Below are 138,236 nucleotides of genomic sequence, written 5' to 3' on the forward strand. Positions count from 1 at the left end.
GTTTTATTGAATCGTTAGTTCACGTCTTGTTATTTTTAGGTCACTAACCTCCTAAATTAGGGGAAAATAAAATATGAAAGAAAAAATAAGAAGTTATGATTATTATTCCATTAAAGTTGTTGCAATTCACGAAGGCGAGTGAGCTTTACATGTGTGGTGGCTCGCTACTGTTCGTTTTTCAAAAGTTTCGATAGACATTACACTGTCGTTATGTGCATGTACGTACACGTACACACACAAGTAAAGCTCACTCGCCTTCGTGAGTTGCAAAAACTATATCTATCAAACTTTTATGAATAGAGTTTTTATTATTGAACTATTTGCAATATGACATACCGATAACAAATTGGTAAATAATATAAATGGTCACATATTATTTTTGCCAGAGAGAATTAGATTTATTAGAGGATTTAAAACTGATTTGATTCCTGAACTCTTAATTTATCATAGCCCTGTATGTCGTAACAAATTTTAATTAGAGATTATAAAATGTGTATGTTAAAAAATATAACAAAGCTAAGTATTCAAAACTAATTAAAATTCTTAAACCGTTTTAAATCATAACAAACAAACCATATAATAAAATAAAATAATTAAACAGCGTTATTAATGTAGCCCTGTTTAAGTGCTTGTATTAAATAAAGGCTTGAATAAGTACCAGTCGAGAGCACATCAACCTATACATTTTTATTGCAAAATAGACTGTATTACTACGACATAAGACGCCATTGTGTAAGCTTGATATGCTATCGTGCTAAAGCCCGTCTGCTGTCGTGATTTCAAAAGCCGCTAAACTTAATCGGATTATACTGAAATTTAGTTTACGGCAGTGACGTCACGGTACACCACAATAAACAGGAAGGCGATCGAATGTTTGGGTTAAGCTGTGTACAGATTATTTTAAACACAACAGAGCCAGTTAATACTATACCAAACAAACAAACTGTTAACTATAAAAGTAGCTCACATAGGATCAAATGACCAAATTAGTATGGCTCTACCACAGATCACAGAAACTATAAAGAGAGTTGTGATAAAGGGGCGATGCCAATGTCGCAGCAATATGCCCAAAAACAGAACACATTGCTGCAGAGGTCATAATGTAAACATTTTACATTGCTTGCGTAGACTAAAGATTATTCGAACGTTGTGTACTGATACCGCAGTGGAAAATTAGCACATATTTTGATTACTTTGTGTGTGTCAATTTATAATGCGACACTGAGTTTCGAACTCAGCGCGTTAGTTGGTATTTCTCTATAATATTGTCTCTATGGGCTCTACTTATTATTTTTACGCCAAAAATCGGTAGAAAACACGCGGAAAAAAAATGAAGCAGTTCTTTATAAAAACCCTGCAAGAGTTAGAAGACAATTTTGAAGAAACTTCTGATACAAGCAAAATGTTCGGTGGAGCTTTCTATACTTAGAATCGCTTCCTTTGCTTTAAAGTGAACTACTCGTAATTTATGGTCAACATCTCATCTACATATGTCTACAAAAGCGAAATGTCACTGACTGACAAACCTTTGTAGACTTTGAAAAAGCTTTTGATACGCTGAAGTGGGCAAGTATATGGTCGCGACTCGCTGACATTGGTGTCCCGCCGAAAATCATCGACCTACTGAAGGCCATCTACAGGAAATATTCTTGTACGGTGACTCACGACGGCCTCATCTCCGAAGACATCGAGGTGCATGCGGGCGTCCGGCAAGGCTGCCTGCTTTCGCCCCTTCTCTTTCTGGTTGTCTTGGATGGAGTCATGAATCGCGCATATCAAGACCAACGGCGTGGAATAGAGTGGGGTATAATCGGAGTCTTAGAAGACTTAGATTATGCCGATGACCTCTGTTTGCTGAGCCACACGCATCACGATATGCAGTCCAAACTTGATGACCTACATCGAGAAGCGGGTATCACAGGGCTCAAAATTAACTGCCGGAAGACCCAAGAGATGCGATCTGGTGTGAGAAATTGCACGCCATTACGGATTGGTGCAGAGGATGTGGCACGAGTCCACAATTTCACCTACCTCGGGAGCGTCGTGTCAGAAACTGGAGGTACCGAAGAGGACATCACTTCGCGCATTGCCAAGGCCAGAGCTACGTCACGGAAATTGACCCGAAGGGTCAAGATCAAAATATTCGGGTCCAACGTTAAATCCGTTCTGCTCTATGGGTGTGAAACGTGGAAGGTCACCAAGGTTATCTCGCACCAGCTGCAGGTCTTCATCAACCGCTGCCTTCGCCGAATTCTCGGCATATACTGGCCCGAAAAAATCTCCAACGTCGAGCTATTGGAACGCTGCCACGAAATTCCGATCGACCAGCAGATCAAGCGCCGCAAGTGGAACTGGATTGGCCACACTCTCCGAAGGGACCCCGATCACATCCCTAAGCAGGCTCTGGATTGGAATCCCCAAGGAAAACGCAAACGTGGTCGACCCAGGCAAACTTGGCGGCGCACTGTAGCGGACGAGGCGAAGAAGATCGGCAAAACCTGGAGCGAGATCAAGCGAGAAGCTCAAGACCGAACGAGATGGAGGACTGTTGTGGACGCCCTCTGCCCCATCTAGGGGACATAGGACCATAAGTCAAGTCAAGTAAGTCAAGACTCACTCACTCATCACGAAATCTAAGAAAGTGCAAGGAGTATCTAGCATCCCCATGTAATCCTGTCTTAGTGAACACTTACGTACCCCCGTACGTAGGTGCTCACTAAGACAGGAATTCGCAAAATTCGGGTAAAACGGGGGTAAGAAGTTTCCACGCGTATGCCGCTAGTTTGTTATAAAAGCTAAATTATTATTGTCTTTTACTTTTGTCTGAGTTTCTTTGTAGGACGTTCAGCGGTCATATCAACCTCTAAACTTAATTCTTCGTAAGACAGATTAGCAGCAAGTTATTGTGGTGCACTTAGAACGATCAACACTTAAGTTTAAACTTGGTAAATTGAATTGAATAATTTATAATCAAACTTGGAAAAGTGCTTTAAAACTTGGTGCCTTGAATTAATTGAAAAGATTAAAACGCGATATTATAATTAACTAAATTTTAAAATCCACAAGATTAATGAAATTCATTGTAATTTTATAAAAGCAAAAGACATCTATTTTTACATAGGCCAATTGTATTTTACATGGAATCCAGAAAGGTTTTACATTAGTGGCATATTATTGGTATAAATAATCTCACATTTTGTCATAAATCTTTTGTAATTATAGAAAATATTAATGACATTTTTTTACGCAGTCATTAGCGAGCACACCTAACGTAAACTCATGGTAAGCACACAGATCGATTTTTACGGAACTCTGCAGGCGGGGTGTTTGTGTGAAAGTGAATAATAGAATACTAAACGGGGTCCTGTAAAAAACGAGATAATAATTATCTTCGTGGGAAAGAACCCTAAGTTATTTATTTTTAACTATCTTTCTTTCAAGTTAAGTACATAATTTAGTATTTACTTCTTTATGTCCTAACCAAAGGACATTGCAGCAAACAAGTTCAAATGATGCCACTTGTAAGTCCATCATTAATCATTGCATAACCTAAAATTCTTGAAACACAAAACTGGTCTATCTCGAAAATCCCTTTCCGAGAATCTCCCACGCGGCGAATGACTAATGAATAGAGGCAGCCAGACCGTTAAAATGTTTCTTATCACGCGGGATTAGTGACGGAATAATTTCATTGTACCTAATAATGGCGGTTTTATAAAAAAAAATTGAATTTAGAGTGACAACTGCGTCCCATTTTACAAATACCTATCTGTTTTAGAATTTTCTTTTTAGAGGCATAATACTGTGTAATGAATTTGTCAATCAATCAACAAATAATAATCTAGAAAATAAGGTTGATTTTTCGTAATCTAAGAACGTGTTTTATATTTGTGATGACTCCTAATAAAATTGCAGATAGAGAGCGTTCTAAAACACTATGACTGTGGCATTTTTTTTCTGATAGTGGTTAATTTATCTTCCTAAAAATATATTGACATAATTTTGTTATTAGAAAGAAAAGAAAAAGAAAATACATTTATTAGAGATTTAGAGAGCAGTGATGAAATAGTTTCTATCTACAGCTTATTCTACAGTTTTCTCGTTCACTCCGCTTTTACTGCGCTTCTAGGAAAATCATGACAACTCTATGACACTTCTATTCTCCCTAAGCCATACAAATGACTGCAGTTACAAGTACCGGGAAATGAGACTTACTCGTCGTTTCCATGGTTTGGAATAATATAATATTATGCATCGCATTGTTTTATCCACTGATGTCTCATCTCATCTCATCTATAAATAGTTTTGGAACTCACGAAGGCGAGTGAGCTGGACTTGTGTGTGTACATGTAACATGCACATAGCGATAGTGTGATGTCTGTCAAAACTTTTGAATAACGAACAGCAGCGAGCCACCACACATGTAAAGCTCACTCGCCTTCGTGAATTGCAACAACTATATTTATGTACTCGTCTATGTGTGATTTTAGTGAGATTGAGGGCTCTTTAAAATTACTCGTAGTAGATAGGTAATCGTCGTCAAATTGTTAGCCAATAATGTCGTCGTTTCCGCCAAATTACGTCTACTGCTGGACATAGACCTCCCACCAAGGATTTCCATAACGACCGGTCATACGATGCCCTCATCTCTCGTACTTCCCACGACCTCCACCAGATCGTCGGTCCACCTAGTGTGGAAGGCCTGCACACTACGTCTTCCAGCCCGTGGTCGCCACTCGAGAACTGTGATAATACTTAATCAGTAGTAAATATTTAATTAACAGCCGTGTTTAATATTAATCCTACCCATAACATAATATTTTGTTGCTCCCCTTTCATCCAGAGAATAATCTCCTTTCGTCTTTACCAAAACCCAACGTAAATAAGTTTTTCTAATCAAGAAAATCCTATAATACTCTAGCGAAGAAATAAAAACAGGCTTACATCGACTTCTATACACGGTCTCATTCCCCTTACAAAACAAGTTCGCCTCGTAGAAATAACCCGAGTATTCTATTATTTTTCACATATTCTGAACTATAAAAATAATAATAACTAAGATTAGTGATGTAAAAATACAACTAGAATACTTCAAACTTGACAACAAGGGTATTACGTAAGAATACAGTATCTATTATTTTGTCATTTTATTGAACTAGGAAGATAATTCTAAGATTCATTCGTTTCAGCAAAATGACGTCTACAGCTGGAGAAAGGGCTCCCCTAAGGATTTCCATAACGACCGGTATTGCACTGCCCGCATCCAGGCTCTTCCCGCGACCTTCACCAGATCGTCAGTGGATCGTACGTGAACTTAGTAAAGGGATTCTAATATTAGTAAGGATAAAATCGGACGATCTGGTGAAGGTAACAATATTTTTCCATTTTAATAATTCATTAATTCTATCTTTATTTTATAATTATCGAATTGTTTAATAATGACATTTCCACCAAACTCAATGTGTACCTACTTATTTCTTTTGAAACTATTAAGATCGTCGTTCTGTCTCCTTCCTAAAGTTGCTGTGCCCTAACTGGGTCCACATTGTATAACTGCCTAAATTGTAAGACCTAAAATGTGAATGCTAATGTGGTTATGCAAAATAAACTATTGAGTATTGAGGTCGCAAGAGGTGCCTGGATGCGAGCGGCGCAGGACCGGTCTTCGTGGAAATCCTTGGGGGAGGCCTTTGTCCAGCAGTGGACGTCTTTCGGCTGAAACGAACGAAGGATAAAATACAACTAAGTATTAAATTAAAAAATTAAGAATATTTCCTTTAAGATAATTCAGCCTGTATGTAATAATTTTGGACTATGGTCTGAAAGAAAAGTAATTCATTTGTTTTTTTTTATTCTTTCATGTGGCATGACAAAATGTCTACGTAATTTACTTATTTGCGTGCAACAAAGTCTAAAGTATTCTTATGTATTGCAAAAGAAACGCCTTTCCGGAAAATTTCCGGTATTTTTCCAACCGGAAAAGGGATGGAGTATAATAATATGACATCAGAAATCACGTTGATCATAATATCACCCCTATTTCCTGCAGAATAAGAGCGTCTTTGGTTTCTTTTTGTGCCGAGTTAGACAATAGGTGAAACATAGTATGTAGTTCCCGAAAAGAGGTTCAATATATGAAACAAAACGTAATTAATATCTGGCCAGAAAAAGAAAAGTAAGCGACAAGGATTAATATTGGAATGCGGAAAACTGAGGCATTATTAACCGTATTGTTTAGATATTGTATTAATACTTTTTCATACGGAGCTTATGAAGGTCCGTCTGGATAATACGTAGCTTTTGATATAAGGTTGGGTGGATTTATCTAATTTTTTGGGTGAAATTAATTAACTGTTTTCTTCTAGTACAATCAGCCTCAAATAGTTCGTGACCTCCAAAGTAGCCACAAAGTTCGTAACACGTCTTTGCTACGATTAGAATAAGGTTGTAATGTCATCTCTTTGGCCAGTTTGTATCACGAACTATTTGACGCTGACTGTACCATATTGTTGTACATACCCATATGGACAGCGCTGGACCGTTCGTTATGGAAATCTTTGGGAGAGGCTAGGAATAGAATCTTTGTCCAGCAGTGGACGTCTTTTGGCTGATAGCCGACGACCCATAGTACAAAGTATGCTTGGTTTGGATAATATAGCATGGATTAATAGACTTTGTTTACCTTTCAGCTTGGATTAGTCATTGAACTTTACAGTCTTCAAGTTAGTAACATTGACGAGTAGCTAACTACGAATAAAAAAAATACTTAGAGGGCAGGTGACCATTTAAACCATGATAATGAGTAGGATATTCTGATACTACTACGGGACTATTCCCACCTCTCGTTCCCACCGCTGCAATTCCTGTGCAGCCAGGATCTACAGCTTGACCGCCAATAAAAACCAAACAGTGAAGGTTTAGTTTGTCCCGGGGATTTTTTACGGGGTGTCTATGACAGAATGTCCACACATCACTAGTGATTGATCATTCGGTCCGCGCGCGTTCATTCTTTCATTCTCTGTATCGCTTTCTCACCTGTCAACCACCGAATCGGCTTGACGTTAATTCTACTCAAAACTATGTAAATTCAATGTAAAACAGAATTAGTAGGTACCTACTAAAAAGCCTGTGTAGAACCCATCCCAAATAAAAGAACTTTCCATAAGAAACAACAAACATAAGTAGTCCAAAAGCGTTTAAAGCAAGAAAGTGGACTAATGTGCGCCGAGTCGCGTGAGAAATTATTGCCGGCGAGCACTTGTGAGGAACTCCTCGCTCTCGACTGGCGATATGGATGTCAGGGGACTTTGGATATACCCTACATACGGCCACTAAGAACCGGGGACTGATAATATTAAAACGGTTAAGTTGCTTCAGGCAACTTTAGTTACAAAAGTATTTTTATTAGACACCTATTTCCGGTACAGTTTTACCAGTACAAATAGAGAATTTAAAAAAACCTACTCCGAATGTGCAATCTGGAGCAAAAGCTAGGGCTACCCTGTATTGCAGGTCTTCAGATCCTCTCCCTGGATGTTCGGTGATCTTTAACTAACTAACTAAGAATAAAAAAAAACTTAGAGGGCAGGTGACCATCTACTAAACCATGATAATGAGTAGGATATTCGGATACTACTACGGGACTATTATTTCCCACCTCTCGTTCCCACCGCTGCAACTCCTGTGTAGCCAGGATCTACATAACAGCTTGACCGCCAATAAAAACCAAACAGTGAAGGTTTAGTTTGTCCCGGGGAATTTTTACGGGGCGTCTATGACAGAATGTCCACACATCACTAGTGATTGATCATTCGGTCCGCGCGCGTTCATTCTTTTATTCTCTGTATCGCTTTCTCACCTGTCAACCACCAAATCGGCTTGACGTTAATTCTACTCAAAACTATGTAATGTAAAACAAAAAAGCCTGTATAAAACCCATCCCAAATAAAAGAACTTTCCATAAGAAACAACAAACAGAAGTAGTCCAAAAGCGTTTAAAGCAAGAAAGTGGACTAATGTGCGCCGAGTCGCGTGAGAAATTATTGCCGGCGAGCACTTGTGAGGAACTCCTCGCTCTCGACTGGCGATATGGATGTCAGGGGACTGTGGATATACCCTACATACGGCCACTAAGAACCGGGGACTTGTCCTGATAATAATATAACGGCTTAGTTGCTTCAAGTAACAATAGTTACACAGTACAAAAGTATTATTAGACACTAATTTATTGGTTTATGACAATCAAAAACTCCGTTTTTTTAATAAGAGAAAGAAATATCATTTTTTTCTACTTCGAGTGTGTGATCTGGAGTTACCCTTTATTTTTAAGCGTCCAGGTCCTCACCTAGACTGCTCTGTGATCTTTGTTCTTGAGTGATAATAACTTCAGACTGTGGATTCGAGATTTGAAATCTACTTACTTCTGTCTAGTGGCGAACCCACTCCTTTTGGAAAGTGGCCAATCCATACCTACTTGGCCTCGTATCCACTAAAACCCGATGTTTCCACTACTTCTGGGCGGGTTTCTTGGGTAAGTATAACCAAGCTGTCCCAATCTTTCCGCCCTACACGGCGGTTTATGGACCTTCATGGGACGCTGTGATAGCTAGAAAGTAAGCAAATTTACTTCGACATCTAATAAGCAAAATCACTCTAAAAAACTTTCTTAAAAAACTCTGTGCTAGTAAACAAGTAACTATAACGTTCGCCAAACTCCCCGTCCGTGTGTCGCACTGGTGTTTACCCCGGGAATTTGTCCGTGACAGCTCGTCCCAGCTGCCGTAAGTTGTAGTAGAACCCTTTAGGATCCCGGATAAAAATAAAATTAATTTATGGCGAGCTTCTGCGATGTCGCAATCGTTGGGCAAGTGGAAAATACTAGTTATAGGTTTTGCTTTGGTTTTAGATAATTATCTGCGTTCTAGTTTTATAGCCTCGTGTTAGTATAGAGATTTGCGCCCGTATTCACAAACGATGCTTGCTTAAGTGATGCAGCAAATCGAACGTATAGCGTTGAATGGAGCTCTGTGATTGGTTCGTGTGTGTTCTTTGCGTTCACGCGCACTGTGCACTGAAAAAAGGTTTGGTTACCACCAAAAGTGACCACCGAACACTTTGGTTATGAGGAACAAAATGTTGTGTAAATTAAACAAATATTTCTGTGGTGAGCTAGACTTAGTTTGGTTATAGTTAACACTTAGTTCGGTGCTCACTTTTGTTGTGTAAGCAGTAACCAAACATTTTTTTTCAGTGTGAGACCTCGTTGTAATTTTTGTGAATACGGGCGATAGTAATAGTGGACTGTATAAAATACATAGATATAATTGACCAAGATGATAAATAGTTAAACTCTGATCTTCTCTGAAGTTATTTTAGACATTAATTAATGACCCCATTTAGGAAATGAACCTAGAATCTGGCATGGAGACTCTTGACTATACTATAGTTTGTTGGAACTAATTAGCCTCCCTAGACAATGAAAATTGTAATGTCTAAAGGCCTTAACTGGCTTATAAGGTATTCTTACAAAGGTGTAATAAGTTGATAAAAAATATTCTTTGAATTATTTCAAGGAATTATATTTTAAGCATTTATTTTGTCGGTCGTTTGGTGTAGTGGTTCAGAACGGACTACTATGCCGAGAGGTCCCGGGTTCGATTCCCGGCCGGGCAGATATTGAAATGATTAATTTTAATTTCTGTGACGGGTCTGGGTGTGACTATGTATAATATTTATGTATTTAAAAAAAAAAGTATATAACTAGTATATCCGTTAAGCTAGCACCCATAACACAAGCATTAAGTTGCTTACTTTGGGGCTAGCTGACGCTGTGTGAAATTGTCCAAAGATTATTTATTTATTTATTTATTTATTTATACGGTTCGAAAAGTAAAGAAGATTTTCCGTTGCTTTATTACCCTTCTCATTTATATTAAGTTTCATTGCTTCTTTTCCAATATAGGAAGCAGGTACTTCCCCGTAAGATCTATTTCAATATCTATTCGATACTTTATTACATCGACCAAGGCATACAACAGTCCTGTGCTTTATACGTATAATAATACTTTACCAGATTCTTAACTTCCAATCCTAGATACAGTCCACCACAAAAAATATGATTCATTTTAGGTTTTATGTCTTGGGCTTAAGAGTGAGACTTGCTGACTTATATGCAGTCCATTGTACAGCTCTAGCACACTGGTAACGACTCTATAAAACAAACAATAAAGGGTAACATTGCAACGGAGTTGTTTCTGCAATATTTATTGCTCAGTCAACTTCAGACGAGCTTTCGCGTCAGCTTTAAGACGTTGATATAAGGTTCAATTTTGAAATGTAATCGAGCACTGAAAAATCCTTAACCTTTTAATGTTTAGTTACTGGTTTGGTTGCTTATTGTTCAGTCAGCTAGACAAATAACACGACATGGATCATGATAACTAAAATAAGATGAATCTCTTTAATCTTGAGTAATGTTTCACATTTGCAACTTTATAACTGTAAATTTTCACGAGAATACTGTGCCTTTTAGTAGTGATGTCGATGACATGCTTAAATAAAGTGGTTTTAAATGTTGTCATGGGATCTTAAAATCATTTTTCATAAAACACCTAAAACGATGACCACAGTGAGCTGTTTAAAAATCAAATCGTACTTAAAATATATCTGAAAAGTTATCGATACCATAATAAATAGTAATTAAAAGATCTGATTTTCTATATCCTTAGATTAATAAAACCTAGATAGATAGTCAGTGCACGAAAGGTGAGGCAGTTTTTAGGGAGCCGGCACGGCTTACCCGTAAACGTCACATGAACTGTCAAAGTGAAAAATTGGTAAACACGTCCGACGAATTTTAATTATTAAAACGGTTTGTGCTGTGAAAGGGTGTCTAAAATACATCAGAAAAACAAAAGAAAGTGACCAGTGTTACATTTCATAAGTAAGTACTACGATTCGACGCGTATTTTGCTTGAATTTGGCTTTCAAAAATTAAATACGGGAATGATACCAGTAACAAGAAAATTTATTTCCCAATTGTTCGCCGTACAAATACACTTCCTTTTTTTATGAAATCGAGACTTTTAAGTCGATTTATCTTATTGTTATTAGGTAGGTACTTTGAATTCAATAAATAAGTAAGTACATGATGCGTTTTGTTTTTGTTAATTATAAAATTATTAAAAACGTATTAAAAATTTCCCTACTTTCGGGAAAATCGCCTTCACTGTCTACACTCCCCAACAAAATTGACACTAATGACATAAGATTTTTGCCTCACTCTTGACGAAGCGTTTGTATGAAGACTATCCATCTAGGTTGTATTAATCTAAGTCTATATCCAATGATAACGAAAACATTAAAAGGTGCTCAATGCAATTTACAGTAACACTTATTTATCAACGGGATCTATTTCTATGAACTATTAAGCCACAGCCTTATTTTTTATAATTAAACTAAATTAAGAGGTTAATATCTGCTTACACCTTAAATGTTTTCTTTTTAATTAGTGCCGTAATGAGCAAGCAAGGGCTGTTCCAATAGCCTTGTTAATTTAGTGGGGTTACCTACATTATAGTCAAAACTGAACAGTCTCCTCACTTGACTTAGGCTAAGAACTCAAGGCACGATTTTCACCCGCGCCCGCGGCCTTTGTGGAATTGCGGTTTTATTTCAAAACTTACGGGAGCGGTTATTTTCGCGGTTAATCTAAGTCACTGGTACAAAATTTTGATTTTTGCTTTGCTTTGCTGGTACAAAATTTGAACGGGTGCTCAAAGTGGAATACGTCAAATTAGAAGCGTGAAGAGCGCCACTGTGGCGTAGAAAATAAAACGGTTGAACAAAATATTAATAAATAAATAAAACAAAAATGAGATTGCGAATGTAGTGTCTGACATAGCCCGCAGAATCGCTAAAATCAAGTGGCAGTGGATGGGGCACATAGCTGGGGCTGGAAAGTTCTTGAGTGGCGACCACGAGCCGGAAGACGTAGCGTGGGCAGGCCTCCCACTAAGTGGACCGACGATCTGGTGAAGGTCGCGGGAGGTGCCTGGATGCGAGCGGCGCAGAACCGGTCTTTGTGGAAATCCTTGGGGGAGGCCTTTGTCCAGCAGTGGACGTCTTTCGGCTGAAACGAACGAACGAACGAGATTACGAATTTTTGAGTTTGCTGTTCTCGACTCAGCTATGTCCAAGCCATTTTGTTTAGCACGGGCTATGTCTAATTAAGGTTTTAATTAATTATTTTTTCGTCGCACTGAGCGTTGGCAAAGAGGTGGGTAAGCTTCTGTGTGCTTATTGAAAGGTAGTGACGTCATAAATACAAACTTTTAAATAAAAGTTGTGTGAAAAAGCTTCGTTGAATTTTAAATGGTCTACATTTTTCTTCTCAAGAGTATATAATATTATAATAATATCTCCGAAAACTTGTGAAGACTCAACCAAAGATCAATCTAAAAATCACTGGGGAAGACCATAAGTTCAGCAGTCGACGTACTGTGGTTGAAATGATGATGATGAATACTTACTTGTGACTAGCGATAGATTTTCTTATTTTCTTATAACAGGGATTCTTGAAATTCTATTATGTATTTTTTTATCCACAACGAGGAAGCTCTTGGCCTGTATCTCACCTGATGGTAAGTGATGATCAGGCCGAAGGTGGAAGCGAGCTTCACCCAATTTGTGAATAAGTTTCTAAGATGACTAGGATATGATCATTATCGTCATTTCAGCCAAAGGGCGTCCATTGCTGAACACAGGCCAGTGATTTCCATATTGACTGGTTGGTAGCGGCCTGTATCTAGCGCCTACCTGCTACCTTGATGATGTCGTCGGTCCACCTTGTGGGTGGACGTCTCACTGGGATATTATAGACTGACAACAGCCTGATTTTTCGAATTTAAAAATTATTATAACATTGTGATATCAAATAAAAATACCTACACCAATAATACAACTTAAAACTAACAGCCCAATTAAATATCCACCCTTCCCTTGCATTATAATAACAAAACCTTCAACAAAACGCGTACAGGATGTATACAAACATTACCAGAGGCCCACATAGTAGTTATTCATAATTTTCACCCTTAACACCGTAAAATGACATTATACTACGGAAAATGGACATTATATGAAACCGAAACTGGTTGAAAGTAGACCAGGGGCGTAATGATGGGCACAACTGATGTAGGTTTAGTAGGTCTACCGAATAAGGCAATCAGTCATCTAGTGGTTAAGTTTAGAGTTGACTTATAATTTGGGAAACTAATAACACACACAATAATTATTACAAAAATGTGCTGTATTAAAATGAAAGAGTAAAATTATTTACATAAAAAAGTGAAGAACAAGAACAGTAACGATGGAAAAAGATTTTAATAATAAGAGCGGCCGCCCGCGACTTCGTGGATCCCGTTTTACCCTCTTATGGGTGGAGTTTCGTAAAATCCGTTCTTAGTGAGCACCTACGTTCTAAAAAAAACCCCCATGCAACATTTGAAACTTAGCCCTAGTTCGATTGAGCTCTTATTGTGAGGTAGGAATCTCCATTATTACTACCTTTTAGGAGTGAAGTTATTGTACCCATTTCCATTATAATGGTGAATTCAAGTTGATACGGTTATTATGTAGGATAATATTGTGGAGGGTACAAATAATCGATGTATGGGCAAGATTACGCCAAATGTGGGCCAGTTAGAAAATAATAACAATTCTGAGGTGATGATTTAAATAATTGTTCCAAAAAATCCTTTGAAAATAAATAAGTGAAATTTAATGTAGAAGAAAAGCTTATCAAAATACTTACATAGAAATGTCACTAAATCGTTTGTGGCTAAAAATGAAAAAAATATCTGAAGGAATAGTAATGAAATGAAATAGTAATTGCAAAACAAAATTGTGTGCACAAATAAACGGTCAAAGATAGAAAATTATGGATATTGAGCTCCCGTTCTTTCAACTCATGCGGTTTTTACGCCATATTTATATCGAAATAAATCTGCAGATTTGAGATTTTCGTTGTTAAAACACCAAATGCGGCCATTATACCGCTGTTTGTACTTAAAGCTCACATTACAATGTCATTAGATGCCATCAAAAGCCCAAGTCACGCGCGTCGTTGCTTGTATATTGGCGTTTTTTTCTCGCTTGCATCCCTGATTTTGGGCCATGCAATAGGCGTTTAGAGACAAATACAAATAGGAAATATGTGAATAAGTTTCTATAATGCAATGTAATTTACGTAGAACAAGCGGCCGGCCGCGATTTCGTACGCGTGGATCCCGTTTTATCCCCTTAGGGGTGGAGTTTCGTAAAGTCCTTTCTTAGCGGATGCCTAGGTACGTCATAACATCTACCTGCATGCCAAATTTCAGCCCGATCCGTCCAGTGGTTTGGGCTGTGCGTTGATAGATCACTATGTCAGTCAGTCAGTCAGTCAGTCAGTCACCTTTGAGTTATATTATATTTAGATATTATGTTTTCTGTCATTGCTTGCATAATGGCGTTTTTTTCTCGCTTGCAACCCTGATTTTGGGCCACGAAATCGGCGATTATAGGCATGTACAATACACATTATAATTAATGCAAGTATCTACTATGCATAGTAAGGTAGCTATAAGGTAGCTACATAAAGTTAGTAATTATACAATACTATTATATGATGTAGAAATGTAAAGAGCGACAGCTTCCAGTCAGTATACAACATAAAATACACTCTAAACTTCTTTCTCTAATTAATTTAAAGATAAATTGAATTTTTTTTTAAATTGAATTGTTAAACTTTACCATCATCAACTTACCTAGAGCTGCAAAGATTAGGAACTTTTCATAATAATATAATCCAAACCTCTTTGTATTTGACACGGGTATCATCTTACCATTTGCTTCAAGCTCGATTGGTCTCAGTCGGTCAGCTTCAGACAGCGTTTATTGCAGTGTGTGCAACTCAACAAAAGATCACAAGTGATATTCTCTTCATTGAATTTTCAGCGCAAGCGAATTGGAATCTTATGATTATCTGTATATGAATTAACTAGACGCCGCCCGCGACTTCGTACGCGTGGATCCCGTTTTACCCCCTTAGGGGTGGAGTTTCGTAAAATACTTTCTTAGCAGATGCCTACTTACGTCATAACATTTACCTGCATGCCAAATTTCAGCCCGATCCGTTCAGTGGTTTGGGCTGTGCGTTGATAGATCACTATGTCAGTCAGTCAGTCAGTCGGTTAGTCAGTCAGTCAGTCAGTCAGTCACTTTGGAGTTATATATATTTAGGTATTTTATTATTCAATAGCTTTGGATAAGGCGCGTGGATAGATCTATAATAAATTATATCATGAGGCTATTTATAATTTAATTACTAACTACTTCTAATTTTAGTCTAATTTCAGTCGCTTAAACAATAACCGAGATTGCTTTGAAATTAGAATAGCTATTAGTAACCTTAAAAGTAATTAAGTTAATAGGTTTCGATGACAAAGAAATTTGCTAGACTAGAAGTAGGCATTTCCAACTCAATTTTGGCTACTACGTACTTACATGAAGATAAACTTATGTAGGTACTTTTAAGTGTTTACAGCAGTGACGAGAAGTATGTATTTTAACCGTTCAAAACGTGTATAGTGGCAATCGTTACGCGTTTCCTAGATACAGATCAATTTCAAACCATACTAATAGATGTTAGAATTATGTTATTATCCAGTGGAACCCTAAGGCTAAGAACTCATAGCGCGATTTTCACTCGCGCCCGCGGCGGTTGCCTGCCCGCAGCTTCTGTAGAATGCAGATACTTATGTAAAAACTAATGCACAACTCGCGACGCGGTTTTCGCCCGCAGCAGGCGCGGTCAGTACGGCGACCATTTTGTACCAGTGACGTAGCGCGCGAGTTCTTAGAATAACCGCGTAAATAACCGCTCCCGTGAGTTTTGAAATAAAACCGCAATTCCACAACGGCCGCGGGCGCGGGTGAAAATCGGGCCGTGAGTTCTTAGCCTAAATGGTCTCATGAGACCGCGGTAATAATTGATTTCTAATAGAAAGGACAATGGGCAAAATGGTACCCGGCTCCAATAGATATGTGTCTAGTATCGTTTGAAAGGTCTTACCAAGATGAACAACTTTTACTATGACCACCAGCCTCAGATCTGGTTGTGTACGAAGATATACATACTTTTTTGCAGAATGGTACCCGGCTCCAATAGTTATGTTTGTAGTGTCATTTGAAAGGTCTTACCAAGACGAACAACATTTACTATGGCCACCAGCCTCAGATCTGGTTGCGTTCGAAGATAAAGATACTTTTTGTGTAACCTAAGTATCATACAGTATGAAGGGGGACGCGCTCGGGGCAGGGCACCGACGAGATGGTCGGACGCGGTGAGGAAGACGGTGGGCGGGAGTTTGCATCGTGCGGTCCACACAGCTTATGACCGCAGTCTGTGGAGGAACACTATCTGTGGTCGCGATCCTCATCAGTGAGGGACCGAGGAAGAAGAAGAAGAAGTATCATACGTGTCCATCGTATGGTACTTAGGTTATGCGAGGCAGGAAGGGTTTACTGCTCCAGCATCCTTCCTTAACTCTATAATTATTGATGGGGATAATTGTGAAATAAATATTTTTATTTAAAGAAGTACTACCCCCTTATTAATAAAAAGTTACACCTAGGAAGAACCTTGGATTAAAATGACATTTCCATACCAAATGACAATTTAAGCCAGAGTTCAACTAGGGTGTAACTTTTATTAATAAAGGGGTTAAAGTTTTATTACTTCTTAAGGGTTTTATTATGGGTTGCTAAAGCGAATAAACCCACAAGACCCAATAAGTCCACCCACAAGATGGACCGACGACCTCATAAAGGTAGCGGGAAGGCGCTGGATGCAGGCCGCCACCAACCGGCCATTGTGGAAATCATTGGGGGAGGCCTATGTTCAACTGGACGTCCTATGGCTAAAATGATCATGATGATGATGATGAAAGCGAATAAAGGGCTAATAGCTTGGGTAGTTCATCGTAGGTATAATCCTTTCCTTTTCAATGCTTCTTTTAGTTATATTAAAAGATTGTAGTCATAATACATACTCGTATACATGGATGATTGTGTTATACTTTCATTATAATACTTAGTGGAATTACTGCTTTCAAAACGTGAATTGGAACTGGCCCCATAGCAGACATTTTCCTACATCTAAAGGCCTTTTAAAATATATATTGGTTATGGCTATTGGAGCGGGTACCACTTTCCATACATTTGTGCCCATCATCCTTTTCTATTGTGTCTCAATTCGCTGGTGCTTCAGTGGTTAAGAATCTTCCGCCTATTTAGTGGCCCAATACGCCAACAGAACGGCGCGCGCGGATCGAATGAAAAACACGCTCATTACGTTGAGAGAGATCTAGAAATTTTTCGGGTCTAGCTCTACACGTCTAAAGTACTAAGTAAATAAATTTTGATAAAATTTTAATGGAACTAATTTCGGATCGTATCCTATCAAATGAAAAGGGTTTTTTTGTAAATCCGTCCATACTAAAAATATCTCTTTTTTATGAGCCAAAGCACACGATGCGTTGCGGCTCCGCACCCCAAAGATTTCGCCGTATTGCGTGTGTGCCTGCCACATTATTTCTATGTAAGACAATGCAGCGATTTGGCTATAAGTCGGTTAAAAACTCAATTTTTCTGGCAGATTGTTTACTAGGCTAGCCTATGTTCTTCCCGCCATTCTAGTGGCCCGATACGCCAACAGAACGGCGCGCGCGGATCGAATGAAAAACACGCTCATTACGTTGGGAGAGATCTAGCAATTTATCGGGTCAAATTGAAATTTCCTCATAATTGAAGGAGTTCTGCGGTACCTAACAAACTTACAAAAAATTTGAAATTCCTCCTTTTTGAAGTCGGTTAAAACACAGTTTTCCTTGTTGGCGCTAGTTGCCTGTGTTCTTATGAATTTCCTGCTTTTTAGTGGCCCAATACGCCAACAGAATGGCGCGCGCGGATCGAATGAAAAACACGCTCATTACGTTGGGAGAGATCTAGCAATTTATCGGACCTAGCTCGACACGTCGCACTAATGCTGCTGGGAAATGGAGCTGCTTAGTTTTTGCTTGAAAATAAGTAAAATGATACAAAAGTAGGACGGTGACAATGAATAATGTAGGAGGTTTGCGTAGGAACTTGTTTCTTTCCGACTGAATAGCTCAGGTGGATATTATACTTATTTTAATGGAGGAAGAGTATTTTAAATGTTCTGATATTAAAACGTTCTAATCGCAATAATAAATATCGTATAGTATAAAATGAACATATCGTACTGTTTAAAAGATAACAGCAAATTAATGTCATAGATAACACAGTATAATAATATGTAACATGAAATACTAGGTCTCATGAAAAATAACATTAGAATTTATACTATTATAGGGAATTAATTGCTGAGTCATTAGATGCAAGTTGCAATAATCTATCCCGCGTGAGATTTATCAACAATTAATTTTATTATTTTTCAAACGCGTATTAGTGATCTAAAAAAGAGCCTACATACTCGTACTTCATTAAAAATTGAATTTGAAATAAAAAGTTAATAAAATGTAAGTATTTTTCCAATGAATGAAAAAAAAAATTGTGAAAAATGTTGTATTTGTACGAGTAGGTATATGTTCTGCAATGTTCCTCATATACAATTTTTATTTTCCCCCTGCAAATTTTTATCATATTACGCTATGAATAAATTGATTGCATTTTTTATTACCTACTATTCAAAATGACTCTTCACGATTGTAAAATCCTTCTACATCGTGAATCGTTATGACCCACCTACAGTCATAACGAGAAGTGACGAAATCGTCGCGTCAGCTTTCGTAACCCGCTTAAATCGGCCCCCGATTGCTTCCGCTCGTCAAAGCGTCATTTTCTCGTTGCGCTCGCTCGCTCCGCTCAGTTCGCTTCGCTCAGATCGTTCTGCATTTAATCACGCATGCAGCAGATTTGCTTAGCCCAAACAATGGAGCGTATGTTGCAAGATTTCTGGGTAGTATTGGCTCTGTTTTGATGCGTTTACTATTTCAGGCATTTTTGATAACTGTTTAGAATACTTCTTGTTTTTCGTCTGTTTGAACGTTTGTTAATAGTTTATAAATTTTTTATTCTTATTTTGAGTAGATAGGTAGGTACGTGTATGTCGTGTATCATTAATGGATACTCCTTCTATCCAGCTTTCTATTGAAACCTTATTGGATTAAGTTTACTGATTTAAAACAGAGCTAAAAATCTCCAAGTATTCTCGTGTCACAAAAGTCCTCCAAAACTATTTATTTGACCGATTCTTATGAAACTTTTTTATATGTAAGTATTCAGTAAATCTGAGAATAGAACATAAACTATTTTTCATACCCCTTGATGATAAAAGTTTTTCACGCGTATGAAGTCTCAGGAGCAAATAGAATATGTATAAAAACATTTTGGTTTATTTCTTATCTCTCATATTCCTTAAAAACTACCAACTCCAACTGCTCCCTTATCATTAATCTGTATAAAAACAAAATTTAATTCCGTACAAAACGCAAATATACGCAAGGACGCAGTACACTACATTGCAAAATTACGGAACCAGTCGTGTGGTCCCATCCAAATTGTTCCTAAAGGGGTATAAATTTCAATTTTTAAATCCGCGCACGCCCGTGTCGACCGTGAGAGAAAAAAGGTGTATTTTTGTGTGTACCTCTCTTTGCTTTTCACTGCATTAAATGAAGCTCGTTTCTTTTTTTGTTCTTAATTTGAAACTCTTGTAAGTTATAGGGCAGAGAGTGCATAAGTAACTTAGAGTTTATTGTAATAGCAGAGCCAAGTATACAGTGTGTCCGGGCATGTAGTGATCAAACTTTAAGGGCGTAATGTATGGACAATTTTATCGGTGAAAATACTTTAAATTTGGGGCTTGAGCCATTTCTCGCATATTTACAAGGATTTAAGTTTTTAATTTTAAGTTTTCACCTCATCCTTCACAAACAAGTGATAGCGTGGGTAGTTTAACATTAATAAGCAAAAATTTTATATCATGCAATAGCTAATAAAATTATCTATTAGTAGAAGTAGAAAACAGATACAAGTTTCATACATTTTAAGGGTGTAAGAATGGATTTAATTAGAAATAAACTTAATTTTTTTCACATCTTTTTCAGTTATTTCCCAACACAAGAAAAACCAGGTCGTTAAGGTATATTTTATTTGCATTGGAAATAACTGAAAAAGATGTGAAAAAAATCATGTTTATTTCTAATTAAATCCATTCTTACTCCCTTAAAATGTATGAAACTTGTGTCTGTTTTCTACTTCTACTAGTAGATAATTTAATTGGCCATCGCATGATATAAAATATTAGCTTATTAATGTTAAGTTACCCACGCTTTCACTTGTTTTTGAAGGAAGAGGTGAAAACTTAAAATTAAAAACTTAAATCCTAGTAAATATGCGAGAAATGGCTCAAGCCCCAAATTTAAAGTATTTTCACCGATAAAATTGTCCATAGATTACGCCCTTAAAGTTTGATCACTACATGCCCGGACACACTGTATATTGTTCAGTAGACATGCGAATAGGGTATTTATAAATACTTGACGATAGTAACACAATTTGACAATGAATAATGAAGGGCACATAGTACGCAGAACTGACAGCCGATAAGGCAGCAAGGTCCTGGAGTGGAGGCCACGTGCCGGAAAGCGCAGCGTGGGACGGCCACCACAAGGTGGACGGATGACCTCACAAAAATAGCAGGAAGGCGCTAGTTGCAGGCGGCGGCCAGCCAGCCATTGTGGAAATCATTGGAGGAAGCCTATATTCAGCAGTAGACGTCCTATGGCTGAAATAATGATGATGATGACGAAATGACGATATAATCAAGGCTTTAGACAAGTAAAGGCTCAAGCAACACCTAAACAATAAGGCTGAGTTGCACCACCTAACTTTGACGATAACCGGTGTTTTTTACGGAGTTTGACAGATTTTTGACGTTTGTTAAAGTCAAAGTAAGATGGTGCAACTCAGCTTAAGAAAACTTTGTCAACGTCTAACTACAGTTCAGTGTATTTGCAACAATATAGCGAGAAATACATCGCTGCAATTCTGTACTGATGCCAATCAAACCCAATCAGTCAAATCGTCTGTTGATCAATACTAATTAAAATTCCAGGCTTGACGTTTCGGCTTCTGCAGCTTTTTGCTTTAAAATATTTTATTAAAAACTAGCTGACCCGGCGAACTTCGTACCGCCTTAGCGTAGAGATTTTCTTAATATTTTTTTCCGTAAGAACCATCCTTGGACTTCCACAAACTTTTAAAAAAAGGAATTATCGAAATCGGTTCAGCCGTTCACACGTGATGCCGTGACAACGCGAAACGGGTTTCATTTTTATATATATAGATACCCGCGCATTTTGTTCGATACTTAATTAAAGGCATTTCACCACTAACAAATAGGAATGTGAACAAAATGCTATACGCGTAATTGGAAAAAATGGTATACAAATAATATTATTGGATAGTTAAATTGAAAAACTGAAAATTTTCATGTATCTCGTAGGATTTTTTTGTAAAGCCAGAAATGCCTTATAGCAATTTATTTATTTAAACTTTTTCACATAAAAGTGACGTTGGCGGACTCAATGCAATTTATATGGCATTAAAGATCAAAAATAAATACTTAAGCTGAGTTGCACCACCTAACTTTAACCAGTGTTTTCTTGTATGAAGTTTGACAGATTTTTGACGTTTGTCAAAGTTTAAGTAGGATGGTGCAACTCAGCCTTAACTTAAAAGATATTGTTTTTGCCTGAGCAATACTTATAGTCATCTATTTTAGTACTAGCCTTGGCCAGAACACATAATTTATTTTATAGCCGTAAAATAAGATGAATTGATCAAATAATCTTCTGGAGTCCGAAAAAACAACACGTGGATGAATGAGGTCAACAGCACGACAAACTAAACATTTCTCTGGAAAATAGCACTTATTTCAAGTAAATAAGGTACCAAAGTGTTTACCTTGACGTGCCTTCGTTTGTACCTAACCCTATTCAATTAGGTAAGTGGCCCATTGAATTTGAGTGACAGGTCTGTTCAGGGTTGTTACTGGACGTTATTTTTCAATTAAAAATAATGTGATTCATCCTCATTTCAGCCACAGGACGTCCACTGCTGAACATAGGCCTCCCCCAATGATTTCCAGGTTGATCGGTCGGTAGCGGCCTGCCAGTGCCTGTCCAGCGACCTTTATGACGTCGTCTCTCCACCTTGTAGGAGGAAGTCCCACGCTGCGCTTTCCAGTACGAGGCCTCCACTCCAGAACCATGCTGCTCGATCGGCCATCAGATGTACTATGTGCCCTGCCCATTGCCACTTCAGCTTGCTAATCCGTCGGGCTATGTCAGCGACTTTAGTTCGTTTACGGATCTCCTAATTTCTGATTTGATCTCGTAATGAAACACTGAGCATAGCCCTCTCCATAGCACGCTGTGCAACTTTGAGCCAAACCCACGGGACTATTCCCACCTCTCGTTCCCACCGCTGCAATTCCTGTGTAGCCAGGATCTACACCTTTGTATTTTTATCACTTTTACCATGTAGGTAATAATTGAGAAATATTTTAAGCTTTTATACCTTTTTACTGGCAACCCTGAGCTATCCAAACTAATTCCCGGGCCCAAGTGTTTGCCAGGGTCTAACAATAAGTATTTTTGCCCCGGCCGTGAAATATTAAGATGTATAATATTTACTTAGTTCGTTGGCTTGCTTAACGAAACTGAATTGCTTTCCACTCAGATGACCAGTCAAAGAAGACCTCTAGTTTATAATAGATTGTCTAGACCATGGGTCAAGCTTTATTTCAGGATAAAATATGTACCTATTCTTTAGTTATCTCTAAGACCGTTATTTTAATTTATCTCTAAGAAGTTAGTGTTCAAATCAAAAAAGCTTTGCGTTTTTTTTTCGAAAACTAGCGTATACAAATCAAAATCAAAATCTAAATCAAAAATATTTATTCAGTTTAGACCACAAGTGGCACTTATACAGATTTTCTTCTTGTTTTTTAATAATTTATATATGTTTTTGTAATTTCCCTTTGTATTTCATCAGTTTTTAAAAGGCGACTTTATACTCATACCTACCTACATACAATAATGAACAGTCTTCCACTTCTGCCTGTTCGCGATAAACTCAAAAGTACAGAACGGATTTTCAAGCGGTTTTCACCACTAGGTAGGTAATTGTAATTAGGGAGTAGGTTTAAGTACCTATTCAATTTGTCGAGGAAAAACCCTACGATAGTTTTTATCTCTTTTTTGAAACGGGAATGCATTTTTTTCTGTGACACCAATATTAACGTGAGTGAAGCCGCGGTCAAAAGCTAGTTAAGACATAAACAAAAAAAACGCTTTAATGTTTTCGATTCTATTTAGTTACTTTTTTATACTTACAGATTCTAAAAAAAATATTTAATTTGTAGTTACCTATTTGTCATTCAAACAAGTAGTTACGAAGTTATGATGCGTTGAAGTTCCGTATGACGTCACAAAGTTCTACAGTTTTAAGCACGCCTTGACGTCACGGTCCTGTTATTTTGAACTTTGGCGCGCTTTATCTCTTTCAATTTCATTAGTTTGGAAAAGTACAAAATAGCATTTTTTGATAAGTTAACAGACGGACTAATTCAAACTCTTGCTTTTTTACCCAGGAAACATCCCTATTCTCAAATAAAACAAAATTCATGAAATACAGATTGTTAAATCAGAATCTGGAAGGCATTCAGCTTAAACACTGTAAAGCACAGGTCAAAACATGTTCAAAGTTATGCGAGCATCATACAGTTAACAGCACATCAGACTGTACATTTCTGTTGCAAATTAGACCGTATTACAAAATAATAAGACGCCACTTCGTTTAACTTGAGTTGCCGTTCATACAAAACTGAGTCCTGATTCCCATTATGTTTCCAGAACCTCCTAACAATATTCGCGTAAAATATTAACACTACATTCCGACATGGTTTTGTGAAGATACTACTACTTATTTTCGAAGGTAAGTCGAAGGGAACCAATATCTGAAAGATATAGAATAAAGTGATGGAAAAATAGTTACTTTAGACCAGAGGGTATCTGGTAGGTACTTTTAGAAGAAGCGCTCTGTGAGTAGGTAGACAGGGCCACAACTTGTGATTGAATTATCTTCTCTTCATATTTTTTCCTAGCATAGAGATATCCTAGATCATTATGACCAGGCATCAGGCGCCAGTCAACATTATGTATTTGAGATCTAGCTATCCTATGCTAGCTGAACGATAAAAGTGCGTCATCATCATCATCATCTCAGCCATAGAACGCTGAACATAGGCCTCCGCCAATGCTTTCCATGTTGCCCAGTTGGTAGCGGCCTGCGTCCAGCGCCTTCCTGCTACCTTTATGATGTCGTCGGTCCACCTTGTTGGTAGAAGTACCTAGTACAAAGTTATTATCGATTTTATTAATTTACCCTTCGTTTATGACACTAAGGTAGTAAGCTACGTCGAAAGGAGAGAGTATTACCTATTTAGTGCACCTACATTTTACTCAAGAATTTGGTAATGTTTTTTTTATCGAAGTAATATCACGTTTGACGACAATCTTTCGAGACCCCGTGTTAAGTGTCCAAATGCCCGATTTCACCTGGCTTCCGACGGTCATTCCCTACACCTGTACCTTTAATTCCCTATCCCTGTCGCGTTCAGGAACTCTAATTTTACCTTAATATGAGAGTATTTAGTTCCGAGAATTGCTTTTGTTAACACTGTCGTGATTATTGCTAAAGTGGGTTAGGTATCGTTTTTGGAGTTTTTTGTTATTTATAAACTCGCGTTTATGTTTTTCTTTTAAAATATTAGGATTTTTTTTATTTGTTTTATTTAATTTAATGCAAATATAAAATATCTGCAGAAAATGGTTTTAATAAACAATTCTAAACCATTTATTTCAGATTATTGAGCAAAACCAGGCCAAATAAGTCAAAAGTCAAGAGTCAAAATTTCTTTATTTGTTTAAACTAATAAATAGTTCTTTCAAATCGTCATTTTTCTCTTAAGGAGCCTCTACATGTCTCACAATCTTTTTACCCTACCAGCGCTTCGAGACCAACATTTGGCAAGTGCTGAGAAGAAGCGCCGCATCAAACTCAGTCACCACTGTCTGTCTACATATACATATACAGTCTTGCCTAGTGGGAGAACAAAATTAAATGTTTTCGTTATTAAAATATTTTGGTGGTTAAAAGAGATTCTTAGCTGCACATTCTAAGTTAAGTTTTCCCTAACGAAAAGCTTCACTACTGAGCTAATGTTGATAAAATAACCCGGTGCTTGAAGACGTTATCGGAAAACGGGCTGGCTCAATTACTTCAGGATTCGCTGCGACAGGCCTTAAGATCAAGCCACGAAATGGAGTTTCACATTTAGCCTAGGCGCAGACTACCAACTTTTAGTTGGCCGATAGTTGGGCCTGATTCTAATTATTTGTATGAAGAAGCGGCCGATACCAAATTGGCGTAATGTGCGCACTTTCACACATGCCCAATATGCCCATACGTACAGCCCGACCCAACTACTTATCGGCCAACTAATTATTTAAAAAAACAAAACCGACTCCAAAAAACCTACACTAAAAAGTAGAAAAATAATTACTAATTACCTACTTATTTATTAGGACGAATTAATATTTATGTAGGTATACCANCTCCTAAAATTAAATTTTTTTAAACCAACTTTTAGTACCTAAGTAAAACCTCTCTCACGAACATTCTAGACTTAGCCCAGAGCGCTTATCCTCGCTTTTGAACTACACGCTTATAAAATCACGTGTGGCGACAGAATTAAACTCAGTCACCCGTCGGTTAAACTATCCTTTGTAATTTGCTTCCATATTTGGGTATGATCGAGCATAGGATGTAACGGAAAATGTAGCGATTTCCTTCTTGTAGTGTCAACAACAAACCTACACAGTGTCAGCCCAAGACTCTGCTACCAGAGTGGCGATGTAGCATTCATCTGTCCACCAAGTCGAGCAAAAAAGCGGCACGGCCGTACCATCCTTTTCTCGAAGCAATTCAGGCCATTTTCGACCGCCTGTAACTTCGTTGTGGATAAAACTAGAAGGCTGAATTTTCATTAGCTATGCAGGCATTGTAAAGACACGGTATATTTCAAATTTCATTCAATTTGAATAAGTAGTTTAAGAATTATAACGGGTAAAAGTTTCTTAATTTTGTCACTCACTGACTGACTGACTGACTGACTCACCGATCATCAAAATTCTAAGGCACTTCTAGCAGACCTAGAAGCTTCAAATTTGGAATATAAGTAGTGTTTGGTGTATGAATCAAGGAAAAACTACAATATTTGGGGGCACGGTAGTGCAACCGCTAAGTCTAGCAAAATTTTTCAATTTCGTTCCAGTTTTATAAATATTTAACTACTTACTTAAATAACTTTGTAATACCTTATAAATATAAAGGCGCACGGTAGTGTCCCCGCCAAGTCGAGTAAAATTTTTCAATTTTGGTCCAGTTTTCTAGATACATAACTGCTGTCTACAAAATACAAAAAGAAATGAGATCCCATCAAAAACAATACTTGTCAAAAAAACCAAGTCTCGCAACTCAGTTGTTCTACGGTAAAAAGTTGTGAGATCCATGTCCAAGTCCAGGCCAGGAAATCTTTAACGTTTTACATAAATATATTGACTTGGCCATCGCATGAAAACACGTGTAAATTAAATTATTTAGTGCGATGGCCAAGTCAATAATTTATGTAAAACTGTCTAAAAATTCCTCGTAAGACTGTCTGTCAGTTACGTTTACGATTATACCATAGAAATGGGAAAAGGCGCGCTTTATAATATTTCTGCACCAAAGCCGCTGTTAAATCTAGTTAGAAAATATTAATCTAGCAGAGTAACATCACATCCACAACCACAACACATACTATTCTAGATCGCAATTGGGAAGTAAGGACGTGCGAACCATTGGCTTCCCGGTTGGCGCGCCGCCAGAACCGATGTTCGCTTGCAGCCTCATACTATCATCTCGTAGCGTGTGAATTGGTGTGAACAAGTGTTCTGCAATCTGCTGTAACGGCAGGTGGACGTTGTTATAAATAAATTACTGTAATAACTTGCCTTGGCCAGTTGTATGGACGATGACGTCAAGCAAAAGAGGCACGGTTTAAAAGGCTCTAAAAGTAATTGTTCTTTATTAATCAGCAACTATTCCATCGGTAAAGGCCGACAGTCTTTCGCATTCACATTTCAATCGCCAGTCGGTTCGTTAGCTTAAGTAGGTACTAATAGTTATTGTAACTTAATTGTTAAATACGTACAGCTAAAATAGTTTAAAACGATGTAGCTACCAATAGAGCTCCTAATGACCTACAATTAAATGAGATGCTATACAGTCTTTAACTTGGTTTAGGTGGGTACTTAATCTTTACGTATCTTTAAAACTGTAATAAAAGAAAACAGAATAGTTTTAACGAACGCATTAGAACAAGTCAAAAGTGACATTAAGGTAAATATCAAAACCTGAATACTGTAATGACACTAAACGCTGGATAATTACCGCAATCTCCAGACCACCAGCTTCTGGAGCGGCTGAATAAGTGATCAGTGCGTGCCGCTATGTGGGCACTTTACGTTTAATGACGCTACATAAAGGTTTATTCAGTCTGCAAACGGGACTAGAATTCTGTGTTTTAGAATTCGTTGAATAGGTAGTCATTACCGCGAAGTCACCTGGAAAAGTCGCAGCCCGGTGTAAATATGAGACGAAAGTTGTGTGGAATATTTCGTTTCATAAGTAATATCTACAGGATGATATCTACTTAATACATTTCCCAAACATGAGACAATTCTATGAATTGTCTCAATTAAAATGGCAATAGTTTAAACCTTATAAGGTAATCGTTTTTTTAAAACACTTACTAAATACTAGTATCTAATCTGGTCAGGTGGGGATTCTTGGATGGCTTAAACATGGAGTGCAGGTGCGGTTTTGTTCCCCAGTAGATGAAGCACCTGATGTCGTGCCCTGAGTGCCCAAGCAACTGCACTCAGGAGGATTTGATGAGTGCTACTGACAACGCCACTCTTGTGGCGGAGTTTTGGGCTGACACTGTGTAGGTTTGTTGTCGACACGAAAAGAAGAAGAAGAATGCTTTTGGTGAGCAGCAGAAGCCAATACTCTAAGGCTGGGTTGCACCATTTTACTTTAACTTTAACAAACGTCAATAATCTGTCAAACTAAATACAAAATGCGCCGGTTATCGTTATAGTGACCGTTAAAGTTAGGTGGTGCAAGTCAACCTAAGTATTTATTGACTATGAAGTCTAATTTATCAAGCTATTTCCACAATAACTAAGCACTGTCCGAGCTACAGAGTGCCGCATAGGTAATTCATCGGGGGTGTAGCACGAACGTGATCCGTTGGCTTGGCGCCAGCCGGAAGATTGTTAATCGTGCGCATCCAAATTATACAATGTCCAGGGAAGTGTAGTAACATTTTATGGTTATTAGTTTTAAATTAATTGTATAAATGTAAAAATATACCCAAATAAAAATATTATAAGACAGGAGTCAAAGAGTGGGAGTGGGGAAAATTGTTCCTATTTCGTTATAAAACTATGGAACAGCTGATGTTTCATCTCGCTCGTTATATTTGGTCCCATAAAAAAGTTGTTTTAATCATGACCAACAGAATCCTTCTTAAAAATTTTGATCCTTTGGAGCCTTTAAAACTGTGAGCAATGGGACACTTTCATTACTTTCATGCAATTCGTGAGTATCTTAGTGCTACCAACTTGACGTTTCAGCTGTGTTAGGTTACAAACAGACTCAAATGTCGCGATTGAGACCCGTCGGTTTGCTTCCAGTTTCAAGTATTTGCTTCGTTTTAAAAAGTAGCCCTGTATAGATACAGTAGCTCAGTATAAATACAGGGCTACTTTTTAACGAAGCTACTATCTAGTACTACCGGCGATTGTCATATGAATGCCTGCAGCGAGGTAATTGCATTCCGGGATGGCCCGGGACGGGCGGGCGCGAAGCCAACGGCACATTGTTAATTCCGCCTCTTCCGGACCGCTTCCTAATTAGGATGACATCTAACCGGTTTAATTGTTACTTAAAGAGTTACTTAATTACCTAAAAATGAAAAAAAAAACGCCAACTCTTTTTATATCTCAAATCTGGGGGCACGGTAGTGCCCCCACCACGTCGAGCAAAAAAGCGGCACGGCCGTACCATCCTTTTCTCGAAGCAATTCAGGCCATTTTCGACCCCCTGTATCATCGTTGTGGATAAAACTAGAAGACTGAATTTTCAGTATCCATGCAGGCATTGTAAAGACACGGTATATTTCAAATTTCATTCAATTTGAACCAGTAGTTTAAGAATTATAACGGGTCAATGTTTCTTAATTTTGTCACTCACTGACTGACTGACTGACTCACCTATCATCAAAATTCTAAGGCACTTCTAGCAGACCTAGAAGCTTCAAATTTGGAATATAAGTAGTGTTTGGTGTATGAATCAAGGAAAAACTAAAATATTTGGGGGCACGGTAGTGCCCAGGAAATCTTTAACGTTTTACATAAATTATTGACTTGGCCATCGCACTAAATAATTTAATTTACACGTGTTTTCATGCGATGGCCAAGTCAATATATTTATGTAAAACGTTAAAGATTTCCTGGCCTGGACTTGGTATTACATGGATCTCACAACTTTTTACCGTAGAACAACTGAGTTGCGAGACTTGGTTTTTTTGACAAGTATTGTTTTTGATGGGAAGTGTTATACCATTTTGGAATCCTTACTAAATGCGCCAAATTATGACGTCACTTGCCACACTCGCGTAGTACATTTTTTTTTTTTCAGTACAGTCAGTTTAAACTAGGCAAAATTTTTATTTTGAAATTTTTTTTGGGAATAATGTATTTTTTTCGTCCAAGCTGGAGCAGCTGGTTTTGTAATTTTGATAAGAATTTAGAGAAGCATTATTCAGGGTTACATAACAAAAAAAAATTTTGGAAAAAGTGAAGATTTGTGGCAACACGAGTAAAAGGACCGTCACCTGGAGTAGAATTTTTCGATTTTTTTGAAATGCCTATTATTTTTAAAATATGCCACATAGATTTTTTTTTATATTTTTCTGATAACCAGCACAACTTGCCTCAACACCCAGTTCCGGCTTGACGTTACATTACGGGACACCCTGTATACGGAACTCTGTGTATGAATCCTATTCGCACTTGGCAGTTTTTCATCAGAAAAAAATAATGAATATTTATCTACTCTAATTTTGCGTCTCTTTCCAACAAACAATAGGTACTATATTTCCGTCTCGCTCTCTCTGATGCGGCTTAACAATATTAATAAGGACATTATAATGGAAATGTCTCGATCGTTATTGAATGTAAAGCTGGATACACACTAGAACATTTTCTCAAGCATTATTCTAAAATGTGAAATAGGAGAAAAAAAATCTATAAATCACATACACATAACATAATAATATATCGTAAAGCGGCTCGTTGTTCTGCTACAAGTTGATGCTCTAATCTGTACCCACCTTAACGGGTACAGTCAAGCACGAACAGCTTTATTTCATAAAATTGAATGTGACAACTTTAGTCAATTGAGATACTTTTTGGAGCAGTTAATTAAAACACTGTTTTTGATAGATTTCCAGTGTTCTCAGCCAGCCAGTTCCTCCGTGGTTGAGGATTCCGGGTGAAGCTCGCTTCCACCTTCGGCCTGATCATCACTTACCATCAGGTGAGATACAGGCCAAGAGCTTACTCGTTGTGGATAAAAAAAATGAAAATTACTAGTGATTTTAGAAACACAATACTAAAAATCTTCATCATCATTTCAGCCACAGGGCGTCCACTGCTGAACATAGGCCTCCCTCAATGATTGCCACATCACCCGGTGCCCGGTTGGTAGTGGCTTGCATCTAGCGCCTTCCTGCTACCCTTACGAGGTCGTCGGTCCACTTTGTGGGTAAAAATCTTGTCATTATTTTGTCAAAGGCTGACTGTACACCTCCGTAGTACACATTTGGCTGGTGTCCAAAGTCCGTAAAGTGGAACCGTTAATGCCAGTCGTCTTGTAAGCATTCGCGTTGTTGGCAAACAGTAAACAAACAACTGTCTTATGTTTTGAAGGTCACACTGTGGATCTCTCAATTAGCTTATTGGGGGATGGAGATATTATTAATAAGATAGAGCGTTGTATTCCCGATATGATGTTATGTGTAACTATAAAGGTATTATTTATTCCAATCAATGGTACTAGAAAGTACCTACTTACCTACTTACCGATACTTTTGGGTTATAATAACAATTATTTACGAAATCAGAATTTTGGAAAACCTCAAAAAAAACAACAACATTCAAGAATATCATATACAACGAATCTCCTCGTTGATTGGACTAATATGCTCAAAATTGGTATTAAAATATCAATTTTTAACCATCGGACTACTCTCACCCAATGATTTCCACAATGGCCGGGTGACTTTAAAATCTAAGTTTTAGTTCATTTTTTGAACCCTAGAGCCGAAAAATAGAGATGTTACCATTTCAAAAAATACCTGATCTTTTTTCCTGTATAAATTGGACCTAGGATACTAAGTACAGCCTATCTTAAGATTTTATCCCAGTCTATTTGTAGACAGGCAATTTCTTAGGTCATTTCTTGAGGAGGTTACAAAGTTATTAAGAGAATTGCCGTCGAGCTCGAGCGGCTGAGGCGCCGCAAATAGCTATTTTCTTTCGCTTATTTGATGGCTATTGGAGCTGTTCGTTCGCTAGCTTTACAAAAGGCGTAGGTACCTACTTTAAAGTGAAAGGCTTTTTTATCTAAACCATTCTAAAGTCACTGTAGGCTCTAGCTTATTTTATGGCGAAGGCATGTTTTATGACGAATGTTGTGTGTGCAGTGACTGTGAGCGTCTAATAGTTCGTGACACCTAAAGCAGCCCAGAAGTACGCAACAGGTCATTGTTTTTTTATTTCACACCTTAATATAGGGCTTATACATTACATCTAAAGTTACAATTAGAACTAAACATACATTATGAAGGAAAAGAGAATGGTGTGACTGGAGCCTAATGTAGGGCAGCCCTGTATTTCAGGACTCCAGGTCCCACCCGTTGTTACAATTGGAATAAGGTTGTGTTGTCAACTTTTTGGCCACTTTAGGTGTCACGAACTTATACTATAGTGTATAGAATGTTGCCAGGCATTAGACTGAATTTCCATCCGAGCGCTTTTTTCAAATGTTTATTTTTGACAGTCCTGAACAGGCCGGACCAGTTCGCTTGACCGGCAGTGATGGGTTTTCTCTAACTTCCAGCCAATTTTTGGTGCTACAATGACTTAAAACAAATTTTGCCAGCGTGTGTCTGAATCTGAAAAAATTGGGTAGGTAGCTTGATTCTTCACCAGAAACTGGTAAAAAAATCATTTTATTTATCTTTGTGTTTAAGAATTACATTCACCTGAACGCGATCGAGTCGGATGATTTTCGTACTTTTACTTTTTCAATCTCTCGTAATCAAAACGGAATTAGTCCTGTTAAATGACAAAATCTTTCATTGCCTTAAGTGTTCTCTCACCTCAAAGTTGACTTTCCCGCTCTGCTTGTGCTTGATGGAGTTGAACACGAAGTGCGCATACTGCGATGCGTCTGCAACGAATAATTAACTCTTAATGCGAACAGTTCTTATGCAAACAACATCAAATACGAGTATGTGACTAGATATGTACCTCCTAGCGGGAAGAACTGGCAGAAAATGTTCTTGAAGGCCTCTTCGTCCACCATGCCTGAAGGACATTCCTGCAACAAAGTTTTTTTTATTTATTTTTTATTTTTACCCAATTAAGACACTCATAAGTAAATGAAAGTTAACGCTTTTTCGCAAATAGAGCAATACAATATCTCTATATTATGTATTTAGTGGTACAATTACTTTTAGCAGTAAAATGACGTCTGTTGTTAGTGAAAACGAAGGGTTCCCTAAATGTCATATGTAGGGAATTCTTCAATTTCGATGTTGTCAGTGAAAACGGACATAAACTACCGGATAATGAGGGCTCGAATTGGTGCTAACTTAGACCTATTTCTTCTTCTTCTCAGTAGTTACACTCTTGACAGAGTGATCATAATCATCAGGAATGTGGATTGTTGTGGGCGGATTTCTTGCCATCTTTGCCTCTTGGTGGTAAACTTTACATTCATGTAGGGTACCGTCTTCAGCAGTCTTGATCAGGTCTGTCCATCGCATTGGCGAACGCCCGCGTGACCTAGAAGTAAGAAGGTAATCTTGAGCAGCGTGTGTACCTGCTTGAAGCCGCGGTACATGAGCTTGATCTCGTGCTCGCTGAAGCGCGTGCCACGCAGTCTCGACTGAGTGATTGATCCCGCATGAGGGTGCAGCAGTGTACTCGCTAGGCGATGGTGTGTGTACCTGCTTGCCCCGAAGACGATGGTGTGTGTACCCGCTTGGCCCGCTAAGACGATGGTGTTTGTACCCCCGAAGGCGATGGTGTGTGTACCTGCTTAGCACGCTAGGGGTGCCGTGTGTACCCGCTTGCCCCGCAGGCGATGGTGTGTGTACCCGCTTGGCCCGCTAAGACGATGGTGTTTGTACCCCCGAAGGCGATGGTGTGTGTACCTGCTTGGCACGCTAGGCGATGGTGTGTGTACCCGCTTGGCCCGCTAGGGGTGCTGTGTGTATCCGCTTGCCCCGCTAGGCGATGGTGGATATACCCGCTTGCCACGCTAGGCGATGGTGAGTGTACCCGCTTGCCCCACTAAGGCGATGGTGTGTGTACCCGCTTGGCCCACTAAGGCGATGGTGTTTGTACCCCCGAAGGCGATGNCTCCTCCTTTTTTGAAGTCGGTTAAAAATCAGTAGTCTGCGCCTACGCTTACCAAATCCAATTTGATAATTTAATTTTGAATATTATATTAGAATAGATGCCAAAGAAGAATATTTTTCAAGATTTTTGAAGAAAACTTGAGACACTGAAGAACATCGAATTTTTTTTATTATTAATATAATTTTTTTTGAGGGAAAAAAAGGTCGGAAATGAAATTAGAATGAGTTTTTGACGTCAAAAACTTAATTAAAAAAACCTTACCCTTCCCTTATGGGACTCTTCAAACGCTGTTGATATTGCTTAGATGTTACAAGAAAACGAATACAATGGTTCCACAACCATGGCATTAAAAAAGAATTTCTGTCTGCTTACCAAGAAATAGAAGTATTGCCCCAATTATCATAAAATTTTACCAGAATAATCTTTTTACATCAAATATTCTTAAAAAATACAATTTCCTGCAAAATCCTATAATACCTTTCTAAGGTCAATATCCAAGAAAACATTTCAAAAATCCCTTTATTCCACGAACTAGCAAATTAGCGCTTAAATCCAAAATCTTTAGCGCATTAGTCGTCCCCTTAAGCATTTACTTAAAAACGACTTTGAGAAATTGTACGGAGGAGCACGGCTTGTCTCTTCATTTACATTTTATTAATCTCAGAATTGACGCCGGCAGTTTTCACAAAAACAATATAAAAAGGGGGACGAGATTGGCAGGGCGCATGGATGAAAATTTTGCAAGAAGTTTTGGGGAATGTTGCAGTATTTTAACATAGTTGCCGCAGAGGCTACTCGATAGGTAAGTCTATAATTTTTGAGATTGATTCGATTTTAATCTCTTTTAGATATTTATTAAAAACGGGACTTTTCCCACCTCTCGTTCCCACCGCTGCAACTCCTGTGTAGCCTGGATCTACAGCTTGACCGTCAATAAAAACCGAACCAGTGAAGGTTAAGTTTTTCCCGGGGGAAAGCTAAACTGTCATTGGACCCAAATTCATTAAGATAACCATTAATATTCCTTTCGTATTTATGATGATGTAATACTTGAATGTTCAAGTAGAATTCATAGTTGGAATGACAAATAAAGTTCAGTACATTAATTTAAGCAAACAAATAATAGTTACAAATTGGCAAACGGTAAAAGTTGGTAAAACGGTAACTCGCCATATGAAAAGTACTTTAAACTAAATACCAGTATGCTACCACTTTTCCTTCGTATTTACTAAAAATTCATCCCAAAGCGCTTTACTAGTGGAAAGGACTATATTATATTTACAGGCGAACTTTGCTGGTCCATTCACCTCAAAGGGTTACATAGAAAACTTACTAGATTAGATGCTACAAAAATATTCGCGATATCAGGGAGTGTGAGACCTATTTCAAACGCAGCGTGGGACGTCCACCCACAAGGTGGATCGACGACCTGATAAAAGTAGCAGAAAGGCGCTGGATTCAGGCCGCTACCAACCGTGCGATGTGGACAGTGAAAGTCATTGGGGGAGGCCTATGTTCAGCAATAGAGGACGTCCTGTGGCTGAAATAATGATGATGATGATAACTATTTCTGGTTCTTTAGATAAAAATAACCTTAATCCTAACCACTAAATTTAATATCAATAAAGTTAAGGACAGTAGGATACAAAAATACCTAGTCTCAATGGTATTAGAAAAATAATACAAATAAGTAGGTACCTTTTACCCACAACGGAAAAGCTCATGACCTTGCATCTTGTGATGATCAGAACGAAGCTGGAAGGAAACTTCACCGAAAGTTGTAACTATTGGCCAGGCTTGGATAAAATTGTTTTGTCTAGCCAAACGGGACTAATCCCACCTCTCGTTCCCACCGCTACAACTCCTGTGTAGCCAGGATCTACAGCTTGACCGCCAATAAAAACCTAACCAGTGAAGGTCAAGTTTGTTTGTCTAGCCAGGCGACTACCTACCAAATAAAACACTTATAAAATCCATTAAAACCAAACTAAGTCGTTACTGGTAATTGAAACCAAATGCCTTTTAAGATCGATCTGTCTCGTTTTTGCTTCTAGCGATTTAACTGATCTGTAACCGAACTCAAAGGGTTGGCAGCACTTAAGTATACTCAAGTTATGTAATACAACACCTTAAGACAAACCATTATCAACTCATTTACTCATTCCATGCAGAACCAAGTTCACAAAGAAATTAGTTGGCACTCGCGAGAGGGTACAAGTTTTAATTCATTCACCCCGCTATTTGAATTCTAAAGCAAGAGAATGCTATTTTCATTTAATAAGATAGCTTGTTATGAGCTGCTTGGGAAGCCCGATGATTTTATCAAGAATTCCTGAAAAGGTCTCACAAAAACGCTCGATTTTATGAAGAATGCCTGAAGATGCTTTTAGGCTCTGAAAAACGCCTGAGTTGGTTTCGGAACGTTAATTTTTAAAGACTATCGAGGAGCTACAAACACATTTTTTTTGTAATGCAAAATAAGCCTTTATTTACTTTTTTTGTTGATGTTTTGTGTTGCTGAATAAAACCCAAAGGCTCAAGGTCACCCAAAGGGCGATAGAGCGGGCTATGCTCGGAGTTTCGGAGATCCTCAGGAAAACCAAATTGCAAATGGTGTGTGGGCGGGGCACATAGCTCGTAGAGGCGATGGCCGTTGGGGCAAAAAAGTTCTCGAGTGGCAGGCGGGCAGGCCTCTCACTAGGTGGACCGACGGTCTGGTAGAGATCGTTCTGAAAGTCCTTGGGGGAGACCTTTGTTCAGCAGTGGACGTGAAATTTATTTTTCAAAAGCCAACTGATAAAATATGTAAATTACGGTATGATATGTAAGTGTATTTATTTATTTTTGTCTCTTAGGAGTGAAATAGGATTAAAGCCCACCATTACTCGAGAAATGAATATAGAAATTTATAAATAGCTGTATCTCTTATAGTACGAAATAACGTAATGTCAGATTAGTTTATTTATATGAAGCTATTTTGTCTTTCAGAGGTTAAACAACAAGTATATAAAATCTTGGACATAGCTAGGCGACTTACTAAAGCCCCTAACAATACAACCCCAATATTTTTTCAAATGAAATTGGCCTCTGTATTTTTGTTTTATGGTTCACATCTCGTAAGACTTCACTCCGCCTTATCAAAAAGTGCGTCGATCAAATTTTATGTACTTCATGACGTGACAACCCTCAGTGCATGTAGTGCCGTAGTGTGTTAACTCATAAAGTGCCTTTTTATGATGTCCTTTTGTAGGGTGTCCATGATTTTTCGACTACTTTTCCTTCTACTTCTAAATTATATTTTTTTATCATGTAGAATATAATCTGGCTTCCGATTAATATGTCACCCAATGTTTTTAATTGGTAACAAAGTATTTTTTGGCATAAGTCACCAATATTATTTACAAAACAAGGTGGACCGACGAGCTCATAAAGGTAGGTGGTGGACGCAGGCCGCTACTAACCGGTCATTGGGGGAGGCTTTTGTTCAGCATAAGACGTCCTATGGTTGAAATGATGATGACATTAGACCTTCTCTGTTAAATATATTTGACGGTTTATTTATTTAAATCATGCATTTTTTATACATTTTGGTTTTATGTCATTTTAGATTGTCCTCGTAAATAAAGAGAATCAATTACAAATTGACTCGTAAATTTATGCAATTACACACTAATTAGTATATTATTTTTGACTCTGTGCCAACATTTTGTTTGTTTTCCAGGAATTGACAACCTCATGAATGTTTTTTTTAGAAAACTGTTCCCAGTTTTGTTATTGTTTTTGAATTTTCAGTTGTTATGCCATCATCCTCTTTGTAAATATGTCTCTGTTTAGAAAAGCCAATGACTTTTTAACGGACCTCCTTTACTAAAATAAACTTCAAGGAAAATTTCTAAGAGTTTTTCAAAGATTGTAATCTTATTAATGTTTTTTTTGAGAGACGTTTTAATAAGGAAAGTTGTAATAGGGTCATGGGGTCCTGACAAAGTTACAATCAATTGTAGAAATTCCTAGTAAAATCTAAGCGTATCTACTTAAGTAAAAAGAGAGTGAGATCAGTGTAAAAAGAAACATGTAAACGCTCATATTTTTAAGTTTTGTCAATACACAAGATGTTCAGAAAACCAATAATCTGGCCAAGGTTCCCTGGCTTTGTTGTTTATGAACGTCAACTCCGGTTGCTGGTTAAAAATCCGCCCGAGGCAAACTTTAATCATATTTTAAAGTATGCGAGTTTATAACTAGAGTTAATGCTTTTATCGATTGGGTATAATATTTAGTTGATTTTAAATCATGCTAAACATTATTTTTACTGTCCCAAAACTAGCACAAAGTATAGTCATCCTACTACAAAAGTCGTTAAATGAAGGGTAACACGTCTTTGATCTGATATTACGGGAAAGTGCTTCAAATATAAGCTCGCTTTAGTAAAGCGTTGTAAAATTGTATTACTAAAGGTTTCACTTGTCGGATTAACCTTCGAATTGAAATTCGTCGAAGTTGTAAAATTTATTGGTTTTCTAGAGGTTCGGCCATACCAACGCGTGGAACCCTCGTGCGCGATGGCTATGGCGATCCTATTGATTTCTCCTGATCATCATCGCCATCTGCACGCGTTGGTTTGGCCGAACCATAACTGGGGACATATAGAGTTACCACACGATTGGGTTTTCCCGGATCTTTTGCCGTTTATGTAGTACCTATGTTCTCTAAAGTTGTTTTCTGAAGGACACAGAACCGCAGAAGTTGGGAATTATATTAGACGTAGGACACTGAGCGATTGATAACGGAGACGATATGATTTACATGCTGAATATTTGCAACGATCGCGAGCATTGTTCGGCTCGTGACCGAATAAAATTAGTTACATATTTTTTTTATTGGTTTACTTTGAAACTTACACAAAATAAATGCTCAAAACAATTCGGTATGCACTGCTCAAATAAACAAAAGACAAAGTAAAATTTCAACCCGTTTACGTAATACAACTCTGAACTTTTAACTCGATACATTTTAATTGCTTATTCTTGACTTCGAAAAACTTTCACGACGCAATTAATTTTTAACGAAAATTTTCCGGTCCTTTTTAATGCAACGTTAATTGTTTTAAAATAATCGTGTTTCCATTTCAAGGGAATCAAATTGAGCGGAGGTTAATTAAAATCGGGTTTTGATCGTGAAGGTAATTTAACCTTTTTTTCATTGTTATGATGAAAAATTGGGTTATACAGAATATTGTAGTCATTCAGATTTTTTTAATTTTTTACAAATTAATAATAACTTTGATATCAAAAAATGTTATAAGTACCTAGTCTCATTATTTAAACTTTTTGCGATATTAAAAATTAATATTCTTACATTTTTGGTAACGTACCAAAAACAGAGCAAATCCTAGCGAATGAAGTCGAATAAAGAAGCTAGTAAATGAATAAAACAATTTAATATAAATACAAACAAAAATCAGCCATACTAACATAATATATCAAGGCTTGTCTCGCCTGAAAGAAAATTTACGAATGTGACCTATTTCGACAGGCCTGGGAAAAATCACAATAGAAACCTACGCAGTAAGTTTCTTCGTAGACATACTAAATGTGCGTATTCCTCTACATAAGACGCACAGAGAAGCGTTACCTACTATATTCTTAAATTATTTTTAATAAAAGAAAAACAAATGAAAAAAAAAAGCATTGAAAACATCAACATGAACAACAACAAATAGAAAGATCGTAATAAAAATGAACCTTGTTTGCCATATTTTTAGGTGATGATGAGAGTTGATAGCATATTTAGATCATGTTAAATAAGCAAACGGACCTTCTGTGCCTTTCTTTTGTATGCATAATACATATTTAAGTTGTCATACAAACGTAGGTATCACAAATGATGTACAGAACTCCCTTTACGTATCCTCCTTTAAACGTAACAAAAATTAGACTAATGAGAATATTTTTGGGGATTCCTTTCAGAAGCCTATTTAGCCTCGTTCTAGAGAGATCATTCATTACGTAGAATAAAGCGGGAACCGAATTTCTAGGTAAATTTAAACTGTTTGTTGTTCTTGTTTACTTCTAAGAAAGCAGATTTTACGGCATCAAAGCAGGTCAAAATGTTCTGACAATTTGTTTTTGTTAACCTTAACATTCTCTAATTTTGATATAATTCAATATTTTCCGATATCTTTGTTTTACTGTTCCTTACTGAGTATCATACGTTTAGGGGGTAGCTAAATATAATGAACGAATACGACCAATGTGTTTTACCAGTCCAAAAGTAAAAGATCCTAGGTTCTCTACCCATCACGCAAAAAAAAAATCAGTCACGGTAAGTGACTTGTCTCAAAACACACAAAATAGAAGTGGTAAATGAAGATACATAATCCAATTAACTAATTGAGACTAGGACTTGGACAAAATAGTCTTTAGTTTGGTATAGCAATACTTCGATTCAGTTTTTTGTCATTATCAAAATAGCTTTAAATTATGCAACTGAATCAAAACATCAGCATAACTAAGGGTTTATTTCCACCAGTCCACCCAGAAAATCAATTTCCTACCCAAGACATGATGGATCACTTTCCCAACTAATTTATGTGGCAAAAACAACGACATCTAAGCAAGACAGCTTCTCCAATAAATATTATTGGTAATTTATGAACCGGGCCTTGCTGTGGGGAATGGGGTGATCTATCATACCTCTGTTGGGTTTTGTGACCTCTAAAATTTGTGTTTTTTACTTTAGCCACATTTTGCTCCGTGGCAACCAAATTATAAACGTTTTTTCTTTATTATATTATATTCACGTTTTTTCTTTCTGTAAAAAAATACTACAAAAACCAGTGGGTTCTAACGTTGACGATTAAAACCTCATACGAAAACGCAACTGATCGTGAAAACACTAAACAAGTACAGATAATTTTTTTAGTAAGTTTCATAAATACATAATTATGGTTGCTATAATTTAGAAACTACCAACATAGCGGGCTTAGATGACGTCTGAACTGCTAGTAAGAAAACTAACCCACCAAAAAACATTTTTATGTAAAATTGGTGCCAAGACGAGACCATGATGTCTTGCATTGTGAAAAAGTACTTATCAGATCTCACGTAGAGCCAAGTTTCTTTTAATTCTACACGCTCTAACTATACAAGCTCTAATCAAACATAATTCATTCACCATATATTTCAAAACTACGCCCTTTTTTCATAACAATACTACAATCACACGACACACCCAATCGATTCTACTGCAAGGAACATCTCACCCAACCTAGGTATTTGCGTTACACCCGCACCCTTTTAATACTCTCACAAATATCCCTGCCCACTCAGCTCTCACAATTAAGAACCATATTAGTCGGTAAATAAGATCGTCCCTCTAATTTAGAATTTTCGGCGCTGCTCAGCTTTTTAAATTAAAACGTAACGTAAATTCGGGGAACTTACGGCGTCGAATGAAAATGTTCGCACGCCCGTATTTTCAAGGTTAGTGCTGTGACAGTTGGGATATAGTGTGACAGACTGTGGCTGGAAGAGGCATCTGTGTGGAGTTTTGGGTCAGTTATTGGACAGAAAGCCAAGCGCGGTCTCGTCAACTCAGGTGGCCTTTTTTAATGGATGATGCATGAAACTGCATACTCGTCAGACCGGGGAAGTCGATTTAATGAGTTATGTTGGGCTCTCCTCGCCAAAAGGGCGAGTCCTACCCACTAAAAAAACCAGTCGGGTCCCTCTGGTCACGCTTGGTGGGGCAGCATAGGAGTCGGTGAATAAAATTGTTCACATGCCTGCCCCCACGCAACGGCCGCAGCCTCGCTAACCTCTATAAAAACAACTGAATTAATCCCCTACATTGAGGATTTTGAGAGCTCGCTTTCGTTTTGCCATATTGTACAATATGTAAAATACATTCACACACTACCTTTTAGTATGCGCTATTAATAAATCGCATTGTTTACGTATTACACGATGAGGCAAACAATACGATTTTAGAGTGATTAATGTTTGCCCAATATAAAAATGCTGTTTTTTGCTATCCCTAATTTAATTGCTGTGTACCAAAAATATCAATGGCCAATTTTACTTTTTCAATTTTAATGCCAATGCAGCAACATTAAATAAAGTAAAAGTATTTATTCGATAAAGTGTATTATGTTTCGCAGCTTCATTCTTTGCGATTTACGTTTAACATGGTGTAGTAGCGCCATCTACCATAGGCCTTTGCACAGATTAGTTTAAAGTTTTTTNGCCTATTAATTTAACATATGTACGACTGTACTCAGTGTTGCACTATCAAATGCAATTGAAGCGCCTCTGTGCCAGGGTTTTTATGTTCCTGGTCAGGCTATACCCAAGATATTTGCAATATGGTGTAAAAAATACAAAATTATATTGCGCCGAGTATTTTTTCGAATAAAAACTAACGAAATTATATTACGAAGTTTATGAAATTAACTCAATTTTTCAAATATTGTATAACCTAAACCCAATTTTCTGAGTGTTATTAAAAATGTGTGTACGATCAAGTTGAAAACAATTAAGGAATATGATAAGTTAAAACATTTTCGCGAGCGTTTGTGTAATTAATAAGTTAGGAGTTAAAACTTTCGCGGGGTTCACAAATTAATAACGGACCTAAAAACTGATTTAATGAAAATGTATTTGAAAATTGTGTATCAGAAATTCCTAGACATTGTTTTAACTAGAAGATCTTCAGTGGTTTCAGATTGTTTTAGCTGGGAGCCTTTAAGAAAACCAATTTATTGTTTTTAAAACCAAAAGGCGTTTGGTGAAAGTTTTAAAAATCAAGCAAAACTTTGCTTTTTTAAGTAAAAGTAAAACTTTCAAATCATATAATATTAACTGCATTATGGAAGATGTTTGGAGTTAAGGTTTTGATATTTATGGGACATTATAGGTATCTTCTACTAAAAGAATGTCTAACCTTCAAGGGACGGGTTTTATGCATGACCATAATCGTATAAGTTAAAGCAATCAGCACGAGAAAGCATCTTCAAAATCAAGTAAAGTCTTCTAATAAACTTTTCAAGGAACGGAGCTGCTTATGATAAAATGTCCTTAAACGTGATTAGATCGCCACCATTCCGTCCAAACTTCGGAGTGAACTGAACTTCTGTAAACACTGATCCACCGAGCTGGAAACATTTCAGATTGACTAATTGCCAGAATAATTTATACCTAAACGTTGTTTCGGCTCATTGCTTGTATTCCTCCTTCCAATATCTGTTTTAAAATGCTATCTCGACGAACAATAGGCTTCGAAGATTGGCGAAGCCTTGCAGGGCAGAAGGAGCAGGCAAAATGGCAGTTATTTTGATCACCGGCCGTTCCAGTAATCGCCTTGCGTTAAAGACGCCTTATTTTTTTACTGTTACGTCAGAGGAAAAAGGATTGGAAACGGGCGAAATTATTTTTTTGGAAACATTTTTTTTATTCATGATTTTCGGACAAACAACGATGAAAATCAATAGATGGGATGATGATTCATTAAGAAGTTTTTAAGGATAAGCAAACACTACAATAAAAAATCTACGTCAGATTGTTCAGTGTCACTTTATCTTTATAATTATACCGAGATTTTTCACTTGTTAAAAAAGGAAAGCAAGACTTTCATGTGGAGATAATCTATGAAGTACAGAAATACTTTATTGTACAATGAAAATAACTAAAGAACAAGTTCGGTTAGTCCTCAAAATAATTTCTAAAGTTCAAAAATGCTGCTGTATTTTGAAATGTAGTCAGTCTTTACCTAATAACCCATATTCCGCAAGTAAACATTTAATCTCTAACAAACAGAATCGATTGTTTACATTTTAGATATTCCCCGGAACCACGACTAAGTAATATTGAAAGCCAACACAACACATGCGCGGCCATATTGTTATTTATTTAGGCCTTCGCTTATAAAACCAATGTCGAGCTGAAAAAATACTTCTATCTGGATTCAAATCACACTTTTTTGTATCATTTTGTAGCGTATCCATCAATCAGGTATAGATTGCTATTTACTGCCAAGCCTAGATTAATAAAAGTTTAATATACAACAACAATAATATACGCGTGGAAACTTCAAACCCCCGTTTTACCCCCTTAGGGGTTGAATTTTGCAAAATTCCGTCTTAGTGAGTACCTACGTTCTAAAAGGAACCCCCGTGCAAAAATTTAGACTCCTAGCACTTGTAGTTTCTGAGATTTCGTGATGAGTGAGTGAGTCAGTCAGTCAGTCAGTCAGTGACCTTTCGCTTTTATAGATATAGAAGAAGATATAATGAGGACAATGTTGCCATTTTAAGCATAAAGCTAAGCAGTTCCCCTTAGATATCCACCGATATACAAGTAAAATAGACAGTCAAATACCATTTCAGTTCATTAATCATTTATTATGAGAAGGCTCCCAGCCACGTACCATAAATCTAGGCGAAAATCTATCACTCTTGAAGCCCTTTGTTAACTAGACCTTTGGTAAAATGACCACGTAGAAGATAGGCTTAAGTTATGTGACCACAATACCTCCTATCTTCGGTTCCATCAAATCTTTCGCAGTAGAAATATATGGAAATGAACCAATGGTCCCCAATTTCCTTTATAAGATCCTAAAATGCGATACTAATTTGTAGGAATAACGTCTGGCTGTGCATTTAAGCATATCATTAAATATCTAGTCTTTTTATTGGTCCAATTATTTTGATTGTTTAACCGACTTTTAGATTATATTTTAAGATATAAAAATACAGATCTTGCAGCAAATTGAGTCATTCATGGATGAAAGCACACAACATTTTACTTTATTTGTATGAACAAATGACAAGTCTGAACAGCAGTTCGTACCTATTAAGGTTTTGGGTCTGAATCGAAATGTCTTGCGATGGATATTTTATGTACCAGCATCTGTTCCAATACAGTGGAATAATTGAGTTATTCACCTCAGACAGAGGTAGGTAGCAAAGACCTCAACGTGCGAGTGTTGTAACCGTTAATCCTGCAGATGGCCGAATTAATCAGCCGGTCCCAATAAACCGTCCGAATCTTGCCCCGGCCTTTAGGCTCCTTCTGCACGTTGAATATTGAACACTGTAGCCTTAAGGTTTCTTGCGGGTTTACACGGAAAGATTATACTTAGTAGAGTTTTGATTTTAAATAAACAAATAATTGGGTATGTTTTTTTTTAAATCAATCAATGTGGGTGGGGCATAGTTCGTAGAGCTGATGGCCGTTGGGGCAGAAAAATTCTCGAGTGGCGATCACGGGCAGGAAGACGTAGTGTGGGCAGGCCTCCCACTAAGTGGACTGATGATCTGGTGAAGGTCGCGGGAAGTATGTGGATGCGAGCAGCTCAGGACCGGTCGTTATATAAATCTTTGAAGGAGGCCCTTGTTTAGTAGATGTCATTTGGCTGAAACGAACGAACTTCGGTGTTTAAACCTAATAAAATCATCATCATCATCATCATTTCAGCCATAAGACGTCCACTGCTGAACATAGGCATCCCCCAATGCTTTCCATGTTGATCGAGCTGAAGTGGCAGGGCACACATGGAATGGAGGCCGCGTACCGGAAAACGCAGCGTGGGACGTCCACGCATAAGGTAGACCAACGACATCATAAAGGTAACAGGGAAGCGCTGGACGCAGGCCGCTAATAAAATACTTTATGTTAATTTCATTTCTTAATTTCCTAGTTTACCTGTGATACAACAGTATATTTTCATCACCAATTCACCACCAAAATATTCCTCTGAAAAGTTAAATATCGACGATCATTCGTCTCTACACGTCGTCAAGTGTAAAGCTCATAATACCAAATCGCTGTGTATAAAACTCGAAGCAGTCTACGTATAAAGCTTTAGTGAAAACGGCTTGCGGCGATTGATCTGTTTCAATCCAATATCGCTAGTTCAAGGGGTAATAATCAATCCCGAGAGTGAGCCACTATCGCCGTCTTGCTCGGGTAATTAGGCTGCTGGAGGGTTTACATGGATGATGATCGTCATTTTTCAGTTGGTTAATTAATGGTAAGATTGATAATCATGCCCTTTAGCTAGGCGGAGTGACGACTTGTGAAAGTTCACTGCAGAAGCTGGACGCGACAACAAGTGATAGAGACAATTTGTGTGTGGGGAGGCTTATGTCCAGCAGGGACTGATATTGGTTGATGATGATGATAAATTGCACAAGTTATTGACAACGAAATTTAAGATAATATTTTATACTGGGAAATCAAGAGAGAAACTTACACAATGAAACTGTGAAAAGGTAAGCTGGATATAAGACTGTATTAGTGGCCACCTTATACGATAAGAAAATAACGTCCCTGGACAGCAAGGCGAGCAGTTATCGAAAAAAAGTGTAGGAGTTTAATTATTCTGTTTGTGTTCTAATAAGTATAAGTATACTATTTACAAATATGTCTTTGACTCATGTAAGCCTGCCCGGTCCCTCACTTTCAGATATTACAATCGACTAACACAATAGTTCCGGAATGCGGCCGAGTTTGGTAGGTTTACGTTTGTGGCTTTATGTATGTTGTTGTTTCCCGATCGACACAGAGTAAGATGATGCAGAAGCACTACACCATGAATCGAAAAATAGAAAAAGATTAGCTATTCAGTTAGTCCACTGTCTATGGTAGCTTTACATTGATTGCTGACATAAATGCGCCGGCGCTACGAATATTTCTTGAGGCAAACTAAAAATAAGCTCGTAAAAGGACGATGAATTTAATAACGGACTGGTAACCTTATAACACCGTCGAAAATATCGTTAAAATAACGACTGTCGAAAATATCGTTAAAATATAAAGGCACCTATATACTTTCTTGGTGAGCTTGGAGTAGGTAGACCTTCTGTTTTAATTTACTCAGTTTTTTTTTCTGAATTAAGATTTTCACCTATTTATCATCAAAAGAAAACAACAAAGGATAGGACAGAAAACTGGGTATTTTAAGATGTACCATGAGCAAGACGTCGTTTGATATCGAAAGTAGTGATGAGCACGACTCATTCGCAACACCTTATCATTATTTCAAGTTGGAGGACTACTGACTTGCAGCAAATATGACATTTTGTTACATCAACCAGCGTCCCCAATCCCAAGTCAGTGTTACGAAACAGTCGAAATCCATTAGCCGCCCCATCGGTCACGATTGTGTATGTAATTGTTTTAATATCGGTCGTCGGAGCTTTTATTCTGCGGTCACGAGCTGGCCGGCGGCAACCTTTATTTCGTTAGCAGTCTCAACAGTTTGGGGAAGAACCGCAAAGCCATATTTGGATTTAATAAACAGAAACAATGTTGGAATGAGGCTTGTATCAAATATTTACGCGGATACCATTGAATAATTTATACAAAGTTTTTTTTCGGACTGACTGTGCTGATAGCCGTGAGCGGCTTTCTCAGATTCACCGGGCAATAGATGAACACAGATGGCTCTCAACCACAACTAATACAAGTACAAAAAGTAACTAGAAATAAGAAGTACAGTGTTAACTGAAAATCAGGAGACAAAGAATTAAGTAGTACTTTTCATTCTTAGATGTGATAAAGAAGTTTTGCAAAATGACTGATTTTGTATTCTTTTCATTGCTGTTAAGACAACGAAAACAGAACTAATTAATTGAAGATCAAACGAACTTAACAAGTGAAGTTCGATCAATATTATGTGAGCAGCTTCATTCGACGCGATTTACGTTTAACATGGTGTAGTAGCGCCATNAAGTATCGATGAAGTCACGAAGGGTCTTGAAGGAGATTTTCAAATCTAAATGCCTAGTTTAAATAGCAATTGCTGGTTTATGATACATAGCAGGGTCTTGCATTTTATGCTTGGTCTTCTTCCTGCTACAATTTTGCAAAACAATCGCGAATATGTGGTTCTATGTATTGTTATCATCTTCCTTTAGTTTTCGTGTGGGGTTTAACTATGATGTCAAACATTTAAAATCGCCATATAGGTACGAGTTGCATTCACTCTATGTTCTATGTAATAATTAAACTCTTGACCTCTAGACCAAAGATTTCATAGATTTCTTGTGAGAAATACACGTTCTTAAAAGTCTATTTGCAAAAAATAAATTGCTTTTAAGATTTTATCATGCTATGACTTTACTAGTTAGCACTTTTAGTGAATACTAATTGGCCGGATGTTTTTCACTGGGGTGTCTGGAAAAGCAAAGCTCTCGGCGACTTAGAGCTTAAAACCAGTCATGGCCTAAAACGGACAAAAGTGAATTTAATCTCAAAATCGATACTTAACTTCGTCGACACTACACAACACTAGTCTGAAGAACCTAAGTGGCCGTCCGATAGGCTAGTTAGCCGCAATCGGTACAAGTACTTGGACGCCCAATCATTCTATAATGAAGCTGTATTAATGCTGTATCTATCTATCTATATATATAAAAATGAAACCCGTTTCGCGTTGTCACGGCATCACGTGTGAACGGCTGAACCGATTTCGATAATTCTTTTTTTTTAATGTTTGTGGAAGTCCAAGAATGGTTTTTACGGAAAAAAATATTAAGAAAATCTCTACGCTAAGGCGGTACGAAGTTCGCCGGGTCAGCTAGTTGTTACATAAATTTTATCTTTTTCACGTCAACGTTAAATAAAGCGATGAAAAGGCGTTTCGTTCATAAAAGCTTCAGTAGATTCGTTACATAAGCCTCGCTCTATTAAATAAGCATTCAATATGTTTTTGTAGCGACTTTTACAAGCAATCAATTTAACATTAAAATGGCTAAAATGAATGATATCCATTCAGTGACATAACAGTGAATTGTATAACAGAACAGTGAGTGTTTTTACTTGGTTCAAAGATTTCAGTGAATATTCCGTGCATATTATTGTATGTACCTATGAATTAAATTAATTAGGCAATCACCAGAGACAAATTGGAAAACAAGATACGAAATGAATTCTAGTACTAATCGCAGTACACTATGGTTAATGGGTGAACTGTTCCCAGAAACATGGCAGCTGGAAATGAAACGAGTCTGTCGTATTGTGGCGGTCAATGTAGGCTGTTCTAGGATAGAGTCAGGCTAACAATCAGGAAATAAAGATGTGGCTGGCTTAATTAATGTCTGATAGTTTTTGGAAATTCGGTGTTAATTTTATTTTTCAGTTTTTCATTATTACTAATACCTAGTGCTGCAGTATAATGAACGTTTTACTAACAACCTAATATGTAATTATGTTTCGCAGCTTCATTCTTTGCGATTTACGTTTAACATGGTGTAGTAGCGCCATCTACCATAGGCCTTTGCACAGATTAGTTTAAAGTTTTTNGTACCCGCTTGCCCCACTAAGGCGATGGTGTGTGTACCCGCTTGGCCCACTAAGGCGATGGTGTTTGTACCCCCGAAGGCGATGGTGTGTGTACCTGCTTGGCACGCTAGGGGTGCCGTGTGTACCCGCTTGCCCCGCTAGGCGATGGTGTGTGTACCCGCTTGCCCCGAAGGCGATGGTGTGTGTACCCGCTTGCCCCGCTAAGGCGATGGTGTGTGTACCTGCTTGAAGCCGCGGTACATGAGCTTGATCTCGTGCTCGCTGAAGCGCGTGGTCTGCGCGAGCGCACCGAGCGGCTCGGGCCGGTGCCGCAGCGCGCCCGCGTAGATCGACTCCTCGCTCTCCTCCTCTGCAAGGAACATGTTCAAAGTCAATCATTATATTCAGTACATAGGCCCTTTCCAGGGGGCTTATACACGATCACACAATCAGTATAGTCTAGGTCAAATTTTAAATCTATACGAGTAGGTATGTGTTATGTTTAGGGACCGGGAATGCTCATCGAGCGAAAAAAACAGCTCAAAACGCGTTGTGTGTTACTATAAAATAAACACACATAGAGTTTATGGACTCTTATGAAAACGCTCATTTCCTGACTTAGACTTGGTGATGAAGATAAGCAGACGCGTTGTAAAAAATCAAAATCAAAAATTTTTTTTTTTGTTTAGACTAATTAAATTAGTACTTGCAAATCGTCAAATTAATGCTCTTAAGGAGCCTATACATGTCTCATTCTTTTTTTGCCCTACCAGCGCTTCGAGACAAACATTTGGCAAGTGCTGAGAAGAAGCGCCGCAACAAACTCAGTCACCACTGTCTGCCGGTTTAAAAATATAAAAAAGTAGGAAGTTCCAATACAAACTAGTCTAGTTGATTGAAGAAAAATTTTAGTCAAGTGAGTTTTTCAGAACTAATAGCAGAGCATATTATTTTTAATACAGTGCGAGTCTTGATAAAGTGCACATATGAAAATAGGTGAAACTAGACCTATTTTCATATGTGCACTTTATCAAGACTCACACTGTATTAATTTTGTCTCCTATTTTCACAGTTTCAGATAATCCCCTCCTATTTTACCGTCCAGTCATTCTAGTGAAACTGGCCAGATGGCCGCTGTGGCTTATTATGAAGACCAGGGTACCTCGCTGTACAATAACTATGTATGTTATTCTCAGACGATATCCTAATAAATATGCAGCTCGGTTTGCTGACCATCATCTGACCATTTATTCACCAGACGTTGGGTTTGTTATTGACAAGTTCAGCGGAGACAGCCTAATCTATATTTCATAGTTTTCGGGGCGTATTAAATTTTCACGCTTGAGGAGAGGAGTGACGGACGCCCCGGCCCGCGGGGAATAATTGGGGAATAGTGATTAATGATGTTTTACGTAATTAAGGCCCGTCCACACTGACGCCAAAACCGCCGGAGTTGAGAGTCGTAAAATTCAGATCAATTCCTTATATTTGACCGCAAGATGTTGTTGTGAGATCTGCCCTATAAGTGCCTATTTACTCTCGCCTAGAAAAGGCCCGGATTATAGTCTTCGGGAAAGACAGCAGCAAGCAGCGAATTCCAGTCCCTAGCTGTTTATAATTATAAAAGAGTATCGAAACGATTAGTGCGAGCTGCTGGAAAGTGATACCTAATTCAACTGAAGTTAGAACTTTCGCAGTTCTTTATTTCATTTCGCAGTGTGCACAGAGCTTTACCGCTCAGCTATGTTCTTCATTAGTATATTTACTAAGTGTTAAGTTCAAGAGAAAATTATGTTTTCTTGACGAAAGATAAATGTTTCTTTAACATTTTTATTAATATTTCATGAGGTTAGTCTAATTAGTTTGACCATAAATGGCTGAGTAATTTCAGAAATTATCAGACAATACTCAATACCCAATATTTTATTGCATTCGTTATGTATTTAAAATTAGAACATTACGGGCCCTGTAGGGCACGGCAATTAGGAGAGAGGAGGACCACCATAGATCAACCGAAAAATATATTATAAGTTACAGCCTTAGACAATTTAGGAAAAATAAGAGAAAAATATAAAGACAGCAGGAAGGCGCTGGATACAGGCCCCCACCAACCGGCCATTGTGGAAATCATTAGGGGAGGCATATGTTCAGCAGTGGACGTCCTATGGCTGAAATGATGATAATGATGATGAAGAGAAAAATAAGAAAATATATGATGCTTTTTAGAACGACTGCCAAATGCAGCACACAGTTAGTGTCATCCGTCCTATTGCCATTTTGAAAACATTATTATTTTATTTATTTATTTAAAACAAGTTACATTTCCAATTATGTTTCGCAGCTTCATTCTTTGCGATTTACGTTTAACATGGTGTAGTAGCGCCATCTACCATAGGCCTTTGCACAGATTAGTTTAAAGTTTTTTTTTTTTTTTTTTATATTGGCAACACTGGTAAGCATGGTGGGACGCTCCGATTTTCACGGTCGTCATTCTGTGTTATCTCACCGTAGCCTGCGCACACAAACTACAAGCACTACAAGCCATATAATGGGGAAAAGAAAACGAGAAGAAGAAGAAAGAATTACCAAGAAAATAAAGAAGTTGGAAAGGAAATTACAGCGACGGAGACGTGTTATCTCGTCGGATGATGACGGTAGGTGCAAATTATACCAAATTTTAATCGTGACTGTCGTTGACAAAAATATTTTAAAAAGAAGTGTTAATTTCTCATAAATTCTCAAAAATTATTATCGTTGATAATAATTCTAACAATAACTACCCCGCCGTTGGCGGATGATAAATTCAGTAAAAAAATATTATATAAAATTATTGTCGTTAATAACTACGAATGNATAAAAATCAACGACTGTCGTTGGCGGTAATGTTGGTTTTATCGGTTGAATTTCAACCGTAATGTTCAAATGTAACATGCAGTTTGTTTGTTACGCAGATTCAGATATCGAGTTGCAAGTTTTGCCCTCGCTGACACCATCAAGCTCGCCGGCAGCCACACCGAGAGCATCCCCAATCAATCACGGAGAAGCAGGTTTAGACATGCCTAGTTTGATCTCTCCTATACCAAGAACGCCATCGCGTGATCTCGAACCCAAAGAATCCACTGTGAAGGTGGACCTTCCTTTGGCAGTACCAGGACCCTCTACCGCTCCAGATATCGGTTCCACTAACGTCTCAAACCAAGAGGAGGAGACTGAACTGGATGATGACATCTTACAAATTTTGGGCGAAGCTCCACAGCCAGATTTAGCATTGGGGAAAAGCATTCATAAAGACATCGCTTCCCGTTGGCAGGATATATTGCTCAAAGGTTTGCCAAAGGAAGTGAAAGAGTCGATCTCGAAGAAATACCTCATACCGGCTAACTGTCACTTTTTAGTGGCACCCTTATTGAACCCCGAAGCTAAGGCTGCCGTCCCAGAGGTTCTGGCTAAAAGAGACACAACTATAATGCAAAAGCAAAATCAGATTGGGGTTGCTTTAGCCGCGCTTTCTCAAGTCTCAGAGATGATTTTAAGAAACGAGACTTCAAAACAAGCGCTCCTTCAACCTCTAAGTGACGCTTGCCGCATTTTATGCGACAGCCATAATGTGGAAACAAAAACTCGGCGCAGCATACTTATGAGTTCCATCAACACAAGTCTACGCGACACGCTCTCTAATGCAAATCGCGATAAATACTTATTTGGCGAGGATTTGGCAGAAAAGTTAAAGGTTGCCAAAACCGTTCAAAAGACGGGTGAATCCCTTCTTAAGACCAATCCAGTTGCATCTTCAAGCAAGACAATGAACTCTAAAAGTAACCCTAAGAGGAATTTAAACTTCAGGGGTCCAACTCAAAGAAGACCACCGAACAGAACCAGCGAGTCATCGCGAGGACGACCTCCAGGACGGCAGACACGCGCGCCGACCTACTCGCGCCCCCCGCCGCCTCCGCCGAAAGCACCTTCGCCGAACACGAGGAATTACCGTCGATAAATACACAGGTAAATCAATACGCTGGCCGTTTACAATATTACAACTTGCAATGGTCTCAAATAACTGATGATGCAACTCTATTGTCATGGATTAAGGGATATGAAATACCATTCATTTCTACTCCTACTCGTTCTGAAAGTCCATGTACTGTACCAAAATCAAAACAAGAACATTCCGAGTTTGTTAAGGCAATTAAAAAATTAATTAATATCAATGCAATATCAGAGTGTTGTCATCAGGAAGGTGAATTCATATCGAACGTGTTTCTAGTGCCTAAACCAAACGGCGAAAAACGTTTTATCTTAAATTTAAAACAATTAAATAAATTCGTACTGACTAGCCATTTCAAAATGGAGGATTATCGAACAGCAATTAAATTAATAACTAAAGAATGCTATATGGCGTCAGTAGACCTAAAAGACGCATACTTTTTTATAAACATAGCTAAAAATCACAGGAAATATTTACGTTTTAATTATAACGGAACACTATATGAATTTAACTGTTTACCGTTTGGTTTAAGCACAGCTCCATACGTATTCACCAAATTATTGAAACCTGTAATGGAATATCTACGTTCCCAAAATATGATCTCAGTAGTGTACTTGGACGATATATTTTGCATTGGAAGGGACTTTAATGATTGCAATATTAATGTACAGAAAACTTGTATATTACTTCAGAAATTAGGATTTATTATAAATAACGAAAAGAGTTGCCTACTTCCGAACTATCGTTGTAAATTTCTGGGTTTTATTTTCGATTCTCGAAAAATGATATTAGAATTACCCTTAGATAAAAAAGAAAAAATTAAATGCTATGTTCAAAATTGTTTAGAAACTCGCAAATGTAAATTACGAGATTTTGCCAGAGTAATTGGTCTTTTGGTATCGGCTTGCCCTGCAATACAATACTCGTGGATGCATACTAAACTATTTGAACAACTCAAGTTTAGAACATTGTTAAAAAATGATAGTTACAATCAAATCATTTTATTACCAAATTTTATTAGAGAAGATCTTTACTGGTGGCTTAACAACATAGATCTTGGTTACGCTTCCATAAAAACAAATAATTATTTAAAAGAAATATACACCGACGCCTCATCCACGGGTTGGGGTGCATTTTGTAATGGAGATGAGTCATACGGTCATTGGAAGGAATATGAAACGAATTTACATATAAATCAGTTAGAACTGAAAGCAGCTCTATTCGGACTTAAAGTATTTGCTAATGATTGTCATGATTGTGAATTGTTATTGAGAATAGATAATGTTACAGCGATCTCATGTATAAACAGAATGGGTAGTGTTCAATACCCACATCTCAATAATGAGACACGAGATCTTTGGGAATGGTGTGAAAGGCGTCGCATTATAGTTTTTGCATCATACATCAATACAAAACAGAATACTGAGGCTGATAAGCTATCTAGAAAAAAGTTTAAAGATACGGAGTGGGAATTGTGTAACCATGCATACGAAAAAATAAAACAAAAATTGGGTACACCAGATGTTGATTTATTTGCCAGTCGTTGCAATTCTAAATGTGATTTATACGTTACCTGGAAAAATGAGCCTGATGCATGGGCCGTTGATGCGTTTACGATTTCATGGACAGATTTAAATTTTTACGCCTTTCCACCATTCTCTATGGTCTTAAAAATGATTCAAAAAATCATATCTGATAATGCAGAAGGTATCGTTGTTGTCCCATACTGGCCAACACAACCCTGGTATCCTCTATTCAATAGAATATGCCAATCGGAAGTTGTCTATTTTACACCTGATAGTAAACTATTAAAATCTCCTTACAGATCGAGCCACAGCCTTCACCGCAGCTTAACATTGGTTGCCGCGAGATTATCCGGAAAACTTTACTAAATAAATTTTTGTCACCACGATCTGTAGAAATAATGCTGTCATCCTTGTCAAATAATACTTACAAACAATATGATGGTTGCATAAAAGCCTGGATAAGTTATTGTTCCAAACATAATTATGATTATACATGTGGATCCATACCAATAATCATTCACTTTCTGACAGAAATATTTGATAATGGTGCCAAGTATGGGACAATTAACTCTTATAAATCCGCTTTATCTCTATTACTAGGTAATAATCTCGATGATGAAAGGTTAAAACGTTTCATGAAAGGTGTTTTTAAATTAAGGCCAACAAATCCTAAGTACAACTTAACATGGGATCCAAACATTGTATTAAGTTTCTTGGCCCAACAATGGCCCAATGATAGTCTTGATTTGAAAACACTTTCCAAGAAAACAGTTGCCTTACTTGCCTTAGTAACTGCACATCGTGTACAGACCTTATCTTTAATTAAAATTAGCAATATTTTTACAAATTCTAACGAAGTTATTATCAAAATTCCCGATGTTATAAAGACAACAAAATTAAACTCGACACAACCAGTTCTAAGACTTCCATTCTATAATTCTCGGCCAGAAATATGTCCAGCCCGATGTTTACAATCATATATAGAAAAAACTAAAATATTACGCGGAAACACTAATAATCTATTTATCAGCCTTAAAAAGCCACATTCAAAAGTTAGCTCTCAAACTATCAGCCATTGGTTAAAAGATACTTTACATGAAAGTGGTGTTGATACATCAATATTTACTGGTCATAGTACACGACATGCAAGTACGTCAAAGGCAAATAAGTTAGGTGTTAGTATAGAGTTGATTAAAAAGACTGCTGGATGGTCCAACTCATCATCTGCTTTTGCTCGATTCTATAACAAGAATGTTATAAATAATAATGAGTTCGCCGAATCGTTACTTGATTCCTGCCAAAATGAGGATTAATTAATGTACTAATCGTTTGTATAATGTACTCTAATAAGAAATATTTTAGTTCATGTTTACTATTATTAAATTAATAAAGTAAGACTGATGTTTTGAAAAAATCATGTTTTATTTATACTCAAATCATCATCTTTTACATTGTCAATTATTTATTTTATAACATTGCGTTAAACATCCTACACCATGTTAAACGTAAATCGCAAAGAATGAAGCTGCGAAACATAATTGAAGATCAAACGAACTTAACAAGTGAAGTTCGATCAATATTATGTGAGCAGCTTCATTCGACGCGATTTACCAACACCCACCCTATATGGAGTACTTCATACTGGGCCCCCAGCCCTTCTGGAATAAAATAAATAATAATATTTTAACTTTAAACAAAATGACGACCGTGAAAATCGGAGCGTCCCACCATGCTTACCAGTGTTGCAATATAAAAAAAAAAAAAAAAACTTTAAACTAATCTGTGCAAAGGCCTATGGTAGATGGCGCTACTACACCATGTTAAACGTAAATCGCGTCGAATGAAGCTGCTCACATAATATTGATCGAACTTCACTTGTTAAGTTCGTTTGATCTTCAAATATTAATGATAACTATTGACGGTGTCACAAAAACCAGTTTTGGTTTTACTGTGCACCGCTGATTCAACATCAGACTCAATCATTCAGAGCATAAAGTTAAACATTTTACTGCGCGCGAGTACCTCTCCGGCCGATCATTATGATGACGCGGTGCTATCATGTCTTAATAGCTCACTTACTTACAATTATTTGTATTGAGCTCTCACAATAGTAGGTATTTTGTATTTTGCACGAGGCTTCGATTCTTCGTCCAAGGCACGAGCGCAATGTCCGTGCGTAGACAAATACCTACTACTTATTCTACTCTGTGTTAATGTCACCTGTCTACCTAATTAATAGCGTCCCGTAATCCCGGCGGCAACCTTTAAGTACCCTTAAAAGCCACCTTAAAGGCTATAAGGTGGCATGGCAACTTAAAGAGCACAAAATATTCCAAATTTCACATCTCTCATCACTTTTGTTCTTAATGTAGGCGCACACTAGGCGACACGCGACAGCGACAGGTCGGCAATTTACGCCCACATTCACAAACATTACTCTGCCTGCTTTGTAAAACGAGCATGTAATTATGTATTCTAGAAAATAAATTATTGAATTTGAATTTGAATTTGAGGTCTCACAGTGCGCGTGGACGCAATGAATGACACATGAACAAATCACATAACTCTATTCAATGCTGTGCGTTCGATTTGCTGCGTCACTTAAGCAAGCATCATTTGTGAATACGGGCGTTAGATGCGACGATAGGCTGCGGCCGACAATTTGAAAGAAAGAAAGAAAGAAAGAAAATATATTTAATTATTTTGTTCAAAGCTTCACACACTTTGGCGTCAGATTCATAATATTTTGTTCAAAGCTTCGCACACTTTGGCGTCAGAGTCGCGGCGTCCAAAATATATGAAAGCAGATTGTCGCTGCGTCTAGTCGCCGAACTGTCGCTGTCGCATGTCGCCTAGTGTATGCCTACATTTAAAGCCACCTTAAAGGCTACAGCAACTTAAAGAGCACAAAATGTTCCAAATTTCACATCTCTCATCGCTTGGTTTTGTTCTTAGCCCATTAATATGAGCCACGAATGTCACCGAGCGTCGCCATTCATCTGTTCCTCGCTCCAGCACAAAAGATGCTCATAAACGCTGGAATTAGCCGCCGACACCCTTTCATCAGCCGTAACTGGGATCAGGGATGCCAAACCTCAAGGGAAAATTTTCCCACCACCATCAATATAAAAGTATTACCAATTTAGTAAAATATAAACCAAAGGGCTCCTGCACACGACGCCGCCACCGCGCCATCAAAGCATAATTTCGCCAGTGAGGCGCGGCAGCGGGCTTCACGCGGCGCGTATGAACAGTGTAGCGGCGCGGCGACGGCGCGGCGGCGGCGCGGTGGCGGCGTCGTGTGCAAGAGCGCTAAAATCAACCCAACCCAAGTCCCCCATTTGCCTCTGGTCAATTAGAGACGGTTGTCTCACTCAGCACCATCATACAATACGTAGCGTCTTATTAGTTAGTGGGTGCAAGTCATGTACGTCTCACTCAACTTAGGTACCTAATTAATTTAGAAATCAATACCTATACTTTTGTTTTCGTTCAATGTAAAACACTTGTTAGCAGCCCTGAGTCTTTGCAAGTCGGTTTACTATTCAACTCGCAATTCAACGAGTTTTCAGTTGACGGGAAAACCGTGGGAAAGAAAGACGAAGCGGGAAAAAACCATTCATTCGTTCAGTCCGCTTAGAAAGACTTGAATGAACATACATAGAAATGTTTTAATAACCGTATACTACTTTAAATGTAGAGAAAAGACATATAATGAAATAAGTAAATAAACTCGTTATGAAAAGTGGTTGTTAAATACATATATTCGTTACATAGGATACAATTTCTTTTGAATAAAAGTTCTAGCTAGCAGTGTAAATAAGTGTACACGCTCAATTAATTAAATCATCAACGCTAATTTGACATGGTTGACCTCAATTTTTAAATCCCAACTATATATAATTATATAATATATAATTATATAATATATATAATAATATTATAAATGCGAAAGTAACTCTGTCTGTCTGTCTGTCTGTCTGTCTGTCTGTCTGTCTGTCTGTCTGTTACGCTTTCCCGCTTAAACCTCGCAACCGATTTTGATGAAATTTGGCATAGAGATAGTTTGAGTCCCGGGAAAGAACATAGGATAGTTTTTATCCCGGTTTTTGAAACAGGGACGCGCGCGATAAAGTTTTTCTGTGACAGACAAAATTCCACGCGGGCGAAGCCGCGGGCGGAAAGCTAGTAAAATAATACTTTCGATCTTTGAAGATGAAAGCAAGTACAAGTACGAAACATTTAAATACGTTTCTTAATAATTATTATGGTACATATATTTTATAAGATAAGGCTGTGTGAACTTTAAGATATTATTATAGCGTTTATAATTTTGTTCCTAGTTGTTCCAGTTGTTCAAAAGTCAGAAACTAAGCACACGAGCGGGCATAATGAAAGCCTCTACGCTCTACGGGCGGCGTGAAAGACGCGCGGTTCAAAAGAACGGGTGCAGAGTGACGTTGACATGGCGCGCCGAGCTTCTAGTTTCACTGTGTGTGACTCTAGTACCACTAGTAGCATACAATTTCAAAGTTTGAAATACTTTAAAAACCGACTTTATAATTAAACTGACTCCAAAAAAGTACACTAAAAAGTAGAAAAATAATAACGTTATTTAATTAGGACAAATTATATGACCATGATTGATATTTTCGGAGTCGATGCCAGTCTGCGAAATGCCAAGCTCAGGAAACGTACTAAATTTACCGGCACCGACTCCAAAAATATCGGTTAAAAAAGTGGTTTCGCACGAATACTAGAAAAAATGGATGATGGAATATCGGATCGTGTAAACTATAACACACAGTTCTCTACGACTACAGATTCGGATCGGACGTAGGTAGTTCCAAACCATCGCTCCAAAGGTAAGTATTTAAACTAGAGCAGTTACTTGTAACAGAACAATGAGCTCTGAAATGTTCTTGTGTCAGGTCATCCTTTCACAAACCAAACGTGGTATGTACAATATTAATTCACCTGTATTGTACTTTTTGTAAGAACGTTACACTTTCATAGAAACGCTCTCTATACTCAAATACAATACAAATACAAAATTTCTTTGATTATTACAAGTTACAGCATTACAGTGGCACATTCTCCTTAAGTAATTAAACTTGTATTAGGGGAAACACGCTCTTTCAGGAGGTACATATCTCATAATCATCTTAATAAGTAGGTAAATTCATCCATTGCTGTGGCAATACAAATTACTGTGACAGACAATGGCTCGACGAACCTGACGAGTGTACAGACGGCGGCATTTACGAGTAACTATGAACAGTTGCACTTTCGTTCGTTCATTCGTTTCAGCCAAATGACGTCCACTGCTGGACAAAGGCCTCCTCCATGGTTTTCCACAATGCACGGTCCTGCGCTGCCCGCATCCAGGCTCTTCCCGCAACCTTTACCAGATCGTCAGTCCACCTAGTAGGAGGCCTGCCTGAGTTGCACTTTACTTTCTTTTAATATGAGCGATTTTAAATGGATTGTCTGATGTGCGACTGTACACAGATTGTTCACGTCTTTGTATTTTTCTAAACCTTACGGCCCGGTGACGTCACGGGGAGGGGGAGGCCCAAAACACACTCTTGCTAATGGATTCATTAATCATTCCGACAAATAATAACTTGGATTTGCTTTTAATTTGTTTTTCTACGGAATTGCGATTGTGCTCGTGGAGCGGGTGGGAAATTGGGCGCCTTTGTGTTAAATTAAATATTAAAAGAAAATCTAGAAAGAAAGAAAGAAAGAAAGAAAAATTTTTTATTTGGTCCAAAACAATTTATACAATTTTACAGTTCAAAGTATTTGTACATGTTTGAACCAAAATGGCATCCGCTCAGCATTGTGTCCTGCTCTGAGGTAGACCCCAGAACAGGACGCTGTTATTCTGCGGAGGCCATTTTTAAAAGAGCGTCACATTGGACGCCATAAACACTGGCATTTTTATTTTAAATAATATAATATAATACGTAATTATAAACTTAACAATTCACAAAACTTAAACAATTAGGTACATACAATTTTTAGTGTGTGTGCTAGGCGTATGCGTTTTGTATATGTGTGATCAGAAAGTGCTAATGTATCAGAAAGTTATGTTTATGCAATAGAGGAAAGAGATACAGAACATCTACTCAGGCACCGGACATCTGTTCGTTTAATAAAAATTCCTTTAAATTACGTTTGAAAACAGCATTTGATTGGGAGTTTCGAATTGGCGGTGGTAAGTTATTCCAACATTTCGTGGCAGAATATCGAAAGCTGCCACGGAATGCAGCTGTTCTGTGCTCTGGACACATAAGGCGTGAGGCGATCCTTATTTTACGCTGAGCAACTCTGAGTTTTGAGAACAAGTATGAAGGCTCCTGTTTGTTGACGACTTCAAAAAGCAATGAAGCAAAGTGCAGTTTTTGTCTAGCGGCCATATTCAGAAGTCTGCTACGGTTCAGAAATGGAGTAACATGTGAACGTGGAGGTATTGGGAAACAGAACCGCGCACAAGCATTCTGAATACGTTGAATCACTTTCCTTGTCCGTACCAACAGACATCCACCAAAAACAGTGTCACAATAATTGAGTTTTGAAAGGACAAGTGACTCACATAAGTTAACTCTTGTCTCTATATCGATGTATTTGCGGATTCTATATAAAACCTTGAGCCTATAAAAACAATTATTCATTATTTCGAGTATGTGTCCTTCAAATTGTAACCTTCCATCCATAAGTAAACCCAGATTTCGAGCTTGTACTACTTGTTCCAAACATGCACCCATCATAGAGACACGCGGACTTTTGGCAGAAACTGATGCGATACCATTTTTGGAACCTAAGATTAAATATTTTGATTTATTTGGATTTAAAACTAAGTTGTGCCTATCACTCCACAGGCTAACACGATCCAAATCTTCATTTAATTTAACTATAGCAGAGGAAGTTGATTCAGGTTTAAATGAGATATATATCTGAAGATCATCGGCATATAGGTGATATTTACAGTTTATTATATTCTTAGTGATATCGGCAGTATACAATATAAATAGCAACGGACCCAAAATAGACCCCTGAGGGACGCCGCGGATCGCACTAGCAGTGACAGAAGCTGATGTTGAGCCATCATCGTTACGAGTTTCAACGTATTGAGTTCGGTCTGACAAGTAGCTAGCGAACCATTTTAAAGTTGGAGGATCAAAGCCATAGTATGCTAGTTTAGCTAGTAGGACTGATGGGTTAATCGTGTCGAAGGCGCGTGAATAATCGAGTAGTACCAGAATAGTACTTTCTCCAATGTCTTGCGCTGCTAGTATGTCATCCACGACATCCAGGAGCGCTGTTGAAGTGCTGCGACGTTTTCTAAAGCCTGACTGTTTTTCTGGTAGTATTTTATTTTTTTCTAGAAATTCGGTCATTTGCGTACAAATGGCCCTTTCGATAATCTTGGATATAAACGGGAGAATACTAATGGGGCGCAGATCTTTGTGCTCGTTAGGGTATCTGGTTTTAGGTATAGGCCGCACGATAGCTGTCTTCCACTGTTCCGGAAATACGCCAGTTTTAATAGATTTATTAACTATTGTGGTAATGGCTGATAAAGTACGTGGCAAAGTGAGCATGATCATATTCTTTGTAATGCCGTCGACTCCTTGCGCATTTGTTTTTATAGTTTTAATAATGCTACTCACTTCCCCTTCCGTCACAGGTTTAAGCGAAAACAAGGCCGTACTATATTTACTAAATTTAAGGTAATTTATCAGAGAAGCGTCGGTGTCATTATTTCCGGGTATATTCAAAAAAGTTTGATTAATTGTGTCAGGATTATTTAAGTGCGAGGGCAATATAAACTCTTTCTTCTTAAAGTCTACAACATCTCTTTTTATATGTTTCCATAAAGTTTTGGGGTCATTTGAGCATGAATGTATGTATCTGTTAAAGTATGCCGTCTTTTCACTGTGAATTGCTGACTTTACGATAGCCTTTAACTCACGGTAATATTTTTTATGAATTTCTAAATTTGTTGATTTACTTCTAGCATGCGCCTTATCTCGCAACTTCATCATTTCTTTGATTGTATAAGTTATCCATGGATGTGAATGATTTTTGATATAGATTCGTTTAATCGGAGCATGCCTATCAAATAACTGTGTAGTTTTATCATTAAAAAACATCAACATAACATTTACATCGTCCGATTCAAAATCATTCCATGAAATAGAGTTGAGATCATCATTAAACAGTTCAAAATGTATATCTTTTAGAGGCCTGTATACGATCCATTTAGAAGGTGGCTTGTCTTTTTTAATATTTAATTTGCAAGTGATCAATGCGTGACTACTAAGATCTGGTATATGGTTTACTGATAATTGAGAAATGAGGAAATCGGAGCACACGACATCTATAAGCGTTTCACTATGTTCTGTAAAATGAGTTGGTTGATTTACATACTGATTCAAATTCATATAACTCAAAAAATCTAGAAGTTTTTTCGTTTGTACACATTGAGTATTTAAAATATTAATGTTAAAATCCCCCAATAATAGTATTTTATCATATTTTCCAAGAGACGAGATAGATTCACTTAAAGCATCTATGAAAGTATCAATGTTTAACCACGGCGGACGGTATGCCGTGCCAATCGCCAGTTTGATGCCGCTTATATTAAGGAATAGCCACATTTGTTCCACAGATAATGGGGAAGGATGATGTATCATCCGCGCGTTAATACCATTTTTGATGTAAAACCCCACGCCACCACCGCGAGAACGAACATTCGACGGGCGCGGAACATGGCGCAGACGGTAGCCTGGAGGCGCAGGCGCGCGGCCCTCCTCACCAGCTCTCAGCCAGGTCTCGTTGATGGCCAAAATGTCCACATCATGATGATCCAAAGCTACTAAGAATTCTTCGTGTTTTGTGCCACGAGACCCCGGATTCAAGAGACCCACTGATAACTTTTTATATTTCAGAAATTGAATGACAAACGAGAAAACCATCTCGACATATTTACAGTTACATAAGAACCTCCGGAGTAGTGTCATATGACGTTTATTTATATTTACATGTTTTAGAATAACAAAGAAATGAGCTAGACTTTCGAAATCACTTAAATGTGTGTTGGTGTAGGATATAGTGTAATGTGTAGTGTAGAGTGTGTATGCACAAGATATATTCAAGAAGAAACAGTCGCAAGTCGGATAATACGGCAGCGGATTGAAACGAGTAATTAGATTATTATTATGGGTAAAAACAAAATTACACACGCATATAAAAAGAACTGGTGTCAATTTGCAGAGCCAGCTATAACCGTAAGAGCTTAGGTTATAGTATAAAAATACAAAACATCTATTAAAAAACAAAAAACATAAAACAACATAAACATTCTCGCATAAAACGTAACAAAATGTAAAATATTGAAATGAGTTTAACATATTATTATAATCTATGTACCAATTACCTTGTGTGTTATAAAATATGCAAAGGAAATGAGCGAACGTTAACACTAGCCAAAAACTTTGTCAATGTCAGCTTCCGAGCGCAGTCGATGCCGTGGCGCGCCATGGTCTTTGCGAGCGTATAATTTGCCTTCACGGGTCCACACATACCTCCACTTAGCTCGGGTTGCCTCCATTCGAGCCTTGTAAAAAAGATTGCGATTTATAGGAGTTAGTCGTTCATTGACATAAAGAGGCCTAGCAGCTGCATTTAAGCCTAAGCCTGCAGTAGTCGCGTCGCGCCGCACCCGCGCCGCTGCGAGCAGCTGGTCCCGCGGGGCGCGCCGCGCCAGTCGCGCCACCAGGGGGCGCGGGCGGGGCGGCGCGTCTCCCGCCGCCGCGTGCCGCACAGGGCCAGCTCGCTGCACACTCACAAGGTCCTGTTCCTCCAATTTGACTCCTAGTTTTTGAGCGACCGTGAGTACGATGTGAGAGCAACGCTCATTCTTTTCCTCAGGTATTCCTGAAATCTCTATGTCGTTACATAGAAGTTCCTGGTCACGATCGTTCAGGTCCAGTTTCAGTTCTGCAACTGTACGCTCCAGGGCCGCGGTTGCGGGAGAGTTGGTGGTGTCCCCGCTCTGTTTTTCGACAGCATCCATCCGGGCCTCTAGCCCGTCGATCCGCCTATTGCATACTTCGACGGCAGTGGTGAGGCTGTTTAAGGTGCCCCGGAACTCCTGCATCTCCTCACGAACCGCTCTCATCTCCTCCCGCAGCAGTCTGATTTCAGTGGCGAGTTCAGCAGCTGCCGATGTAGGCGTCGAGATGTCTGTGGCGCCCTCTGCCGCACGGAGTGGTGGAGGGCTTGATGGTGAAGCAGCCGGTGGTCCCGCGTTCATGCGTCTTCGAGTGTTGACGTTGGAGACCTCTGGTTTTACGGGAGTTTTGCTGTTATCCTTTTTAGGCATTTTATTTTTGCATTCGTCACATTTCCAATTGTCTTTGTGTTGTTTGGTCATGGTGTTGTAAAAGCGCTGCTCACTTACGTTGACGCATATGATGTCATACTTTTTTGAGCATAGACAGCATTTCAAAAATTGGCGAGATGATATGATTTGAAGGCAGGCAGCGCAAGGACCGTAATTTTCAGTTTTAGTCGAAGCCATTTTCTGTCGATGATACTCGTAACGACCTCTATCGATGCTAAGTAGTAATTAAATGCCTACTATTCCAACCGCTAGATGGCGGTGAGAGCTTTCTGCTTTTTCACTTTCTCTACTCACTAACAGATGGCGCCATTAGTCTTTTGGTGACTAAATTCAGTTTAATGTTCCCAATGCAACACTGTTTGTTTGCAGATTTAAAAATAACGGTTTTTAACTTATGATTCCAAATCCTTGAAAATTTTTGGCAATATAGTTGTTTGACGTTATTACGACACACTTATACACAGTTCACTAATGTTCTTGTAACTCAAAATGTTTACTTCAACAAAATACCAGTTAATTAGTGTCACTCTGTCCAACTTTAGCTTGTATTGTTATTATATAAATCTAAATCCCTTATTTTAGGTTAGGCGCAAATTGTCACTGAAGATGGATAACTTACCTATTATTATGATAAACGATTACCTATACAGGGTGTTAAGTAAATGGGTATATGAGCCGACAGTAGCCCATGTTAACATGGGCATATAAATGGTATGGTGAATTCAGTTTGATATCATCATTTTAATTTTTTAAATTTTCATACAAAATAAATTTGATAAAATCCGATTTGTATGAAATTTAAAATTATTAAATAAAGATATCAATTTTCTGACTTCACCATACCATTTTATGTGCCCATGTTAACATGGGCTAGTGTCGGCTCATATACCCATTTACCTAACACCCTGTATAGAGGACCTGAGGGCCTAACTAATTTACTAAATTGCTGGTCGAAACATAATAGAGTAATACTTTGGTTAGGACTTTAACTTGAGGCAACTTGCCAAGACAAACATGTAATATTGTTTACTACAACATAATAATAATAAACGTACTTACTCGTATAGGCTTTATAACGCAACAGACAAACCATTCGTAGAAAAATTCGTACACACAGTTAATTGCAAAGTTAAACAGACATAATGGTGTGCGCAAATAAGACTAAGGCCATGTATTCATTAGGCAACATTTGTTGATAAACACTGTTTATAAACTGTTCATAAACAATGTTTCATAATGTTTCATCATCTCTGTAAACAGTCCATAAACATAGGTGATGAAACATTGTTTATGATACATGTTGCCGTGCTCCCCGCTATGAGTGGAGAGCAAGTGCGGACGGCCAAGTTTCAGAAACCTGTGTTCATGGTAAACTTGTTTCACACTAGTCATAAACAGTTTATCAACAAATGTTGCCTATTAAACTTTACGATTAAATAATACGATTAAAAATAATTAAGATAAAGTAATACAGAGACCGTTCATTATGGAAAGCCTTGGGGGAGGCCTTTGTCCAGCAGTGGACGTCATTTGGCTGAAACGAAGTAGAAAATAGTATTGTTAAATTGTTCTATGGAGCTTATTAAAAAAAAATTATACTGATTGCAAAGTCACCCGTCAGTTAGTATACATTTTCCTGGTTTGCTTTATGTTATGCAGGTTGTTTACCGCACTGATTGCCCTCGTCTCCGGGACCGATTTGGAATGTAAAGTGGACGCTTGATCGAGCCCACTCGACGCGGCGTATATAACGGAGATTGGAAAATTATTCACAATTACACGTTCTAAGGGTCGTTATCTATACTAATATTATAACGTTTAAGAGTTTTAGTCTAGCGGCCGCCCGCGACTTTGATCTCGTTTTACCCCCTTAGGGGTGGAGTTTCGTAAAATCCGTTCTGAACTTCTGAGTAAACACCTACATTCTAAAAGGAACGCCCATCCATTTGTCCCAATTTAAGACTCCTAGCACTTGTAGTTTCTGAGATTTCGTGATGAGTGAGTGAGTCAGTCAGTCAGTCAGTGACATGACTTTTCGCTTTTTAGATAGGTATACTAGATATAATAACGTTGTTTGTTTGGTTAAACGCGCTAATCTCATGTCCGTATTTTAGTGTTAGGACTAGTACCCACAAGTGTTATTATTTTGGCACTACCTACTCTTTTTTGTTTGACCTAAAGGTTAGCTGTTGGACAATGCCATATGACATTGAGTTTGTCTTTTGTCCCTCATTTTTTAAATGAATAAATGTAATCGTATAACGGGATATAGATAGCCCAGGACAGTGAATTGTGGAAAAACTTGGGGGAGGACGTCATTTGGCTGTAACGAACGAAGTAAGAACGAACGAACGATGTGACTTCGCAATATCCTTGCACTCAAACCCACAACGTAATATTGCCAGATTCCAGCATTGACAAGCTGCCGATTTAATAACAGGCATCCGTCCGCCGGCAAACAAGCGTAATATGCGTCAGCACCGAACGGGAATATTGCTTCCTGAGACCCCACGACTCAATGCAACGTGGAAAATGAATATTAAGACTAACACAGGAATATAATAATATGTAGGTGAAACGGATTACATTTTTTTTTATAACCCACAATGAAAAAGCTCTTTGCCTGCGTCAGGAACATAAAAATAAGTATATGAAACGGATTAGGTAATTTTTTTTATCCACAATGAGAAAGTTCTGTGCCTGCATATCACCTGATAGAAAGTTATGATAAGACCGATAATTCGGATCTGAAACTGAGACCCCAGCGAATATTGCAACGTGGAAAATAAATATTCAAATTCAAATATTTATTTGCACAATTATTGTGCAGTTTTCTGTAATTCGTAATCCTGTTTCAGACTGAAACAGGATTACGAATTACAGAAAACTCATTAAACTCATTTTATGCAAGCAAGCTTTTAAAAAGCACCTTTACAAGTCCTAATTTTGCTTGCTTGCTAGCTACGTTTTCGAAAGTGACTGAGTTTCTTGAGCTGCTTCTTCTCAGCACTGGCCCATTTAAAAGCTTATACTTGCAAAAAATAAATGAGATTTATGAGTTTTTTTCCAATAATTTATATTAGAAGCTTTAAATAATAACCGTTTTAAATATTATATTTGAACCCAAATAAAACGTAAAACATCCATCGCAAATTTGTGCTCCCAGTTTGACGTACACTGCAGAGTGCTGAGGCCATGGCATATAGATCACTCAAGAGTGTTTGCGTGAGCTCGTGATGGGTGGACACCAGGTCAAGCTGATCCGTGCACTCACTGCTCGGGCCATAATCCACAAACATAGATACTCCTAACTTAGATTAGATACCTGTGATCTTTCCAACGGAGGCATTCCGTTTTGGGCAGGTACTGTTCTGTGCAAAGTTTTAACTTATTGTGTTTTAAGACTAAGCAAAAAAACGATTCGTAACCAGTAAAAAACAGGATCCAGTTTAATTACAAATATTGTTTAAGAAGAGTTCCCACGAGCAGCTTCTTGCATAATATAATTTTTTGAAAACACTCGTACCTACCGTTTAAAGCTGTACCTGCAAAATACAGGATAACGTCGTGTAAATACACAAGTCCTGATCCTGCTTCACTGGATCCCGCAAAACAGGATTCTTCAGGACCCTTATATACGAGTAGATACTGCATAACTTAGGTTAGATAACTAAAATGTTATCAAAGAGGCAGTACGCAAGAGCCTCGCGAACCAAGTGGGCAGAGTCGCGTAACAGCGTCTGAAATAGCCCGCCTAGTTACGCCGAGTGGCTTGCACAAGCTGCAGTGTCTGAGGCCGTTTCCACCGAGGCGGAGCGGAGAAGAGCGGAGATGAGCGGAGCGGTGCGGAGACGAGAGATGTGCGGCGAAGCTGGCAGGCCTCATACTGAGCAGACCAATTTGGTACATTTTGTTGTTAATTTGTATCATTATTTTTAGTACCAAATAAATATTTTTTATTTCTTACTTCTTCTTACTTTCAAAGCGGAGCGGAGAAGAACGGAGCGGTGCGAAAACGAGAGATGTGTGGCGAAGCTGGATATTTCCACTAAAGCGGAGCGGAGAAGAGCGGAGCGGTGCGGAAACGAGAGGAGATATGCGGCGAAGCTGGCTATTTCCACCTAAGCGAAGCGGAGAAGAGCGGAGCGGTGCGGAAACGAGAGGATATATGCGGCGAAGCTGGCTATTTCCACAAAAGCTGAGCGGAGAAAAGCGGAGCGGAATAGTCCGCATTAGTTACGCCGAGTGGCTCGCACGAGCTGCAGTGTCGGCCCGGTCTCCACCGAGGCGGAGCGGAGACGAGCGGAGCGATGCGGAGACGAGAGGTGTGCGGCGAAGCTTTAATAGAAGCGGTAATCACTTACCATCAGGTGATCCGTCTGCTCGTTTGCCTCATGTCACATAAAAAAAGCTGGCAGGCTATTTCCACCAAAGTGTAGCGGAGAAGGGCTGAGCGGTGCGGTTACGAGATATGTGCGGTGAAGCTGAATTAGTAATCTATTCGTTGACTTTGGTATTTACAAATCACAAAGTGAGACCGTTTAGTACGAAGTAGCACTCGACTCTCTGCGTCAGGGCCGTCTTCGTAGATGTTCGCTCGCGAACCTAACTTTGCTCGTTCGTTCGCAGAACGTTCGCCCCTCGCTCGCAATTGTGAGATGTCTCTTTTTGTAATTTATGTAAATGTGATGTCGCTCTTTTTGTTAAATAAAACATTTTTTACTTTTTTACTTACTTTACTGTGCGTAGACAGGTTGTCAGTCTATTGTTATCTTATCTATGAAACGCCGCACCGCTCCGCACATCTCCGCTCTTCTCCGCACCGCTCCGCTCTTCTCCGCGCCGCTGTCAAATTCTATAGAAAAACAAGTGCGCCCGACACTTCTCCGCTCGATCCATTTCCACCGAAGCGAAGCGTAGTGAAGATGTGCAAATAATGGAATCTGATTGGTTATTCAAAAAACTTCTCTCCTCCTCTCCGCACCGCTCCGCCTTGGTGGAAGCTGCCCTGACACTTTGTGTCTGACACTTCAATATACAGGGGAACCTTAATTAGAGACTATTCTAGAGCATTTGGAGTGTCGGTAAAAGGGTTACGCAGCAACGTAACCCTTTATTTGCGAGGGTAGAAATGAAATATTTTTGAGAATAAAGGTCGCTGGCCAGTCGAATAGTTAGGCTTAAGCTCAAGTACTTAATTAGTGGGTAACTCGGAGGAACGGAATAGGTAAGGGTATGGCTGATGAAGTAATAAGCACAGAAAAAACTACTACAGGGTCAAAATTATCTTAAGACCATAAAAATGAAGAAAATAAATAACTGGGATCTTAAAGAAAGAAAGAAAGAAAAACATTTATTTGGTTCCAACATAAAATATAGCACACAGAATCAATTAACAAAAAACAAGTACAAGTTAGAACCAAAATTGGCCACCGCTCAGCATGTGTCATGCTCACATCCCTATAGGATCTTACGCAAATCTGTCGCCTTTCTATGGCAGTGTTATCAGCATTATTTGTTATACAGTTGGAGGTACGTACGTACCTATTCTTCTATGATTGAAAATTACGGGTGAAACCAGCTTTTACCTTCGCTCATGGATACCTTACCCTTTAGCTGAAATGCAAGCCAAGAATGTTGGTAACAATAACGTGAGGTAAAAAATATGCAAACTTATTGAAACCTGTACAATAATTTCTGTTGTTAACCAACTGACAAACGAAAACCACTATTGTATTAGACAATGGATGTAAATCACCTCGTAACGGCGAGGCAGAGCATGGTATCGGTAAACATAGCGCAATACCGGCCTACGGAGGGCCGCATTACAGGGCTCGCGGCGGGCCAGGGGACAGGCTGCCGACTATTTTTTATGCATAACAAGGCAGGTATTATCGCACCTGGTGTTAAGTGAGATGCAGTCTAGTACATTATCTGTCCTCTAAGTGCCTATTCACTCTCACCTTGAAGAGGCCAGGATTATAGTTTTAGAAAGACAGCAGCGGACAGTGAATTCCAATCCCTAGCTGTTTGCATAATAAACGATACGCTATATTTACCCGACTGCGCCAGAAGGAGGGTTAGTTAAGAATTTATTCAATCACCATCACCATCAGCATTTTATTTCTAACAAATGTCTTCAACTCGGGCTAAACCCGTTTTATTAATAACTAGCTTTTCGCCCTCTTTATAATATTACTAAAGTACAGGGGTGTGGATTTGTGATTGTATTGGCACCAAAAATTACCCCTTTTGAAAAATTGAATCGCTCGCAAAGTAACTAGATTTGAGGAATTACGAAAGGAGTTATCATTTGTCTCTCTAATGCAGGAAGAAGCATGCCAAGCGGCTCGGCCGCAGGTGGCAGCCAGCCAAGCCTCGCGGTCTGTCCGCGTACGAAATGTTCAAATTGTTTTGCAAATAGTCCTGAATGTACCTGATTTGCCTTCAAGATTGCTCAAAATTCTGCAGGTACAATTTGTGAATTTTGGCTGGCTATCAAAATTGGACGACTAGCGGTCAGAGAAATGGGTCTAATTCTGACGCTAGAAATTGATTCTGAATTCGACACAAAATTGTGATGTGCTAATAATCCACCTGTCTTCCCAACATATCTGAGGTGTGTGTGTGTAGGCCAGATCCTCAATTTTTTCCTGGCAAATTAAAATCCATTTAATAAGTAGTTTTCAAGTGCAAAAGCAAGATATTCGTACAGAAACTAATTTAAAGTCTATATTTTTTACACTATTAGTCCCAATAAACCTTGAAGCAACTTAAAGTTTTAGCCAATTTACAAATTATTACAGAACCACCTTTTCACGGTTTTGTTAGTCAGATAGAAAATGGCTGAATAATTTCCTAGCAGAGCCTACCCGATGGCTGACGGATTGCCGGGCGAGAGCCGTGGCCGCGCGCCAACTTGCAGTTTTTGAGAAATGTGCAGCGGTATTTGATGTTACGATATTTGGCAATACTCAGTTTTCCAGCTGAAAAATTAGTGAAGATGAATTTACAAAGTGAAATTTCTATAAAAAATCTGGAAAGTTGAACTTAGTATCTAACTAAATCTATCAATTTGTAAATACCATAATGCTTAGTTCAAACAAATTTAAAAAAAATGAGTTTTGACTTGAAAAATAAGACTTTCTCGTTGGTTTTTCCTGTAATTTGTAAAAGATCTGTGTGATATTGTGTTATTTGCTGATGACACATCTCTCATTTACAAAGTTGATAGAGGTAAAGTAAATTTTGACGATATTAATAACACACTCTCACAGGTTCTACATTGGTTCACTGTTAACAACTTATTGTTAAATGCAAACAAAACTAAGTGCATTAAATTTACCTTACCTAATGTGAGGCAGGTTTCCACGCAATTGATGGTGAAGAATGAACCATTAAATAGCATAAATTCCACAACATTCCTGGGAATCACTTTAGATGCTAAACTTCAATGGGGTCCTCATATTGAAACTTTGTCAAAAAGGCTCAGTTCGGCTGCTTTTGCAGTGAGAAAGATAAGGCAGTTAACTGACATTGAAACGGCAAGGCTAGTATATTTTAGCTATTTTCATAGTATAATGTCATACGGCATATTGTTGTGGGGCTCAGCCGCGGCCATTGAAACTGTGTTTGTTCTGCAGAAGAGAGCAGTGCGGGCCATTTATAACCTTGGACCCCGATTTTCCTTGAAAGATTTTTTTAAGGAAATAAACATACTGACAGTAGCTTCACAGTTCATTTATGAAAACCTTTTATATGTCCGCAAAAATATAGAGCAATTCACGAAAAAGAGCGATTTGCATAACTTTAATACAAGAAACAAAAATAAACTTGCCGTTCCAAATTTCAGATTGCATAAGATTGGTAATTCATTTATGGGAAAATGTATTAAATTCTTTAATAAATTACCACAAACTGTTGTAGAACTACCCATTCATAAATTCAAAGCACATATTAAAAGTACCTTAATGAAAAAGGGCTACTATAAAGTCGATGATTATTTAAAAGATAAAAATGTTTGGGATACGTTACTGCCTAGCTCGCATAAATATTTATAACTTTGTACATTTTAAAGCATGTAAACCTTTGAAAAAGAGGCTGACAATAGTGACTGAGTTTCTTGCGCTGCTTCTTCTCAGCACTGGCCCATTTATTGTCCTGAAGCAGTGGTAGGGTTAATACTGGGACGTGTAAAAGTGCTTTTTTTATGCCTATTTACAGAAATAAATGAGTTTTAATGAGTTTTAGTTTTTTAATGAGTTTTTAGTTTTTTCAGCCTAATGACATCCATTGCCGGACTAAAGCCTCGGCCAAAAAAAATCCAAAACGACTAATCCTGCGCTGACCGCTTTTAACTTCCTACGACCTTCACCAGATCGTCGGTCTACTTCAAGCCTAAGCATACTACGTCACTCAGTCACTTGGGACTAATAAAGATTTTATCATCGAAATTATTAATTTAAGACAGTTAATTTTTATATGTACAAAAACCTGCACAGTAGCCCCTGGACTACAATAGCGGGCGTAATAATGGGGCGTCTTATGGCATTACGCGAGACAGACGCGGGCTCGTGGAGCTAGCAATATACTATTGTAATAACAAAGTATACTCGTAGTTCTAGCGTTTAACTCAGTCAGTGCCTGAGCTATGGAAGCGGCAAGGGAGGGTGTTTTTGTTATGTCAAACGTCAGCAAAACTTCAGATTTGTATGTCTGTCACATCTTAATGTCAATATCACACCTCCCGTGCCGCTCCCATGGCTGAGGTACTGGCTGAGGTAAACGTTAGACTAGTGTTAGGTATTTGACCTGTAAATTGGATTACCTACTGTGTAAACTTAAAATTGGGTACCGTTTGATGATCCCATGAATATGGGAATAATTGCCTTCCGATATGGTTCAAAGCCAAAAAAGGTAACTATTGAAAAGTGTTTAAGTCTTGATAAAGTATTAATTACTTAAAAATTACTTAATAAGTAACTGTTCTTTAGGCTGCATACACTTAACGTCAGTAGAGATAGTATTAATTTATTATTAGACACTCTAATATTAAGATGGTGGTAGCTAGCCAGGCGGACTTGGAACAAGCCCTACCACAAACCAAACCGAACAGAAAATTCTGCCCCTACTGGGAATCGAACCCGGGACCTCTGCGTCTGAAGCAGGTGGTCTTACCACTAGACCACAGAGGCGGTTATTTGAAGACTCACTGATAGTTACAAAAACACCCTCCCATACCTCAGACACTAACTGAGTTAGGTAAGTGCTAGACTTATAGTTACAGGTATCATTTACAAAAGAAAGCGTAGGATCATCTATAGACATAAACTGACAGAGACAAGAAGTGGCCATTTTTCCACGAGATAGCCAGTAAAGACGTTCGTCTCTGTTCACCGTTCACCTATTCACTAAAGCCGTCTAAAGCCGCCTCACCGCTGTCCGCCATGTTTTATTCATACGTCTCATCATTGCGCCATCTGCTTGTCGGACAGACAAATGTTTGTTTTTATTAATAGCTTGCACTCGGAATGCGCTTGGATTTTGGTTCTTTAGAAATAGTTCCTATTATTTATTTATTTACTAGCTATCCGCCCGCGGCTTCGCCCGCGTGAAATTTTGTTCGTTACAGAAAAACTAAACGCGTCGCTATTTCAAAAAAAGGGATAAAAACTATCCTATATCCTTTTTCGGGACTCAAACTATCTCTTTGCTCTTTTTCATCAAAATCGGTTCAGTGGTTAAGGCGTGAAAGACAGACAGACAGACGAATTTATAATATTGGTAGGGATTTTTCGGAAACATACAGTTATGTCACAAGGTGGACCGACGACATTTTGGCTCCTGAGCAGGGAGACGACAAATGAAACAGCTGGATGCGTGTGCGATAATCAAGAGCGTAGTTTATTAATTATTAACTGCTTATATACTAATAAGATGTGCGTCAGTCGTGACGCGCGACCTACTGTGTTTTGTCTAATAAACAAATGCAGTATACGCTGACGCTACATCATCATAAGGTAGCAGGAAGGCGTTGGACGCAGGCCGCTACTAACCGGGCAACATGGAAAGCATTAGGGGAGGCCTATGTCCAGCAGTGGGCGTCCTGTGGCTGAAATGATGATGATGATGACAGTTATGTCCAGGGTTTAGTCGATATTTCACGAACTGAAAACGAATTTGTAGCAGACAAACTTTTGTAAAAGAGTACCTATCTGAAAATATAATATTCTATCCGTGAAATAGTTTTCAGGACAGGATTTATTAGGTTCAAAGCCTTATTTATGTCTTCCATAATTTTAATAATAGTTGGAACTTGGTAACTAGGTACATAGTTACTACGCTGTTAGAGTACCTACATTAAGGTAAACGTATTACCTAGTCAGATTAGCCTTTGATTGAATATGAACCTCACCCAGAAAGAACTTGGCAACCCAATAGATAGTATTTATTTCAATTAATCGATCCTAGAGCAAATGCCATCTTAGTCCCCTCAACAAAGTAGCTAGCTATGTCCAAACTGGCCCTAACTAATAATTCGCAAATACTTCTCAAAGGAAGCCAGATTATGAACTTCACGGCCGCCGCCGACTTCACAACTATTCCAATAATCCCGCTAATGAAGGGACGTCTAGATAGTGCTGGTCAGTGATTTATATTTCAATTTCTATGAGTTCTGATAACAAATACAAAAGACGAACTTATTAATGCCGTAATTATGGCGTTCTTCTCTCTAGTTGACCTCAAGTTAACTCTGAAGTTAAATTATCAAATTGAAATATTGTTGTATTAAGTATCCTATGCGTTAAGAAAATCCTTATGACAAAGGATACTACAAAGTAAACGATTATTTAAATGACTGAGTGCGTGGACTTTACCTGCCTAGCTCGCATTTATTACGTGTCATGTAAGCTATAAATTATTGTATGTTATTGAAAAAGAGGCTGACAAAGGTGACTGAGTTTCTTCCGCCACTTCTTCTCAGCACCAGCCCATAATGTTGTCCCGAAGTGGTGGTAGGGCAAGCTATATTTGGGAAGTGTATATTAAGTGCCCTGGAAAGTTTCATTTCATTTCATAACTTAGGTTTTATCTTTATTTATTTTTATTTTTATCTACATCGTTTTGGGTCCAATCTACGACTAGGGTTACTACTTTTGAAAAATGTGTACTTATTAGAAATCAATCATTGATACTTTTTGAAAAGAGACACGAGTTTAGACTTCAAGTAGGTGAATCCCCAGTCAAAAGCTGCTAAACTTCGATTAGCGTCTTAATTGTCTCAATCAGCCAACTATCCCACATAGTCGAAGTTCCTTCTCATCAGGAGTCCCGTCAGCGATGCAGATCAGGCGTGCCAACTATGAGGTGAAGGAATTTATATTGAAGCGAATAGCTGGGAAGCTGGTCGGAGACGGGATTGGATTTCACTGATTGGGGATGAATTTATTAATTACTACTTAGCTGTATCCTCAACTTTGTAGTCATTAATTCGTTTTAAACAATGCAATGCACTATTTATGAAGATAAAAAGATCTATAAAATTTATTTAAACTGTTCTTTCAAGGAAGATTTCATAAGGATCCCCTTTTAAAAATTATTTTATCTTTTTCAGTGTCTCAAACTAACAATGTGCCCTTATTCACAAACGATGCTTGCTTAAGTGAAGCAGCAATACGAACGCACAGCGTTGAATAGAGCTCTATGACTGGTTTGTGTGTGACCCTGTGCGTCCACGCGCACTGTGAGACCTCATAGTAATGTTTGTGAATACGAGCGTGAATCGTTTTGATGTTGTTAGTCATTTACCTACTGTGCGAATTTTGGTGAAACATTGCAATGCTATAAAGGCATAGCTGTACCTCTAGTAGGAAAAACTTTCGAGTTCGTTTCGTTGCGTATTCAAAGTGTCATCGAAAAATTTTGTATGAAAAATTAAACAGCGCCCCCTATATTATAGCCGCCCTAGGGGGCGCTGTTAAATTTTTCATACAAAATTTTTCGATGACACTTTGAATACGCAACGAAACGAACTCGAAAGTTTTTCGTACTAGAGGTACTGAAGTAGTTTTAGATCGTTTAGTTTAAACAAGATTATTTAATACTTAACTAAACTTGTAGATAAATTCTTGTCAAATAATAAAGTGATTTCCAAGATGTTTTTATCCGACTGCGCCAGGAGGAGGGTTATGTTTTTGCAAGCATCACTTGTATGAAGCCAGCCCTGTCAAAATGGCGGCTTACACAAACATGGCTGCCGGTTGTTTGTGTTCGCTTGTGATTGTTTCACTTCACGGGGGCTTCTCGCGGCGGCTAAACTAAGTTTAACGAGGTTTCATATTATTATTACTCAGTTCTCTTAGTCCTTAGGTTTAGGTACATGATGAAGTTGCTTGATACATTTCGAAATAACAAGTGCTAGGTATATTTATCAGGCAAAGTAGGATTTCCACCTTCATTTTTCCCATGTATATCCTAAGAGGCGACTAGCGAAGATATTATGCGAATATCAGTGTGCCTACCATGAGTTTACGTTAGGTGAGCTCGCTAGCGAATACGTCAAAAGATTCTATGAAGATTTTATTTCTTGAAAGTAGCCGCTAGGGGCGCTGCACAATATGTCATACATTTAAATGTCATTTTTTTACGCAGTCGCTAGCGAGCACACCTAACGTAAACTCATGGTAGGCACACATGCCTCTCCGACCCGCCAGGCCGGTGTGGATAGTCCACACAGGTTAAGCCAAATCCTACATTTGTCTCTGGTCAATTAGAGGAGGTCGCTTACGTGAATTCAGTAGTTTTTGTGTGAAAGAATAACAAACATCTTGAATAGAGAAACACGGGTCTCAACGCGACATTTTTATATGAGTTACATTATGTACTCTCGACTTCGACTGCTGTGCTGCAGCCGTGGTTACAAGCAGACTGGCGGCTCGCGGTGTCATCGTATTTTAGTTGAAATGGAACGCGATAGTTTAAAGTCTTATAACAAACATCTATCAAAATTTTTCACTATTTTACATTTAGGTAGGTTTGAAATTATAGGAAGATCTCACAACTTTGAAGTCGAAAGACTGTGTGGTTGCGTTTTTAACACAAAGTGTTTTGACAGCACCGGTCTTTCTTCTTCAGTCTCCAATATTCTGAATGAGCGACCGTTGTGTCATGTTTATTTTATTCCGCCTTAAACACACGATGCTTCTCAATACAGCCTCGCTTCACTGCACTCGCGGGCGGAATATTGATACGTATTGTGGAGAAATAAGTTTGTTCGCTCTCTTTGTGAGAGCTGCAAAATTTTCATATTATTGTTTCATTGACTCCTGTTTTGAATTTACTGCGAAATGCTTTCTGTTTTGATGAATACACGAGTGCAGACACAGTTTATTATATTTGATAAGTGATTGAGAGTGAGAAATTGTAAGAAAAAAAAAAGAAATAATATAAATAATTGTAAGCTATTTTATTCATATTTGAAATACGTACAATTTGTGTAAGTTTGAGTAACGGTAACTCAGCTCCACGCTTAGTACTAAGTACTTGCCTAATACCGCTCACAGAATAAGAATTCAGTTTATGTGCAAGCCACTTTCTAACTTAAATATCTTAGTAAAATTCGACAGTTCATCATCATCATCATTTCAGCCATAGGACGTCCACTGCTGAACATAGGCCTTCATAGAACTTCCTTCATCCAGCGCCTTCCTGCTACCTTTATCAGGTCGTCGGTCCACCTTGTGTGTGGACGTCTCACGCTGCGTTTTCCTCCACTCCAGAACCTTGTTGCCCTATCGGCCGTAATCCGTCGGGCTATGTTAGTGACTTTAGTTCGTTTACGGATCTACTCATTTCTGATTTGAATTCGACAGTTAATTTCTTTAAAATAATGTACAATGACCAGTCGTTATGGAAATACTTGAGGGAAGCCTTTGTCCAGCAGTGGACGTCATTTGGTTGACACAAACGATCGTGTGAGGACGACAGTAAAATCACTTGACTACGTAGTTACTGAATGAATTGAAATTGTGCAAAAATGGTGATTAAGAACGCCAAGGTGCAAAAGGTTATGCCAGCGGATTTATAATATACATTTGCCGTAATTTCGCATTTTTAGCGGCGAAAAAGGAATAAAATTAGCATTTGATGTCCATTACACGCACGTGCCACTCGAAATTACTTAAACCTTTATATTTATGGTTATGGAGGAAATAAATTACGGTAAAGAGGCCTTTTGACAAAACCTTTAAAAAATCTAAATCCAACTTGAATAGTATATTCGAGGCGAAAATAGTTCAACGGTTTAGGTGTCAGACTATCTAAGGGTGCTAAAAACAGAACCACTACCTACTTACAATTTGACGAAAATTGAATTGACAACTTTTCAGTAATAAAATTATACAGGGTGATTGGCGGAAGGTTAGACAAACTTCGTGGGTGTATAGGTAAGGTCATTTTAAGAATACAAGTTCGCCATTTGACCCTAAGTGAGTTACGTTTTTTTTAAATTAATATATTTGTTTTTTATTTACTTTTTCCAGACCTAAAAACTGCTTCAATTTTTTTTTCTCGCGAGTTTTCAACCTGTTTTTTTATTTGATATTAATATCGAATATATCTTTAGTCAAACAAAATAAATTTCAGATCCAGATAATGATTGGATAGCTAGTTACGAGCCGCCAAATTTTGATGAATTCCGTGACAAAAGTATTCCCTAATAATCCTTTCGGGTGTTAATATCCTTTCGGGTCCAAAGCAAGATGTTACCATTAATGTATTCACCTAAAAAATCCTGTTTCTGCTGGCACGGAGTATAAATAAGTTCATCATCATTATCTACACAAATCATCTAGTTCCGCACTTTGAACGCTGCCTGTTTTTAAATATTCATCACATTGATATTAATCATCTCGCCACATAATTCTTCCTTCCGTCAATTGTGAATAAAGGTCGTAGCACACTTGTCAACTCGGAAAGGGATCAACACCGTATCACCCTTCGCGAGCTGTCATCACCTTTCGCGCGCTATCGAACGCGAGGCGTTTACCGTTACAGTGCGGATAAGTATGCGTGATTGCGTATGTATACAGTATGGAGTTTCGGTCTATTCCACTTTGATCACTTGGATTTGATCACCCAAGTGATCAAAGTAGACTCCAGGAGACACTTTGGTGTCCTTTGATCACCCATGGATTAGATCACCTAGGTGATCAAAGAGGACTTCTTATCCATACGTGATCAAAGAACACCAAATTGTCGCTTGGAGGCCACTTTGATTTCCTGGGTGATCAAATCCTGGTGATCAAAGTGGAATAGACCAAAGTTTCATATAAAGAATACTGACAGCCTCAAATTGATACGGTCACGATCCGTTTCCGAGTTGATAAGTGTGCTAAGTCCTTTACTTGCCCCTGGCGGGGTGCGAACCGGCGGTCATAAATCCGCCAGGGGGCGCTACAAATTGTTTTGTATTTCATTATTTGGTAGAAAATGTACGGAAGGGACTGCGTTAGAAGAAATGTTGAGGTTTGGTCACTTAAAGGATATTGTGGTGATTATTGAAACGAAGGAAGGGACAGGGATCAAAGAGTATTGAAAATAATTACTAAAATTTATAAGAATTAAAAATGTGGTAAAAAACGAAATTCACGGGAAAAACATCAGTTCAAATTTCAGAATATCAAAAAATGAATTTGTTTTACTAGTTTGTTAAAACCATAGTTATTTAATTTTTAGCGTAAGAGTTGCATCTCAAACTAAATTGTAAATTATAAATACTTGAAAATATCGAATTTGTTACTTGAAAACAAGTTATTTTTGTTAAAACCATTTTTGTGAATAGTTCTTTGTCAACTAAATGACTGTTTTTAATATTTTACATTTTTAATCAACCGTCTCGTTACGCTGAGAGCATTGTAACGATAAAAAACATTAACCACGAGTCACCTCAGTGTTTAAGGCGGCAAATTCAAAATAATATCCGTCCATTTATCGTACAAATGAAAAAATACGAAACAACGCGCTCCCAGTGGGTTGTGGCCGAAAATTACGCGCGAAACGAAATATTTTTACGCGCGAAATATTCAGTTTTGAGCGAGCGGGCGCGTGATGCGGTGAGGCAGGTTAATTTGCGTGCATTGCATATTATAAAGGTTGATATTTTATTGTTTTGGGTGGTAAACATTTTTAAAATGTATTTAACGGAGATATCTGGCTATCTAATGGTAAAGACAAATCGTTTTTTTGTCTGACGGACTTTAACGAATTTCGAGTAATTTTTTCTTTGTTTTTTTATTTTATTAAATTACATAATATAGTGAAGGGCATGTGGTTGCTGATATAATATTTATTTTACCAATATATTATTTGAACGTGTAGGTACTAAATGAAAGTCTGCTCTGGTTTTTTAATGAAGTCTTGGATGTTAGGAACAAAACATTGATTTGATTGATATGAAATGAAGGAATGAAATTTTAATGAAATATGAGAATTTACCTCTCACAACCATGGTTAATAAATATTTATTTACTCTTTACCTTGTTCTAGTGCAAAACCATGTAAAATTTGCAACCAAAAAATAGCAAAGCCTCTCATGAACAGCGCCTTCAAAAACGTACTCTATAAATTGGTATTCCTCTGATTTTCCCAGCATATAAATCTCTCCGTTTTTTGTTTTGGCGCAAACGCTCGCGCTCCGTTCCACTGTGCAGTATTTATCCGCAAATACGAATATGCGGGCTTTGAAATGGGATTTTTTTTGATTTGGTTCATAATGGGTAAAAACATAAATAATGTCAGGTCTTTTAGACTGATTGTGTAAATGAACGAAAATTTTGTCGTTACGTAGGTAATGTTTATAAACGTAAGGGTTAGCACAGATTTCTTCAGTTTAAACGTAAAAAACATAATTCTTCTTCTTTTTTTTTTGTTTTTTTTTTTTTTTTTATGTGATAGGAGGCAAACGAGCAGACGGATCACCTGATGGTAAGTGATTATCGTCGCCCATAGACACCCGCAGACCCAGGGGCGTTACAGGTGCGTTGCCGGCCTTTAAGGTAAAGATACGCTCTCCTCTTGAAAGCTTGCAGGTCGTATCCGTCCGGAAACACCGCAGACGACAGTCCATTCCACAGTTTGGTTGTACGGGGCAGGAAGTTTCTAGAGAAACGTACTGTTGTGGACTGCCAACCATCTAAGTGATGGGGGTGGAAGTGCTGTCGGGTAGATCGGTGGCGAAAAGTCTGGCGCAGTCGGGTAAAAAAGAGGTTCCATTTTAAGTCTGGAAAAATTCTAAAGAAATTGTGTAAACCCTGGTCATTTTAATGGTTATTGAGTGAATAATTGCTTTAATATTTTGGCTACACGGTAGTTTAACTAGTAGACTAAGAGCTGGAGAACGCCAGACCTACGTCATTTTATAAAAGCTGAAAGTTTATCAGCGTATGCTCCCAATGTAGGATAGAATGTTGGTGAATCATTTCGGCGTTCACTAGCTCTTAGTCTATAGGGTTGTTTCCTGTAATCACTGAGTCATCAAACAATTATAATTTTATAGCAATAAAGTTAGGAATGTCAGGGAAATCGAGTGAAAATCTTAAAAAATATAGCGTTTTCGTTTTTATCTCTTGTTCGAATATGTTTATCATGACTTATTAAACTTCCGCAAAGCTCAAGAAACTTGAAAGCTCCTTTGTATGCATATCGCCCGCATGCTTCGTCCACTCGAAAGATAAAGCCTTGCACACAGTAGGGAACAAAATGAGAGTGACTCCAACATGAGGCATTTACATTTTATATCGATTTATCAATTTAATTGTTAGAATTTGACCTCTCTACTGGATGCATTCCCATAATAAGAGATTTTGGTTGTTCAGACTCGATTTAGCCTACTTTTAAACAATACACTAAAAACATAACCCTCCTTCTGGCGTAGTCGGGTAGTCGACATCTTGTTGAAACTTATTTTTATCGAGAAGTTTAGCAGTTTTAGGCCTTATTTTTCAATCGTCGGATAACTTTTATCTGAAGAATAAGTTTGGCACATTGACAGTTTCAGTATGGGAAATATGTCAAATTGACAAACTTATTCTTCGGTTAAAAGTTATCTGACGATTGAAAAATCGGCCCTTAAATTAATAAATTTTTAATTTTACTTGTTTTCTTTTTCTGTAAATATTAAATTTGTATTGTACTAGATAAAAAAAAACAATCCTTTACCTACCTAAATGACGGAGTACCTACTGAGCTCAAGTTCATACAAAAATAACATGCAACCAAATTTAAACCTCCTCCTTTTTTAAAGTCCAATAAAAAACATTTCTATACACCTAACTTGCAGTTAATTTCCGAATAAACCGAATTAATCTAAAGAACGCTCGCCAATCGCCCGCACGTAATAGTTTAGGGGCAGTTTCCGCCGCACTACATTGGGCCCGCGGGACCTAAACCACAAAATATAACAGAAGGTAAACTCATGTATGTACCTCGCTTCGCATACATGCGCTCGGCCGTCGCGCTAGGGTTGTCTTGTCATGTGTTGCGTTTATTTCGTTATGATAGAAAAATCTAACTTTTAATACTATGGAAGAAAGACAATAACAGATATCCACATTATCCACATATAATTATGTAGTTATGTTTAGTACGTTATTATTATAGTAATAGTTTGCAAACAAATACATGAGAAGGAAGTAGTATGACGTAGTATGTAGTTGGGTGGTTGACACTTATCCAATTATTCCTAAAACCTCTTTAAAACACTTCGATGTTCCTAATAATTGAGTTGGATTTCAATTTGTCAACGTTAAACGAACTATTGAAATACAAATAAATACCTTACTTACCTCCCGGAATCAATTGGTAGTTTAAAAAACGAAAATTTAGTTTTTAATGTTGAGTGTAAGCAACCATCTACTTAACAAAGGTTATAATACCCCTTTTTTGTTGTTCACCCATTTTCGCACAAAAAAAAATAATTTCACAAACGCGTGAGCAGCGTCACTCAAGCGAACGCAGTCGCGCCTCGCATTCGTCCGAGACAGTCTTGATAACGCGTACGTGAGCGGTGTCTATGTGTGCGTGTCTTGAGCGCGCTTAGTATGGAGTTTACCTTCTGTTATATTTTGTGCCTAAACTTACAGGCCTAGAGCAGACAACTGTACAGAATCGACACTTTATATTGTTTGCGATAGTATTTTATTGCATCTGAAGTTGTAAAAATAATTGATACAACTTAAATAATTATGTAATTGTGAGGAAGTTGAGTTATAATATTGCTAATTTAATGCTATGGGAGTGTAACTTTTCATGGCACAAGGCATTCATTCATACATTACACGTCTTAATTCAACTCTACCACTGCAAATACATATAAAGTAGGCTACTGCCGAGAAGAACCAACGCATGAAACTCAAATATTATACTATCGAGTGTTATCGGAATGTCTAAAATATATTTAAACTTTTTGAGCTATAACCTCGACATGGCTAGCTACAACCATTGTTGTGTTCCGGCAGTTGGATAGTCACTTACCATCAGGTGAGATACAGGCCAAGAGCTTCCTCGTTGTGGATAAAAAAAAATATTATCATATTTTTGTAGTTTACAAAAAAATTAGGAACATTTTTTTCTATTACTGGAATCCCTGGCCAATAAATCCATATGTTACAAACCTTTTTTATGATAATCCATTTGTTAGTAAAATCTTCGCTTCATAAAATAGCCAATTTAACAAGATGCCAATTTTATAATCCAAGTTGATTATGATGACGATAATGATGATTGATGATCAATACATATTTTCGTTTGATAATCATGTTGTTTTACTGTGTTAAAAACACGTTTTTTTTATATTTAATCTCTTCGTCGTTCGTTCGTTCGTACGACGTAAAAAAAAAACAAAACAAACAATAGTTCATTCTTGTAAGTTGTACTTGATCCATCCATCCATCCATTTAAATCAGGTGTGATGCAAGAACTTCTCCTTTGTGGATAAAAATAATACTGAATACGAGTAAATGCACTACTGTGACAAACTAATCTTTGCTACGACGTTCGACGCCGTCAGGGAGTCCCTCAGGCCTCAGCCTCGAACTTAGCGGGCAGCGGCGCGGGAGCGGCGGCGGGGCGGGAGCGGCAGGATCTTATGCGTAAAATCAAATAGACCGGTTCTCGAAAACAGCGGCGCGGCAGCGGCGCCGGAGCGGGCAACGAGCGGGCAGCGGCGAGGGAGCGGACAACGAGCGGGCAGCGCACTCCTTCTTTTGCCCACAGTAAATCGAGCGTAAGGAATAAATTTGAATCGAAATAAAATTGTCGCCGTTGTTCAGACATTTCGTTCGCGAATAAAAACAAATATCTCGACAACACAACCCCGAACACAACACTTCGCCGCTAAAGCGCCGCACGAGCTGCCCGCTGGTTTCGAGAACGGGTCTGCGTTGCCCGCCCCGCTCCCGCGCCGCCGCCGCCGCCGCCCCGCTGCCCGCTAAGTTCGAGGCTGAGGCCTCAGGAGTTACCTTTTGGTAATTTTGTTTGCGACGAATTGTCACTTAGCGTGAGGAGGTACCTTTAAGATAAGTAGGTATACGGTAAATAAATAACAAATACAATTTAAGTTAGTGTTTATGGATAAGTTTATGCGAGCTTAAAGTCAAAGGAAAATGCAGACTTCTTCTTACTTATTTGAGAGATTAACGGATTAACATACAATCGGTTAATCTAATCTTCCTAATATGAATAAATAAATAAATCTCTTAATATCAATGTAAATTGGCAAATGGCAGGTAGCTGATGTTTTAATGAGTAATTTTTATCATTTATTTTAAGGCTCTGCGCAAAAAATAACATGGCTGAAGTTGCAACAGAATAGAACTGAAAATCTGCCCTTTTGTCCCTATGTCTGAGAGTCCTCCGCCTGGACATGAGCTCCCCTGGCTTACCTGGAAATCTTTAAATAGACTTCGGACGCAGGTCGGTCGTAGTAAGGACAATCTGTTCAAGTGGGGATTCTTGGATGGCTCAAACTTGGAGTGCAAGTGTGGTTTTGTTCCCCAGTCGACGAAGCACATGATGTCGTGCCCTGCGCGCCCAAACAACTGCACGCAGGAAGATTTAATGAAGGCTACTGACACTCTTGTGGCGGAGTTATGGGCTGACGCTGTGTAGGTTTGTTGTCGACACAACAAGGAGAAGAAGAACTAAAAATGTTAAATCTACAATAGTATAATAGTGATTTGTTTGAGGGTCACTAGTTCGATGTCATCGATGAATTTTTTATAGGTTCTAAAAATGGAAAGCAAAGCAACAAATTCAATAATTCCACAATAGGAATAATTTCACTCTGCAATGTTCATTAAGTCTTTCTGTATTGGTATTTAATGCGAGCATCCGACCGCTAATTTCACACGTCGGTGGAAACGCATTTGTTTTGGGCCGTGAACCCGTGATTCGACTGTAGCCTGCTGGGTTCAGACTACTATAATTTGCAACCTTTTATATTTTTTCAGAGCTCTACCCATTATTTGTCACCATTTATTTGACAACCTACATTACCGAAGTCTGTCGCCATAACAACAATGTTAACAGCATGTTGTGTTCCGGCAGTTGGAGGTAAGACAGCCAGTCCAGTTCAGTTCCTCTGTGGCTGAGGATTCCAGATGAAGCTCGCTTTCACGTTCGGCCTGATGATCACTTTCCATCAGGTCAGGTGCAGGCCAAGAGCTTCCTCGTTATGGATAATAAATATTATTCACACGTAAGGTCTAAAACTGATGAAAACCTATTTAATTCATTTACTTAAAATTTTTAATCAACAAACTAGATATTATTGAATCCAAGGCCTCCGTATTGAAAACGTCCAATTATAATAGTTTTACCAGTAACATTAAGAAAATGAAGCTACTCATGAATTGGCGCATAATATCTTAAAATAACTCCATCAAAAGTAAGCAAAAAGAAAAGAAGTGACTTTACATTTTCTGCCCCGAACTTTAAAGAGCCCATAAGTTTGTGTTCTTTCAAAAACTTAGCTTTATTAAAATCTCCATCGAGTCGCGAAGAGAGACTTGTGTGCGAACTAATATCGACGCTTGGCTGTAGTTCAATACCAGAGCTGGGACACTACTAGTCGATGTTTAAATGGAGTTAAATACTCACAGTGCCTTATTCGTCAGTATTATGTACCTATAGCGTTAAAAGGGATGGTAGCGCGCAGAATGCATAAATTAATATTTACATTAGTTTTGCCTTTACGTGTTACTTATGTTAACTTTCTTGAAACTGATGTTCTTTGTGATGTGCATAACTGCTCAGTTTTTAAACATTTTTTGTTTTAATAAGACAATTGTTTTGAAGATATAACAGCACACTACACAACACTGAAAAATAAAAAATAAATACATTGAAACGGTAAGCGGTTTTCTAGGAAGGAAACTCTTCCAGACAACCTATTATCAGATTAGCGCATTAATATGAATAACCATCGATTAAATTATCGACATACCTCCACCCCTAGCTCATCGTCCACCGGATATGGCGCGTGAAGCTTATTTGTATAAGCGCCTGAACTTACGAAGCTCACTTGAGCGGAACTTCATATCGAGAAGTCTTTTGAGAGCTTTCCAATGGCGTCTTAATTTTCCTAAGCTTTGCACTTTGAAATAGTAGAGAGCTTTTTTGTAGCATATTTTCGGCTCTCTTTTTATATACTAAGCTTGAGTGATTTCTTTAAAACCGACTTAAAAATAAGGTTAATATAATTCACTAGCTGTGCCCCGCGGTGTTACCCGCGGTAAAACGTAGCCTATGTATTAATCCAGGGTGACCAAAATTAATTCGCTCCAGCCGTTTAGACGCGAAGAAGTAATATACTTACACTCACAAACTTTCGCCGTTATAATATTAGTGTGATTGTTTTCTACTCGCAACTTTGTTCGTAAGCATTGTAATAGTGTTTATTTATTTATACTTTTGCACAAAAAAACTGTACAGTGGCGGACTCAAGTGTTCCACTCAAGAACATCAATTCTCAGTTTCAACATCTTGTAATATGCACTACAATTTCGGAATTTTATTTTATTTACATCATCCTGAATTACCTATTTAATTAAGTAATTATTTAAGTACTTTTGTAGATATTAGAGATTAGGCTGAACGCTTCTCTGCACAAAATTGTTAATGAATCGTTTAAATGTAATTACGTAATAAGGCATAAAACCTGTATAATTAAATTTGTTAAATAAATTTTTGATGTAATTAGGTAGTACTTACGTATTCAATTTTGGTAAAGCAATTTCCAAACAAAGAAATCAATGAGCTCTTATGATAATTTAAAAAACTGTACAATAAATATTGAAGTTCTTTCCAACGTGAGCAAACACGAAGTGGAATATTTGAAATAACATTGAATACGTTTAACGAAGCGTAAGCAAATATTTTGCCATTTTACTGATAAAATGAAACGCAACTAAAGCTCGCAATACTGGATGGACAGAGTATTTTCTGTTTCTGAACAACAGTTGTGTTCGATTCCGGACCAAACTCGGTTCGAACTCGAATTTTGTTGAGGCTAGTTAACTAAAACAAAGTAAACTAAAGAAAGGAGCGTAGAACTAACTATGAGCAAGAATGTTCAAACATGAAGAGGTAGAAAATAAATTTTATTGTAAATTGGGACTTCATGTTTTATCACATAACACACCAAAAACATTTCCATGTAAACAGATGATGCCGTGAAACAGTTATTTGATTAGATCTTATGTAGAGCCAAGCTTTTAATTCTACATGCCCTAATTACACAAATCTGACTGACTGACTGACTGACATAGTGATCCATCAACGCACAGCCCAAACCATGGGACGGATTGGGCTGAAATTTGGCATGCAGGTAGATGTTATGATGTAGGCATCCGCTAAGAGAGGATTTTACGATACTCCACCCCTAAAAAGGTAAAACGGGATTCACGCGTACGAAGTCGCGGGCGGCCGCTAGTAATGAAATATAGTTTTCAGTATTTCCCATGGCGTTTAGGTGATGTTGTGGAGTGAGTGAGTGCGAATCCTATTAAGGTACATAAGAAGCGACGTTCTTTAAATTCCTTCTATACTTTTGCAGTACACCGCCTTGGCTTGTTTTCTAAACCGGTACAATTTTGGAGCTTTCCTCCGAAACCCGCTCCGTTTTAAAATCTATTTATTTTCAGCAGTAGGTAGTTAAAAAGTTTATTTAAATACTGCTGAAAATAATTAAAGTCAAAATCGGTAAAATAATTAATTTTACACTGTAGTTAAAGTAGAATCTTAATCTTTTAATTGTATATATGTAATGAACACTGGACTATTCCCACCTCTGGTCCCCACCGCTGCAACTCCTGTGTAGCCAGGATCTACAGCTTGACCGCCAGTAACCCAACCAGTGAAGGTCAAGTTTGTCCCGGGGGAAAGTTAACTGTCATTGGACCCGCAACGAAATTAATCGGAAGAACATAACTTAACATGCTTAACTGCCCTAGCTCGCATAAATGTTTAGAACTATGTATATTTTAAAGTCTGTAAACCCTTGAAAAAGAGGCTGACTTACTTTCTTGCGCTGCTTCTTCTTAGCACTGGCCCATTTATTGTCCTAAAGCAGTGGTAGGGTTAATACCTGTAAAAGTGCTTTTTAAAAGCCTTCTTGCATAAATTAATAAGTTTTATGGGTTTTTTATGAGTTTTCATTGGAGGAGTGCAACAGAAAGGTAAGTAATTAACACTTGTAGGCAATGGCCAGCTCAGTGCAACAGTGGTAAGTAGCTGTAAGGAGGATCTTTAATAATTCCCTCTCAAGCCGAGGGTAATCCCTCCCGCAGTCTAGGACGTTTAATTAAATTTTAATTATTTACAACAAGCACGCGAATTGGACTGAAGTGGATTAGGGGAGAGTTCGGTATATTGTACCGCCGGGTAAATTGTACCACCCTCATATTTCGTAAAGTATTTATTGAATGTCTGTAATTGCAACACTCAGCGATACACAACTAAAATCAATTAATATCGGCCATGTGGTTTTTGCCGTGACAACAAACACGTGTGTTTTATTTTGAAAAGTATTTTTTCATTGTTTTCAAGTAACTTTTGACAATACATGTTTAGTTTGTAATTTTGTTAAATTTAATCACAGGGTGTTTCTAATATATTATTTAGAAGCGTAAATTAGTGTGGATTACAATTATTTGAAACATTTTTCGGTATTTATAAGCTCTATTTTATACCGATTTTTTAAAAGCACTCTCACCTAGTCGGCTAAATTGTACCACATCAAGTTGTATGGAACTTTACCAAAGGATTTTGAATTTTTTTTTTAGTAAATCATATTTTGAAGTTATAATAGCGTAGTTATGTTTGACTAACAATAAATGAAAGCAAAAGACTGGCAAAGTAGATTAGGTACAAGTGTGCGTTACGATAATTGGAATTACAAAACTTGTACTCAAAATCGTGATAACGTGTAAAACAATATCGATTGTCTATGTTATTAACTACTGTTCCTTTTCGTTTCCTAATTTGTTAAGAATGTATCGTATAATATTTTGCCATAGTTTTTTTATAGGCTTGAAATTTATTGAAATCCAATTTAGTAACCCTGTGGTACAAATTATCGAACCGGTTGGCTAAATTGGACCGAAGCTCTGAACTCGTACTTTGTTGATTTGTGCTAAATATACAACAATCATGTTAATTAATACTTATGAAATAGTAAGTTGAATAATGTATCTTTTATCATATACCATGGACATTAGCAAAAACAAACGAAAACTATGTGTAAAATGGGTTTGAAAAAAACTGGTCCAAATTAGCGGACTCTCCCTTATAATGTTAAACTAATGGACTTTAAGGAGAAAGTATAATCACCTCATGCCCGCAATGAAATTACTAAGCTGATTTAACTTGGAACTTTTACTTAAAAATCACAAAATAAAAAACTAAAAAACTTATGACTCATTTAATTATGCAAGTAGGCTTTTATAAAGCACTTTTAAACGTCCCAGTATTAACCCTACCACTGCTTCAGGACAATAAATGGGCCAGTGCTGAGAAGAAGCAGCGCAAGAAACTTTATTAAGTATAATACTACTATTTTATTGTACATCAAAATAAAATAAATAAATATCCTTGGACATTTTACACTGCGCCTCTAGTCCCAAACTAAGCAAAGCTTGTACTATGGGTACTAGACGACGGGATAAACATACTTAAATACTTTTTTTTTTGTAAATACATACATATTATACATAGAAAACACCCAGACCCGTCACAGAAATTAAAATTCATCATTTCAATTTCTGCCCGGCCGGGAATCGAACCCGGGACCTCTCGGCATAGTAGTCCGTTCAGAACCACTACACCAAACGGCCGACAATACGGAAAAACATTATTATAAACAGGATTAATAAATAAAGAAATAATAATGATACAGATTGAGATAGAGTTCCCCATGGAAACTTTTGTCCCTTGTTCCGCCCACTAATATTTTTGCAACAAAAAATCCATGCTACAGTGATCCATGCACTTATTCGTACTTTCTCAATAACATCACCTATGTATGGATAGTAGTTGAACCTGTTAAATTTAACCGCCAAACTTCAAACGAGTGAGTGAACTAAATTAAGTAAACCTAACTTTAGTTCCCAAAATGATTCAGTGGCCAACTAACTTCCACACTTCCACACCTCAGCCCCCCCTGCACCCCGCACTTTCATGAATCCCGGATCAAACGGAATCGGGAATGGAGGCAAATGGGAATCGAGTCGTGATGTCCGGGGCGGCGAAAAACACGTTAAAACATGTTTGATGTTGGAAGTGAATTTTTGTGAGTCAACACGCTCGTAATGGTTTTTCTATTTACTTTGTATACCAATTGCTCACTTGTGTTTGAATTTCTGCAAAATAATTTTCGGAGAATTGGACTATTGGCACTTCTGTGTGCCTAAACCGTCCGTTACTGTATTTTTGTTGTTGATTTACGTGAGCTATGGAAATCTCCTAATATTTTGAATTAATTTCATCTAGACCCCACATTAAAGGATAGATGTGAAAGAATATTCCCATACTTTCCATGAGGACAGGTGGCATAAAATGTTTTACTACATTTTTCTATATTTTGTTCAATGGACATTCAACTGTTTCTCTAAATTGGACAAAAATCGAAAGAATTTTTCAATGTTTTATACCTCAATATTGGTTTTGTGCTCAAAACATTTTGAAACAAAAATATCGAAATCGGTCCAGCTGTTATCTGCTTAATAAGAAACGATCAGAGTTTTATTTTTATTTATACAGGGTGGAAACGATAAATGAAAAGATCCCGTTATTCTGTAACCTATATTATTGATACTGCACCTTTAAATAAATATCAATATGAATATAGCTTGTCAATTCCATCCCCTACGATTTAAATATAACCTAAAAATACTAACTTGTAACTAATTTTGTGCTACTTTAAAATGTATGCTCAAAACATTATTCATAACAACCACTAAAAGCTATGAGTTTTAATCCGAAAGGTTAGGTTAACTACGTTATTTAATTAAAAGTTTGTAAACCTAGTTATTTTGCAGACTTCGTTAAAGTCTGGAATCTGGATTGGCTTATAATCCCTATAGAGCGCAACTGTAATCTATTACATATTTAGTTTTACTCTTAACTTGATCAGTATTTTACATTACATACTTTTATATTCTTTTATAACCATTTCTCACAGTTACGCCTCTTGGGAAAACAGTTTTCCAATATATCGAATACTTTTGAAAAAATCCCTTGTTGTAGATGTAAGTAGACAAATTAATGTAGTATAAGATAGCGCTGTCCGTATCCAGGTATTTCGCGAGGCCTTCACCAGGTCGTCGGTCCACCTAGACTTAGTGGGGGCCTAACACTACGTCTTCCGGCCCATGGTCGCCACTCGAGAACTTTCTATGAAAGTTTAAAACAATATACGAACGCCAAGTTAATTTCAGACAATGTGTTACTTCGGCCACAGCCACAAACTATTCCGGCAGAGTACGCTGTCAGTTGTAGCAACAATTAATTTCGTTCATTGCCAAAAAAGTTTGCGAATTGGACCGCGTAATGCTAGTGCAGTATACGTGACTCGACGGAGCGGACAGTTGGTTAGCGTTTGTGATCGTGCGCGAAATTCCTAAAAAATTAAAAAAAACTCATAAAGCACATATTATGACATTTTTAATTTTTCTTTTTCATTTTCAAAGCTCATTTATTTTTGCGAAGCAAATAGACTTTTAAAAAGCACTTTTACACGTCCCAGTATTAACCCTACCACTGCTTCGGGACAATAAATGGGCCAGTGCTGAGAAGAAGCAGCGCAAGAAACTCAGTCACTATTGTCAGCCGCTCGTTTAATAACACGTAGGTATGCACGAATACGGACAAAGCCAGGTGCGTTCACATGTACAAAATCAAATTTCGTTTTACAACCTGCTATAATAATCCATTTATGCCTCGCCACGAGCGCACAGCGTGTTAACATAAACAGTTTATAGCAAATAACACCTTATTAACACGCCATAAGTGCCACGCGAGCTTAATGGCTTTGAAAGTGAACGTGTATGTTTAGGGGTGTTAAGGATATGAAGTTTCGGTCATGGATACGGCAACGGATATTAGAATAATATTATACCGGTTACGGTTACGGATATGAAATCATTTTGGACTAGGGTTTCTGATTTCTCGACTTATTTTTTTTCTCGAGTTTCGGGAATTCTCGAGGCAAAAATCTCGAGTTTTCTCGGGTCTCGAGTCTTTTAATTAAAATTATTGAAATCGGTTGAAATTTGATAAAAACACAGGTTTTTTTAAATCGAATATACAAAAAAAAAACAAAAACCCAACTACGTAAAAATAAACTGAAAGGATAGAAACAACACAAAGTCTTCACAAATGCAGTCGGAAGCATCAATGACTATTTTTTTTGTTGGTGATAAGCCGAGTGGTGACGGCAGAATAGAATACATTTGTCACTAACCCCTACTCTTCATCATACTCTCTCATAGTCCAGCAGTGGACTATAAAGGCCTGTTGATGATTATGATGATAAGTGTTTGATGCTTCCGACTGCATTTGTAAACACTTTGTCTTGTTTCTATCATTTTTACTCAGTTGGGTTTTTTGTTTTTTTTTTTCTTTTTCAATAATATTTTTATTTTAATTTTTTAGTTAAAGAACATAATACATTTTGCAAGCTATTTAAAAAATAACATTTATTTTGATACCCCACTCCGGCCATTTTATATTTTTTAATTTTGATATACCCAGTATCACTCTCACAGTTAAAATAAATCTAACGATACCCTACATGCCATAGTTTGTTGAGTTTTACAATATGGCGTCCAGTGGTCGCCATATTGAATTTTTACTAACGTCATGTCTTTAGTGACATTCGCCGGACTAAGAGGAATCGGTTGACGTGCGAATCATAAAAATCGACCCAGGAGTTTGGTCTCTATAGTGCTTCAAAAAACATACATATGTACATAGGCTGTTAAACATAATATTATCACTCCTTTGCGTCACGCAGTCGGGTAAAAAAAGAATGACTAGACCAGTCTAAAAGCAACGTTAACCTATTAAATAATAAAAAAAAATTGGTACCTAATAAATGTTTTTTCTTTCTTTCTTTCTTCAAAAAAAAACCTACTTTTGTCTAAGAAAATACACTTTCAAAAATAATAAAGCTTCAAATTCGAAACTCGAGAATTCTCGAGCTTCGGTAATTTTTTTCTCGTCTCGAATGAAGCCAAATTTCTCGAGTTTTCTCGAGTTCGAGAAAGCTCGAGCAGAAACCCTATTTTGGACTAGCTTTTTCCCGCGGCTTTACCAGCGTTAAATTTATTTTTGTCACAGATCGTCATAAATTATAGCCTATAAAATGTTATTCTGGGTTATAAACAATAAAACTGTAAAGTTTCATCAAAATCCGTTCAGTAGTTTTTGCGTGAAAATTAACAAACATCCAGACATCCAAACATCCAAACTTTCGCATTTATAAGATTAGTAGGATAGTAGGATTATCCGAAAGTTTCGGATAATTTCGGTTACGAATATTAGAATTTTAAAAATATAAAGTTCAAATACCAAGATGCTGCGCGACCCACATAGGCACTTTATGTACCTATTATGACGATACCTATGATAAAGGTAAAACAGGCGGGGATATTAGACGGTGCCAAGGAATGCCAGACAAGTAACAAATATTAAAAATAATATTATGATTTAGACTCCGCCTTTATCCGAAACTATCCGTAACTTTTGAATCGGTTTCGGTTACGGTTATGGATATTTTTTTATTTCGGACATCCGACAGTTTCGATTACGGTTACGGATATCCATAACATCCCTGGTTTACAAGCTGTTAGAAGAAGCGAGCAAGTTAACGAGACTCGGCTCGGTGGTAGATTAATAGAAGAACTTAATTTATGCAGCTATCTAACTAGTGTTTAAGTTATAAACCATTAAGAAACTTTAGTTTTATCCAAAACTTTAAGTAGGGAGTAAAAAAACAAAGCTCGCGAATCGAGACAATAGAAATCAATTATTACACGGTCTTATGGGACCGCTTGGGGATTAATGGGCTACAACAACTTAATTAAAGTCCTTGATTTATAATTTTAAGGAAAAGACTGAAGAAGAAATGAATGGAAGTAGCATTTGGACTTAATAACCTCATGAATATTGTAGCTCGTAGAGACGATGGTCGTTGAGGTAGAAAAAGTTCTCGAGTGGCGACCACGGACCGAAAGACGTAGCATGGCCAGGGCCTCCCAACTAGGTAAAGAAACCGTGGCAAAACACATCTACCAATTACGTTTACTCGTATTTACATAGCAGTGGACATCATTTGGCTGAAAGGAACGAACTTACATACCTGGATGTAAGACCTAAGAATAATAATCATACCATATTAATTATGATTGTTTCCGAAAACCAATTACTCTCACCATGCAGCAGGTAAAAGCTCAAAAGCTCTACACAGGTGCTACTAATGTAGTTACAGAGAAAGCTCTTTGCAAATGGCTGGTGTAAAGCCCTTTGGGATCCGATGACTGATCCGTAAGCACTCCGCTGATCAGAAAGTTGGAGTTTCAATTTGGAAATTAACCAATCAAATCAAATCAAATCAAAAATATGGCTTAACATAACGAACATAATTATGAAAATGTCTAATTTTTAAGAGTAAAACTTACGACACTTGTGGAAATTAATATTACTTAGGATAATTCAATTGTGCCTTTTGATTTAGAGAATAGTAGACATACACCCGCATCCGTATCCACAAACATTACTTTGAGGCCTCACAATGCGCGTGGACACACATGGTCCCAAAAACCTATTCATAGACGATATTTGAGTGGTGACAAGCACTATGCGTCCCTTAGAATGAACGCTAAAGCTAAGGTAGCCAGGGAGCTGTATTACGCAACGCATGGTGTTTATTAACGTCAAAATTTTTAGCTTATTATTTTTTGCTACCGAGTAATCGAATGAAGGTAACAGCAAAATTTTTTCTTCTTAATTTTTTCTTCAATAAATATTTTACAGAAATAAGCTGATTGTGTGACCACAGTAGAAATATTGGTTTTATGTAGAAAATTGTTTCACAAAACGTGATAGTAAGTTCGTTCGTTAGTTCGTTTCAGCCGAAAGTCGTCCACTGCTGGACAAAGGCCTCCCCCAAGGATTTTCACAAAGACCGGTCCTGCGCCGCTTGCATCCAGGAACCTCCCGCGACCTTCACCAGATCGTCGGTCCACCTAGTGGGAGGCCTGCCCACGCTACGTCTTCCAGCTCGCTTACTATGGGCCTCATAAGAAGGCTCAAGGTCACCCAAAGAGCGATGGAGCGTGCTATGCTCGGAGATAGTAAGTGCAAGACTCGAAAACGACTGGAAAAATAATATTTTTTATTTCGTAGTCTCATGAATATTTCTATGAAGAAAACATATTTAGAATTTCACAGTTCATAAAAAATGTTATCATTATAAAAAGTGCGCATCATTACTGCACAGAGTGCGCGGCAGCTGCCACAGCGTACTGAAGGAGATGGCCAATAGTGAGGATTGTCCACTGATCGGCCACATGCTCAGCAGGACGAGGTCTGTTTTAGAAATAAGATACTAAGGCTTGATTTCCTTTTAGGCTGATATCGGTGACCGACGTCAGCGGCGTGCACGATTACACACTAGTTCTATGTAATCATCTGCCGCTGACGACGGCGTTGCAGTGCGGTGCTTCACAGAATATTGTTTTTATTCGTACGCTCGACCGATGTACGCGACCGACGTCAGCGTAGGAGGAAATCAAGCCTAACATTAGCCTAAGTTTTTACTAACATTTATGGATCTCACTCAGTTATCTGAAATAAATACTTTTTATTTTATTATTTATTTTTCGCTAGACTATATCGATCTAAAACATCAACTCTGTCTACCCATCTCTACAAATAATTGTTGCACAGAGCTGAATTTGAAACCGTTTAGCATGAAAGCTCTTGTTTTATTTTAGCGAGTGTCAGGTGTATTTATACCATAATCGATGTGGGGGGTAGGGGGGATAGATGAGACACTTGAGTCGCATCGGGCGTATAAACCGTTTGGGACACGTTTTGCAATTTATTTTCGTCATCTTGAATACGTTAAGCTGGCGGGCTGTTGTTGAGACAATATAAATTGGTAAATGCGTAATTTTCTTTTTCAAAGTCTTAATGATCATTAATAAAATGTTCCTTTGGTATTAATAATAAATTTATTTCCTTGAATAAATAAATAAATAAATAAATAATGGAGATAATGTTGGCACGGTTTATAACTTGCCAGATTAACTTACTTTCAACTTATAATAACCATCAAATTTATTTAAACAATCAGTGTTTGATTCTTTAAAATTCACTCAGAAGTGTTCTCCTGCCGAAGTCATTACACTCCTATTTACTGTCAAAAATAAAATCATATTTTATAAGCTACAGCCACAGAACAATAATAAATTCTACGTACAGAATGTTTTCCTCGTGAAGGCATTTAATAATATATGGTTTAGCTTGTCTCAAGAGTCGAGCACCGTTTTGTTGACATACAACCCAACCTAAGAAAATAAAAATATGACTTTCATGTATTCCATAACCATAAAGTGTACCTAGAAGTTTAGTGTGACACCAAGGAGTAGTGTTACACCCACAGCAATAATTTACGGCCAATCTCTCACTGATCAGCGGAGTGGCGCGTCACATCGCATCATGGCGGCCGCTGAATATTTTAGTTTCGTTGTTTACGACCGGGCACAGTGCACAGTACGTAGGGCACTAAAGTGTTAAAGTATGTACTTTTATAGACAATGAGGAGAAAACCTCCGTAACATAACCCTCCGTCTGGTGCAGTCGGGTAAAAAACAATTGGGGGAGCCCTCGAAGCCGGAGAGGCTCACTGGATAGCGAAACTCTATCCTGAATCGGAGCTACGGACGAATCTCCAAGCTAGGACAATAAAGAAGAAAGAACCAAGTGGATATGCGTAACTAGAGTATGATATTAATGCATTTACGCGAATCACTAAAAACTTCAACACCGCGATGTAACTCGGCACAACGACATCTATTGACTATCTTGCGAACTGAAGTGACTTAGAATCTACGGAGCGTAACTGACTGGGCATTAACTGGTATTGAATATTTCATAATGAAAGTAATAGGGATGTGTAAAAGCGCTTTCTAAAAGCCTATTTGTAGAAAACAAATGGCCGTAGTAAGGACGATCTGGTCAGGTGGGGATTCTTGGATGGCTTAAACATGGAGTGCAGGTGCGGTTTTGTTCCCCAGTCGATGAAGCACCTGATGTCGTGCCCTGAGTGCCCAAGCAATTGCACTCAGGAGGATTTGATGAGTGCTACTGACAACGCCACTCTTGTGGCGGAGTTTTGGGCTGACACTGTGTAGGTTTGTTGTCGACACGAAAAGAAGAAGAAGAAAACAAATTTTCTTTAAGACTTATTCGTACACCAAGCCTACCGACCTACATTCTATTGTGTGAAGCTTCGAAGAGAAGTTCATATTTGCGCTGCGACATATTCTGGAGACGGCCGTAACTAGATTTAAAGTTACAACTTACATTTTTGTTTCGTTCGGGTGAGATGAGGCGGTCATAGCTTATGTAAGAGATGATACTTTTCTTTGGACTTGGTCGGTTTTTCTTAGTTATTTCACCTTATATTATTTAAGGCTCAAGAGTATTAAATGTTGTATTTTTTTTAAATAATATACTTATCGTCATTAGATCATTTTAATTCAACCCTAGCTTTAAACTTTATAGGCAAACGTATGACCCACTTAATTTTAAGCTGCATGTATCAAATGAGGCTATATGTAATAGAAAGAAAGAAAGAAGAAAGAAAAAATGTTTATTCAGTATCATCGACAATACACTAATAAAGATAAATAAATAAATTTGTATAATCTCAGGAGGAATAATCCTTTTACCAGTGGCAAATGGAGGAAGAAGCCTACTCTCCCTGCGCTGATCAAACGGATTGGGGAAACAAAAAAATGCAAATTAACAACGAAATTTAATCTTGGAAAGACAGACAGAAAATTGTATTTTTTTTTTCAAGTTAATTTTTTTTTACGTAGCTAATTCGACATAAGATGAAAATTATTTAAAATAAAATTATTTAACATACTTTCATCAACACTTTAAATGTAATAATATTTCACGAGCAATTTATTTTGACAATAAATAAAATATAATATCTGTGGTAGATCACAATTTGAGCAATGGCCGCCCGCGGCGTCCGTTTCGGTCGCGCCCAATATCCGGCGCCCGGCGATATATCAAACTGGAACTATACATCATGCCTACGTCAGAAGCAAACACCTACTCTATACTAATATTATAAATGCGAAAGTAACTCTGTCTGTCTGTCTTGCTTGCCTCCTTTTGCGTGAAAGAGTAACAAACATGTTGACATCCAGACATCCAGCATGACAACATTTCGCATTTATAAATATTAGTAGGAATTAGTTGGATTCTCCACATAAAGTTACAAGATTACGAGTATTATGAATGCTCTGGCTAAACTAAAAACTTGATATTCACTTTTACATGCATCAGGTATTTATAAAACCACTCATGAATTCTTGTGAAACATCTTGAAGCCAGAGTTATAGTAAATTCCACACATCCACCGAAAACTGGTTCGGATCACGAGTTAGACGGAACGAAACATCTACTGACAAGAAGTTAGGAGTTTCTTTTAGGAGTTTAAGCTTAAAAGCATACTTAAATTCTTTATTATTTATTAATAAGTAAACTGTTTTAGAGAGCACACACGACCCGTTATAGTACCTACCTTACCCTACCACCATTTTGGTACTATCCCTTGGAAAAGAGGCTGACAATAGTGACTGACTTTCTTGCGCTGCTACTTCTCAGCACTGGTCCATTTATTGTCCCGAAGCAGTGGTAGGGTTAATATTGGGACGTGTACAAGTGCTTATCAGAAGCCTACTTGCATAAATAAATGAGTTTAAAGAGTTTTTTTAATCGTTTCAGCCAAATGACGTCCACAGCTGGACAAAGGCCTCCCCCAAGGATTTCCATAACAACCGGTCCTGCGCCGCCCGCATCCAGGTACTTCCGACCTTCACGTCACTACCTTGTTTAATATACCACGCAATTTTGTATACCCATTATACACTATACAAGAATGCATGGTAAATTCAGTGAACTGCTCCTGAATCGAATGTACCTACTACTGCTATTTCTATTTATTTATATTAACCGGCAGACAGTGGTGACTGAGTTTGTTGCGGCGCTTCTTCTCAGCACTTGCCAAATGTTGGTCTCGAAGCGCTGGTAGGGTAAAAAGATTATGAGACATGTAGAGGCTCCTTAAGAGCAAAATGACGATTTGTAAGAACTATTAGTCTAAACAAATAAAGAAATTTTGACTTTGACTTCACCAGATCGTCAGTCCACCTGGTAGAAGGCCTGCTACGTCTTCCAGCCCGTGGTCGCTACTCGAGAACTTTTCTGCCCCAACGGTCATCATCTCTACGAGCTATGTGCCCCAAACTCTACCACTTGATTTTAGGAATTCTGCGGGCCCGCTCTCAGAATTGCGACTCGCACTTGGCCAGTTTTTATGAAGTCTTTTCTTGGCACTGCATTAATTTTCCTCCCAAATAAAGATGCTTCTTCAGAAACTTTATAAACTCCATAATTCTGAGACGGTTTTTGCCCGTTTTTAGACGGAGCCAAATAAATTCGTTCTTAATTCTGAAATTCAGCGAAATGAATTGTTGCAGTTGTCTTATTGTAAGTTTTGCAAAAGTTAGATCGTGTTTTAAAACAAATATTATTTGAGCAACGGAAAATACGACTGAAAGAGTTGAGAGATTCTTCTTCATCAGAAAAAAATATAATGATAAATCTATACTTACTAATAAGAATTTATTTGTTTGATTGAACGCGCTAATCTCAAGGACTATAACCCATATTATATCGATGAAGGCTTTAGGATATAATATAACGTCACCCTACAGCCAATAGGGGTGGGGTGGTAAAGAAAAATGTTGCAAATCCAAGAAATAATATTATTCTATTTTCATATGCGTAAGAAGCACCTTCCTGCTACCTTTATGATGTCGTCGGTCCACCTTGTGGGTATTTAGCTTAGCTGGAAGTGGAGGGGCTATTAGTGATTTGTGTCATAGAAATTACTAATATTCTTTTAATCCTGTAGTATTGTAAGTTACATTCATGCTAAAAATGTCCATTTGCGCTTAGCTTAAAGCCATATTTTATAGGATGACGCTCGCTGCAATAATTTCAGCTTTGACATTGCAATAGTTTAAATATTGCATTTTACTATCACAGTCGCGCAGTATATTGTACTCGTAGATTATGTCGCATAAATATGAGTGGGCTAATATGTCAGATTTATTTTTAATAGACACTTAGTAATAGGCCTGAATACGAGCGGCGCAGGACCAGTCGTTGTGGAAATCCTTGGGGGAGGCATTTGTCCAGCAGTGGACGTCATTTGGCTGAAACGAACCAAAGAACGAGCTTTTTCCAGCGTGCGGACTGTAGGTCGATTCCTTCATTGACCTCTACTACATGAGAGAAAACATACGAAGGCTGGGTTGCAAAATCTTACTCTAATAAATGTCTAAAGTCTGTCAAAATCTATACAAAAAACACCGGTTATGGTTATACATAGTTACGGTTAAAGTAAGTTTGTGCTACTCAGTCTTGCTGTGTTCAGCGGTTAACAATACCGTATTAACTGTGTCTTAAGCTGTGAACTTTGTTTCTAGAACTTTACTTTTCAATCAGAAATCCACGAGTACATGTAAATTACATTATCAAAATTATCTTTATTTGTATAGACTAATTAAAATCTTCAAATGCTGAAGGAGCCTTAAATGTCGCATTCTTTTTTTGCCCTACCAGCGCTTATTTGGCAAGTGCTGAGAAGAAGCGAATCTCAGTATCACCTCTGCCGGTTTATGGTGTCATAAATATGCGTAGACTAAAGAGTAGAAATACTTGATTTCATACTTCCAGCAAACTTGTGAGCCAAACGCGGTGAAGTTAGACAAAATATGAAAGAAATAAATATACATATTATTTAATAAAGAGTTATGAACACTGTTTGATTTTAAAAGATCGTCTCAATAATATAAATTAAAAATCAGTGAACTTGAGTATTTTAAAGGACGAAAGTTCTCAGTTGTTACGGCCCACATAATTTAAGAAAAGCGCTAAGCTACCCTGTACTTGCAAAACCAGTAAAGATAATATAAAGCAACGAATATAGTTACGCAATACCGAAATGAAAGGGTACGATTTCAATGCTATTTATAAATCACATCTTTTCAGAGATCTCTGAAAAAGTTCTTTGTGCGATCCGTGTAAAATGTACCGGCCAAATTGAATTAGCAGAAACCCCGGCCAGGGGAACGGGGTGATAGGGATGGGAACGTATCGATAGTTATGTCGATAGTTTAAAGTAAGATCCTAAAAAACCTTCGACCTTTGAAATAAGATAGTTCTCTAATGAAGAGATCTTCATAAATTACGTATGGCTAAAAACATGTATAATACGTTAGCTTTTAAAAACTAGAAATCACGATTCCACTAACAGACACTTCAAACTTATAAGATCCATGTTTTTTTCTATCTTTTAGAATATTAAAAAAAGATCTTTGGAAATACCTATGTATGAGATACAACTGGGCAAAATAAACAAGTGCACAGATCATTTTGCAATAAATACTATAACACAGTGGCATGAATTGGTTTCATTCTGAGAAAGGCAGTAGGCGTTTGATTTTGATTCAAGTGATATATAAAAATACCACCGCGTACTCACTTCGATCATGTCATTCTATTAGGTTTGCAGGTATCAGGCATTGATTCATAGCCAATTCGGTTGACAGTAAATTCAATTTCAAAAGTTAGTAGGTAAGCATTTTTTAATCAAATTTTGTAGTTATCGACAAATGAGAGACAGCCCTTCTCGAAAGGGGAATCTAAAAGGGGTTCGCTTCTTACCGCGCGTATTGCTCTTATACCTTTTCCACGTGTTTTCAATGCCAAATGAACCAGTTTTTTCAGTTTTTGTTGTAAGAAAGTTGAAAGAACTAGAATTTTAGCGCAGTTTTATAGTTTCTAGTTCTGAGTATGTGTGGAGTACTAAGCAATGCGTTGAAACCTTGCTGCGTCTTGACTTCATACAACGGACGTATTGTAACGTATGGAAAATAAAACTAAGTGCAAACATTTGAAGATTGGCCCCCGTAGAAAAGGTCATGAATGAACGAACTGAACTAATTTCAGCTTAGAATGCAATTTTTTAGGTTTACAATGAGTAATTTACACATTGAATGCCAAATTACGTATTACATTTTAGTCACCTTTGAAAATCAGCAAAAAGTGATATCATCTTAGACAGGTATCCAAACTTCTTCGCACGCAAACCAATATTTTTAACACATTTAAATGGCTGAAATGATGATGATGATGATGATGATGATGAGTATACTTTGTCTCATCATCACCAGGTCATTAAATCTCCATTGTAGGAGGACGACCCTCTCTAATGTACCTCTAATGGAGGATTTGTATAGAGCAGGGTATTCTAAAAATACATGACTTTCCATTTGAAAGCATCCAAAAAACAACTCAAAGTTTTTTGTTATCCATAACGAGGAAGCTCTTGGCCTGTATCTCACCTGATGGTAAGTGATGATCAGGCCGAAGGTGGAAGCGAGCTTCACCCGGAATCCTCAACCACGGAGAAACTGGCTATTATTACCGGAACAATGCTGTTAACATTGTTGTTATGGCGACAGACTTAGGTAAGATGGTGGTAGCTAGCCAGGCGGACTTAGAACAAGCCCTACCACCAACCAAACCGAACAGAAAAATCTGCCCCCACTGGAAATCGAACCCGGGACCTCTGGGTCTGAAGCAGGTGGTCTTATCACTAGACAACAGAGGCGGTTAAATGTATGTACATGTCCTACTCGTAAATGCACTAGTGTGCAAAAGCAGTCCTTGCTTTGTCTAGGATAGCTGTTCTAAAAATTGTTGACTTCACATTTGAAAGGCATCCAAAATAGCCCAAAGTGTGTGATTCTGCAGTCGTTCCCCGGATGCGTGTGCGACATTATGTCAGCTAATGCGTCGATTAGCCCGCTCACTGCGGGCGCTTGCCAATGCTGCCTATGGAAATGGCCGTTAATGTGTTAATGCCACATTGGCACTTCGCTAGTTTAACCTTCTGATGGATATACTAACCTCCTTACTAATAAAAAGTTACACAGTTGTTGAACACTGTTTTAAAATGACTTTTCCATACTAAACGTCACTTTAAAACACTGTTCAACGAGCGTGTAAGTTTTATTAAATTAGTAAGGGGGTAAGGCTGGGTTGCACCATCTTACTTTAACTTTAACAAACGTCAAAAATCTGTCAAACTCCACACAAAAATCATGGTTATGGTTAGATGGTGCAACAGCCTTAGACTGTTTACTTAGTACAATTATCGCTGTAGGTATATTTGCATGCTATTGGCAAGAAGGTCCCCATTATTTTATTGATGACTAGCGGCCGCCCGCCACTTCGTACGCATGGATTCCGTTTTACCCCCTTAGGAGTTAAATTTTGCAAATCCCGTCTTAGTGAGCACGTCTACGTTCTAAAAGGAACTCCCATGCAAAATTTGAGACTCCAAGCACTTGTAGTTTCTGAGATTTCGTGATAAGTGAGTCAGTCAATCAATCAGTGACCTTTCGCTTTTATAAATATAGATTACTGTGCGCGGTGATGCTTTTTCTTGAAGATTTACTTATCCGTTTTGTCACCTGTCATCCGCTTTGCACTGTGTGCTTACCATGAGTTTACGTTAGGTGTGCTCGCTAGCCAGTACGTCAAAAAAATCTATGAAGATTTTATTTCTTGAAAGTAGCCGCTAGGGGCGCTGCACAATATGTCATACTTTTAACGTCATTTTTTTACGCAGTCGCTAGCGAGCACACCTAACGTAAACTCATGGTAAGCACACTTAAGGGAAGTCGAAACTTAACTTGGAACTCCTCCTATGTTCTTCTGATTGATTTCATTGCGGGTCCAATGACAGTTTAACTTTCCCCCGGGACAAACTTGACCTTCATTGGTTGGGTTATTGGCGGTCAAGCTGTAGATCCTGGCTACACAGGAGTTGCAGCGGTGGGAACGAGAGGTGGGAATAGTCCTATATGGTTAGATATTATTATATCATTTTCGTCTTCTGCACATCCTATTCAAAAGAAAAGCATCATCATCAACAGCCCTTTACAGTCCACTGCTGGACTATGAGCCTCCTCCACTATAGCGGAGGGTTTTGCCATAATCCCCACGCTTGGCAGGCGGGTTGGAGATCGCAGTTTAAAAGATTGATGTTTTTCACAGAGCGCTGCTGCACTTTCTCTGTTTGATGTGTAGTCCCTAAGCAAAATATCAATTCAAATTCAAAAACGAATATAATAAACATGGTTCTATTTTGTAGAATATATTATTTTTGCTTCGACTTAATATTGGATATCCACCCATGTTGATGTTTAATTTTTTTTTTATGTGACAGGAGGCAAACGAGCAGACGGATCACCTGATGGTAAGTGATTACCGTCGCCCATAGACACCCGCAGACCCAGGGGCGTTACAGGTGCGTTGCCGGCCTTTAAGGTGAAGATACGCTCTCCTCTTGAAAGCTTGCAGGTCGTATCCGTCCGGAAACACCGCAGACGACAGTCCATTCCACAGTTTGGTTGTACGGGGCAGGAAGTTTCTAGAGAAACGTACTGTTGTGGACTGCCAACCATCTAAGTGATGGGGGTGGAAGTGCTGTCGGGTAGATCGGTGGCGAAAAGTGGCGGCAGGAATAAGTCCGGATAATTCTTCGGAGCACTCCCCGTGATACATGCGATAGAAGATACACAGTGAGGATACATCTCTACGCAGCGCCAAGGGGTCAAGCCGATCCGAAATGTCCTGGCAGTCAACGATTCGAGCTGCTCTCCGTTCAATGAAGAGAGAAGCTGGTATTGGGGCGCACGCACCTGCCCAAAGATGAGAACAGTATTCCATAATTATGAGGCCGAACCTGCGCCTTGTAAAGTTGCAGACGATGGGTTGGAGTGAAATACCGTCTCGATCTATTGAGCACACCTACCTATCAATCCATAAAAAAATCTCGCATTAATATTGAGTTCAAACTTTTTCAATTGAAAGCACTTTCGTTTTGACCTAAATCGGATGATTTTCATTATTCTTTCGCCGCCTGTCGTTTTTATTAATTAATCTCCGTCAGGAAAGAAATTTTTATACAATTTTCTTGTTATTCTGATGAAAAACGATGACAAGCTAAGTTAAGTCCTATCTATATATATAAGGTCAAAACAGATCTAGCGTTTCTTTAAAGATAAAGATATTCATCTATGAAAACATATTACAGAGCAACAATTATAAGCAAATGAAATAAAAATATTTAATATCCTTATACACATAATATTAGGAATTAAATTGTCTCACGTCTGACTGCTTAATTCTTAGATTAACACCTTTGCTGCGGCAGTAACTTTCTAATACTTTCCATTCCTTCGGTACAAGGTCAGTAAACCTGGTATTAAAACTTACATTGTGGCGGCACAAGGCTTAAAGACCTTGTAATATTTAAGATATATTAATATTATTTTTGGCTTCATGTTAATAGATATTGTGTTTTTTTTCTTTGAATATTAATAATAATACATTTATTGACATACACCTGAAGGCGTTCGTGAATAACTTGTTTAGTATAAAAATTATAGCTATATTCAAAATACAAGGCTTATGCACCTTGTGCCGCACTGAAGTAGGGAAGTCTGGTGGGTATTCTAGGGATGTGAAATACAAATATCGATAGTTTAAATTAGGTTTTAATAAAAATTTAAAAAAGTAACAAACAAAGATGTTTTAATAATTTAGTCTAAATATTTTACAAATAAGACATACGTGTATAAATACTTAAATAAGCTATATTTAAAGAAAACATATTATTTAATAACATTTAGTTACAATTTGTTTGTCACGAAAAACAATTATTAAAATGAGCAATAAATCGTGTAGCAAATTAAATTATAATCAATTTGCAGTTTTGATTTTGTTTGTTTCTCTTGACGCCATGTCGACATGTGCGTTTCTTACGAATGCGAGGCAACACTGGCTGCACGAAGCAAGCGTGGGGTGCGGTACCAGGTGCGCAGGGTACAAGGTGCTTCGACCTGGTTTCGCATTGTGAAGACATTTTATTACTTCCGTGCGGTACCAGGTCTAAAAACCTGGTATTAAGGTAGGTACATCATTGGATTATATTTTAAGAATACATCATAGATATATATTCATCACTTTCCTACACCGGACCCAATTGAAGTTATGCCTTTCGCACGACAAGGAAGACTATAATTTTCTTAGCCGCACGGGAAGCGAAACGTACACAAGGTCTATAGACCTGGTTTCGCACTCAACGTGTTAATTGAAACTTAATAAAACTAAGACAAAGATTCAATAAACTCAAAACTTCGACGCTTCCTTCGACGTCATTATCTGTCGAAATTTGACTTAACATTAAAATAACGAAGTACTATTATGATGATGACGTATTACAATAATGAGGTATTACATTAACGAGGTATTATATTAACGAGGTATTATATTAATGAGGTATTACATTAATGAGGTATGAGTATAAATTCGGCACTCACCCGCGGCGTTTTGCTCATCCGAGCGCGACATCGCGACGACTGCTCGAGAGGGTGATATCGATTCGGGATTAGTTTGTTTATTTACGATTCACGCACTGATTGATTAAAATAAAACGCTGGAAATAAAACGTGTGGCTTTTATTTTAATATCAAATAAAATTTTATAAGCAAACAAACAATGTAACACAAATAAATAAAATTATTAATAAAATAATAAAATAAAATAAATAATAACACAAATAAATAGAATTTTATTAAAATAGCTAAGCGTATTTCAGGAGAATTGTAATGTGATTTGTGAGATTTCCATACAAACTCTTTCATAAATATTGAAGCAATTTAACTCTTTGTACTAGTTTTTGCCCGCAGCTTTGCGCAATTTCGTTTTTTAACAGAAAGTTCGTTCACAGAAAGACTTTGTGTGTGTCAAAAACTGGGTCTGGTTTTTGCTTCAATATCGTTTTATCTCTAAACCTCATCTAAATCGGTTTAGTGGTGTATGCGTGTAAAAGGTAACAGACAGTTATTTTTGCATTTATAATAATAGGTACATTTAGTAAGTCGAGTCAAAAGAAGCACCTACAGACAAATGGAGATGCAGAATACAGCTCTAAAAACCTGTACAAGGGTTTTTCTTCCTCACAGGTGAGAAAACCCCTCTAATGGGATCAACGCCCCATAATAACAAAACGTAAAGCTCCAAAACTAAAACCCCTACAAAATAACTCCAGTAACGTTAACCGTCCAGATGTTAATCTAAACAGGTTTATTGATTTAGGTATTAATAACACTCCACGAATAGACGAATTGCTTCTGTACAAATATGACAAATCAATACTTTTACTCGTAATCGCACAACAATTTTATTCAAAAAACTTAAACAATAACTGAAATCGTTAAAATAACGGTATTAAATAACGAAAGGAGACCTTTTTGTTAAGAACTGGTCGTAAATTTAAAAGAAAACAATGGTGTTCGAAATACAAACGCGGTAACAGGTGGTTTTCGGCGCGAAAGGGCGATATACCGCCTCCACGCTCGGGGTTGCACTGGCTGGCCAGACGTCAACTTGCGCGGGAAAGCGCGTGCGTACGCCAAATTTCAGTCTATTCCACTTTGATCACCTGGCTTTGATCACCCAGATGATCAAAGTGGACTTCCAGCGACAATTTAGTGTCCTTTGATCACTTACGGATACGATGCCCTGGATGATCAAAGTAGACTCTAGTTTAATTATTATTTTAGTGTCCTTTGATCACCTACAAACAAATCGCACCTCCTCTGAATAATACATTTTTGTTTTGTAATATTTTTTATTGTTACTTCGATAGTGAGTGTAGTGGAAGTTAATAAAATGAAAGAGTTGACTGTATAAAATTAATTGTCTATTCGGTATAAATTTATTTCGGTATATATTGAGACCGTTTAGTGCAAAGTCGTTGAAGAGAGTGCGTCAGGATCGTGTTCGCTCGCGAACCGAATATTGCTCGTTCGTTCGCCGAACGCTCGCCGCTCCCTCCGGTCACGCCGCCCGCGGGCAATGTCCGTGAGTAGACATTGACATTTTCTAAAAACGGCAACAAACCATTTGGACATGTGTGTGACTATTCAGTGGTGTAATTTATTTATAGGTGATCATAGGAAACTAAAATATTAATTCAACTGGAGTCCACTTTAATCACCCAGGGTATCGTATCCGTGGGTGATCAAAGGACACCAAATGGTCGCTTGAAGTCCACTTTGATCACCTGGGTGATCAAAGCCAGGTGATCAAAGTGGAATATACCCAAATTTCGAATGCGTTCCATTGTGCGTGTATGTAAATTTACGTCTTAACGATATGATAATTAGGGTCTTATTTGCTTGAGGAATCGCCGGCAACTTGTGGCTTATAAATTCTAGAACGACGTATCTTTTAAACCAGCTATTGCGAGTTTGAACTTAATGTTAGTGATGTAAGGTTGAGAATAGATTGTGGGGATGTAAAAGAAATAAGAAACAAAAAATACTAACAGCTATTTTAATGTCCGAGCCATTTGCGACTAACAAATGGACGTTCTGAACCTTAGTGCGTGTGTTTAAGGTCGGTTTTGGAGTGATAACGATAATAGGCACATCTTGAGTAAGATGTTAGACGTGGAGGCGCCTAAATACAAAAGATAAGGCATTGTGGTGGCCTCACTTGTCACGAAGGAAAGTTTGTTTTTGTATGTACGTTTTCATGCCTAAACTACTGAATAATTATGATGACTTTTGATATAGAGATCGATGGAATATGAGAAGAAGATATAGGTAAAATACTGTTATTATTATTTGCATACTATCTTTACGACCGCGGCTTCGCCGCTGTTTTTAGAGTTTTCCCGAAAATTATTCTAATTTTTCTCGCCGTAAAAACCATCTATGGACTTCAAGGAACATTCAAGGTTGACTGGCAGAAAATGCCGAAAGGCATTAAGTCCGCCTTATGTACACCGTTCTATGTGCATATAAGTTTTAAATAAATAAATAAATAAACATTTAAAAAAAAGAATTGTATAAATTAGTCTAGGCGTTGTTTTGCGATTATTTTTTTTATATTATACAGGGTGTTAGGTAAATGGGTATATGAGCCGACACTAGCCCATGTTAACATGGTCATATAAATGGTATAGTGAAGTCAGAAAATGCATATCTTCATTTTAATTATTTTATTTTTCATACAAATCGGATTTTATAAAATTTATTTTGTATGAAATATAAAAAAAATAAAATGATGATATCAAATTTCTGACTTCACAATACCATTTATATGCCCATGTTAACATGGGCTAGTGTAGGCTCATATACCCATTTACCTAACACCCTGTAGACTAGCTTTAGCCCGCGGCTTCACCCGCGTGAAATTAATTTGTCACAGATCGTCATAAATTATAGCCTATATGTTATTCTGGGTCATAAACAATAATACTGTAAAGTTTCATCAAAATCCGTTCAGTAGTTTTTGCGTGTAAGAGTAACAAACATCCAGACAGAGTCTGGCACGGCAGCCTAATAAACAAGCTTCCATCTTTTGGAATCCCTGCTGGCTTATGCAAATGGATCTCCGATTTCCTTGTGGGACGATCAATAAGAGTAGTCCTTGAGGGCTAAACTTCTAGTCAGCAACCTATTGACGCTGGCGTCCCTCAAGGATCGGTGCTGTCTGCAACACTGTTTCTACTGCACATCAATGACCTGCTCAAACCCGGTACCATTGGGTATGCAGATGACACAACAGTGACAGCCAAATATCTTTCCAGCGCAAAAGCCAGCAGGCGTGAGGTCGAGTCTTGTCGCGAGTCCCTTATCGAACGCTTAAATTTGGCCCTTCAGGATGTCTCTGATTGGGGCGATGCCAATCTGGTCCAGTTTAACGCGTCCAAAACACAGGCGTGTCTGTTCTCCGCCAAACGAAGTCCATTTCGTCTGGCTCCAACATTCCGAGGTGTGCCTGTTAAAATCACCGAGCGACTCCAACTTTTGGGTATCGAAATGTCCAGCAAGTTGAACTTTGGCGAGTACATCGAATCCATAGCGAAAACTGCTGCCAAAAAACTTGGTATCCTCTCGAGGGCAAGGCAGTACTTCTCCAATAAGCAAAGGCTGCAGTTATATAAAGCACAGATCCGACCTTGCATGGAATACTGCTGCCACCTCTGGGACGGCTCTGCCAAGAAATATTTGGCTGCTTTGGATTCGGTGGAAAGGCGTGCCAGGAGACTAATCGACAGCCCGACCCTTGTTGAAGCGTCGCTCCAGGAACTTGACCACCGCCGTAAAGTTGCTTCTCTAACGGTTTTCTACAGGCTACACTTCGGAGAATGTGCGAAGGAATTATATAACTTAATTCCACCAGCCCCTTTCCATCACCGGGGAACCAGACGCAGGCTAGCGTACCATCCCTACATTGTCGACATTCCACCAGCTCGCACTAAGCGTTTCGACGACTCGTTTATAATGCGAACAGCTAGGGACTGGAATTCGCTGCCTGCTGCTGTATTTCCTGAACACTATAATCCGGGCGTTTTCAAGGCGAGAGTGAATAGGCACTTACAGGGCAGATATGTACCATCCTAGACTGCATCTCACTTAACATCAGGTGCGATTGCGGTCAAATACCTGCCTTGTCTAGCATAAAAAAAAAAAAAAAAAAAAAGACATCCAAACTTTCGCATTGATAATATTAGTAGGAATTAGTAGGATTTGATTCTATTAAGTAACGGTAAACTCGTATCCGTAGTCCACTTTGTCTAAACTAACCAGTAGTATGAGCTACATTGTACTGTAACATGAAATCACATCGTAGTATGCTACGAGCTACAGTCGTCGTAGTCAGGCCATAGCAGTGCCGCAGTCATACTACGAGCTAATGCGTGACGTAGTATGCTACGAGCAACATGTATGGCAGCGTCGTAGTCAGGCCGTAGCAGTGCGTAGTCATACTACGAGCTAGCGTGTTACGTAGTATGCTACAAGCTACGTGTATGGCAGCGTCGTAGTCAAGCCGTAGCAGTGCCGCAGTCATACTACGAGCTAATGCGTGACGTAGTATGCTACAAGCTACATGTATGGCAGCGTCGTAGTCAGGCCGTAGCAGTTCCGTAGTCATGCTACGAGCTAATGTGTGACGTAGTATGCTACAAGCTACATTTGTATGATAGCGTCGTAGTCACGTCGCGCGTCGTAGTGCTACCGTGGTCATACCAGGCCTGGCTCACTCCGCGCGGTACATCCGATAATTACCTACAGCGAAGCGCCCCGCCGGCGGGTATTATATCAGTCGAGTGTCACGCGCGCGCCCGTCAGGACGCTGGCGTGCGTTGTAGTACCTAATTCTGTGATCAAAGTATTATTTAAAAATGGACCTATAAATGTGAATGCTAATGTGGTTATGCAATAAAAGTATTGAGTATTGAGTATTGACATAAAGAGAAAAAAATATTGTGCGGCGTTCGGGTGTTTAAATTCGAAAAGAAATCTACCGGATTTATCTTTTTTTTCGCTTCCCAAAGATGCTGAAAGGTATGTTGGCCATGTAGGTAATCAATAATAAAATTCTTAGGATAGTATAGGATTCTTCTTTTTTCTGTAATAGTATGTTTAATTTATCTGTCTTATGTTAAAATAGGTATGAATGAAGACATTGTAATAAAACAAGTTTTTTTAATCCTAATTAGGTATATTAGAAATGTTATTTTTACAAAGGTAAAATAACAGTAATACTTACTTACCTACATACGTACCTCATTACAAATAAGTAGATTAATTATTTTTTCACTAGACAGCAACCCTAACAGCGTAAGAAAAGTTCAGAGGCACGCGATAGAAAGAGACAAAACTTGTAGGTGAATAAAATTGTAGGTACGTAGTGCTGTGCGAGCTGAATTCCACTGTATCGCGTCGTAGCAAGACTCGCATTTATTTAAATCGTCTTGCGGAGTAATCCTTCTGTACCTGTACTATTACTTATTCTGTGGTCATACTACCAGCTTCTGAGTGTTACGTAGTATGCTACAGTGTATAATAAAGTCGTAGCACTACTGTAGTCGTGCTACGAGCTACTACGTAATGTCCGTAGCACCGTGTAGTATGCTACAAGTTACAGACAGTGGTGACTGAGTTTGTTGCGGCGCTTCTTCTCAGCACCTGCCAAATGTTGGTCTCGAAGCGCTTGTAGGGCAAAAAGATTATGAGACATGTAGAGGCTCCTTAAGAGCAAAATGACGATTTGTAAGAACTATTTAATAGTCTATACAAATAAAGAAATTTTGACTTTGAGTATGGAAACGTCGTAGCGCTTTCGTAGTCATGCTACGAACTACTACGCAATCTCCGTAGCACGCCGTAGTATGCTACTAGCTACAGAATATCGTAGCTCTGTTTTGGTTCAATATTAATTTGTGTTTCTCATAGATAAGGAATAATAGAATAGAAAATATGAATGAAATGAAATATATTTATTTGCTTCAATCTTGAGTAATACAGTAAGGTGTTCTTAAAATGGTTTGTTCGTCAAAATCTACTTATATAAAAATATGTGTGTAAATTGAAGATTAATAGAACTATTAATTCCCACCTCTCGTTCCCACCACTGCAACTCTTGACTTTGAGGCTTGAAACTTGACCGTCAATAAAAAGTGAAGATTAAGTTAAACATTTGATAAAAAAAAACGAAAATTACAATAATTTACGCAAAAAATAAGAGAATTAAGAATTACTGTAATAATAAACACAATATTACAGGAAAAAATAACAATAATAATGCTACTATTAGTAAAGAATAAACTACAATAGGGTGTTTCTTGTAAGGTGTCAAGCCGAAGGCAGGTGATAGGTGAGGACTAGACCTATCGATTTCACCCCCATGTATGTTCTACGATTTTTCATAGTTTAGAAGTTATCGTTAATTTTGTGATTTTTTCAAATTGTATGACCCAGTAGGCTTTAAATTTATTTATCTCTTTTTTGGGTCGACTTTTCTCAGATTTCTTTTTTTTGACAGATTCCCTATTAATTGCAGATTTTTGAAAAAAATAATCAACTTCCTATCTTTGATGCAAGATACAAAATTTTTGCTAGAAACATAAAAAATATGCTATTAGCGGAACATTCTAAAATTTTCAACTTAAAAGTTAAAAAAAAAAAATTCCATAGGTCCAAAATAATTTTAAAAACTGCGCAGTTTTCTGAACTTTCATAATAACACAAAAAAACATGTACTTAATAGGCCATTATTTTCTGTAATCGCTCCACTAAAGTGGTAAGTCGGAGATTCCGTTACATGTTTTTGACTTTCTTAGGACTAACTAATGATTGCAATTCTCTAAGTTTACGTTACGTAGAACACATTTAAAGACAATAACTGAACAGAACATTTTTTTATCCACAACGAGGAATCTCTTGCCCTTCATCTGACCTGATGGAAACTGATGGATGATCAGCGAGCTTCACTCGGAATCCTAAACCACAGAGGAATTGGCTGTCCTAAATAGGTGGCCTTACCACTAGACCACAGTGGTGGTTGTTAACTTTTAAGTTGAAAATTTTAGAATGTTCCGCTAAAAGCATATTTTTTATGTTTCTAGCAAAAATGTTGTATCTTGCATCAAAGATAGGAAGTTGATTATTTTTTTCAAAAATCTGCAATTAATAGGGAATCTGTCAAAAAAAAGAAATCTGAGAAAAATCGACCCAAAAAAAAGATAAAAAAATTTAAAGCCTACTAGGTCATACAATTTGAAAAAATCACAAAATTAACGATAACTTCTAAACTATGAAAAATCGTAAAACATACATGGGGGTGAAATCGATAGGTCCTCACCTATCACCTGCCTTCGGCTTGACACCTTACAAGAAACACCCTGTATACAGTGTGAGTCACGTTAAAGTGTACATATGAAAATAGATGAAACTAGACCTATTTCTATCGACAAAAAAGAGGTCAAAAATTTTTTGAGATTTATTTCTTATTTTTTATAGATTTTTTTTCTTCCAATTACTTATTGTAAAGAAAACGTAATAACTTTTAAACTAAGCGGATATCCTGATAAAATAAAAACAGTAATAATGCTAAATAACAGGCAATACTAAAAAAAATACATAAAATACACAAAAAATGCCAACAAATAATAAAAAAAAAACTTTTTGAAAAAAATCTGCTTTTAAATTCGTTTTTTTTTGGTTATTTGATAAATTTCTCCAAAAAATGCCCCTATAACAGGTGGTTTTTGTTACTTTGTATTATTTTCTATCGTATTACCTTCGTAAAACCAAAAATGGCATGTCTCTATCCCTATCACAACGTTTGCAATGATCGTTTGAAGAATCTTTTGTCGATAGAAATAGGTCTAGTTTCATCTATTTTCATATGTACACTTTAACGTGACTCACACTGTATTTTACGTATAAAATAAAACTCATGAATTTTAGCAAATAGGCTTTTAAAAAGCACTTTTACACGTCCCAATATTAACCCTACCACTGCTTCAGGACAATAAATGGGCCAGTGCTGAAGAGAAGCAGCGTAAGAATCAATATGAAATATTATTATTATTGTAAACAACAGTATTCTAAACATATCACTATTATTACGAACAGTACAGAACCTTTCCCCGTCCCCTGCGTTCTACAAAACATAAACCCAACAGTTTAAACGTTTGTTGGGAATCATTTGTTCAAATGGAGTTTCAAAACAACTGCACGTTTCCTTGTGTTTTGAATTTGATGGCTTTACTTGGCGGCTAAATACCGGATTAAGCAATCTAATTCAAATTCAACTCATTTTATTCAAATGAATGCTTAAATTTTACAGCTTTGTGCAACAGTTACTGAGTTTATTGCGCTGCTTCATCTCAGCACTGGCCCATTTATTGTCCCGAAGCAGTGATAGGGTTAAAATATAACAAAAAAAGGGCGTTTTAAAAGCCTTTTTTCAAAAATATATGAGTTTTGATAATTTCACATATGAGACAAATAGAAATATCAAAAAAACTGGTTTAAGAATTGAGATTTTAAGCATAATAATGCTCATTCTATGCCTATTTTCGTTTCTGTTCTGAATTATCTTGAATTGATTTAAGGTAATACAAACCGAATTACAGGACCATGAAAGTTGAAAACAATGTTGTAATTATTTCGTGAACAGTGAATCCCGCCCTATGTTGATAGTTGCGACGCGAGCTAAGCTTAATTATGTCGGTCTTAAATTAATTTCGGTGCGCCGCAGTTCGCACGTTAATACTAAGTACACTCCCAGTAACGCGATAAACACAAGTTACCTAGCGTTAATGATGGCTGAATATGCATTAAAAGACAATTTATTTATCATCTGTCATCAGTCAAGAAATGACGTCTGCCCACAAGGTGGACCGACGACCTCATCATGTTAGCAGGAAGGCGCTGGAAGCAAGTCGCTACCGACCGGGCGATGTGACAATCATTGGGGAGGCCTATGTTCAACAGTGGACGTCCTGTGGCTGAAATGAGGATAATGAGTCAAGTGGTTCGAAAGTCAAAAAGGTTGCTATTTTGATACTTACATACGTCTTTTTCATGTTTAAATTTCTGAAAAGGTTAAAGGACTATTTGTACACAGTATGTACAACTTCGGTCGCATGAAAAATAGTTTGAATAATATTTCCCGTTTTCGCAACATTTTTCTTTACTGCTCCGCCCCTATTGGCTGTAAGGTTATGATATATAAAGCCTTCCTCGAATAATTTTTCAAATCGGACCAGTAGTTCCTGAGATTAGCGAGTTCAAGAAAACAAACAAACTTTTATTTATAATTATTAGTAAGATTCATAATATACCAACGTCGACTATAGTAGTCCTACTTCCTTAACCCATCTGCTCCCTTAACCCATCAAGCACTCTGACTCTGTACACTGTCCTGAAGCACTACAGCACAATGTAATGTAATCCAATCCAAAGCAAGCAGAGCTGTGTGCGGAGCGATCCATTATAGCGGATCCCACCCGACGCGAAAGGGTTAATCGTGTTTTGTTTTTTTTGTGGATTTTTTCTGTAGGCACTTATGTCAACGCGGACGAGAAAAAAAATATCCAGAACCTTCCCCTGGATAAAAATTTATCCAGAGTCCCTTCGATCCTGGCTACACAGGAGTTGCAGAGGTGGGAACGAGAGGTGGGAATAGTCCCGAATCCCTCTCTTCCACTGGACTACAGAGATGTAAATATGTATAAAAACGAAAGGTCACTGATTGACTGACTCACTCATCACGAAATCTTAGAAACTACAAGTGCTAGGAGTCTCTTTTGCATGGGGGTTCCTTTTAGAACGTAAGTGCTCACTAAGACGGGATTTTGCAAAATTCAAACCCTAAGGGGGTAAAACGGGATCCACGTGTACGAAGTCGCGGGCGGTCGCTAGTCAACTATAAATTCAAATTAATTATTAGTATGTACTCATAGGTCCTTTTCAGGGCACAAACGCGTCCCCATACAATACACAAACAAAGCATTATTACCCAACATAATAATAATAATAGTGCAGATTTATTATGAATACGAAATGCAGGCCGATATCGAAGTATAAATCAGGCGGGATGCGCCGCCAGGGGGCGCTACGTCACTGATAAGGCGCGTGATAACGCACTGGGAGGGACCTGTCACAGGGTGGTTTGTTTATTCATACTGTTGTTTATACAGCGTGTAGCTTTATTCCTTTGACATTCATATTTTGTATACATAATAATATGTCACCGTATTCACAATTTAATTGTATAATTAACAACCGAGTTGATCATCCGAAATTGAGATGGACTCAATAATCAATGAGTTGACAGATGTGATATTTTTTTTAAACACATTACATGTTTACAATTTTTCCATTCATTATGATTTTATAATTTATATTATTTTGATCACAATCTGTCGAACTATTTTAATAAATATTCCACCAAGGGTTTCCCTGTTTAGTCCATCTTGTGGCTAGAAAGAGGGTCAGTTTAGTTTAGTATTCAAAGATCAGCGTTAACTACAAAACCTCCAAATTATTAGTACATATTTACTTTAATCCGGGTCCCGAAATTATCATTTAATCCCCCGATCCCTATAACCGAAAATTATCGATATTATACTCAGAAATATGGCTCTATCGAGTTGGAACGGCTTTAACACATGAATATTCAGCAGGCGGCTTAATTAACTTGCCTTAATTACAAATTATGAAAATTATAAATAGGTACGACGAATAATTTAAGCATTGTTTGTATAGTAGTGTGGACAGGCCCCGCACTCGGTGGACCGATGATCTGGTGAAGGTAGGTTTGCCACTTTGCCAGGTTCAAAAACACAAAAGCCGGACTCTGTGCTTCATTTGTGATGCGTGCGCTTGATATTATTCTGTGGCTCCGACTTTCAACTGGTGTGACAGCCACATAAATAGCCTAACAAAAGCCGGACAGGCCGGACAAGACCGTAAAAAGCCAGACATGTCCGGACATGGTCATGTCCTAGGGTTGCCAGGTGTCCGGCTTTAGCCGGCTAAAGCCGGACACCTGGCAACCCTAGGTGAAGGTCACGGTAAGTGCCTGCATGCGGGCAGCGCTGGACCGGTCTTTGTGGCAATCGAACGAACCAGTAGTTTTTCAATACTGACTAGTTTATTGCATTTCACAGTGTAGGAGTAGTTTTCTTTTTATCTACAACGAGGAAGCGCTTGGCTTGTATCTCACCTGATGGTAAGTGATGATCAGGCCGAAGGTGGAAGCGAGCTTCACCCGGAATCCTGGCGGAGGAACTGGCTATCTTACCTCTAACTGCCGGAACACAACAATGCTGTTAACATTGTTGTTATGGCGACAGACTTAGGTAAGATGGTGGTAGCTAGCCAGGCGGACTTAGAACAAGCCCTACCACCAACTAAACCGAACAAAAAAATCTGCCCTCACTGGGAATCGAACCCGGGACCTCTGCGTCTGAAGCACGTGGTCTTACCACTAGACCACAGAGGCGGTTTCTACAAGTGCTAGGAGTCTCGAATTTTGAATGGGGGTTCCTTTTAGAACGTAGGTGCTCACTAAGACGGGATTTAAAAAAATCTAACTAAGGGGTTAAAACGGGGTCCACGCGTACGAAGTCGCGGGCGGCCGCTAGTTGGATATTAAAGTCTATAAAGATGTTAAGTATCTATCACAATGGCTTCATACAGCGCAGTTGGCAGCGAGTGAATGAGGCGAGTGAAGCGCGACTCATACGGCATTGTGGCGGCCGATAAACATAATATGGGGTGGGGCCTCAGTTGCAGCGTGTGGGCACAATATATCATGCGGTATAATGAAGGTCATAATATTGGGTTAGGTGTAGGTGGCGTTGCTCCGAGCATTTTTTGCATAATTTTTAATATTTGTTACGGATAAACTTTGGCATTTACACGTATACGTCGAGCGAATAAGTTCTGCAAAGAAATACATATTTTATACAGGGTGACTTTGAAATCGTTGGCATCCTTTTAATATAAGACTACTCGTGATACATAGCACATTCCATAAATATGAGACAAATCCAATGAATTAAAATTTGAATATTTGAAGTCTTATACAGACGACAGCACATCAATCTTCATACTGTGACATCTTATTTCGATGTATTAAGTGTTATATTGCAACAAAATGTATAGGATTATGTGCTGTTGACTGTACAATAGTTTTAAACTCTTTATAAGAACACACTAATACAAATACATTTGCAGTAGTTAAAGTTAAAGTAAGGCTACCAGCTTAAAACTAGTCTAAGTGCGATTATTTGTATTTGTAATACGAATTTGAAATTGAGCCCGCTCTCAGTGAGCCCCCGCCCTGCTAATGTGCGTGCCATCGATCACAAACGTATTGCCCGACACCGGGCTACTTACGCCTGACTCGTATTGATGGGATCCGCTCGAATTATACGGGAAAAATAATGGCGCGGTATCATTCATAGAGATCCTATTGTGGGTATGGGTAGCGACAAATTATTGGTAAAGCCACTCATTTAAAATAATAATAAATAAAATAAAAGTTTATTTAACAACTAACATTTTACATTGCTTACATTGCATTGTTGTACATACATTTCCTTAAAGACCCGTTTAATGCTAAGGTTGTACCGACATACGCTTCATTTCTTTTGGCTTGGCTTTCCTTTCTTAATATGGTTTTGTATCCAAAAGGTGCCAACGGAAAGCTATTTTTATTTTGTTTATCCATTGTACTGGATTAAATTTGTAAAAAATAGGCAGGACAAATGAAAATAAATAATGAAGAATATTTAAAGTTTGTATTGCAAAAGCGACTAATAGTCCCGTTAACCCCTGTAATTAAATATACTTGTGTTAGGAGTGAGTTTCACAATAATTCAGCGGCGATAGGGTTCGAATACCTACCCTGGAGGCAATTGGTAGTCTTACACTGATACCGTTGGATACAGATCAGCGTTAAAAAGATAAATAGATTGGCTATTACTGTCGCCAAAGATCAACACAGGTAGAATATAAGTACTTTATTGCACACCAAAACTTACGACACATAAGAGAAATACCAAATCGAAACGGCACAATGTTGTAGGTAGGTTTTACAACATAAATGTATTATCAGTGTGGTGGTACATAAAACTAAGCGACAGCGCACACTGGGCGACAAATCGCGGCGACAGACGCGGCCACAAAACGCCCGTCATTTCATATAGCTTGACGTCGTGACAGAGTAATGCTGGGTTGCACCATCTTACTGTAACTTTGACAAACGTCAAAAATCTGTCAAACTCCATACAAAAAGCACCGGTTATCGTTATAGTTACCGTGAAAGTTAGATTGTCCAACTCAGCCTTAGAGTCGCGACGACAGCTAATAGATGACCTATACTGAACTGTCTCACCAAACTCATTGACAAGGGGGGCGCTACCATCGTTCAACTATATGGTTTCCAACATGGCAAAAATCGGAACCAGCTATCCGGTATTGACGGTGGCGCCCCGCTGTCAATGTCACGGGTGGGACAGTTCATTGTATTGGGTCTATAATTATGAAACTGACAAGAGTCGTGGCGTCTAATCGCCGCCAGTGTGCGCTGTTGCTAAGTGAAAAAGGTTCCAACAAACTTTCGTACCCTCCGCTCCCATACATCGGAGCTTTTGTTTACGAAAGCTCAAAACGCCGACTCACAAGATTAATAACCTGCCTTGACTTTTGTAACCTTCAGCGAACAGCTTTACGTTCAGGTCAAACAAATATACGTTGGAAATTAAATAGTCTGTATCAATAGAAAATACCCAAAAAGGTAAAAAAAATATTTGAACGTAGCCCATAGAAAAGTTGTTCTATTTCACCTTTTGCATAAGGTAGTAGGAAGGCGCTGGATGCAGGCCGCTACCAACCGCATGATGTGGAGGACAGACAAGACAGAGAGACGTCATTTCGACTTTCTCCGAAACTGTTTATCACCGCCCTGGAAGATGTCTTCAAGCTTCTGGACTGAAGCGGATTTGGCATAAATATCAACAGCGAGTACATCACCCACCTTCTATGATTGTAATTCGATTAACAATATTAATTCTGCACTGGCAGTTTGCTTGTAGTAGGTGCCTGTTCAAACTGAAGAAATTAAACAGACAACATTACCTTCCCTTAATCTATTAGTTTGCAAACTTTTACCAAAAGTACACGTTTGAGTCTCCGTTGATTACAACTTACACAATATAAGAAGACTTACGTATAATTAACTTTTAAAAAAAATAAAACCGACTTCAAATGCGTGAACACAAAAAAAACTAAAAATTAAAAATATTGCGTATAAAAAAGTTCATCCCCAACTTTCCACCCTTGGGGGTGAAATATTTTCTTCAAATTCGGATGAAACCACCCTTTTGATAATACCTATTCAACAAAAAAATAATCGTTCAAATTGATTTATGCGGAGATATTGCGTATAAAAAGTTCATCCCCAATTTTCCACCCTTGGGGGTTGTTTTTTCTATTATTAAATTTAAATGGGACCACCCTTGAGGTATTACCTATACGCCGAAAAAAGATTTGTTCAAATCGGTTCATAATTGGCGGAGTTATCGCGTAACAAACATAGAAAAAAAAAACATACGGGTCGAATTGAGAACCTCCTCCTTTTTTGAAGTCGGTTGAAAATCCTTTCTTAGCGGATGCCTACGTAATAAAATTGTGTGTATCAGTGGACGTCATTAGGTTCAAACGATCGAACAACCTGTTTTAGAAACTCTATCATTTTTTTTTAAAGTCTATTGACATCCATTTTATGAAATCTTCTATTTATATCTATATTGTTTTAAACTTTCATGGTCACCCGCAAGTTTCCTCAGTTACTCAGTGACCATGGCGCTTGCAACAGTGCAGCAGTGCCGAAATATCGGAAACTCAAAATTAAGGTACTACATGGTAGCAATTCCGTCAGTAATAATAATTATCTTCCAGTATCCTCTAGTAAATTAGAGAGGGTCGTGTCTAAAATTGAAATCATATTACAACAAGGGATTTGTAACGAAACCAATTTACAAAATGATGGGTTTTTGCATTCCATTTCCCTTCGGACTCCATCATTCGAGAATGGAGAACGTTCCGAGGAACTCGCAAATATTTCGCATTTCCACAGTTCTCGGGATTCCAATATGGCGGCTGCGAATAAATTATGAGTATCGTAACTCGGTGGAGCACATGAGGTTGGTGGGCGAGAACTGATCTTAGGATAGGTATGACAAAAATATGTTAAAATACATTAGGTTTGGTTTTTGAGCGTCGTCCCTAGTTTGTAATATTTTGGAGCTGGCTTTTTTTGGGACTAGTGCCCGTTTTCACCATCAATCCCTAATTTTTAAGTGACCCCTATGGTAACACATAAACAGGCAGTTTGTTTTCATAGAGGTTTCTTAAAAATTGAGGATTGATGGTGAAAACAGGCATTAGTCTAGCAAATGTCTTTTAAGAATCCTTATCTTCCTGTAGTGTCGACAACAAACCTATACAGTGTCAGCCCAAAACTCCGCGCTACAAGAAGAATTTAAGAATTGGAATTATTATACATCATTTGGAAAAAAACACTGAAAATTATTTTGTCTAAGTTATTATACTAATTTCTGATCGCTGCCCAGAACTCAGAATCAAGCTTTCTACCTTCAACAACAACAGTCTCAAAGCAAGCTACGACTGATAACTCCCAAATCTGAACTTAGTAACATCATTTGGTTTATAATGTCTTGTGTCAAATCTCATTCGTACTAATCTCGTGTACACCGCCGGCCCTACAACAAACAAAGTGACCCTTTGATTTGCGACAAAAGGAATTCCAGATTTTAGAGCGGATTGTTAAACGCTTGCTCTGGAATATTTGGGAATCTATAAATTATAATTTGGAATCGATACAACCGATTCAAATTCAATCCTGAAATTCCTTTTGAGTATGGGTGTGCTGGTTATGCTAATTTTGAAATTATTACGGACTTTATAAAGGTAGCAGGAAGACGCAGGCCGATACCAACTGGTCAATATGGAAAACATTTGGGGAGGCCTATGTTCAGCAGTCGATGTCCTGTGGCTGAAATGATAATTATGGATAATGTCAAAAAATACAAGTCTTTAATATCCCTGGAAACTTAATGGGAAACATTGTCTTCACAATAAATCGACACAATCAAATCGTCCGCAAATGGCGCCAATTAACGGAATAACGGTAATTATCGCGTTGAAAGCAATCACGATTAAAATACGAATCCCGTTAATTTTAGTGTACACTGTCGCGCGAATTATTCTTCTAGGAGATTGCTTAACAAAGGAAACATTTATTATTTATTTATTTAATAACAATCTTAGCTCTAACATTACAGGTTAGAGCTCAGATCATAGAAAGAGAATAGATATGAAGTCGCGCGTAACTACAACGAGAACCAGTGTCCCCACATTTCCCCCACCACAGCTCCCACACACACATTCAACTGTGTAAAAACAAAGCGACTGAGAGTCTACGACAACATGTGCAACCGGCTTAAAAGTGCTGTGATTGGCCAGAAGGCATGCCTTATGGCCAATCAATGGCCGCGTGACGTGACGCACACTNGTGGCCGGGAAGAAACGAGCAAACATGCCAGCCAATAGGATGGCTCGGAGCATACCCGTCAGTGAATGAGACGGGGACATTGAAAACTGAAGTGAAGGTCATCCAGTTATCCATGCGACTCGCGTTACATCAAACGGCTACCTGCTTGCGTTATCGTTAAACATCATTGTTAAAGCCCGGTCGCCGAGTACGTAGAATTTCGTCCAATGACCCCAAGCTATCCATCTTTTTCGCTCGCACGAATCTATGTTGCTGTCGCGCTCGCACACTCACTGCGGCCGCCCGTCGCACAATCGCGACAGCAATAGGTATAATTACGTGCGAGCGATAAGGATGGGTAGCTTGGGGTCATTGGCCAAACTTCTACGTGCTCGGCGACCGGACTATATGTGAATATTCGACTCAGATTCCGTTTGTTGTGTGAAGTGGCTAATCATTTGTGTATAAGCTGTCGTGGAGATATTGGTACACGGCGTAGATACACCTGGGCTTCGTGAGAGGAAGGTTTTATAAATATTGCTCAGATTATAATGGATGAACTGGTGGAAAATGAAGTAACATGAAAACTACTTTTTTGTCACTTAAATAACTGAACAGACAATGAACCCACACTTTCGCACTATAATGACAGATGCTTCAAATAACTAGTTCTAGCAATATCAATAATCATTATATGATTCTCTGCACTTTCAAAAATCAATAAATGCATGAAAATGATGAATCATCGAACTTGTATAACTTGGTTCAGAGCGGTCCTACAACTTTTATGCCATATTAACTATAGCTCCAAATAGCTAGTTCTAATAATACGCACCAATTTTTTTTGTTGGCCGGCACTTTCAGAAAAGGCCCAAAAATGTATGAAGCCTGAATGATCTCCTTTAATACATTGTCCAGTAGTTGAGCATGACATAAAGTGGTTGCTAACTAAATCGTCAATGTACAAGTGTGTTAGAATTTTTAAAAACACTGATTTCGATATCGCAGTAACTGTTACGGCACTGAATTTGTTCGTAAAAATGTTTAGTTTTTTTCATTTATAAGCAAAATACCAATGGATTTGCAATACTTACATGTAGTAAATGACTCCATTGTTCCTGTAGTTCTTCGTTTCACTTGTTTTATTGCACGTAACGACGCATTATCCAAAATATCGGAGAACATTTCCTTAGTACGACTGAATCGCGACTAACCTAGCCACGCGGCCGATGTTCGTTTCTGGGCATATCGCGGAGACACGCGCCACGCCCCCGTTTCACATCTATTCCCTTCTATGATCTGAGGGTTAGAGGTAAGGTTAACATCATCAGTTTGATAACAAACACCCTGTTGAGTTGACAATTACAAAAAGATAAAAATGTTAGGAATGTTAATTGCCTAGCTCGCATCAATATTTATAACTATGTTTTATTTTATTTTATTTTTAATTTTAAATATTTAATTTTATTTTTAAATAAATAAATAAAATCTGCATTTATTACCTTCGAACCGCTAAACATAGGTTACAGTTTTATAAAAAACATAGTTATAAATATTGATCCTTGAAAAAGAGGCTGACGGTCGTTATGGAAAGCCTTTGTCCAACAGTGGACGTCATTTGGCTGAAACGAACAAACGAACGAATAGTGACTGAGTTTCTTACGCTGCTTCTTCTCAGCACTTGCAAAAATAAAATTAATTAATTTATGAATTTTATTTTGCTACACTGCCTGTCCACCTACCCTCCATCTACTAATACAAAAGGTTTAATGTCATACACTATCATTTCCAGCGTCACGCAAGTGTTGTATAAAATAAAATGGGATTGTAAAGAAAGAGATGTTAACTTTATGCGGACATTTTATTGACAGCTAAATCACTTGTCAAACAAATAAAAATATAAAATCATTCGTCAATAGACAAACACAAAAAGAGGTTTTGTACAACCCTCCGAAGAATAAAATAAGATAATAAAACTAATTCTCCGTTTCTAATTCCAGTGGATAGAGTCGCTGCACCGGTCGCGTTATCACTCCTGTCGCCGTCCGGATTTCCGCAATTCTAGGCCATCAATCAGTACCAGTAATGATCTTTATGACACGACCTAGTGGCCACAGTGTCCTTTTCTGGCTAGTGTCTATTAGCACTATCTCTTCGACCTTAATTTGCCGCTGCACAGCCCTCCGACCGCGATGAATCAACAATGCCAAATATTTCATGCGTTGGATTAGGTATAGGAACTTGTCATACTTATCTATTTGCGGGTCTTTGTCGACTCTTTTGAATTGGCCCCAGAAGCCAGACCAGCTCCTTACGTTTCTGTCAAATTTCTCAGTTGTCTCAGAGTCAAATCTCCTTTTCATCGCCGCTATCATGGATATCATTTATCCTCCTTGTAAATGTAGCCGCTATCCACAAGGTATTTATATACTGTACGTCATGGTCGAATAGCTCTTCAATTCGTGGTTCCAATATATCTACTGCCGCAGCTAAGGAATCCACGCCGGGCTCACTCGCTTCCAACATACCATGGATATCATTTATCCTCCTTGTAAATGTAGCCGCTATCCACAAGGTATTTATATACTGTACGTCATGGTCGAATAGCTCTTCAATTGGTGGTTCCAATATATCTACTGCCGCAGCTAAGGAATCCACGCCGGGCTCACTCGCTTCCAACATACCATGGATATCATTTATCCTCCTTGTAAATGTAGCCGCTATCCACAAGGTATTTATATACTGTACGTCATGGTCGAATAGCTCTTCAATTGGTGGTTCCAATATATCTACTGCCGCAGCTAAGGAATCCACGCCGGGCTCACTCGCTTCCAACATACCATGGATATCATTTATCCTCCTTGTAAATGTAGCCGCTATCCACAAGGTATTTATATACTGTACGTCATGGTCGAATAGCTCTTCAATTGGTGGTTCCAATATATCTACTGCCGCAGCTAAGGAATCCACGCCGGGCTCACTCGCTTCCAACATACCATGGATATCATTTATCCTCCTTGTAAATGTAGCCGCTATCCACAAGGTATTTATATACTGTACGTCATGGTCGAATAGCTCTTCAATTGGTGGTTCCAATATATCTACTGCCGCAGCTAAGGAATCCACGCCGGGCTCACTCGCTTCCAACATACCATGGATATCATTTATCCTCCTTGTAAATGTAGCCGCTATCCACAAGGTATTTATACAGGGTGTTTGGCGCATCGTGTGCCAAAATGATTTGGCGGATAGAATGGGTCATTTCCTATATTTTCAGCCCCCATAACACGTTCCATGTCAGGCGGCTACTTTTATATCAAGTTTTTTAGTAATTTCACCAAAATACCCAAATCGCATCATTTAATTTCGATTTAAAAAAAAACTACTAAGCGTAGCCTCAAAGTAAATATTTTGTTTTGACGTGCATTGATATAGGGTTGCATCAAATCTAAAGTTACTGGCAAATATCATCTAGTTTTTTTTTAATTCAGCTTTGAACTTTTCCGAAAAGTTAAAAATGGACTGAACATTTAAGTTTACATGGCTATAAATTTTTTTTTAAAAGAGATAGCGATCTTCGGATTTTATCAAAACTTCTCTAGTCTATCCCCATTCAAACGGTATACTAATCTTGTTTAAATAATAACAACAACTTCACAAATTCCCTAAATTAGTGCATTGACTCTATTCGGACTGATTTGCGAAATTTGTGTTTATAGCCCCTTTTTGTGTGAATAACACGTTAAATACCTACAGGTAAAAAATATTTATCTTATGCAATGTAAAAAACCTTTTCTCTATCGTTTTTCAATGTGGATTTCTTGAAATTAAAGACGAAAATAATTATTTTGATCGTTTATTAATTATTACAAATTTTGTTCAAAATGTCCGCCTCGGCAACGTATACACTCACGACATCTTCGACTGTTGTCGTATGCAGCCTCATTTCTCTTTTTATTACTATAAAGGCGTTTTCTATTCGTTGTTGTAGTTCTTCTAATGTTTGAACTTCCGTTACGTACACCAGTTCATTACCTCGTCCCCAGACGTAAAAATCTAACGGAGTTAGGTCTGGGGAACGTGCAGGCCACTGTATAGGGCCAGTCTAAATTAGAAGAAGATGTCGTTACTTAGTGTATACGTTGCCGAGGCGGACATTTTGAACAAAATTTGTAATAATTAATAAACGATCAAAATAATTATTTTCGTCTTTAATTTCAAGAAATCCACATTGAAAAACGATAGAGAAAAGGTTTTTTACATTGCATAAGATAAATATTTTTTACCTGTAGGTATTTAACGTGTTATTCACACAAAAAGGGGCTATAAACACAAATTTCGCAAATCAGTCCGAATAGAGTCAATGCACTAATTTAGGGAATTTGTGAAGTTGTTGTTATTATTTAAACAAGATTAGTATACCGTTTGAATGGGGATAGACTAGAGAAGTTTTGATAAAATCCGAAGATCGCTATCTCTTTTAAAAAAAAAATTATAGCCATGTAAACTTAAATGTTCAGTCCATTTTTAACTTTTCGGAAAAGTTCAAAGCTGAATTTAAAAAAAACTAGATGATATTTGCCAGTAACTTTTGATTTGATGCAACCCTATATCAATGCACGTCAAAACAAAATATTTACTTTGAGGCTACGCTTAGTAGTTTTTTTTTAAATCGAAATTAAATGATGCGATTTGGGTATTTTGGTGAAATTACTAAAAAACTTAATATAAAAGTAGCCGCCTGACATGGAACGTGTTATGGGGGCTGAAAATATAGGAAATGACCCATTCTATCCGCCAAATTATTTTGGCACACGATGCGCCAAACACCCTGTATATCTGTACGTCATGGTCGAATAGCTCTTCAATTCGTGGTTCCAATATAATACTGCCGCAGCTATGGAATCCACGCCGGGCTCACTCGCTTCCAACATACGATGGATATCATTTATCCTCCTTGTAAATGTAGCCGCTATCCACAAGGTATTTATATACTGTACGTCATGGTCGAATAGCTCTTCAATTCGTGGTTCCAATATATCTACTGCCGCAGCTAAGGAATCCACGCCGGGCTCACTCGCTTCCAACATACCATGGATATCATGCGTTTATAAATTGTGCGGCAGATAATTTGTCCTCCTTGTAAATTAATTTGCGCAACCGTGTGCGCTCCTTTTTTACGGCTTCTAAATTCATTTTTACTTTACAGGGTCGCCCGATGTAGAAAATAAATTGGGATTGTAAAGAAAGAGATGTTAACTTTATGCGGACATTTTATTGACAGCTAAATCACTTGTCAAACAAATAAAAATATAAAATCATTCGTCAATAGACAAACACAAAAAGAGGTTTTGTACAAGTGTCACGTCACTTCACCCAGGATCTTTGTAAGCTCCATCACAAACCGGATGCCGTTGATTATTCAGAGCTTTCCCTGTCGCCCTCGCCGAGCTTAAAGCTATCCTTGCACCAGCACGGAATGACTTTCGGTGTGTAGGTGGGATAAAAAGCTTATTTAGTGACACTGGATATAGTGTGGAGCTTTTTTTCAATAATGCAACTTGCCTGTATTTTACGTAAGAGAATTCAAAGATTGTATTTTCATACAATTTTAATTTACCGCAAAACCGGTCATTGTAGACATCCTTGGGGAGGCCTTTGTCCATGCAGTGGACGTCAATAGGCTGAAAATTAAAGAACGAAAAACTTTAATTTATTTATTTAGGTAGGTATTTGTTGATATTCGGCAATCTGACATAGTAACTTTTAGGAATAGTTATCTTAAGTTTTATGGCATTCGTATCAAACATATTGTAACAAAATAAAAACTATTTGAGATATTTTTTACTTCTGCCAATAAAAATATCAACTTTACGCGTAATAAAAGCCTTTCGCTGGTTGTAAAATATTGCTGACTAGCGGCCGCCCGCGACTTCGTACGCGTGTACCACGTTTTACTCCATTAGGGGTGGAGTTTCGTAAAATCCGCTCTTAGCACCTATAGCGCATAACATTTTAAATTTCAACTCTCTTACTTTAAACACATAGGACTTTCATAATATAAACTTCCAACCCTCCTTTTATCTCCTTAGCCCCCGTGGTTGATTTCTAATGATACATTTTCAGTATATGTACCACCACCACCACCACCATTTCAGCCATAGGACGTCCACTGCTGAACATAGGCCTCCCCCAATGCTTTCCATGTTGATCGATTGGAAGCGGCCTGCGTCCAGCGCTTCCCTGCTACCTTTACGATGTCGTCGGTCCACCTTGTAGGTGGAAGTCCCACGCTACGTTTTCCGGTACGCGGCCTCCATTCCAGAACCATTCTGTCCCATCGGCCATCAGTTCTGCGTACTATGTGCCCTGCCCATTGCCACTTCAGCTTGCTAATCTCCGTTGGGCTATGTCAGCGACTTTGGTTCGTTTACGGATCTCCTCATTTCTGATTCGATCTCGCAAAGAAACACCAAGCATAGCTCTCTCCATAGCACGCTGTGCAACTGAGCTTCTGTATAAGGCCTATAGTGAGAGGCCAATCCTACCAAAAAATTAACAAATTACATACAGAAAATAAAAACGAAGTAATTCTTATCCTATTTAACTACAATCGCCCACGCGCCCATCCCATTTGTCCGCCGCTGAACCGTACCCTAATATTCATCTCGGTAGATGGCGGCACATAGTAAGAATTTGCAAGAAAGTTTGTAAAAAGTCACTAATTAATACTTTGACTTGCTCGTTTAAACACAGTGAATGATTCAAATAGGTACATACAGTGAATGGTTCAATTACATAAATATCTTTATTTATTAAATTTTCAATATTATTTACGAATTACGAACAGCGTTATTCATAGTACATGTAATATTTAGTTACTAATTTACTAATGATGTCGATAGATGGCGTTTGACAGCTTTGCCTTCATGAATATTTACGTACCTCAAAAATTTTTGTCAGGCGCAAGAAGATTTTAAGCAATGACGATAGATGGCGCTTTTCCACGACGTCTTATGAAAATCCCAAATATTTTACGGGACCCTATTGTTTTCCAAAATAAAATTTAGCCTATGTTACTCGTGAGCTATGTAGCTTTCGAATGGTGAAAGAATTTTTAAAATCGGTCCAGTAGTTTTTGAGCCTATCCATTACAACTAAACAAACAAACAAACAAACAAACAAAGTTTTCCTCTTTATAATATTAGTGTAGATACAAACCCCAGAAGGCCACATAAAAATATTTTTACTACAATATTATTTATTGTAAAGTAGTCATCACGTTTGTAGTTAAGACAATCATCTTCTATTTTTTTAAAGTTAAAGGTCACTGACTAGACTCACTCATCACGAAATCTCAGAAACTATAACATCAACAAACTTGAAATTTTGGCAGGTTCCTTATAAGGTGTACCTGTACACATTCGCTAAAAACGGATTTTACGAAACACCACCCCTAAGGGGGTAAAACGGGGTTCACGCGTACGAAGTCGCGGGCGGTTGCTAGTATTTGATAATAAATTAGGCGTAAAATATTCGGTAAAACACATAGTTAGGTAAAATACAAAAGTACATAAGGTACTAAGCTACTTTTGAGTTTCCATTGAATTGAATTCCTGAAAAGTATTGCTTTTGAGAGCCTGAAATGTTTATCTAAACAAGAAGCCTCTTTCGAGACACTTTAACATTTCCGGAGCGTTTTCCACTTGTCCGGGACAAATTTATTGGCTGGTGCTGAGAAGAAGAAAAAACACACTTTTTTAAAATAAATAAATAAATACCGGATCGCTGGTTCCGATTTTTTCCATGTTGGAAACCATAATATAGTTGAACGATGGTAGCGCTCCCCTGTCATTGAGTTTGGTGGGACAGTTCAGCGTGGGTCATCTATAGGTGTGGCGACATCCACCGACTCACCACTACAGACTTAACTAACAGATGGCGCTGACACATGAGTTACCACCGCGCCTACAATCCTGCATCGCGATAACGGAGTTTTCTACCCTGCCTAGCTATAAATGTAACAACCGGACTTTGGTCCCCGAGCACAACACCCGCTTGGAAGGAAGCATAACATCTAAGCTTCCTTATTGTGGTTGAACATCAAATCCCACATAGGCTTCAGACAAGGCTCAAGACTTGAAACAGCTTGAAACAAAGCTAGTAAATATCAAAATGAAACCGTCCAAGTTTTTACGACACTTTCTCCACAGCTCGACGTCTTCAATTAAATAAACTCGAAGTGCAATTAGCTGGAATGAACCCGATTTATCGCGCAATTTAAACTTCTGCTGTGCACAGATTCGGTGTATTGTTGGCGGCATATTATGTATACTAAACCATATTGATTGGTACTTAAACCACTGTAACACTACTGAAACCAAAAAGTACGCAAGCAATTTTAATACTTCATAGGCTTAGTTAATGAACAAAACATATTTCCAGTGTGACCAGCTTTTACTCGTATATAGTTATTCGTCGGCTAAAAATACAATTTTTTAAAATGTTCCCTCCATAACTCAGTTTCTCCACGATCTGTTTTAATTACGCCGAGCCGGCTTAAGGAATGTCCGCGGGCAATGCTTTGCTTTTCCCGGGTAAAGTTCGTAGGAGTTTATTGTTAGAGACGAGCTTAGGAAACTGTTAAGTAATATGTGATTTGCATTTAAAACATTATTTAGCTCTGGCTAGGGAGTTTCATCCAATATTTATTAAAAAACATTCAAATCAAATCAAATAGTTTACTCAGTGCATAGGCCCTTTCTAGGGTGCTAAATACACGTCCCAAATATAGCTTGCCCTACCACCACTTCGGGACAACATATGGGCTGGTGCTGAGAAGAAGTGGCGGAAGAAACTCAATTATCGTTGTCAGCCTCTTTTTCAAATCAAAGCCTTATTAAGCTCTGGCTAGCAAGTTTCACCCAATATTTATGAAAAAAAATTGAAACATTAAGGGCAGATTTTTCAATAGTAAGATATCTTTTAACCGAAGAATAATCTTGTCATTTTGACATATTTCCCATACTAAAACTGTCAATGTGCCAAACTTATTCTTCAGTTAAAAGTTATCCGACGATTGAAAAATCAGCCCTAATTGGATTAAAAGTTGAAAAGTCAAAGTCAAAGCGCTTTTACACATCTCTGTATAATCTTAACCCTGGCAATGTTTCGATACAATAAACTGGGCCAGTGCCGAGAAGAGTAGAGCAAGAAATTCAGTCACTTTTATTTGCCTATTTTTTTTGTTTCTTTATTTGTTCAAACCAAAAGACGTCCACTGCTGGACAAAGATCTCCCCATTAATTTCCACAATGACCAGTCCTATCATCATCATCATGATTTCAGCCACAGGACGTCCACTGCTGAACATAGGCCTCCCCAAATGCTTTCCACGTTGATCGATTGGTAGCGACCTGCGTCCAGCGCTTCCCTGCTACCATTACGATGTCGTCGGTCTACCTTGTAGGTGGACGTCTCACGCTGCCAGTCCTATGCTGGCCACAAACGCTTCCCGCGACCTACAATAAGATCATCGGTTCACCGAGTGGGAGGCCTTCCTACGCTACATCTTCGACTATAAACTCAGTTCCAAGCAACAAAAAAATACTGAAGTGTTTACGGCCTAAGGAGCAAGGCAAAATGAATAAAATCTAAAAATAAAGCGTAGCTTACACTTGTAGGCGAATAAATAAAGCTGTGGCCTAATTGCCTGGCAAATCCGCGGTTTGCCCGGATTACCCGCGCGCGGTGAAAGTGAGAAATGAGGGTGAACCGCGTCGTATATTATTTCAGCTTTTTTGTATTCGCTGGAAGACATTATTTTTTAGCTTGTTTTAACTTATTTATTGTCTTAGTTAATGGAGAGAAACATGCCGTACATTTATTTTATAAATTAGGGGGGAGTTCGGTATATTGTACCGCCGGGTAAATTGTACCACCCTCATATTTCGTAAGGTATTTATTGAATGTCTGTAATTGCAACACTCACCGATACACAATTAAAATCAATTAATGTCGGCCATGTGGTTTTTGGCGTGACAACAAACACGTGTGTTTTATTTTGAAAAGTATTTTTTCATTGTTTTCAAGTAACTTTTGACAATACATGTTTAGATTGTAATTTTGTTAAATTTAATCACAGGGTGTTTCTAATATATTATTTAGAAGCGTAAATTAGTGTGGATTACAATTATTTGAAACATTTTTCGGTATTTATAAGCTATATTTTTTACCGATTTTTTAAAAGCACTATCACCTAGTCGGCTAAATTGTACCACATCAAGTTGTATGGAATTTTACCAAAGGATTTTGAATTTTTTTAAGTAAATCATATTTTGAAGTTATAATAGCGTAGTTATGTTTGACTAACAATAAATGAAAGCAAAAGACTGGCAAAGTAGATTAGGTACAAGTGGGCGTTACGATAATTGGTATTACAAAACTTGTACTCAAAATCGTGATAACGTGTAAAACAATATCGATTGTCTATGTTATTAACTACTGTTCCTCTTCGTTTCCTAATTTGTTAAGAATGTATCGTATAATATTTTGCCATAGTTTTTTTATAGGCTTGAAATTTATTGAAATCCAATTTAGTAACCCTGTGGTACAAATTATCGAACCGGTTGGCTAAATTGGACCGAAGCTCTGAACTCGTACTTTGTTGATTTGTGCTAAATATACAACAATCATGTTAATTAATACTTATGAAATAGTAAGTTGAATAATGATATCTTTTATTATATACCATGGACATTAGCAAAAACAAAAGAAAACTTTGTGTAAAATGGGATTGAATAAAACTGGTCCAAATTAGCGGACTCTCCCTTATAACTCTTATTTTTCAAAATACAAGCACAGAAAACTGCTTTATACAAAGAGATATCTGGTACTTTGGTTTAGTTAGAAACTTAGGGGATGAAACAGGGGATGTTTAACGTGAGTGAAGCCAGAGGTAAAAACTAGCGTAAAAATTAAACTCAATTATTTAAAAAAAAACACTTTTACACGACGTTCCAGTACCACTAACCCCTACCACTGCTTCGTGACAATAAATGGGCCAGTGCCAAGAAGCAGCGGCAGCCGTTGTTAGTGGATGTCTACATCCTATAAGGAACCTGTAGCCTTTCAAGTTCGTAGGTGTTATAGTTTGAGATTTTGTGACTAAATCAGTGAATGTTATTTCGCTTTTATAAAGAAGAATTTATAAACGCGAAAGTTTTGTGAAGATGGATATTTTACTTTACATTTTATAAGGTGCGATTGCAGTCAAATACCTGCCTTGATTGGCACAAAAAAAGGTGGGTCAATTTTAGTTATTTTTGTCTCACAAAGCAATTTTAAAACAGCTGCTATTTCTATAAACAATACCTTACATTCAAAACTTCACCAAACAGACCCCGCTGGGAATCGAACCCGCAACCATTACGAACCTATAAAACTCTGCGCGCCTTAATTTAACTTCAAAAGCTTATTCCCCGAAGTTTCCTCTAATTTTCTGGACGTTGTACTAAAAAACCTTGTCGTACCCTCTAGAAAAATGGTTTGCGATTTCGGCCCTTATTTAGTTGTCTTAAAAGCTGGATTAAGCGGTCTCTGAATAGGGCTGTCAACCTTGGAATATTGTAAAATTATTACTTCACGGGATTTATTGCGACAATATCTATTTTAACGGTAAATAAAATATTTACCCTCCCTTTAGATATTGTTGCAATAAATCCCGTGAAGTGATAGTTTTATAGTAAAAATTGGAATATTGTTTCAAAAAAATATCAAACAATCAAAAGTATTTATTCAATTTTGACCAGTATTTTGATGACTTATGAACATCAAAAATATTAAAAAAGGTAGTCCTGAAGGGACACTTTAACTGTCTCTTAATCTTTTGGGCCCAACCAAACAAAAATTTAGAGTTATTTCAGAAGAAAGTGCGTTCGATAGTTGACCTAAGTCTTGTCATACAATATTGACAGTGCATTGTGGTGTTTAAGTTGGCAGTTTCTTATTCAGAATTTTTCAAAAATCAAAATCAAAATCAAAAATATTTATTCAGTTTAGACCACAAGTGGCACTTATGATTTGGCAGATTATATCATCAGCCTAGCCGCAGACGACAGATGACAGACTTTTTGTTGGCCCATAGTTAGGTCGGGCTGTTAATCAGTATGAACATGACAATGAAGGTGCACATAGCACTGATTTGGTATCGGCCGATTCTTGATACAAATTAGAATCGGGCCCAACTATCGGCGACTAAAAGCCGTATTCACAAACGAAGCAGCAAATTGAACGCACAGCATTGAATAGAGCAGTGTGATTGTTGTTGTTCGTGTGTCATCCTGTGCGTCCACGCGCACTGTGAGACCTCATAGTAATGTTTGTGAATATGGGCGTAAGAGCTTCCCCGTTGTGTTTATAGTTTATAAAGTAAAGAAACAGATTCGACTAAAATTAACTATCTGATCGAGGGACGTTTTTCATCGGGCATCCCTGCCTTCAGTTTTAACGCTCTCCATAAAAAGGGCTCTCAGCCTATTGCTCCAGTAACTGCCCCTTAGCACCAGTTCAAACCGCCGCAAACCAGTTTCAACGGGTTTCGGGTTTTATGGCGGGAGCAATGACAATTGACTCCTCGATTGTTCCACTTCAAGTTTTATTGTTGACCGTCTTCGAGAAGAATCAATCTATTTGTGAGAAGAATAAGAAGAGGTTATCAATTTGATATGTACGTGTTGAAACTTCCACATTCATACATCAGTTGGATTATTCAGTAAGGCTGAGTTGCACCGCCTTACTTTGACCGTAACTATAAGCCTAGGCACAGACCACCGATTTTTAGTTGGCCGATAGTTGTGCCCGATTTTAATTTGTATGAAGAATCGTCCAAATCGAATCGGCGTAATGTGCGCACTTCCATACATGCCCATACTGATTAACTGTCTGACTAAACTATCGGCCGACGATAAATCAATTGTCTGCACCTAGGCTAACTATAACGATAACCGGTGATTTGTGTATGGAGTTTGACAGATTTTTGATATTAATTTCTCAATTGACGTTTACTATTAGAAATATCTTTTGAAATTAATGTTCAACATGCTTGGATGATCAAACGAACTTACCAAGTGAAGTTCGATCTGAATT

General features: G+C 37.9%; 2 protein-coding genes across 2 annotated transcripts; one reads left to right on the top strand and one right to left on the bottom strand.

Annotated features, from left to right (window-relative positions):
* Positions 1 to 32,686: 32,686 nt before the first annotated feature.
* LOC114361400 (Kv channel-interacting protein 4-like) lies at positions 32,687 to 108,553 on the bottom strand. The gene is made up of 4 exons (XM_028316401.1): positions 108,515 to 108,553; positions 49,504 to 49,631; positions 32,862 to 32,931; positions 32,687 to 32,781 (listed from the first exon to the last, which is right to left on the bottom strand). Exons 1-4 carry the CDS (start codon positions 108,543 to 108,545, stop codon positions 32,687 to 32,689), a joined length of 324 nt encoding a protein of 107 aa, XP_028172202.1. The 5' UTR covers positions 108,546 to 108,553.
* LOC114361403 (uncharacterized) lies at positions 51,620 to 55,258 on the top strand. Its single transcript, XM_028316403.1, has 3 exons — positions 51,620 to 51,915; positions 52,213 to 53,263; positions 55,072 to 55,258. The coding sequence occupies exons 1-2, from the start codon at positions 51,720 to 51,722 to the stop codon at positions 53,253 to 53,255; spliced, it is 1,239 nt and encodes a 412-aa protein (XP_028172204.1). The 5' UTR covers positions 51,620 to 51,719; the 3' UTR covers positions 53,256 to 53,263; positions 55,072 to 55,258.
* Positions 108,554 to 138,236: the final 29,683 nt, after the last annotated feature.

The sequence above is a fragment of the Ostrinia furnacalis genome, unplaced genomic scaffold (assembly GCF_004193835.3).
Source record: "Ostrinia furnacalis isolate ACB-3 unplaced genomic scaffold, ASM419383v2 OfSCF5688, whole genome shotgun sequence".
NCBI classification, from domain to species: Eukaryota; Metazoa; Arthropoda; class Insecta; order Lepidoptera; family Crambidae; genus Ostrinia; species Ostrinia furnacalis.

What these genes read in the sequence shown, in the direction of transcription:
- LOC114361403 (XM_028316403.1), top strand. Translation starts at nt 51,720, where the DNA reads ATGGTGGGACGCTCCGATTTTCACGGTCGTCATTCTGTGTTATCTCAC. An exon ending in TATCTCGTCGGATGATGACG is followed by an intron (nt 51,916 to 52,212) that starts GTAGGTGCAAAT and finishes TTTGTTACGCAG; the next exon opens with ATTCAGATATCGAGTTGCAA.
- LOC114361400 (XM_028316401.1), bottom strand. Translation starts at nt 108,545, where the DNA reads ATGTCGCGCTCGGATGAGCAAAACGCCGCGG. An exon ending in TGTACCGCGGCTTCAAGCAG is followed by an intron (nt 32,932 to 49,503) that starts GTACACACACCA and finishes ACTTTGTTGCAG; the next exon opens with GAATGTCCTTCAGGCATGGT. An exon ending in CCAGTTCTTCCCGCTAGGAG is followed by an intron (nt 32,782 to 32,861) that starts GTACATATCTAG and finishes TATTCGTTGCAG; the next exon opens with ACGCATCGCAGTATGCGCAC.